Source organism: Phocoena phocoena, chromosome 5 (genome assembly GCF_963924675.1).
Source record: "Phocoena phocoena chromosome 5, mPhoPho1.1, whole genome shotgun sequence".
NCBI lineage: Eukaryota > Metazoa > Chordata > Mammalia > Artiodactyla > Phocoenidae > Phocoena > Phocoena phocoena.
In genome coordinates this window covers 77,748,289-77,874,359 of record NC_089223.1, presented here as the reverse complement: position 1 = coordinate 77,874,359, position 126,071 = coordinate 77,748,289, and the positions used below count along the sequence as shown (strand labels likewise).

Genomic DNA, 126,071 nt, shown 5'->3' with positions numbered 1-126,071 from the left:
AGAGATGAGTCTTGGTATGATATGTCCAGGAATAAGGTCTCTAAGAGATATCAGAGTGTGGGTAGAAGGACATTCTGTGGAGGTGAGGTCTAGAATAGCACAGTCCTATTCCTTTGGTGGATTTCCTTGTGACTGTCCAGAGGAAAGGAGGGAAATTGGAGGTGAACTTAAAGGTACATGTAGTGTCAAAACATTATCAGACCCTTTTACTTTTTTCTTTCTCCTTTTTTTTTTTTTAAAAAAAATATTTTTCTTCTTTCACCTATATTTCTTCTTTCTCTTTGCCAGAACTATGCTTCAAATTTCTAATCACACCCTGGTAGGGGTCAAGCCATGAGGAAGGTAGAGAAACACATTCTCATTGCTGGGATACCATGCAGTACACAGTAGCAATGCATCTGGCACACCCTCATTTGAAAATCTGTCTCTGAAAATTTTGGCAGAGAAGACAACTGTCTAGTTTTCATTTCACACGAAAATTTACTTCACTGGTTTCATGTCATAGGCCCATGACTGTATAAAGAGTCATAGTTTTCATAAACACAATAGTGACTCAATAGAGAAGGGTTGCAGGGCTTCCCTGGTGGCGCAGTGGTTGAGAGTCCACCTGCCGATGCAGGGGACGTGGGTTCGTGCCCTGGTCCGGGAGGATCCCGCATGCCGCAGAGTGGCTGGGCCCATGAGCCATGGCCGCTGAGCCTGCGTGTCCGGAGTGGGAGAGGCCACAACAGTGAGAGGCCCGCATACTGCAAAATAATAATAATAAAATCTACAAACAATAAATGCTGGAGAGGGTGTGGAGAAAAGGGAACCCTCTTGCACTGTTGGTGGGAATGTACATTGATACAGCCACTATGGAGAACAGTATGGAGGTTCCTTAAAAAGCTAAAAATACAGCTACCATATGACCCAGCAATCCCATTACTGGGCGTAAACTATGAGAAAACCATAATTCAAAAAGAGTCATGTACCACAATGTTCATTGCAGCACTACTTTCAATAGTCAGGACTTGGAAGCAACCTAAGTTTCCACTGACAGATGAATGGATAAAGAAGATGTGGCACATATATACAATGGAATATTACTCAGCCATAAAAAGAAAAAAATGCATTATGTGTAGTGAGCTGGATAGACCTAGAGTCTGTCATACAGAGTGACGTAAGTCAGAAAGAGAAAAACAAATACTGTATGGTAACACATATATATGGAATCTAAAAAAAAAAAAAAGTTTCTGATGAACCTAGGGGCAGGACAGGCATAAAGACGCAGACATAGAGAATGGTGTTGAGGACATGGGGAGGGAGAAGGGTAAGCTGAGATGAAGTGACAGAGTGGCACTGACATATATACAGTACCAAATGTAAAATAGATAGCTAGTGGGAAGCAGCTGCATAGCACATGGAGATCAGCTTGGTGCTTTGTGACCACCTAGAGGGATGGGATAGGGAGGGTGGGAAGGAGACACAAGAGGGAGGGGATATGGGGATATATGTATAAGTATAGTTGATTCACTTTGTTATATAGCAGCAACTAACACAACAATGTAAAGCAATTATACTCCAATAAAGATGTTTAAAAAAAAAATTCCAATGCCTTCTGATTTAAATGTGAACCTTTTTCCTTCTTTGGAGGCTATTAGGATCTTTGTCCTTGATGTTTTGACTGTTCATGATAATATGACCAGTTATGATTTCCTCTTTTTTTAATCTATAATTTTGATCTTTTTCAGTCTGGAATATGAAGTCCTTCATTTAGGAAATATTCTTATATTATTTCTTTGATAATTTCTTTCCGTTTTCTTTTTCTAGAACTCATATTAATTGAACCACCTAGATTGAACTATTAAATTTCTTAACCTCCTTTTTTCTTCCCCCTGTTGTCTCTTTGGTTTTTGTTTAACTCTGGGATACTTCCTCAACTGCTTCATTCTACCCATATACAAGCTTAAAAATTTCCTGTTATATTTTATTTTCTATGAGGTCTTTCTCATTTTCTGAATGCTCCTTTTTTTAGGAAAATCTTTTCTTATTGTGTGGGCTCATTATCTTCTCATATCCTAGACTTTAAGAGTGTTAATTATAGACTTATTTGATATTTTCTTCTCTTTCCTGTATTGGCTCTATTTTTTTCAAGTTCTTTATTTGTGTTTGCTTTAGTCTTCAGCATTACATGAGGCTTATTTCAAATGCCTAACCCCCTTGACTATTATTTGATACTGAAAAATGAAGCATTAGGGGCATTTTTTGGAAGCTTCACATACATAGATAGGGCTTCTGATTGGGTGCTTCATTATTGATGATCTGACAAGAGCAGGGTAATCTATTGAGGGTGGGGAGAAGGGGGAGGGACCCTAAAAGTTTCACTATGAATTTTTTTTTTCCTTGTGGTATTCAGTTACTCTAGAGAACAAACTTCTAATCTTCTGCCTGAGAGGTTACACTTGCTTACCCCTGTTCTTGGGGCTGAGCAGAAGAATAGAGTGGGACCTCACTTTTTAAAATTGTAGAATTTCACTTAACCCTTATGTGTACAGTGGCACTTCCTTCTGGTTTCCTGGTCAGCCCAGACCTCCTGCCTCTGCTGCAGTTTTTTCATAGAGAACATCTCTAGCTTCCAATGGGTGGGAAAGAGACTGTTGCCTGGCTATTTGGGGCAGAGGAGAGGGATTTCGGTATCTATCTGCTCCCAAAACTGAATTGGAACAAAACTTGTTTACAGCGCCAACTTCATTCTCACTTCCAGAGCTACTGGTTGTCTCTAATTCCTAGGCCCTCCTGAAATTCCATGGCAAGAACCAGCCTATTTTCCACCATAGAGGGACCCTCTTTACTCAGTTAGGTCATTTACAACTTGTCCATCTGCTTTTGATCTACTAAAAGTTTGTTGACATCTTTTCTCCATCATATTATCACCTATTTTCTTTGTCCTTTGTGGTTTATATATTATTTTATCTTCTTCAGTGGTGTTTTAGGAGGAAGCAGAAATAGAATATGTATTTAATCTACATTGTTTAACCAAAAGTCTTAACTTTGATTTTGACCACCTGCTTTTTAAAAACATTTTAATTTTTTATTCATCTGTTACAAACTTTTATTTATACTGTCTAGTTAAATGTAAAAACATTTTAAAATTGATATGCATATTGAGAATTCTGATATTTAATTTGTATTTTCCCAGTGTGATAAATTATTGGGGAAAACAAAAACAAAACAACTATTTTGTATTCTCTGTCTACTCATCATCCAGTTGTGTGAGCTTGCTCTAAACAGATAAAAGACATTCAATAATAGAGTTACCAAACAGAGAAAAATTAATCTGGGCTAACTGCACCAAAGTCTGGTGTTGGACACTACACAGGAACTCGAAGAAAATAACAAGATCACGTAACAGAACTAATAATGTTGCTAACATCTGACTTATCCACTGCTCCCCACCATAAACTCCATGGAAAGTAGCCCAGTTCCTTACACTTAAAAACTTTATTGTCCTTCCCTCCTGACTCGCATCAATAGGCTGTTCATTCTATTGCAAAGTTTTATTTCTTCAGCTGGTAAATGAGTGATTATCCTACTTACTGGAATTTTCTTTCTACTCACTTTGATGCTTTACTATGAAGAACTGCTGTCTTTTCAACCACATAATGTTTTGTGTGAATTCAAGACTGCATACTAATTCCTTTAATGTCAGTGGAAGCAGAGAATTCTCAGTAAAGAAAGTAAAAGAAAGTATTAGTAGTCATAATGACGAGTAGCCACAAGGAAGATGCTAATCCAATGTTAAACCCATCGAGATGAATTTTTTTGTAGTTAACTTCTGTGGGTTACACATTTGTGGGTGTCACAAATCTTGATTGCAAATATCAGTTCTTTCCATGGTTAGTGACATCAATTAATTGAAAACAAGATGCAGGAACATGCAGATGCTTGTTTTAATGAGTAAACACAGCGTGGCCTGTGGTAGGTCTCACTTTGCAAATATTACATATTTTGGGGAAGCCAGACAGAGAACAAGTTTAGACTTGAGGATAGCAAATGTCAGTGAGGCTGAGGAAAAATGTTTGGGTTTTTTTTCCCCCTGACCTGAGAAAGAATTTTCCCACATCTGTAGAATAGAAGGGAATAAATGTATATTGGTCCAGTGATTTAGCATTTCATCATCAGTTTCATTCAATACTTAAAATGTACATGGTGTAAATTCCCCATCAATCTCTTCTATTTCCAGATAGGGATACATTCACTATCTATTGACTGATGACATTCAAATGTGCCAATATTATTCTGACTTCTAAATTTCTAACATATTCCAAAGAATTGTCCTGTGTATCTCAAACACAACAAATCCAAAATTAGTCAAATTACCTATCAATCAAGCTGAATGTTTTTTTTTTCTAAATTCCTCAACTCAGTTGGTTTACCATCTGTTCAGTCACCTAAACCAAAATTTTTAGTTATACTCCATATAGAACAAGCACAGTTCTATACCAGCAGCCAATAAATATTTCTCAAATAAATAAATAAATGGATTTTCAGTGCTTTCTATTCCTTTTCCTCTAACTGATGATTTAGCAAGTTCTGGTTACTCTACTTCGAATCCCTTCTCAAAGCATCCCTTTCCCCTGCCTGCACTGTTGTTGCCCTAATATGGGCCCTCAAGTCACTTAATTCTTGTGTCTCTACCATTTAAACCATCTGCATTCCTACAGCATAGATTTGGCTATATATTTACTTGGTTCAAAAATATGTAATTTCTCTCTTTTGTCTGCAAAACAAAATTCCAGCTTCTCCTCCTGACTCTCCATAATTATTTCTCTTGCCACTTCCCAGACTTATAAACTTCTAGAGCCATCCTTTTCCCTTTTTGTTCACACGGTGCCATTTCCTGCCTCCCTGCCTTTGATGATATTATTTCCTATCTGGAATGTTCCTTCCCTCTGTTGTCAAGCCTGCTCAAATCCTGCCCATCATTTAGCTCCTAATTTAAACATCTCCCAGGCCTCCAATCCGAATGAAATTTTTACTCCTCAAAGCTTTGGTGATACTCTTAATTCATACTTCTGTTCTAGCTCTCAACACAGTCTGAGCTGATTTTAGTCATCTTTTCAGGTGCCTGCTTCTCTCCGAAGTCTCTCTGAAGTTCCCAGCATGTAGAGAGTGCCTGGCCCACAGCACATGCTACAGAAAGTTTTCAGAATCGGCATCAAATTAAAGCCACGTATGCATTATAATGCGAATTACACATATATTTCAGGCATTAAAGGAACAGAGGTCACTGAAAAATAAGATTTCCACTAGAGAATGAGGCCGCACCCCGAACCTCACCCTCACCACCCCTCTTCGTACCGCCGCTCCTTTCCTTTTCCTTCAGCCTCTGCAGACCAAAAGTAGCTTGGGCAGTATTTTACGCCTGTGGTGGCATTCGTTTTCTATTCCTTATTCACTGGGTTTGTGTTTCCCCGTCTCCTCTTTCAGGTGTCTTGAGTGTGGCTCTAACAGGCCCAGTGCTTAAGATGAGATAAGGTGATGGCTGTGGGCAGGAGGGATTCGGGCTGTGCTTTGGGAGCTTTCATTTCATTCCAGTGCCCCCGAGAGAACATGACCCCGTCCGGAATGCACGGCCCTCTCCCTCTGGTGCCGTGTTCTCCCTTATGAGAGGAGGGGATTGCAGAGGAAGAAGCAGGCTGCTCTGGGTTCCTCCGCGGACTCCGGGGCTCCGCCCGGTATCAGGTCCTGTGACGCCATGGTGTCATATAAAATGTGCCGACGAAGGGGCCAGCAGCAGTGAGAACGCGCTGTGACTATATTTTAATTACACATGGTGGATTCCTTGCTAGTTCAGAGAAAGACACTCTTCAGATTTGCTTTCTGTTCGTGGAGGAGCATTTTATCTAATTAGAGAGAAATGATCAGAGAGGAAAGAGGCCAAGTACCTATCTCGATCTCACTGCAGACCTGCCATAGAAGAAGGTACTGATAAACCTAACAGAGCAGAGTGGTAATAGACTCTGCTCCAGCAGAGTAATATTTTTAAAATTCTTTATTATAAAAATGTTCTACGCTAACTAGAGAGAATTGTAAAGACCCCCACATGTAACCATATCCAGCTTCAACAATTATTAACTTACAGCCAACCTTATTTCATCTATACACCGCTCCCACACTCCCAGCTTATTTTGAAGCAATTCAGACAACATATTAGTTCATTCATAAGTATTTTTGAGTTTCATATAGTTATTAGCAGTATTATTAAAAGAGTTCACCTTTGATTAATATACTCCTCGTCCTACCACAGAATCCATATTTTGTTGCCTCAAAACTTGAAAAGTATAGGAGGCTTCCATAGTACATCGAAAGTGTAAAACTTACATGGAAAGTGGGATTGTGTGAGGTAACTCCATCCCTGTGGTTAATCTATTCTGTACACAGTGGCACCCATGGTGCAGGAACGCCCCTCCTTTGGTCACCTAGTAACTTTTCACTGGTCAACAAGAAGCTGAATAAACTATTATGTTGCAGGAAAATGCTTGGCTAGCTGACTTGGATCATCTCCTAGATTTTAGAAGAAAAAAACCACAGCCAAGCTTGAATTTGCTAAACCTTTAGGCTTTGCTGTTAGGAAACATCCCACCTGTGGAGCATAAAATGGATACAGAAGACATAGGCTCAGGTAAACTAGGCCAAATATTGAAGCAGATTTGGAGACAAAACCTGATGCTAAAGCAGGAGCTCCTGGGTGAAGACCATTGTGAAGGGGCTGGCGGGGCCACTTGGATAGCCACAGTGGTCTTTCTGGGTCAAGAACTCAGTGAGGCCCTTCACCAACTCTTGGAACATACTGCAGGGACTCTGTGCTCCACCTAACAGCAGCTGTATGTACTGCTTGACAAAGAGAATTATTGTACCTGGAGACAAGGCAAGTATTTCCTTTATTCTTTCTCTAAGAAATATGAGAGCGCTAAGGAGCATACAAAAACCAGGATAGAGTCTCTGTCCACAAGGGACTAACTATTTAACATGGGAAATCAGTTAAGGCAATTGCACAATAATGCAGGGGACATTGAGGCTAATTCCATTAGAGACATAAAAATGAAATGCGTTAAGTCTTCAGAAATAGGCGAGATTCCATTTTTAGAGTGGGGAATTTCACTAGCACAAATGCAGTAACTAACCTGAAGCTTAAGGAATGAATTGGATTTATGCAGCCAGAAACTGGGTGCCTTAAAGAGCATTCCAGCAGAGACGTTATTCGTAGGACCCAACACTCAGAAGTAGGAAAATATAGGATTAGTGTGAGGCAGGACAAGCAGTATTTTCATATTGGAGTATGATACTCTATTTTTAGACTTATTTGAACTTGAAGCTGTTAATTGAAAAAACACTGGGAAGAATGGGATGGGATGGGATATGAAATTAGACCCCCCCACACACACGAAGTGGGGTGCAGGTTCTTGGGAATAGGGCCAGTTATGGATGTGAAATACAGCATGGCAGGAAGAACATGGTATCTGATGTCTATGATCTCAGACAACAACAAGTTACTCTAGATAAGAAGATACGTGCATCATCAAATCTAACTCTAAATAATGTCGTGTCAAGGCAAGCAGGCAGGTCTCATCAATCAGGAACCCAGATAACGTTAAGAAATTCAGTCTAGAGGGCAGACTGTGGACATGAGGGAAATCTGTCCAAAGGCAGCATGTCCTAGAGACCATCAGCTGGATCTCATAGCCAGTAATGGAATCTCTGGAGAGAACTGAATGTGGTCCTAGGCAACACAAATGATCATTCATGGAAAATGATGATGACTCAGCTACCGGAATAGGAGTTCAAAATAAAGACAGAGTCTCAGATACAAGACAAAAAAACAAGTTGTCAGAACTGGAGCCCAATGATAAGGCTAGACTAGTTAAAGGATGATTTACTGATGATTTTGAAAACACTGAGCTATAGGGCCTTAAATTACATATTCTTGAGTTCAGAATTGAATTCTAAAGATTGCAGAGTTGTTAAGCCTGTAAGAAGCCATCAGGTGACCCCAGCTGTGAGGAGAGGAGGAATGAACAAACAGGAAAATAATAAGAAATGGGGATGGAGTGAGAGATTATATCTGATCAGATCATGGTGACGGTTTACACCAGAGCAAAGAGGCTTCACTTGGTTTATTAGTCCTTGAGTAGCCAGGTTCTAATCAGAGGATTGAGATAATTAGAGCTATTTTTGAAAGATTCATTTGAAAATTTCCAGTCATCAAAAGTCCAGAAGGAGAAGTAGTAGAAACCTAATCCAATCATAATAGCAAACAAAGTACCCAATAAAATACAGCATCTGCGTCAGCAGAAGTAATGTAGCTTTGGTATGCCTGCTACCCAAGCCTCATCTGGAGAGCTCTGCTAAACTTTAGGTGAAGAATTATACGTGGATCATTGATAAACTGCATAGTACGTTCAAAGAAGAAAAACAATTCTCAGAATCATACCAAATGAGGACTGACTGAGGGAGATATTGGCTTCAGTTGAATGGCATCTTATGGATGGGGGTCATGATACCTTTCTGCAAATATTCAAAGCATTTTCACAAGCAAGAGGGATTAGATTTAGTCTTTTCTACTATGTTAACAAGCAATTTATCCCCAATTTCTAGATGTGTTAAGAGAATTACAGTGGTGCAAATGACTTCTTCAGAAGGGAGGTAGGCTTAAAAGCCTAGTAAGGGTCTTTGTAGATTTCTAGGGTAATTTCTCCATATTTCATTACATGTCAGTGGAGAAACATAATTTGGTTTAGTTTTGTATTTACTCTTTTTAATGTGTCTCTGTGTGTATGTGTGTGTAGAAATCATTGCATTCGTAGATTGCCTCATGAAAAGAAGTAATATTTGGGGAGCACTGCTACATTTCTAAAGAAAGAAGAAAAGGAGATGTGTAATTTATGCGGCATGCATGATGAATGTACTCCACTGCAGACAATGTCCACCATTCAAGATATCAAAGCAAGAGACATTGCTGCAAGAGGGGAACAAAATGTCATAGAAACAGCTACTGTTTCTCCCACGAATGGAGAGGAAAGTCATTACACAAACCAGGTTCAGTTAAAAAAAAATAAAATACATAGGAGTTTAGAACTAGTGGGAAAATAAAACAATACGTCATTGAAGGGAGATGTAACAGGGCAAGAAGAGTCACAGAACAAAATGTTCCCAGATAATGCAGAAAATGAAGATGATAAACAAATAGAACACATGACTGTTGAGAACATAAATAGCAACAGGGAAGAGATGCATGACATAATCCAGACAAGAGAAAGAGAAATTCAAGAGATCTCAGAAAGCCAAAGTGAAGAGATTACCACATCCTCAACAACATGTGATATCTCCAGTAAATATGTGAATAGCCCTCTTCCCAGTGATTCAGAGAGTCTAAAGCAAAAGCATAACATCATGGAAAAGGAGTGAGTAAATATAATGTGAGAGGTGCTTGTATATTCCTGCTTATATGTGTGTTTCTACTTGTATACAAAACAATATTTACACATGAATAAAATTTTATATATACATTTCAGATCTCCAAAAGATATTACAAATCAATAATTCAGTTTAAATTACTCCCATAAAAATGTTTATGGCTGCTATTAATACTATTGTTTGTTTCTTATAGTTTCAGGAAAAATATTAAAGGTTTCTTTAAAGGAAGAAAGAATTGACTGTATAAGAAAGTAGTTAAAATGGACAATTGTCGAGAACATGGACACATTCCTAAATTACTACTCTTTAGGTTATCCTAAGAAAAAAACTAGGAGACTGCAGAGTTCAAATATTAGAAGAGAATTTCCAAGCCTCAGATTTATTTTATTTATATCCTCAAATGAATTCTCACATTTATCTTATTTATAAATCATCATAAATTCTTAACCCGTGGGTTAAGAACTCTGGGAGGGCTCATGGATAAGCTTCGGGAGGTTCTTAAAATTGAATGTATATTTTCACACCTATTTTATCTCCTTGGAGATGGTCCAGAGCTTTCACCAGATTCTCAAAGAGCCCATGATTTCGAAAAAATATGTTGAAACTGACTGATCTATTTTGTGAATTATCTCCCCTATACAAGGGGATAATAATCTATAATTGTCCAAATGAAATAAAATATTCACAAGCCATATTTTCACAGTAAAGTTAAGACCCTTAGAAGGTAATGGGGAATAAAAAAAAAAATCATTGGTTTGGGAGACAGACTTAAATTTATCTCCTGTTTTATTACTTACTAGTTCTGTGACCCTGGGCAACTTGTTTCATTTCTTAGCCCCATTTTCTTATTTATAGAAATTATTGCTGGGATTATTTGGTAAGGTCAAATGAGAAAATCACCTAAAGGGCCTAGCGCCTTGTTGCTTGGCAGATGTTCACTCTCAGCTAAATATTAGCATGTTGATTTATTTCACCCCCAACAACCCTCACGTTCTCCACTCCCACACACCACCAAACTTCACTTATCCTGTGTCTGCTCTTTCAGAATACAATACCATTTCCAGGACAACAGAATGAATGAGTCTATGATCTCAGGCACGTCATTTTGCTCGCTTTGACCTTAGTTGTCTCATCTATAAAATGAAGAGGTTGAGCTGGTTTAGCTGTAAGGTTCCCTGCATGTCTGAAAATCTAATGAATTCTATAGGTGTCACAGGAGTAATATTTAACCCGTGAAAGACCCCCCCTGGTGTGAAAGGCTTACTGCCCCTGCAAAACAACTATGAAAGTAGTCAATATGCGGTTGCCCATTTCACTTGAGAAAAACATTAACACTTCATATCCTCACATTCAGAAATGACTCAAAGCATCAACTAATGAGTCATTGCTGAACCACTCCCTCTAACACCTCCTTTAGGTGTTTCCTAGTTAGTGATTTCCTCTTTGTGGCATGCAAACCAGTTTTGCTTGGCTTGCATGTTTCAGAAGATGACTACTCATTGCAATTCCTCAGGCTAGGAAGCCATCATGCCACAAGAAAGATGAGAGTCATAAATAAAACCTAGCTCACAATCTGTTGTGATTCCTCCCTGGAGAGCGTTTTGAAAAAAGCCTATCTCTTCCAGGGTAGTTGTCTTAGTGTATACAAAGGGAAACGACACTAGAATAAACCAATGTGATTATTTTAGTGGCTAGACTAGATCTATTTGATTAGGTCTAGGGGAAATGGAAGCATTTGCAGGTCCCCTTGCCCTACTTCATCTGTCAGTCTTTTGCAAGAAGAGTGTATTGAGTTGGGTTTCCAGGGCACAAAAGAGAGTCATTTTTGAAGTTATACAAGACTGGATCTGTAGTATTCCCCCAGCCTGAGAGCAAGAGACCAAGAGAGTGAGAGTAAGACCAAAAGGAAGGAAGGAAGGGAGGGAGAGAGGGAGGGAGGAAGGAGGAAAGGATGGAGGAAGGAGGAAAGGAGGGAGGAAGGAGGAAAGGAGGGAGGAAGGAAGGACAGAAGAAATTGAGGGAAACATATATAATGCAAAAGACGTAAACACACATTCTACTGACTGCAATTTGTGGCTTTTATTTGGATTCAGATAAAAGAAACTAATTAAAAACAACAATGGGAAATTTGAACACTGTCTATTTTATGATATTAAAGATTTAAATTAATTTATGAATAAAGTAATGCTATGATGATTTAGAAAAAGACTGGATCATTGTATCCTATATTAAACAATGTATCTAATTTTCTGAAATACCTTTATCACCATGATCAGAGAAGACTCAAACAGACCCATGTGCTGGATAATTTTCTATTCCTTCTAACTTTATGGGTTCAGAATTGTAAATATAAATAAATAACCCTCCTTGAAATTTCAACATATTTTCTAGATTTCTGTGTTGAGGGGCACTATAGCATTCAATTTACTAATTGAAAAATAATTAAAAGCTGATTATTCTAGAACTTGATATTAATGCTGCATTTTATAAAGATCCTCTTATTTCTCTTTGACATTGTTTATATTTCAATCATTTCACTGGTATGAAATGAGAAATAGCGAGAAGAGAGGAAATGCAAGCTGGTAGTTTTAATATAGAGAGCTAACATTTATTGAACACTCATTTATGTTAACCCACTATTATAAGAGGTTGAAATATTTTATCTCATTCAATCCTCACATTATTGTGAACCTGGTATTCATTTCAGTTCATAATGGATAAAGAAACCAGTGTTTTGGAATGATTTGAGGAAGTATGATATTATATTAGAAAGTTTGGGGTTTTGTGTTAAAGATAGATGGACTCATTTATTGATTCTACAACTTACCATCTGTGTGATCCTCAGCAAGTTAAAATTTCTAAACTTCAGTTTCTTTATCTGTAAAATAGTAATGACAGTAGTACCTGCCCATGGGTGAGTAGTACCTCATACCCATGGTGTGAGGATTTGAATGAAATAATGTATAGCCTAAAACCTGGTACATAGAAAGAGCTAAAATATTAGCTATTTTAATAATAATAGTTGATGTTAAAGGTCAAACAAATAGTAAGTGACTGATCTCAAAACTGAATTCAAATCTATAAGACTCTAAAATCTTAGGCAAAGGTGATGGTACAAAAAGCAAGAGTAAAACCAATTGTCAAAATCAGTTTTTGGATTGATTCTTTGAGGACTGTAAATATTCTGTTTCTATTTACTTTGATTAAACATACATTCACAGTACTTTTGTACCTTTCTCTATTTTTCTTAAAAACGTAATAAACAAATCCAGTACCATATCTATACCTTTCCTCAAAATTTAGAAGACTATTCAGGCACTAGTTCTTGGTTTATCAAGAAGCTTCAGCAATCTTCAGATTTATATTTGAAGTGAACAAAACAGGAATGAATCGTCTGCTTAAATAATAATAGTAATAACAATAGTAACAATAGCTTAATATATATAGTACTTTCTAAGTGCCAGGCACAGCTTTTTAATTACTTACTGTATAATAGTTCATTTAATTCTCAGTCTTCCTATGAGATAGGTATTATTTTATCATTATTTTACAGTTGAGGAAACTGAGGCATAGAGAGGTTAAATATCTTGCCCAAGGTCACAGAGTTACTAAGTGGGAGAGCAGGGATTCATACCATGACAACGTGTCTCTAGAGCTTGTGCTCTTAAGCATTTCACTATACAGTCTATAAATCAAATATTTGAAAAAATGATGTCCTTTTTTTCCCCTGCAGGTATCTTGATGTGCTGAGTGATGATACTGTCACCCAAGTGTCTTGTTATATTACAGCACCGTCCTATGTTCTACAACATCTAGAATGCCGGATAATTAAGAACATGAGTTCTTTAATAGTGAGTGATAATGAAGAATTGGTCAGCAATGTTATCACTGTAGAGTGCTCAGATATGGAAAAGAGAATTCCATTTCCAATATGCATTGCAATTCCATTTACTGAACATTACAGGGGAAATTACAGAGACATCATGGTGAAAGTGTCTGATGTAGACCTTCAATCAAGTTACCTGACTCCAAATTCACTGGAAGGAATGAGACAAAGTTACAAGGTTGGTAAATCCTTGACTACACATACATTTGCTGTTTGACTTCTAACTATTACTCAGACTACCAGATCATAGTACAGATACAATTATTCCATTGGTATAAAATGGAAGGATTGATAAGATTTATGCCGGTGAATTCATGTGTTTTTGTTTTGTTTTGTTTTGTTTTGCTATCCATAAAGATAAAAGAGTAGAGCTTATTGGTCAAATTTGGGAGTGAAGAACTTGAGTCTAGGACCCAGCAAGTGTTATATTTTTGCCTGGGAAGCAAAGCCAACATCATGGTTTAATTAGCTTCACACCTTAGACTAGCTTTAGACTAACATTTCTAATGGGATGGACCTCTGTCTAAATTTAAGAATTCTAGGATCCCCAGATGACGTTAGCTTTATTTTTATCATTCATGGGTTGGAAAAATATGTAAAAACAACAATTTGTGTGTGTGTGTGTGTGTGTATGCCTTGAGATAGTTATTAAGTCTAGTTATTAGTCTGTACGTGGAAAACAGTATATGTGGTAGTTAGGATGTGGGTTGTCGCGGAAGATTGGCTGGGTCTGAAGTTTGGTTCCTACACTTTCCTGCTATGTGAACTTGAGTAAATTATGTAACCTTGATATGACTCAATTTTTTTCATCTAAAAAATGAATACAATAATAATGTCTACCTGATAGGGTAATAAAGATTAAATGAGAAAAAACACTTAAGAAGATAAAAGGAAGTCTATAAACACGTTAGTAGTTAATAAATTATCTTTTTCATGGTAAACTTTCTTATAATAACTCTCAAGCCATCCATGGCGACAAGTTCATATGTTTTGAAGAAAGAATATATACATAATTATTAAACTTAGCATAGAGCTGATGGGAGTTAAAGTTTAAGGTTCTTCTGTGGATCACTGAACTTATTTTTAAATAATTAAAATATTTGTCTTTTCAGCTTTATATAAGTTTTCATCTTTATATCATTATTTGAAGAAGAGGGCAGGGAATAAATGTTAAAAAAAAAAGCCACACATGCAAACAATTCTTTTTAATTTATCTCTTCTGATTTGGGTCTTTTCTGAGTTACAAACAAAGTTATACAGTTGAATATGAAAACTAAGCCTGTTCTAATTATGCCAATTCATGCAACGAAAACATTTTATATTTAGTCTAGGAAGTCTGTAAGTATAATAGTCTAGTTATCATTGCCCTTACGTGTGGCTTTTTAATCTTGACCCATCTGTGTGACTATCATAATAAAAACAAAAACAGTTCATAGCACATATGCTTTTCACCAAATGGGTATACAAGATGATTAGTAAATAGAAAATGCAAAAGAAAAAAATAAGAGAGCCATTGTTTACTGAAAAAAATAAAAGCATATACTTTTCTTTCATAGTTTTCTAATGGTTGTTATCCCTATATTTAGCTCAAGAAAATTTAAACTCTAGGTTCCTTCCAAATTTTTATGTGGTTCATACAACATTTAAGAATTCTAATTCTGGAGTCAGACAAACCATCATCAGAGTTCTGCTCATGACACTCCCCTGCTTAAAAACCCTTCCATTTCCCCAGAACCTACCAAATGTACTCTAACTGCACGGCAACCATAATGAGTTCCCAGAAAACCTTTCTTTCTTACCTCTCACAATTTTCCCTCTGGCCAATTAAGAACATCCATCATGCCCTGAATTTTCCCAACAATGGATTCATGACAAGATATTGTGAAATCTCTTCCTTAATCAGTTTTCAAATGATAGATTATTTTCCATTGTTACTGTCCCTGAAATGTTTGTGTGTGTGTCTGCATGAATATCCTCTCATGCCTGGGTGGAGCCCAGCTGATGTTTAGGGAAGCATGAATAGACCAGATTATTTCTAAGTCTTCCTCTTCATTTTAAGCTTTGGTGATTATATGAGTAGATAATTTTGTTTTCATTTATGTACTCAGTTCCTTTTTTGTGATAAAAAAGCTTGAATATGTCCCTGCATATATGCATTCCAAATTTAAATGTCACTATATAAAAAAGAAACACAAATGTGTCTCTTTGCAATCATCTGCTCCCCCTGCATGGAAGAGAGAAATAGAGAAAATGACTTTATCAAGAGATTGTGAATTGTCAGCAGGAAGAATTTGCTGATAGTATAGGTGCTGTAGGATTTGTGTAAACTACCCAAATGATGAAATTTTTCAGTCCTTGGAATTCCTAAAACATTGTTAAATCTTCTGGATAAAGGGCAATATTTAAAGTCCAAGTCCAGGATAGGATTCCAAATATAATTAATATTTGTGAAAACACTAAATGTGATTGCCCATTATCCGTTTACCTTTTGTGGGGAATAATTTAAATTTAAAAATACATTTATTTCTCTCTTTTCTATCATGTAGTTCAAATTTGAGAAACTCCTAGTATCTACTTCTACTTGATCTCATGAAAGGACCATCCATTTGGGGTTAATGAAGTAATTCTCAATTGTGGGAGATTACAGGGACAGCATATAGTTGTTGTTTTTTCCCACAGCCAGAGAATATGTACAGCATGTACTTCCAGAGCAATGCACTATTAATGTCCTTTAATGTCATTGTCTTAATGTCCTTAAATCCACACAGGTGACCTGTGCTGAAGGGAAAGTTTATAAGTTGGGTATCTTTTCTCTTGTGTCTTGTTTAAAGAAAGAGTCCTTTACAGTAACAAAGAAAGGCCTTACTCTTAAGCCAAGCATGGATTCTCAAATATCCTTAAATTACCCTCCAGGAGTTTTCAGCTCACCAGTACTTGTACAATTAAAGGTAAATATTAAAAACTGGTGAGTTTCTTCTCCTAGATTTTGTGGGTCATCAAACATCATCCGAAAAGGATTGAGAAGATACAAATATTTAATATAACAGTAAATGAATTCTTATACTTTTAATAATCTAACTTACAGTGTCATCATTGATATAGTGATGATTTGGAGCATATTAAATCTCATTCCAAAATAAATCCCTGCCTTATTTTAAAGCTTTTTCTAGCTAATTTTTTGTGTTGTTTTATTTATGATATTTGTTGACAAAAACAAATGTTGAGTATCTATGATAGAACTAATGCCAGACATTGGGACTTTCATATGATTCAAGATTTCCACCTGAGAGGATGGTTAAAAAAAAGGCTAATCAATTATAATACTTATGATTGTAAATATTTGGTTATATTTAATTATTAAACAGTACTTCTCTGGGATGAGAATTTAAACATACAAACATTATTTACAAGGTGTACAATGACATATCAATGTACATTTTAGAAGACATATTTCCTCAATATTTCCTTCTAGCCTAACTCTCCCTCATGCTCTCCTAGTTTCTCCCAGTTGTTACCATAAGTGGTAAGCAAAGAAGAAAAGTTAGGAAGAAATCATATTATGTACAATTTATTCAAGAATATTTTCCATAAACTTTGAAATTTTGGAATCATGTTAGCTATTTTTATCAGCCATTCTTATGTGAGAGGAAACAAATAAATATAGTCTTGTTTTTCTAGTTTCTGAAGATCACTTGATCTAACAATAGTTCTAATTAGAAATTATATAAAATGTCTATTTTGTTTTCTAGGTCATTTTTTTGCCTACAGTTAAGAGTGTTTCTCAGTTATTTATAACATAGAGCAAGGAACCTAGATTTCAGAAAGACTTTGTAAAAAGAAGACCAAATCCTGTGATCTTTTATAAATTAATATACTGTAGATTCCAGCTAACAATGTAGAGAAAAATGTATAAAACTATGTTCTATTAAATTTTCAGGAAATTAACTTAGAAATGTGCTGATACTTTGTATCTTCTGCTATTAAAATATAGGAATATATATCTATTTTTTCTTTGTATAGGTCCGACCAATTGACCCATCTCTGGTGTCATATTTAAAAACTCAGCAAGATACTTCCTACTCAGTACTATCCACAAGCCCTCTGATTCATGTTCAGCACCCATCAATACATCTTTTCCAGAAGCCAATCACTGTATTCCTACCTTGCTCTCCACACCCTGATAAAAAAAATCTTGGGTCTGAGATAGATCATAAAAGAACAGCTAGTGCCACAACAAACAGAATCATACCTTTATACCTCAACTGGTGAGTTAGACCCTAATGTCTCTAGTTGACTTGATGGTAAACAAAGAAACTTAAATGATTAAAAGTATAATCAGATGTATTTAAATATCAGTATTGAAATATGATGAAATATCTTTAATATGAAAATAAAATGTTGTGTATCCAGAAGGGTAATGATTTTAGCTGTAACGGGTTCACAAGTATGCTATGTGAAAAGATTGACACAAAAGAGATCAAATCAATCCTTATTTTCAAAAAATTTATGATATGGTTAATTACAAAGATGTGATATGATGATTGTAATTTCTATGTTTAAGAGCATTCCGTTGATGTGGGAAAAGATTAACCTGATCTTTTTAAAAATAAATTAAATTTGAGTCTCTCTCTCTCTCTCTCTCTCTATATATATATATATATATACATATATATATATATATTTTTTTTTTTTTTTGGTATGCGGGCCTCTCACTGTTGTGGCCTCTCCCGTTGCGGAGCACAGGCTCTGGATGCTCAGGCTCAGGGGCCATGGCTCATGGGCCCAGCCGCTCCACGGCATGTGGGATTTTCCCAGACCGGGGCATGAACCCGTGTCCCCTGCATCGGCAGGCAGTAAATTTGAGTCTATATTTGCCATATAGGCAGTTTCCTTTCTCTCTTAATTTTTATAATTCAAAAATATCCCCACAAATAAGACTAATATACATATTGAGTTACCAGCCAGAAATGAAATCAGAAATGAGATGTTAACAACAAATAGGATACACTGAATAATAGTAACCCTGATCTTATTTTCTGTCCTTTCATTTAATACTTACTTTTTTTTCCTAATAAGAAATGTAGAAGGGGACCTTTCTATTTTTTGGTACTGAAGGGAATTTTTTTTTCTTTGAAAAAACATCAGAGGGAGAAACAAGTTCAGAAAGAAATAAAAATTATTATTAATTGAGAAGTTACTATTTGCCAGGTTCCTTATGTACATTATCTCATCCAATCTCCCCACCACCTTACCTTCATTTTATCAGTGAGAAGTCTGAAACTCAATGAGATTAAGAACTTGTACAGTTATCCCCAGGTTCCACATCTGAGGATTCAACCTACTGTGGGTTGATAATATTTTTTTAAAATTCTAGCAAGTTCCTGACAGCAAAACTTGAATTTGCCATGCACTGGCAACTATTTACATACCATTTGCATTGTATTAAGTATTGTAAGTAATCTTGAGATGATTAAAGTATATGGGAAGACGTGTGTAGGTTATATGCAAAGACTACGCCATTTTATATAAGAGACTTGAGCATCCACAGATTTTGGTACCTCTGGGGGTCCTAGAAGCAATCTCTTGCATCTGGATACCAGGGAAGGACTGTACGTGAGAAGTGTGCAAGCTTGGTCTGGACTCAACGTATCTCTATTCCTAATCATGACTCTATGTAGCCATCATCTATTTAGTTTGAGGCTGCAAGACTAGAAATAGAGAAGTAGATTATTTGCTCTTTACCACTGTTTCTAATTTAGGAAGCTGACAATAGTAGAACATTGGGTTGTGGCTAGGAGATGAAGTTAAACTTTCCCTAGTATTAGGTAAGTGAGAGAGAACATAGAAATATAGACATGATCCATTTGTACCTGCTTTTGCTACTTGGGATATATATATATCTCCCAATTGGCACTGAGTTAATCCATGTTCCTGTATATCATGATAAGGTAAGATTTAAAACTGGAAATATCCTGGAGCTTCCTATTTAAATGTATTAGTCTAACAGATTAAGACATTCTCTTTCAAAAGCCCCTAAAATATATAGAAATATGTACTTCATATACACATACATTTTATATGTATATATACATATATATATTAAAGATGAGAGCTTTACTCTAAAAATTTATTCTGACTGGTCACCTATTGCTAGAATCTAGTATTTCTACTGTCTATAGAGTAGATTGCAAAGGATTAATAAAAATAATTTGTGCCTGACATGTACTTTACGTCATAAAACAAAGCAGTTCTATTTCACAGAAAGATAATAGAAAACCAATTTGCCTGTCCCTGATTGTTGATTCCATAGTCTATATATACCAATGAGAATAAAAATGTATCACTGTAATACACAGATATCATTTGTGGAAGTGACTAGATCAGTGTTTCTTTGCCTCTCCTTTGCTGTATTTCCATATCCCTCAGAAACAACAGGGCAGAATGTGGAAAGAAATTAGAGGCAGTGTATTGCATTGTCAAAAATGAAATTGCCAAAAGTACAGGGATAATGATAGAGGCGATAAGATCTCTAAAAGATATGCATGCTGAGTGTGACACATTTTCATACACTTAGTCGACTCAAAGCATTGTAAATCCAATCAGCACAGATAGGAGAAGGTTACACCTTCATCCAGAGAAATTATACTCAGTAAAAATGACTAGACACCGAAAATTGGTTTAGAAATTATGCACATGGATCTGCCTTCTAGATCTAAGAAAGAGATTCAAACAGCAACCAAATTGAAAGTGGGCAGAAAAATATTTTCAAGGATAAGAAAAAACCCAAGTCCTCCATGATGTCTTGAGGAAAAAAAAAAAATCAATACCAATCAGTACCAAGACTTCAAAAGAAGAACAAAAATAACAAAAAACAAACTATAGAAGTAAGGAAAGAGAATGTCATCCTGACATTTCACAGTAATTTGAATAATGAGAATTACAGTTACCTGGAGGATTTTATAGAAATCTATTTTGTAAGTTTAAGTAGTATTCAATAAGCAAAATTTCTAAGAAACAGAAAGCCATCAGGATAGACCAGGAAAAGAATGAAGAACAACAGAATGAGATACAAAGATAAAAAGCTCAGATGAAAAGTCACCAAGGTATGATAAGGACTCATCTGAAGTGATGTAACCTAATAATTATAAGTACCATTGAAAGAGACCAAAACAATCATACAAGAAGCAACAATCAAAGGCATGAAAATGTGATTTTCTGATGTTGATTAAAACCTTGAGTTAGAAAGTGTTGATTTCAAAATTTAGGAAAAAAACCCCTATACTTAGATAAAACATGGCAAATTGAAATGTACATTTAAATAAAACGTAATTCTATAAGCATCCATTCAGCACAAACAGATTAAGAAGGAATAAAATCAGTCTAGACCTAGGCTCATTCTTTGCAGCATGAAATATCAAGGAAAAATGAACTAAAGCCTTCAAAGATTTGAAGGGAAGATGTTGTGGAATTAGGGTTTTCACCTAACAAACAAGTTTTTTTGTTTTTTAATACAAGGGCTCACAAAATGTACTGCTCACTTGTTCTTAACAAAATAAATAAATAGATAAAATTAATGAGCTAAGGATAAAATAAAATTTAAGAAATCAAGAATAGGAGAGTAATTCTTATTTTCAAATATCTAGTATTGAATATAAATAATATAAAAGCAAAAGAAAAAGTAAAAATTCATATGGCAAAGTGGCAACAGAAAGAAAACAAGAAAACAGCATGGTGACATTAAAGAGAAAATATCATATAAATAAAATCATCAGTTATATTAAATAAATATAAATGGGTTAAACATAATTTATTCTGTTGTCCACCTTAATGTTATTTTTTTAATACTTTATATGCTGTATTTGCAGAGGTTTCCTTAGAATTATTATATATTTTAACAATTTTACTGTCAATTGTTTAAGTTATTCATTTTATTAATTAAAATTCTCATTTCTAAAAGGCTATTGCTATATTTTAAAGGCCTTAAGAAAACTTTTCCCAAGGTACTCTGTTTTTTCATTATGCTTCCTATTTCTTCTTTTATTCCTTTAATCATTGTAAACACTTTTTTTTTAAGTTTCATTCAGATTATTCTATCATCTATGAGCATGATGTTAACTAAGTTATCTATTACCATGGTTAATCTAGTAAACTATCATACTAATTCCATTCTATGACTCTTAGCCTTAAAAATTCATTTCTGAGTATTGATTATAATTTTTGATCAGATCAGCTTTTATTCTCCCCTTCCCTTCCACCCAGAGCAGCTTCTGTGTGCTTCTTTGTTGCTTTCTTGAGCCAGTGTTCAAAGGGATTTTGGTTGTCTTTGTTGTTTCTCATTTCATAGCCAGTGCTGCCCTTTGGGGATTCCAGTTTTTTGACTGAGTTAGTTCCAGCTGACAGCTGGAGGCTGTATCTAATGTGCCCGAGTACATGTTAGACTCTAGACAGCACACATCTGGTGTGTGTGCATGGTTGGTGGCGGGGAGCAGGCTGATGAGGGTGGGAGGATTCATAGATTCAGTCCCTCATGTTCGCAAGAGAGGAAAGAGGATTCTAGCTTTTTGAGATTATTTTTTCCCAGATCTAGGAGATTTTCTTTCCAGCTTTTGAGTTCCTTCAACTTGTGTGTGTGTGTGTGTGTGTGTGTGTGTGTGTGTGTGTGTGTGACATTTCATCCAGCATTCTAAGATTGCCATTTGTCATCAATTCAACTGACCAGTGTCAATTTCTTTTTTCTTCTCCATTTCTTTGCCTTAGTACATGGTCTCTTCGCTTTTTCTACCATGTTTAGCTGAAGAACTCTCATTCATTCTATAAGCTGAAGCTCAGCTCTTTCCTTATCTGTCAAGACAGTCTCTGATCTCCAGGAGGGATTGAACACTCCTCTCTTTGTGCCAGCCCTATTCTTTTGTACATCCTAAATCACACCATAGTGTTATTAAATTCCCTTTTCCATTTATCATCCCTCAGCATAATTATAACATAGTCGGTGCTATGTTGAATTAGGTGAATTAAATAAATTAATGAGTAAATTTGTGGAAAAGTAAATTGTGTCATTAATTTTCTATACTTTCTGACAATACTAAATTGATAAGTTATAATATGCTCTGTTGCTATTAGAGCTAGACATGGGCGGTGCACTTTCCCCATCCAGTGTAGCATAAAACAATTAAATGAGAACCTATATGAACTATTTATTTAACATTCTTTCATCAAAGAGTGAAAGCCAGTTGAACATTTTCTGTGGAAATAGAAACACAATGAAGCAATCCATACCTCAGAAGATAAAAAAGATAAAAACGATTTGAGGCCAAAACATAGTTTGAATATAAAGAATAAGAGGTCTTTGTTGCAGTTCATTCTTTCATGTGTAAATGATTTCTGGGGAAAAGATGAGAGTTATTTAATTATCAGCCAGAAAAGATTTCTTGACAGTAATGAAAGGAGAAATTAATTTCTTAAATAGAAACTTATTCCATATTATGCAAGAAATATTTTAGAGAGTTAGATGGGAAAGTTTTTACATGAAAAATGCCATTTCTATATAATGCTATTGGTTTTAAGATCATCTTATTAAAATGTAATATGTGAGTCATACACAAGAATATTTGTACAATATATGCATCATATCACAAAAAATAATAAAATGGAGAAACTGGTAAAGCTACCACATAACTTAAGAAATTAGATATTATCAATACAATTACATCTCCTTACTTATCTCTCTCCATCCCATCCCTTACCTTGCTACCCTAATTGCTCTTCATCTTCACCAAAGTTAACCACCACTAGGAAATTATGAATCATTCCTTTGTTTTTATTTTTTAGTTTTATCTATCTATCTATATATATATATATATTTTTTTTTTTTTTTTTGTGGTACGTGGGCCTCTCACTGTTGTGGCCTCTCCCGTTGCGGAGCACAGGCTCCGGACGCACAGGCTCAGCGGCCATGGCTCACGGGCCCAGCTGCTCTGCGGCATGTGGGATCTTCCCAGACCGGGGCATGAACCCATGTCCCCTGCATCGGCAGGCGGACTCTCAACCACTGCGCCACCAGGGAAGCCCCAATATATTTTTATTCATCACTATACAATACCTTGTTTGGTTTTGTTTGTGCTTACCGTTTGTAAAATTGGTACCCTACTGTGTATAGTCTTGCTTTTCCATCTATAATTGTGTAAAGTTCATTTTCACTTCTATCTAATATTTTATTGAATAACTTCGTATTTTATTTACCAGTGTTCTTACTGATGGACATTTGGGTAATTTCAATTTTTTTGCTAAAACGAATAGTACTATTATGATTATTCTTCACTCAAAGTGTATTTGTGTAAGCACTTCTTTAGAGTATCTACCTAGAAGTCATGTTCAGTCATAGGGCATGCACATGTACAATTTTACAAGTTTTACGAACTGGTAGAACTAAATTTCATGCTCCCACTATTGCTTTTTATCTTTTCTAGCCTTGCATATTTTGTAATTTGGAAAATTTAATAGATGTAAAATGGATCTCATGTGGTTTTAATCTGCAATGCTCTGATTACAATGAAGGTGACATCTTTCATAATGGCTTTTGTTAGACATTGTGTTTTCTTATATGTGAGGTATCTTAATTTCTTTGCTCATTTTTGAACTTTTTACATTGATTTGTAGGATTGTTTATGGTCTCAGTGTTAATCCTTTGCCAGTTTGTGGCCTGTATTTTTATATTTATGTGACAGATTTATCATGTTTTTCTTTTATGATCAGTGCTTTTTGCCCAGTCCTAAAATACTTATATCACCTAAATTATAAAAATGGTCCTCTTTTTTATCTTATCATTTTAAAGGTTTGAATTTCAAGGAAGTCTTTGATCCATCTGATATTGAATTTTATATACAGTGTGAGGTAGGAATTCTTTTTTTCCATGTGGATAACATTTTACCAGCATGATTTATTGAACGATTCTTTCTTTCCCTAACAATCTGCAAAGCCTCCTCTGTCACATAACAAGTTTTCTTTTTCTGAGCTCTCCCATTGGTCAGTCTTTTTACATAGTTCTGAGCCAATCTAACACCGTCATAGTTATTAAGGCTTTATAATTAAAAGGTCGATATCTGATAGGTAAGCCATATCATATTCTTTTTATTCAGGAGAATTTTTGTTTCTGTTTATCTTGAAACTTTTCCATTCATATAAAATAGAATCAGTTTGTTAAGGTCCACAAGAACGAACTCTGTTGGGATTTTGCTAGTAATTTCCTCTGACGTATGGGTCAATTTGGAGAAAAATGACATCTTTAGCATATTAAGTCTTTAAATCTGTTACCTATAATATATGCTTCAATTTGTGTAGTTTTATAATGTCTTTCAGTGAAGTGTTATCAAAGTCCCACATATGTACTACACATGCTTTGCTAGGCTTATTCCTAGATACCTTATAGTTCTAACTGCTATTATAAATGGTATGCAAAATTTTTGTTTTCTCATAAAAATATATATATATATATGAATGCATTAGATTTTTCTGCAGTGGTATTGAAGCCAGCCGCCTTTCTAAACCTTCTCATTATTTCTAATATTTGTTTTCGAGAATTCCTTCAAGTTTTCTATGTAAACTCTTGCATCAACTTTAAGCAATGAAAGTTTTGTTTTTCCTTCCAGTCAGCATGTTTATGTATTTAATCCATTTTGAGTTAATTTTTGCATGTGGTGTGAGATAAGTCCAATTTCATTCTGCATATGAATATCCAGTTTTCCCCAAACCATTTATTGAATAGGGTAGCCTTTCCCCATTGTGTGTTCTTGGTATTCTTGTAGAAGATCAGTTGGCTATAGATGTGTGGATTTATTTCTAGGCTCTCTACTCTGTTCCATTGGTCTTTATGTTTGTTTTTATGCCAGTACCATACTGTTGTTACTGTAGCTTTGTGATATATTTTGAAATCAGGACATGTGATGCCCCCCAGCTTTGTTCTTACTCAAGATTGCTTACTCAGGGTCTTTTTTGGTTCTATATGAATTTTAGAAATTTTTTTTCTATTTCTATAAAGAGTACCATTGGGATTTTGATAGGGATTGTATTGAATCTATATATCACCTTGGGTAGTATGGAATATTAATTCTTCCAATCTATGAGCATTTGTTTGTATATTGTTTTTCTTGAAATAGAATTTTGCTGTGTGTTTCAGTTATCTATTTCTTCATATCAAACTATTCCAAACAACAGCCATTTTACTAGTTCTCCTGATTCTGTGGGTTGTTTGGGGTCTCAGTTGGACTGTTCTTTGGTTTGTCTTGCCTAGGGACTGTTATGCATTGCAGCAAGATGGTGCTGAGTCTGGGAAGTCCAAGATGGGTTTATTCACATGTCTGGAGCCCTGGCAGTGGTAGCTGGAAGCCTACTCCGCTTGTATGCTGAAATGGCTGGGCCTCGTTCTCTCTCCAGGTAGTCTCAAGGTCTCTTTCTTTCCACCTGACTTCTCCTTATGGCCTCTTTCTGTCATGGGCTCTTTCCAGAAGAATAGCTGGACTACTGACATGGAGGATCAGGGCTTTCAAAAGTACAAAAGCAGACATTGCCAGGCTTTCTTAATTTTTAAGCCCGTAGTTATCAGATCACCATTTTTGAAATATTCTGTTGATTGAAGCCAGTCTCGGAACTGTCTCTAGTTCATTGTGGGAGAGTGCTACACAGTGACATGAATATTGAGAGGTATGGTTAGTATCTCTGGAGACCAGCTACTGATCTGGCTTAAGATCCTTGATTTATATTGATTTTTTCCTCATTTCTTTGGGGATATTATGCCACTGTTCATGGACTTAATTATCGATGCCGTGAAGATCTCAGTGAATTTTATTTTCATAACTTTTGGGTGATCTGCTTTATTTGCTGGCTGCTTTTAATATCTTTTCTTTGTACTTGGATTTCTGAATTTTTCTATGATGTATCTAGATGTAAATTTTAAACAATTTTTCTGTATACAATACATTATGCTTTCTGAATAAGTGGATTTACATTTTTTTAGATTTAAAAAATAAATTCTATTGCTTTTAGACCTTCTTGTAACTACTTATTCATTTGTGTTTTTGAAGGACTTTATTTACTTATTTAAATGAAAGATTTTTTAAAATTCTATAGTGCTTTACAATTTTAAAAAGTTTCACACACATGATTTCATATAATCCCATAATAACCCTTTCTTCCCCTACCCCTACTTTGTCCCTCCCCGCTTCCCTCTCCCCACTGGTTTATTCTCTATATCTGTTAGTCTGCTTCTTTTTTGTTTTATTCACTAGTTTGTTGTATTTTTCAGATTCCACATATAAATGCTATCATACAGCATTTTCACATTTCTGAAAAATTCTTATATGTTTTCTAATCAAATATTGCCTCACCTCCATTTTATGTACTCCATACTTCTGGATTTCCAATGAGATGTATATTAGGCCATATCTTTCTAAATTCCATATTTCTTTTCTTCTCTTTTACATTTTCCATCTTCCTGTCTCTGTATGCTATGTTCTGTGTAATTTTTTCACATTTCAGTTCAATTGCCATAAATATTGTATACTTTAAAATATACTTTTAATCTATCATCGACTTTTTGTTTCCAGCAATTATATTTTTTATATCTTAAGGTTCTATTTAGCTCATATTCAGATTTCCCTTATCATTCTCGATAGTTTCTTGCTGACTGCTTATTTTTATGATACTGTCCTTTATCTTATTAAACTTTTCATATATAGTTGTCTTTTCATACTGTAACTACTAATTCTGATACCTGCAGTTTTTGAGGGTGTTGCCTGTTATTTCTGCTGGCTGTCATTCATGGTATTTATCTCTTTATATGTTTGGGGACTTTTGTTTGTGATTATGTATATATGAGATTTCTGCAGTTGTAAATGGAGCTGCTTTCCTCCAGATGGCATTTATTTCTGTCTATGCTGAGAACCAGGTGCTACTTACCTGGGACTACTTCAACCTCTTTGAGAGTCTTGGTCAAGTTCTCAAGTTCACCTTTTATGGTGAAGATCTCAAGGATCACAGCTCCTTGTTTTGCTCACTTGATTATCACTTACAGCTTTATTCTCCTGTATCTAAGTTATTGGAAAGGAATTTGTCCTCATAGTAATCCCATAATCCCTGGCTGTTTGCCCCCTGATTTGACCCTGGCTTCACAGATGTTTTGGAGGGGAATTTGGGACATTCCTTTAAGATTCCTTCTGCTTATTGCAAGCCAAAAATACAAACAAACAAACAAAAAAACACATTAGAAAGCATATTTATCAGGATTTAGTTGTTTAGCCTTAGGGAGATAGAGAACTTAGATTAATTAGTGTCAATTTGTTATTTATAATCTTGTGTCTTGTATATTTAATTTATAATAGTTAAAAGATTCCACGTAAAAAAGTCATTTTATTTACTTTTTAGTTTTACTGAGGTATAATTAACAAAGAAAATTGTAAAATATTTAAAGCATACATCATGGAGATTTTATATATGGATACACTGTGAAGATTTCTCCCATCTAGCTAATTTACACATTCATCACCTCACATATCAACCTTTTAAAAACATTTTTGGTGAGAACATTTAAATTCTACTCTCTTCTCTTAGCAAATTTCAACTATATAACAGTGTTATCAACTATAATCACCATGTTTTACATTAAGAAATGGTAATTTTATAAAAAGTAAAACCACACATGCCATATTTTTCTTTGTACTGATCAGTCAGTACAATGTTGTTGACACAGGTTAATCTCACTTAATAGAATGAAATTATTTCAGCAAAATTTTGAGGTAAGTGCTTACTGAGCAAATATGATTTTTCACATTTATTAAATTTGGACGTAGTATACTAGAAATACTTTATTATATACTTTTATACTTAAGAACATATAATGTTACCTGTGGATTGGAAAGCCAAGTGAGGAAGAATTTAATTTAATTTCCAAATCAAAAAGAAACTATTACCCAGAATAGCCAACAGAATATTGAAGGAGAAGACCAACATTGGAGGACTACCTGACTTTAAGACTTACTATAAAACTACGGTAATCAAGACAGTGTGGTATTGATGACAAAAGAATAGACACATAGATCAATGGAACAGAGTAAATAGTCCATAAATAGATCCACATAATATAGTCAACTGATCTTTGACAAAGGAGAAAAGGCAATACAATGGAGCAAAGACAGTGGAACAAGTGAACATCCACATGCAAAAAAAAAAAAAAAAAAAGAATCTATACACAAATCTTATACCCTTCACAAAAGTTAACTCAAAGTAGAATGTAGACATAAATGTAAAACAGAAAACTATAAAACTCCTAGAAGATAATATAGGTGAAAATCTAAATGATCTTGGGTATGGCAATGACTTTTTAGATACAACATCAAAGGTGTAGTCCATGAAATAAATGATTGATATGCTGGACTTCATAAAATTAGAAACTTCTGCTCCAGGGAAGACAATGTCAAGAGAATGAGAAGGTGAGCCACAAACTGGGAGAAAATATTTGCAAAAGACACATCTGATAAAGGACTCTTATCCAAACTTTACAAAGAACTCCTAAGATTTGACAATAAAAAAACAAAGACCTGATTCAAAAATAGGCCAAAAACCTTAACAGATACCTCACCAAAGAAGATGTACAGTTGGCAGATAAGCATTTGAAAAGATGATCCATATCATACGTCATCAGTGAGATGGATTAGTGGTTTAGACTATTTTTAGTGCAGTTTCAGGTTCACAGCAAAATTGAGAGGAAGGTACAGAGATCCTATTTACAAAGCAGAAATAGACACAGATGTAGAGCACAAATGTATGGATGCCAAGGGGGAAGGGGGTGTGGGATGAAATGGGAGATTTGGATTGACATGTATACACTACTGATACCATGTATAAAATATATAGCTAATGAGAGCCTACCCTATAGCACAGGGAACTCTACTGAGTGCTCTGTGGTGACCTAAATGGGAAGGAAATCCAAAAAAGAGGGGATATATGTATACGTACAGCTCATTCACTTTGCTGTACAGTAGAAAATAACATAACATTATAAAGCAACTATATTCCAATAAAAATTTTAATAATATATAGTCTAAAAAACAAGAAAAGAAGCTACCCTTGAAAAGTTCCCTGTAGTGTCTATTTCTACTTGCAGAGACAAAATATTGAGGTACCTTGGAACAACCTTTTTTATCTCAGGGAAAAATCTTAATTGTGTGGCACTATGGCCTGTACCTGGGAATGATGCATCAGGACACTCTTAGACTTGAAAAAGGCAGCCTGGGGAAGACACTTGATGGTTTGTCTACACTACTATTTTATTTCTGGGTAATTATACCAGAAATTCTGGAAATTATATTTTCTATCCTAGTGGATCTAAAGGAGCTTCCATGTTCTTCAATGTTCCTGTTCATTATTTTTGAATATTTGACCCCAAATGGGCCAATCATAATTCCCTTAATGCCTGGAATTTTGGACATTGAAAGAGCCTTGAACTAAAGAAATAGCAAAGTCAGTTATTCTTGAATAAACAAGTTGATTTAATAAAGGTTGATTATGTTTTATGGAACTATTAGTATATCAAACTGTCATCTTTTGTGGAGTATAATCAAGGGCTATTCACTGCCTGGCAATACTAGTTGTCAAAGTTTGCTAATAGTATGTATTAAAAAAAAAGTGTTTAGTTGCAGTGCTGTTAAGAACAGCTGGGATAAATAAGGATGCCACTAAATTATTTAATTTCAATATGAGTTGTATCTATTATCATATTAAAGTCTAAATTTTAGGTGATAGATGTGCTAACTCACCTAACTGTGGTAATAAGTTTCAATATATACAAGGATCAAATCATCACATTGTATATACAAGTATCAAATCGTCACATTGTACATATTAAACTTGCACAAAGTTACATGTCAATTATATCTCAACTGGAAAAAAAAATAGTTTAAATTTGACCTTAATATCATTAAGGACTTTTTTGATTTTAAGTGACAGAAAAACATACCCAAAGTGCTTAAGAAAAAAGGAATTCTTTGGTCCACATAAATTACAAATCTGGGGATATTTTTATTTTAATATTTCTCTTGGACCAGGAAAAACCCAGTCTCTCTTCTCTTTCTGCTTCCTCTGTGTCACTTCCATCCTCCAACATGCTTATTCCTCATGCTGGTAATATTGCTATGTCTTCAAAACTCCAAGTTCAGCAGAAAAGAGGAAACTTCTTTTCCCCATGAGTATACATAAAAGCCCTGGCTCTTATTCTTACTCCAAATCTGTCACAAACCCATCACTGAACAGATCACTAAAACCAAAAGGAAGATGTGCTGTACAAGGCAGGCTAGCCTAGTTTATGGCATGGTAACACAAACCTGATTCATCAAAGACAGGCTTGGTTGTCTCACTCCTAGACTTAAGCTGAAGGGCAGCCACTGTTTGGTTGCTGTCATGGTGGCAGAAGAAAGACCTTTGGATAGACCCACACTAGTAATTAAATGCTTAGCCTGGAAATGACAGAATGACCTTGTTCACTATTCATTAACCAGAACAAGTTACATGGCCCCACTCAACCACAGGGGACAAGGAAGTGAAACTCCATCATGAGCTCAGAATGGTAGGGGGAAACTGGGTATTTTGAAAACAACATTGATGAATGCCAAATGTACTAATTGGCTCAGGTCATATACCCACCTAGACCTGGGAGTAGGGTCAGCCCCACTGTAGCTGAAAACATGTAGGTTTTCACAGAAAACAGACTATTATTAGGAAAAAAGTAGGAGTTATTATCAGAAAAAAAATATATTACATATAATTAAGTCAATTTCTAGTAAATGACCAAAGTTCTGGATTCAGTATGAGTATATCTTCCTGTGTTAATAGATTATTACCTTCCAAGTGTTAAAAATTTTACCATATTTGTATAAACCAAAAGCCAAAAACTGTTATATTTTCCCCTATCCTCTTGATTTTAATCTGGTTGATCAACACGGTCTAAAGTTTTCAAAGTAGACATTTTAAATCTAGTTCAGTTCCTAATTTATGATTTATAGGACAGCTAAACCTGTGAAACTAAAGTGGTTTTAAACCCGTAACTAATTCTATTCACAAATGAAGATGTGGGATTCACACTTACATCATCATTCTTTAGTACCTAGCTAGAACGGTTCTGTCCGCCTTGTGGGTTTTAGCAGCATTAGACCAGGTTTTGTTTTCCTTTTTCCAGCAAGATGTTCAGTATCAAGTATTTTTCTTTCTGTAGCTTTTAAGTGAATACCCACTTAAGATACCCATTTAAGTGAATTTAAGAAGAGTTTATTGTAAGGCTACAATAGGTACTCTCTGCTTTCTCCATCTCTAAAATTACCCTAATTCTTTCACCTTGTGTTTTTCCTTTTCTCTCTTAGCATCTGCTCTGTTTTTCCTTTCTTAATAATCTCTCTGCTTATTCATATTCATAGCCCAGGGCACTACAGCCAAAGGACAATAAGTTACAATCTCTGGGCCTTTTTCTTAGTCAAATTTCAAAGAAAGAAATCAAATTGGCTGGGTGTTGGAAGTTGATTTAGTGTTAGCGAAATCAGCTCTGGTTGGGAGAAAGTATCACATAGTATATACAGCTGTCTCTTTTAAGGCTTTGGGGTGGGGCAAGTTAGCAAGGAGAATTGTACAAGAAAGCTAATTGGCCATGTCTGCTGTAGGAATTAGGGTGAGAATATCAATACCATTTATCCTTACTACAATTTTAAGTGCTTTACAAATTTTAACTCATTTAATCCCATGAGGTGGATAGTATTATTACACTCATATTACAGATAAGAAGACTGAAATATAGGGAGGTCAAATAACTTGTTCATGGTCATACAGTTAATAAGAGGCAGAGCCACTCAGATTTTGGAATTAGGCAGTATTGCTCCAGAGTCTATGGTTGCTATACCACGAGACTTGGCTATCCTAAAGCATCCGTTTACATCAGTGAATTTATTGACTTGGGATATTCCCTTAACTCTTTTGCCAGTAGTAAAATGTTTCTCATTCTCCAAAGCTCATCTTCAATACTAGCATTTTCACTTTGCAAGCTTTCCTGAACACCTTCCTTCTGCTGTTAAACCACCCTGTACATTCTCTTCATTACCACACAGATCACCTTGTCCTGTGATTGTTTAATATTGTAATACTGTGAGCTTCTGTCAAGCAAGGGCAATATATACCTTATCTTTATGTTCCTGGTACACAGCATAATTACTGGCACACAACATATACTTAATGAATTGTTATTGGATTATCCACTTAATGAAAGAATGAATGCATTAAATATGATTTATGCTACACAAATTTTACCAGTTTCTCTTCTGCTTCCGGATTATAGGACAAAAAGCACTTCCGTAAGAAAACCTGGGAACAATGCTTGTGAATCTTTGAAATTATTGGGATTCAGAAGCCGAGACAGTGGTTGGTTTGTGCTTGATGGTGTCGTGGTGAGAACCGTGCAAAGTGGCTTGATATCATTTGAATTGTGTGAACATTTAGAGAGGTAATACAACAGTAAACAAAAAATATTGATGATATTATATCCTGATGGTTCGTAATTGATGTTTACAGAAGTAGAATCATAGGATTAGACCTTTTATTCCTCAAATAGAAATATGAATAGTCCTTTAGGGCGTGCTTAAAATGCAAACTAGGCCTGACATGAATACCCTATCAGTAATTTCATTCGCGATAGTTTAATAGGTGCTGTTGGAAACCACTCTTAACTTAAATTTATTTTTACAGCTTTCTTCTAACTCCAAAATAGTTTTAAAATAGCACCTTCATTTCTGAAATTTCATGGAGATAGTAATTAACCATTCATATTATGCTTATCTCCTATGTATATATAAACTGAATTTGTTATTCCAGTGTCCTCATTTTGCTTTCTCATTTCCATGTTTTCTAGACAGCTCATTATGAGAAGAGTTAGACATGTTAAGGTTCCTGAGAAGTAGACACTCATAAAGACAGGGCAATCACATGTCCGAAGATAGCCTTTATCTCATAAAGGAAGAACTTACATCTATAATTGTCTTGGGTCAGTTCCCTAGAAAAAGAGTCTAAGATGAGAATGCAAGTGATTCTTTGAGAGAGGGCTCTCAGGGGACTCCTGTAGAGTGATGAAAGAAAGCAGGGAGGGTAAGGGAAGAAATGGGAGAAATTATGGCTTGAGCTGAAGTTTTACCTCAGCCTGATACCTCAGGGGAGCTCTGAAGCGTGAGTCCCAAGGAGGCTGGCTCTACACTCTTGTATCAGTTAGTCTTTGTCTGTGGATGTGGTGCTGTTCTGGGGGAGGGGGCTCTTATAGAGCAATTTTCTGGAGAACAGTTGGGCAACAGGTGGGCCAGACCAGGAAGAGGGATTTGAATTAGTTTGCTAAGCTGCCATCATAAAGTATCACAAACTCAGTGGCTTAAACAACAGAAATGTATTCTTACATTTCTGGATGCTAGAAGTCCAAAATCAAGGTGTTAGCAAGGTTTATTCCTTCTGAGGACTCTGAAGGATCTGTCCCAGGCCTCTTTCCTTGGCTTATAGATGGCTCATTTCATGTTCACATGGCGTTCTCTCTGTATGTATATTTGTGTCCAAATTTATTTTTTATGACACCAGTCATACTGGATTAGGGTGTACTCTAATGACCTCACACTGATTTGATTACCTCTGTAAAGACCATATCTTCAAATAAGGTTGCATTCTGAGGTACTGGGAATTTGGCCTCCAACACAGGATTTGGGTAGAGGGGACACAATTCAACCCATACAGGGTCCACCATAACAACTCTTATCACACAGTGAAAGAGATGAATATTTCAATCTCCACTTAATAATGACATATATTTTGTGTCCTATTGATAGTAAACAGATTATCTGGATCATGTTTCTCTTTTTGAAGTAATACTCTTTGGTAATGCTAGTTAAAATATAATTTAAAATATGCTGCCATATTTAGAGCTAAGCTGAGGCTGGATGACTTCTCTGTTTATGGGCACCTGTTTTAGAACTTGATTTAAGCTGGTTTCCTGACTGCCAAGAGTTTCATTCAAGTCATTCATGAATTTAATCAATTAGTCATCAGAATGCTTGATTTTTAAAGGAGGTTTGGTTAATAATGGCTTTTTGGGGGTGTTATTAGTTATTCTTGATATTTTTGAAGCTGGCTGTTTCCCTCAGGTTACTCCTTCTTTCTTCCATGCAGGTTTATAGTGCTTCACCCGTCTTCCATTGTGGACAATAGCCATTTGGTTTCTTCTGTGAAGTCTTTGGAGGAAACCATGCTCAGCATCACTGTTTGCATTGTACTTTATCACCAGAAAGACAACCCACATAGAATCGTCATTTTAGTGGTGCCTTCTAAAGATTTACATCAGGTGCTTAGGAACTTGCGCTTGGAAGCGTCTAGTGGTCCTCCAGAGCCATCTCGCCGTTTCCAAGTGAAAGAAGGAGAACAACTCCTTTTAAGGTTTACTGGAAACATATTTGCTTCAAGTAAGTATCAAGAAATCTTTTTGCATATGCTATGGGCTATCAGCCACAAGCTTCAGAAGGAGTCCACTAAACATGTTTTACTAAGGAAATCTTCACAGAACTGAGGGGAAGCTTTGGAAAAGTAGGTAGAGAAAAAGGACTTATTTACTTCTTTCTTTCCAGTCTGCTTCTTCTCTTTTTAGAGCATGCACATTCCTTAATGGGAAGACCCTAAGTGACATTTTTAGAAATAATCTTCTCCATAATTTGTATAGCTGCGTTCAAGCTAGGATCATCTCTTTCCTACACCAGTGTAGTTGCCTCGTAAATATTCCTCTGTTTTCACTATTAGCCATGTGAAATGGAATGTATCAATATTTCCATAAAGTAATAACAGTGATCTTTTAAAAATGAGTCATACTTTATTACTTCCCTGATTAAAACTTTGTAATTACCTCCTATTCCACTTTAAATAATACCCAAACTCTATTTTGTCCTACAAAGAATCTAACGTGAGGTCAGTGGACTCCCAAGAGACGTGTGGATAGACTATATTCCAGCGTAACTGTATTATTTATAATTCCAGTTATGTTATTTTATATATTTAAAAGACTACGCTGGGAAGGAATCAATAAGCTTCACCAAAGTCCAAAAGGGACCATGGCACAAAAGTGGTTAAGAACTTCAGCTCCAGATGACATACCCCTGCTTACCTCTTATCTTTATATTTATCTAGTGATCTTTTATTTCCATTATAAATCTTACCACAACTTGAAATTACTTTACTTATTTATTTGTTTATATACTTTTCATTCTTATATTTATGTTCTTCACTGGAATGTAAATTCCATTAGGGCAGTGACTGTGTCTTTCTTGCTGTGTACCCTTGAGCCTAGAATAGTGCCTGGTATATCAAGGGCTTTCAATAAATATGTAGTGAATGAATGAATATATATGATGATGCTGAGGAAGACAAACAGGGTGAGTGACTATGAGAGGTGGCAGGAGACGTGGGAGAAGTGAGGGAATGGGTGAGACAGAAGAGATAAAAGGAGGGAAAGAGAAAAGGAAGAAAAAGAAGAACAGAGAGAAAACAGCTGTGTGAGAGAAGATAGAAAAAGAGCTTTAGGGGAGTTGCCCTCACAGCCATTTCTTTTTTATTGATTCAACCCCTTTTCCTTTCTAACTCCTTTCCTTGAGGCAGAATAATATCAAACAGCATGCATGTAAAGATGAGGTGTGGGGGAAATTCAAGAATGGGTTCTGTGGGAATTTCTGGCCCCGGAGTCCTGTGATAGACTTGACTTGAAGTAAGAGTCTCTGTTTACTTATAAATTAATATAGATCTCATTGATTTTTAAATGGTGCCTATTTTCTCTAATTCTGGAAATTACTCTAAGCTCCACTGGCTCTTTGCTCTCTGTGACTTCAAAAACGATGTGGTTTAAAGCTGAGGCTGCCCTGTTTTTGGTATCTCAGAAATAAGTGAGATTCAAAATGTCCCAATTTGAAGTATGTCTTCCACTTTCGCATGCAGAGTCTCAGCCATCTGAGCCAGCTGATGGGACCTATGGAGTGAGTGACAGAGTGTCACAAAAAGGGGAAGGGGGAGGAGAGGAAGGAAGGGTGGAAGATATCCCTTCCTACTTGGCTTCCGGAATAGAAACTATGCTAGGATAATCCCTCTAAGAAGAGAGAGTCAAAACCTGGAAGTGTCCCACCAAAACTAGTGATGCAAATGACTTCCTGTAGTACTTGGGACAGCAGCTGTGTTTACCTCCTGCTCCAAACAGGAGAGAGTTACTGTGCTTCTCATAGGCAACGGTTGAGTGTACTATTGCCTATAATGGGGAATAGGGAGTATATGCTAAAATAAGAGTGCCTGGAGACAGGCAGCATGTGTGCAGTCCCTCCATATAGGAATGAAGAACTCCTCTCCACTCAAAGAAAATGAGTCAGTCAGGATGCCAGGATCCTTTCTCCTTTGCCTTTTCTAGAGACTTATGGCCAGATCTGGAGCTTCACTGGATTTTCTCCATCTAAGAGGAGCAAGACCCTCAGTAAAGAATTGATACCTGATCCTTCCATCAGGGCCTGTGGTAGCCTCTGTGAATCTCAGATACAGACTGCCAGAGGTTGTCTGCCTGGAGGTCCTCCCCTCAATCCATCCCCACCGTCTTCTCTAGTCATCTCTTACTGTATTTTCCTATCTCACTTATAACGATCATGTTTGGAGAAGCTTTTCCTATCTTTCCTGATTACCTCTGTTCTTATTTTACTTATTCAGATCCTTATGTAATTCTCTTAGTGGACATGGTCATAGATATAATCTTCTATTTATTTTTTAATTGTTTGATCAATGTCAGTGTCTCTGACTACAGTGCCATGGAAGAAGAGCCTGTTTTATTGGTGGGCCTGCTTTATTTTAGGGAGCTGCCTAAAAGCTAGAAGAAGTATTTGTTTGAAGAATGAAGACAAAAGCTTTGGAACAACCTTAACATTATAGTATTATGTGATTAAAAGTATTTAAAACTTTAATTAATAAATTTAGATGACTGCTCTCTGAGAAATATCAAAATCTCTATATTCCTTATATACAATACAGATGGTTCTTTTGACTGAGGACCTTGGGACATGGAGATAATTTCTACGTCTAAGAGAAAATAAGATAGGTGTTCCTTTGGTTTTTATATTGGCCTTCAGAATTCTTCTGGACACAGCTAGAATCTTCTTTCTCTCTCTAGGTTAGAGCTGTTGATTCAGCACTTAAGCTTTCTATTGCATCACATCTAAGCCCTCAGTGTTCAGAAAATTCATAAAGTGCTAGGAAACGGGCAGACAGAATTTTATATAATGACACCTTAGCACCACTCATAACATCGAGTAATGCCCCAAAGAGGTCTGTGTGTGTCCAAGTTACCCCAAATGCCCTTTGGCCCAGAGAAATAGTTTTCCCAGACACACATGTTAGAATGTTAGAATGTTAGAATGACCTTCCTTTTACTCATTTAACAAAGATTCCCTGTCCTTATGTACATTATATTTTACTGGAGAGACACACAGAAGAAGCAAATAAATAATAAAATGTACAGCTTAATGAGGTGGAAAGTTCCTTACAGAAGAATAAAGGAAAGGGAATAGAAAGTCTCAGAGAGAGTGGCAGATTTGCAATTTTAAATAGACTCGTCAGAGAAAGTGCCATTTCAGCAGAGACTTGAAGATGAGAGAGCAAGCCATAATCCTATCCCAGGAGAATTTGTCCCAGGCAGGGCAAGGAGGCTGGGATGGCTGGATGAGAGGGAGGGAGAGGAGAGTTGGAGGAGATGAGGTAGGTACTGGTCATGCCTTGAAGGCCATTTCAAGACTTTGCCTTTTATTTGAAATGAAGTGGGAAGCCAAGAAGGGTTTTCAACAGGGCCGTCACGTGATCTGGGTCAGATTATATCTGTGTTGAGATTAGATGGTTATAAGGCAAGTGTAGCAGCAGGGAGACAGGTTAATGAGCCATTGCAATGAATCACGCAAGGGTTGATGGAGGCTTAGAGGCAAAGTTATTAGAAATTGTTTCTGGTATTTTCACCATAAGCATCTTTGCCATAGACATCTTTGCCGCAAGTATTTTTACTGCATAACTAATTAGCCATAAGGCAATTTTGCCATAAAAGGTATAATGGTAAAAAATAAAAGAGGGACATTTAAAAGCACATAATGAAACATGAATAATGAATAACAAAATTATAAAGACTTTACTGCAACACAAAATATTTAAATACAGTTAAAATGTGTGTAGATTCATGACAATGCTGCACAGATAACTGATTTTATTTTGTGGGTTGTACCTAAGCACTTGTCTTCCAAGTCTTTTGTTCATAGTATTTTATACATTTTTTTTTACTTGTTTATTCATCTTTCTGTTTGGCATCGCACTTTTTCTTATTCACTAAAACTTCATCCTTCACTGAGAGAGGTATCAGTTTCCATATACTAGGATGCACACTTGTAACTGAGCTTTGTGTTGCATTGCAAAACCTTCTACACTGTTTGTCCTTTGCATATTGTCACATGTCTCTTCACAGATGTTCCAAAGTTCTATGGGAAATGTGGGTTCAACTCTGGGCCTGCCAGGCTCTCAGTCTCAGCCTCTTTCTCCCCCAGTGTAGTGTGTTTCGAAATAAGAAACCAATTCGTGGGGTAAAACATCGTCATCTGTCATGATTTTTTTGTTGTATATGTCAAACCAAACTGTTAACCAGTTATTTTATCTTTTACAGCAAAATTGCCTTATGGCCAGATAGTTATATGGCAAAAATGTGGTGGAAAAAAGGCTTGTGGCAAAGATGTCTACAGCAAAGATGCTTATGGTGAAAGTACCTAGAACTGGTGGAGATGTGTTAGGACACAGAAATATCCTGAGCCAGTGGTTCTCATGAGAGTATTCTGGTTCTCTGTGTTGGTAGCATGCCACTTCTTCATGTGACTTTTCTAAGCAAAAGCATATAGGACTATGTTTGTACTTCCTATGTCTTCAATGAAAAATATTCCAATATGCATTATTGAGAAGAAAATACATTGCTATAAAAAATATCTAGTAACTCACAAAATATAAATAAATTATTTAGTTCTTTCAATGACAAATATTTATTGTATAGCTCCTATCCTACTATCCCTGCTAGGAACTATGTACATAATACATTGACGAGAAAGAGGTTCTCAAAATGTCAACTAATGATTGCTTTCGTAATTTTGGTATTTAATGAGTGACTTTTGGTTTTACTTCTCTAAATATGCCAGAGTGGGAGAAAAAAATAAAATAATGCAATTTCTTTGTGCTATTTGTTCTTTTTTTGGTTCTGTTTTTTTCTGTGACAAAGGGTCTTCAAAATATAGTGTTACGTCTTAGCAACAATGAAACTCCAACTTAAGTCTACATAATACTTTCTTTGATAACACTAAGATCATGCTATTTATTACTAGTAAATCCTCAATAATTTCATCCTTATTTCATATATAAATGTGATTCTTAGAGATTTACATTACAAATCTTTATTTTTTAAAATTAACTGGCAATTCGAGGTAGATAAGTTTTAGAAATAGGTAGAACCAATGTGACTACGCCTCATCCTCCAATCTTTATATACTTACATACATTATCCTTTATGAGTAATTGTATACCTGGCAGGGAACATCATGCAAGGGGTGGAAGGAGAAATTTACTAAATTACATTCTGTTGGGACAAAAGTAGCAACATTTTTCTTGGTAGTACTCTAGTGGCATGGAAGTAGAAGTTTGCTAAGTATTCCCACAGTGATCTAGAAACTCTAATTTACTAGATGATATTTCAGTGACTCCAAATAATTTATCTTTTTTTTCTTTTTCCCTTTCTTTTTCTTTCTTACTAGAATGAAACTTTTAAAGCAAACCCTGGCTAGTCATGCCTGTCCTAGGATGTCCTAGGAATCTGTTTTGTTCAAGGAGCCAGGTTGCTTCCAAAATGTAGACTTAAGCAAAGGGACATACTCCTATACCTTCCATAACCTGGAGTTATTCTAATTCTAGATTTAATTGTGCTTTAGAAATTCACCAAAATGACCTCTAGCAGTCAAAACAAGGAGAAAAGTATTAGTGTCATTTACATCTCTCACAGAATGCAAGAGGGAAAGTTTCCCATAAGAGAAAGAGAGAGAAAGAGAAAGCTCTGGGCAGTCAACTTTCAGGCCTCTGAGAGCAGCAGAAAGTTGCAACTTAGATATAAAAGCTTCATATTGACACTCTTTTAAAAAATTTAAGTGGGTTGGTTTTTGTCATACAAATTCAAAACAATGTAAGAATCCGTCTTCGTTCTTCTCACTTGCTGTCATTGTTATTATTTACTGAGCCTTTATTATGTGCCAGGCCCTGTGCCAATCATTCTATCCATACTCCCTCATTTCATTCCCAGAACAATCCTAGGACGTTAGTTTTATTTCTCGTTTTAAAGGTAAGGAAGTTAAGGCTCCAAGAAGTTCAGAGATGTGCAAGAACTGGATAAATATTACGGCGTAGGTAAATATTAGAGGCTGAACGTGGATCTAGATCTTTATGTCAGAAACATATTATAACTGCTACGTTACAGCTTAAATTTTGCTAAGGGTAATGCACACTTGCCTTACGAATACCGCAGTGTCTGTTTTACTGTTGCAATGAGAAGGTGAAATATCCTGACTGTCATGGTAAAACCCCCAAGAGTGAAATGTTATGTTCACTAAAGCTCCATTATTTTCAGTGGACAGTTGAGAAGACTTTTACATATGCTTGTTTGGGGAGAATTCACCAGGTTTTAATAGAAATTTCAGTAACTATTAAATCTAGAAACTATTCATTCCATTTGGAAGTTCTAGAACAGCACTGTATTTCTGCATGGTGAAAATGTTTTATATGTGTACTCTCCCGTATGGTAGCTACTAGACAGACGTGGCTATTGAACATTCGAAATGTGGCTAGAGCACCTAAAAAGTTGAATTTTTGATCTTAATTAGTTTTAACTTTAATTTGAAAAGCCACATTTTGCTAGTGGCTACCGTATAGGAGAGCACAGTTCTAGAATGTCTGTTGTGAGGTCGTGATAGTGTGCAACGTGATATGAATAGTTAAGTGAAAGGAAAAATATCATTCTTAAAAAGTGAAAATAATTTTCTAAGTAGAGAAAGAGATGAGTATTTCCAATGGTTTCTTGTTGTAGCAAAATGGAATAGAAAAAGAAAATCAGATCAATGATGACTCCCACAAATGCATAAAAAAAGAAAAAGAAAATCAAAGATTATTAGACCTAGAAGCAGCCAGAGAGCACCTGGTCCAAGTATAGATGAGAATCATTTTAGTAATTTATACAGTCTCAGCCTAGTGCTGGTTTATTAGGTTATGTTTTGACAAGAGATATTGACACAAAAAAGACAAATTTTTAAAAATGAATGATTATTCGGATTTTTAAAAAATAAGTAAAAATAGTGCTATATATTAATAGTAACAAATGCATTTTACTTCTATTTAGGCAATGGGAAGGATTATGGAAAAGACTACAAGTTTATTTTTCATTTACAAAGGAAACCTAGACTGGAACTCCAAATCAAAGAGGTGGATGAATTTGGAAACTATAGCTGCCCTCATTATAAGGGTACCATTGTAGTTTATAAAGTACCTAAAGAAAAGATAGTCCACAACTTGGATCAATCTCTTATACTTAACGAAAACAATTATCAGTTGCCAATTTGCAAATTACCATTGAAATTGCCAAAGGTGAGTCATTTTACTTCCCTAATTACTGTATTTTGTTAATTCTCTATCATTCTCTACCAAATTCAATACTGCATAAATACGGATACTTACGGTTGAAAGGAAAGATAGGAATAATGTTGATAAGGAAGGATAAGCTACAAGAGTGACAGAATGCATGTCAGGATTTCTACTTTCTTCCATATCAACTTTGTAATAGGAACAATTCAAATTGGTCTGGTCCTAACCGTAATTGTTAATGACTATTGAAAAAATGTCATTCATTTTCTGTAACTGATTCTGAGTAACTAAAAAAAATCATTTATAAAAACATAGAATACCTTTCAGAACACAACAATTTTTGAAAAATCATGTGGTGACAAGGAAAATGACATCAAAATATTTTCAGTGAGACTTACCAAATCCTGCACGTTTGTTTTAAGAGTTAATTACTCTTTCATTTCTGATTTTGTTTATTTGAGTTCTTTTTTTTTTTCTTTTTGGTTAGTCTAGTTAAAGTTTTGTTAATTTTGTTTATCTTTTCAAAGAACCAACTGTTAGTTTCATTGATCATTTATACTGTCTTTTCAGACTCTATTTCATTTATTTCCATTCTAACCTTTATTATTTCCTTCCTCGATTAAATTTGGACTTTTTTGTTCTTCTTTTTCTAGTTCTTTCAGGTGTAAAGTTAGCTTATTTGCAATTTTTCTTGTTTCTTGAAGTAAGCCTGTATCGTCATGAACTTTCCTCTTAGAACTGCTTTAGCATAGATGTTGGTATGTCCTGTTTCTGTTTTCATTTGTCTATGTAGTTTTTGATTTTGTCTTCAAATTCCTAATGACTCATTGGTTATTCAGTAGCATGTTGATTAATCTCCACATTTTTGTGAATTTCTCAGTTTCTTCTTTTAGTTGATTACTAGTTTCATGTCACTGTTGTTTGGAGAAGATGCTTGACAGGATTACAATCTCCTTGAATTTATGGAGACTTATTTTGTGACCTAACATGTGACCTATTTGGAGAATGGTCCACATGCACTTGAGAAAAATGTGTATTCTGCTGCTTTTAGATGGAATGTTCTTTCTCTCTATATGTATCTATTAGGTTCATTTGGTTTAATGTGTTGTTTAAAGTTGATGTTTGCTTATTAATTTTCTGTATGGATGATCTATCATTGAAATAAGTGGAATGTTAAAGTCCCTTATTATTACTGTATTGTTGTCAATTTCTCCCTTTAGGTCAGTTAATATTTGCTTTATTTATTTTGGTGCTCCTATACTGTCTGCATATATATTTATAAATGTTACATCTAGAGGAGAAGTTACAACTGATACCACAAAAATAAAAAAAGATAATAAGAAACTACTACAAACAATTATATACCAACAAATTAGGCAACCTACAAGAAATGGATAAATTCCTAGAAACAAAAAAATCTTCTAAGATTCAGTCATGAAGAAATAGAAAATCTGAATAGACTGATTTCTTGTTAGGAGATTGAAACAATGATCAAAAACTTCCCAGCAAACAAAAGTCCAGGACCAGACAGCTTCATGGATGAATTCTAACAAACATTCAAAAGAATATTTACTATCTATCCTTCTCAAACTCTTCCAAAATATTGAAAAGGAGGGAATGCTTCCAAAATTTTTTTATGAAGCCAATATTACCCTGATACCAAAACCAAACAAGGATGCCACAAAAAAGAGAAAATTACAGGCCAATATCCTTGATGAATGTAGATGCAAAAATCCTCAACAAGATGTTAGCAAAGTGAATCCAACAATACATGAAAAGAATCATACACCGGGATCAAGTGGGATTTATCCCAAGGATGCAAGGATAGTTCAACATCTGCAAATCAATCAATGTGTTATATACCACATTAACAAAATAAAGGATAAGAATCATATGATCATCTCAATAGAAGCAGAAAAAAAATTTGACAAAATTCAACATCCATTTATAATAAAAATTATCAACAAAGCAGGTACAGAGAAAAGTTACCTCAACATAATAAATGCCATACATGACAAACCTACAGCAAACATCATACTCAATGGTGAAAAGCTGAAAGCATTTACACTAAGATCAGGAACATGACAAGGATGCCCACTCTTGCCACTTTTATTTAACTTAGTACTAAAGGTCCTATCTACAGTAGTTAGACAAGAAACATAAGTAAAAGGAATCCAAATTTTAAAATTGTCACTATTTGCAGATGGTATAATAATATATATAGAAAACCCTAAAGATACTACCAAAAACTGTGGGAACTAATTCATCAATTCAGTAAAGTTGCAGGATACAAAATCAATATATAAATAAATCTGTGGCACTTCTATACACTAATAATGAACTATCAGAAAGAGAATTTAAGAAAACAATGCCATTTACAATTGTATAAAGAAAAGCCAGTAATAAATTTAACCAAGGAGGTGAAAGGCCTATACACTAAAAATTGTAAGACATTGATAACAGAATTTGGAGAAGATACAAATAAATGGAAAAATACCCTGTGCTCATGGATTGGAAGAATTAAAATAGTCAAAATGTTCATACTAACTAAAGCAATCTACAGGTTTAATGCAATCCCTATCAAAATTCCAAAGGCATTTTTCACAGACCTGGAACAAATAATTTTAAAATTTGTGTGGAAACACAAAAGATGCCAAATAGCCAAAGCAATCTTGAGAATGAAAACAAAGCTGGAGGGATCAAGCACTGTGATTCAAACTATATTACAATGCTATAGTAATCAAAACAGTATGGTATAAGGACAGACACACAGATCAATGGAACAGAACTAGAAGCCAGAAATAAACCCATACATATAGACAATTAAATTATGACATTGGAGCCAAGAACATACTACAAAGAAAGGATAGTCTCCTCCATAAATCATGTTGGGAAAACTGGACATCCACATGCAAAAGACTGAAACTAGACCAGTATCTTACACAATGCATAACAATTAACTCACAATGGATTAAAGGCTTGTGTGTAAGACCAAGAAAATCCTAGAGGAAAACATAGGCATAACCTCCTTGACATTGGTCTTAGCAATGTCTTTGTAGATCTGACTCCAAAGGCACAGAACACAAAAATGAAAATAAACAAATTCAACTACATCAAACTAAAATGCTTCTTCATAGTGAATGAAATCATCATCCAAATAAAAGTTGAACCTACTGAATGAGAAAAAATATTTACAAATCATATATCTGAGAAGGGGTTAATATCCAAAACATATAAAGAATGCATATAATACTACAACAAATACAGAAGCAACTCAATTAGACAGTGGGCAGAGAAACCAGATAGACACTTTTCCAAAAAAGACATACAGGTGGTTGATAGGCATATGAAAAGATATTCAACATCACTAGTTATTAGGGAAATGAGAATCAGCACCAAAATGAGATATCATCTCAAACCTCTTGTATAGAATAGCTATTATCAAAAAGATAAGAAATAGCAAGTATTGGAGAGGATGTGGAGAAAAGGGAACCCTTATACACTTTGGGGTTGGTGGGAATGTAAATTGGTGGGAAGGTAAATTGATCCAGCCACTATGAAAAACAGTATGAAGATTCTTCAAAAATTAAAAATACAACTACCATATGATTCAGCTCTTCCTCTTCTGGGTATTTATCCAAAGAATACAAAAATACTAATTTGAAAAGATGTATGCACCCTATCTTCATTGCGGTATTATTTACAATAGCCAAGCTATGGAAACAACCTAAGTGTCCATTGATGGATGAATGGATAAGGAAGATGTGGTATATATACACAATGGCATACTACTCAGCAATAGAAAGAATGAAATCTTGTGATGTGCAATAACATGGCTGAACTTTTATGGTACAATGCTAAGTGAAATAAGTCAGACAGAGAAAGACAAACACCATGCGATTTCACTCATCTGTGGAATCTAAAATACAAAAAAATGATCAAACAAACCAAAACAAAAGCAAACTCATAGATACAGATAACAGATTGGTGATTACCAACCAGAGAGGAGGGGGGTTTGGGGGACAAAATGGTTGAAGATGTCAGTTGTATGGTGATGATTGGTAACTAGATTTTTGGTGTTGTTCACTTTGTAGTGTACACAGATATCAAATTGTAATGTATACCTGAATCGTATATAATGTATTGATAACATACCAATTTTACCTCAATTTTTAAAAAGAGTTAATTACTTTTTTCTAAAATTCTTATTCTTATCAGGAGTGTAGGAATGAATTCTCTCAACACGTGAAACAAAAAGTAAATAATTTTATTGTTGTATGTACTGTTTCTTTCAGTGATCCAGGACTTGTACTTCTAAACTACATTCTAATGAGAAATATAACTGAAAAAGTTATCACTCCAGAGGAAGAACAAACTTTTTATCATTTAAAGAAAGCCAGAAGTAGTTTTACATGGTTTTACTTGTGTTATGAATAGCAGAAACATGTTTTCTATGGGATTAGATCTTGTACTGATTTTGAATAAATTAGTAAAGTAAGTCATTAATTTGACAAATATTAATTGAACTTCTGAAATAGGAAATGTGCTATGCTAAGCATTCTGATAAATACAGAGATATATAGGATAATACATGCCCTAAAGCTATGTTGTCCTGGATGCAGCCACTATCCACATGTGTCTATGGAGCACTTGAAATATGGCTAGTCCAAATTTAGATGTACCGTGTCAAATACACATTGGATTTCAAAAAGTTAGTACAAAAAGATAGAAAATATTTCGTTATTTTGCTCATAATGATTTCATAGTAAGTTATAATATTTTGGTTATGGAGTTAAACAAAAATATATTATTAAAATTAATCTCATATGCTTAAAAAGTTTTTATGTGGCTAACTAGAATAGTTGAAATTATGTGTTTCAAACTATATTTCTATAGGACATCATTGCTCAAAATTGTTTACAATCTAGCAGAGTATGCAGAACATGTATACAAAATCACCTTGTAAGATTGTGAATAATTAGACTAATGGTATAAACAGTGTACAAATAGTTATTCAGAGGAGGGAAATTGTTTTTCTGGAAGCTAAAATCAATAGAAGTTTCATGGTGGTTGTGGCATTTTATCTGAGCTTTATAAGTTTGTAGAAATTTGGCCATTGGGAATGAAGAAAAATGTATGTTAGGCTGAGGAAATGGAATGAATTTGACGGGGGATGGTAGGTAGGAATTCAGAATTCGTATAACCACCATTAAAATAATTTCTAATGTGCCAAAGATCTTTCAAATGCTTTCCATGCACTGTATCATTAAATCCTCACAAAAATCATGTGAAGCATTATCACTGTCCTCATTTTATAGGAAACTGAGGCATAGAAATTTTAGGCAACTTGCCCATGGACCCGTAACTAAGTAAGTGTCAGAAGTGGGATTCATACCCAGAAAATCTGCTTCACACATAGGCAACCACTGTGTGCTATTTCCTCTTTAGCAGATAACACTAGGATTCTTAGTCAAGGATACAGGATGGATTTTAGGACATTCGGGTTCTCCCAGGAAGTTGTATGACAATTCCATGTATACCATGCTTTAGTGTAGAGGTGATATTAAAATTATTTCACAAATGATAGGACATGGGTTCTCGTCGTTCACATTGAAAGTAGCCATTTGAGCAGGGTCCTAGAGACATCAACCCTTTACTTGCTGGTTTTGGGGAGATCCTGGAGTTCTTGGGAGGCATGTGTAGGGTAGCATAGTCTAGTAAACCACTGATAGTGAAAATTATATTTTAAGAACGGTATAGCTAGGGCAGTGTATACCCACTATCGGTTTTTCCTCTGAGAGTTTTCACTTCCATCTTAAGGCCTTTGCCCTTGCTGTTCCCTATGTTTGGGGGTCTCTTCCCTTAGATAGTCATGTAACTGGTTCTCATTAGTCAGGTCTCAGCTCAACTATCACCTCCTTATCCTTATTCCTCCATCTCCATATCTCAAGTCACTCTTTAACTCCTGACCCTTTTAAAACTTCATAATGCTTATCTTCAATTGAAATTATTAGATTTATTTATTTGTTTATTTAATTTCGACTTGACTTTCCTCCTTGAGAAAGCAAGTCCCATGAGCTAAGGACCTTGTCTACCCTATTCCGGCTCTAGCATCAGTAATTAGAACAGTGTTGGGCATATTGTAGGCACTCTAAATATTTGTGACTGGATGAATGTGGGGAGGACCATAGAGTTCATTAGATTCTAAAAGTTTGGGAACTGCTGACTTAAAGGAATACTTGAGTTCTCTCACATCAGTGGTTTAGAGCCTGGCTATTCAAACACTTAGCTGGCAGGCCAAGGAGCTGATCTGGATCAACATGAATATTTGAGAGCAGAGAAAGGATACATCAGGGGTGACCTCTTGGTAGCCTGATTTAGCACTTTACTTCCTGAGATCGCTGTGTTGTTCTGATGTATGGGGTGAGCAGAGGGAAACAAGTAAGGGGGGCTGTTGGAACTCTCTGGCAGGAAGTGGTGAAAGTCTCACTGTGATGATGGTGGATGATGGAAAGGAAGACTCCTATGTGAGAGAGGACACACTTGAGGTATAAAATGTGACCCAAATTCAACTTTCAGTTTGCAGTGTTTCCTCTGTGGCCTATCTGACATTGTGAGTTAATTAGCCAACTTAGCCAAGCCATATAATTAAGGGGTTTATATAGATTTTCCTCAAGGAAAGTCTGTGCTAGTGATCGTCCATATCTTTTGCATGAGCTCTTCCTCTGCTTTGATTCTAGAACAACACTCTCCACCTGCTTGCCTGAGCAGTCCCTACTGGTCATCCCATACAGCTCTGCTGAAGTGTGACTTCTCCCTGGAAGCCTTTCCCGACCTCCCCTTCAAACCAAGTTAGGTGTTCCTGGTGTGTGTTTCCACAACATTCTACACTTTTCCTATCAGTGCAGTTACCTTATTCTATCATAATCCCTAGCTTTCCAATAGACAAGTGTTTCTCAACCTTTTTTTGTTTGTTTTTGCCTTCCTAAGGGATCTTTAGACTGTATGTCTGTTTATGCATTGTATGTATATCTATGTTTTATATGTTAAAAGTTTAAGCTTTTTTGTCTTGCCCAAGAGCAAATTTTCTCTCCTTGAGAGTGATGTTACCTTGGTTGGGAATTAGTGCAATCAACCATACAAACACATCCACTGTTGTGCTCAATTTGTATTGCCGGTGCCAAGCATAGTACACGTTGGATAATTATTTGTAAATTATTAGATAAATGAGACACTTTTTCAAACCTTAACGTTGTCCAACTTTGAAATTTATCATCTTGGAACTATATTGGCATTTTTAAAAAACATTACATTTTAAATGTCTGTTGCCTCTCGTATATTAATCTATAGCCAGTATGCCACCTGTTTGTTTGTTTTTTTCTCTCCATATTGGTTTGTATAGGGATTTCCGGATTCACTCTTTTGGCCCTTTCTCATGCCTAAAGTAAGTTTTCACAAGTAGCATTTTGGCCTTGAGAAAGAATCTGTGGCTGGAGAAATTTTTTTCCTCATTTAAAACTAACATACCTAAATGGGAATTGAAACCATGACCTCTGTTTTTATGAGAACAGACTTCTTCCATAAAGTTCATAATTTAAAAAAAAAAGGCATCTCAGCTAGGCAGTATTAGAATGTGCTATTTTTCAGGAAACGGAAGTAGTCACATTATATGGAGCTTGGCATTAATGAAAACCACACTATGCATACATTTATGGACGTGGCATAAATCAGGTGAAGGCATCTGTCAAAACTCAAAGTGTTTTCCACAGAGAAGGCAAGCAGCACATATTCATATATATGTATATAGATATAAACACGTACATATTCACATACAAATAATTATAAGATGTGACCTTAATGTACTATGTCTGTTTCCCAAAGATGTGAAGATATCGCCCATTACTTCATGCTTGTGAGGATCTCTTATTTTTCAGCCTCCATATTCCATTCATTCATATATTAATTCATTCAACAAACACTTCTTGTCTTCATGGGCCAGGCATACAGTGGTGTTCCTATGTATATGGTCTCATTCTTCCCTTGCCTCGCTACAGACTACTCTCAACTCAGAGGGCAGAGTGAACCTTTAAACCATCAGCCAACTCCTGCTTCTGCTCCAAACCCTGCAATGACTTGGTTTCAGATATCTGCATGGCTAACACCTTCATCTCCTTCACTTTGATCAAATTTCATCTTCCTTCTGAGGCCCACCTTGATTCTATTTCTTATTGCAATCAGCTGCAACACACACAGCCTGACACTCCTTATCCTCCTTAAATTGCTCTGATTTTTTTTTTGTTTGTTTGTTTGTTTTTGTTTTTTGCGGTACGCGGGCCTCTCACTGTTGTGGCCTCTCCCGTTGTGGAGCACGGGCTCCGGACGCGTAGGCTCAGCAGCCATGGCTCACGGGCCCAGCTGCTCCGCGGCATATGGGATCTTCCCGGACCGGAGCACGAACCCGTGTCCCCTGCATCGGCAGGCGGACTCTCAACAACTGCGCCACCAAGGAAGCCCCTGCTCTGATTTTTTTCTTTCTTTGAAAGCATTTTTATCTTTGAACATGTATTTCCTCATTCATTATGTTTCTCATAGGAGCACCTCCACTCCACAACCAGGACATAAGTTCCTTGAGGGCAGGGACCTTTATCTGTTTTGTTCAGCGATGAATCACAAGGACCTAGAATAATGTCTGGCATATGTTAGGTGCTCAACACGTTTGTTACATGGGTGAATTCATAAATAGAGCTTGCATGTTAAATACCAAAAGTTTAAAGAGGGACATAAGAAGCATCAAGAAGAAAAGTAAATTAGCACCAGCAGATAGACAGAATTCACAGTGGACACTTACAGACGGGATGGCCAGTAAGGGCTGCACTGTGGAGGTGTCTTCTGGGCTGAGGAGTTACAGTGACAAGAGACCTGTGTGCTCGTGCAGCCAGGAGAGCACCCAGGGAGGCAAATGGCAAGCACCCAGACTGCAATGGGCATAAGCTTCTCATCAAGGACTCGAAGGAAGACTATCTAGTGAATGCACACATGAGGGACAGAGAAAAGGGGTGAGCTTTGAGAGACAAAGAGGGTCCTGGTGTTAGTTCACATTTCAATATGATCTTCTGAAAACGATCACATAGTCAATACATGTGAAAATGTATGGCTGAAAAGAAGGATGATTTATCTCTAAATTTTTCCTAAGTTATGCTTCAAACTTCCTCATTTTACAGAATATTCAAGTCAATTCAGTTCACATTATGTCTATTTGTGCTTTGGCAGAAACAAGGCAAGTTTCAGAGAACTGTCAAAGATTATTTTAGGTGGCAGGAAGTGGCATGCGTGTGTGCTTTTGAAATCAAGTCACATAGGTGACTGTCTGTGCTGTTCCGTTATTTGCACCAGCTTGAGTTGTGGCTGCCTTTGAATGCTGACTCTTCCTGTCTGCTCAGAGGCTTTGTTTTGAAGGAGAGAAGGGCTCCAGGTGGCTGCTTCTGTGGACTCTGTTTGAGGCTGCAGCATCCCAGTCATACATAACCTTCACATTTACGTAAGCCAGCTGTTGACCCAAGTTTTGCTTAGCCTGAACTTCCTCTTTTTTTTTTAAACTGAACTCCTGACATGTGATTTCTAGTAAAGAATGATACTGCTTCAACACTTACTTTCTCACCACATTAAATAACTTGCTGTGTCAAAGGGAGGAAGCATGCAGAGGCTGATGCGACATGCAGTTCTTCAGAATCACCACTTTCTTACCACTTTGGACTTTCATTGCCATATCCCTGCCCTGCCAGGGTTGACTTTCCTTTCTTTCTTCTTTTTCTTTTGGCCGCACTGCGCAGCATGCAGGATCTTAGTTCCCCAACCAGGAATTAAACCCACGCCCCCTGCAGTGGAAGCATGGAGTCTTAACCTTAACCACTGGACCTCCAGGGAAGTCCCTTGACTTTCTTTTCTATCTGATTATTTTTTTTTCCCCTAACGATATTAACTACTAGAGAACAACCTTGATTAAATAAATGAGAAGTTTCCCACTACTGAAAATTTTTACACTCACAGGCACTTCAATTTTACCCAGGCTTTTTAGTTGTAATAGTTTACAAAATTATATTAAGGTTCAACAATGAAATGGAACTTTTAACGCTATTGGTAACTATTAAGAAAGCAGATTAGAAAAAGCATGGATCTTAGAAAACCTGTAAGAGAAATCAGGGTTGTGTGTGTTGGGGAGAATGATGAATTTAAAATAACAATAGTGAATTTAAAATAGTAATTTAAAATTTTTTAATAAGTTAGTTTCATGCTTTCTATACAAGAGTTAATTACAATACTATGTTGCTTCATACTCCACCCCCTACCAATTATAGAAGAAAGTCACTAGAATCTTGGTAAGTAGAGTTATCATGTCAATTTCTTTAACCTGTGAAAGTTTTAAAAGCCTCCTCACTCTTCCCAGTGTTTCAATGCTGGTGCCCCTGGCACTGCCCAGACATGCCTTTCCTACCTGTAGTCTAAACTTCCTCTAAGCCATCAGAATGATCTTCAAAGACACAGTTTTGACCATGTCAGTGAAAAATAGACTTTATATTGTACATGACATGTGAAAGGAAGAAAATGAGCAAAACTGGTTTAGTCAGTAACAGGATACTGCATTCTTTTTTGGAAAGTGCTTTGCCCACCGATTTAATCAGAAGAGAACCTTTCCCTTCTCTTTTCCTTCTCCTTCCTCTTCTGCTTCTCCCTCCCTTTCCTTGTCCTTCTCCCCCCATCTCTTTCCCTCCCTCTTCCCCTTTCTCCATCTCTGTCCCTCCTCCTTAACCCTCTGTCCATAAAAGGGAAGGTTTTCTCTGCTCAGTGGGCAGTATAACTAAACCAAGAACCGTGCACTGTTTTGTTTTGTCATATGACTTTCAATAATTCTTTTTTTTTTTCTTTTTTTTTTGCAGTACGCGGGCCTCTCACTGCTGTGGTCCCTCCCGTTGCGGAGCACAGGCTCCGGACGCGCAGGCTCAGCAGCCATGGCTCACGGGCCCAGCCACTCCGCGGCATGTGGGATCTTCCCGGACCGGGGCACGAACCTGCGTCCCCTGCATCGGCAGGCAGACTCTCAACCACTGCGCCACCAGGGAAGCCCTCAATAATTCTTTCATAAAGGAAGCACATACATTCTTTCCTGTCTGGGAAAATGTAACAAAAATAGGTAATTGATGTATTTGGATATATTCTGTTAAAATTGTAACATTTAATAAGTAAAAAATGATGTTCATTAATTCAAACAATTTTCTAGTTCATGAACTACAAATCTTTTTTCTCCTGTAGCTATATCAGCCATGTCAATGAACAATTACTAATTAATTGTTAATTACTAATTAAGTGCCTACTATATACATATTACTCATGTATTATTTCTTTTTAGGCCCTCCTAAAAAGAAGGCACTTTTATATATAATATATTATATATATATATATATATATATATATATATATATATATATATATATATAAGTAATACATGTCAAAGTCCTAGCTTTCAAGGAAATTACACTCTGGTGCAGGAAATAAAGCATAAACTTTTTAAAAGTTATAAAACAATGCAAGAGATAAATAATTGAATACAACAATACAGTAATATTACAAGACAGGAACTGCTGATAAATTGCAAATAAGTGGCCAAGATGGCAAGTACAGAAAAGAGAGTGGTTCCGGTGGGCTGAGGTGACTTGGGGACACTTCACAGAGCAAGACACATGTAGAGAATATTTACGTTCTGGAGAGGAAGAGAGAAAGAGGCAGTGGGTTCCACATAAGAGGGATGCCATGAGCTGAAACTTAGAAGTAGCAAAGCACCAGGTGTGTTTCAAGAAAGGACAATGAATAGACCTATGTGGCTTGAGTGAAAGATTTGGAAAAATCATATTGGAAAAAAGATGGGTAAAGATTATGGAGGGCCTTGAATGTCTTATTTAGGTCATCCAAATGTCTCTGTGAAATTGTTATAGGGGGATCCTTTAGTCAAAATTTGTCAAAAGAATGTGATTGATTTCATGATATAGAGATCATGTGCAAAGAAGAGATTCAAACCAGAGATACTTAGCATATGAGTAAACAACAAAATCTCTCAGCCACTGGTATTCTTGGAATGACTCTGGCCATAACTGAGGATGAAGAAGTAGGTATCTAGTTTTCGTTGAGCTCATACTTTGTCCTATAGGTAGAGGCAAGTGTTTGGAAAATTTTAACCAGGAGGGTGACATGATCAAATTTTGTTAGCATATCACTGTGACGCCTATAAGGATAAATTAGAAAGCGATAAGCTTAGCAACAGTGAAATAATGGGCTAATGAGGTAGTACTTGGAAGAGGTGGTGATGGCCTGATGTTCAGACCATAGCAGTAAGGATGGCAAGTAGAGAGCAGAATTGGAGAGAGATTTAGGACTTGGGATCAAATGGACTTGGTGATAGAGTAAACACATATGCGGGTTGGTGCACAGAGGGCACTGGGAGATGGAGGAAGTTGTGAAGTGGGTGCTTCCTAGGATGGCTCCCAGGACACTGGTTTGTGCTGCTGTCCTATGATACAACTTTGTGTTTCACTGACTTTAGTTTGGGAGTATGTTCAAACTTGCATCTCATCTCTATTCCCCCTAATGTTGGCCCATCCAGTAGATGATTGCAACTTTCTCCTTGAAGGCCTATCACCAGTCCCCTTTTCTACTCTAGGCTATACAAGTGATAGAGTCGTTTTTCTCAAAAACAAATATGATTTTCACTCTTCTTCTAAAACTTCTCAATTGGCATTTTCTATCTCTTGATCAAAGTCCAAGCCACTTACCCTGGCCTATAAGGCCCTTCACAAAGCCCCACAACTTACCCTTACAAACCCTTCATATTACATTTACCCAACTAACATCTTTTGCTCTAGTTCCACTTAAGGCCTCATTTCTTTTACATATTGTGGTCTTAACTGCCTTGTGGCTCTTCCCACTGCTGCCCTTGTGACAGCACTGCCTCCATACTTAGCTCTATTATTATCTCTTTAGAAGAAGCCCTTAAATTTCCCAGGCAGGATAAGGTACTACACTGTATCTGCAACCAAAACACTTTGAATATGTACTAACTTATGGTCTGTTATAATTTTAATTCATGTAATAAGAAAAGTAATGAAAGAAAAGTAATGATAATAATAACTAATATTTATTCCCTGATAGTAACTTGATAAAGCATTTACGCCTATTAAGCCATTTACTAAAAAGGTCAGTGGTTGAAGAAACTGAGGTACAGAGAGGTTTGCTCCAGAGGAAATTAGAGAATGGCAAAGCTACTGTTTGAACCCAAGTTTGTCTGATTCCAATGGTGGCACTCCCAGCCACTATACCCAGTGTCTTCTTTTGTGATAGAGTTCCTCAGGGCTGGAAGCATAGCTCATTAAATTTTGTAATCCCATCTCTAGTACACATTCCATAATGTTTTGTTGAACTATTAAAGAATAAATGAATGCATGCTGGGGAAATTGATAAAACAATTAAAGGTGGAGTCTTAACAGCTGACAAAAGCTTTATGTGTTTCCTTTCCTAGCTAACAGTTACATTTAGGAGTAGCTTTTCATGCCTACAAAGGAATGATTAATGTGGGGGTTTCACATACTCTGGCCAGATATGGGAGGAAGATGTTTGTAGCTATCCAGGCCTTTCCTGGCACATTCACATCACCCTTTCTGTCAGAAAGGCTATTCCTATCTAGAAGAAAAAAAAAAAAAAATCAGGAAATTAAAAAAAATCTGTTAGAATATTCTAGAAAGAATTTTACTCAGAGTTGAGCAGGAAACTTGACAGGTCTTCATGACTGACAAAATCTTGTTGGGATTATAATTTATAAATGAAACAATAGAGAAGGTAGAAACTTATGCAAGTTCTAATAGTGCTGTGTATCTTTGATTTGTTGAATTGCTTTTAAAATCAATATGGTCTCCCACATAGCTGCATTTATGCATCAAAATCATCTGCTTTGGCCAGAACTGCTTGGAATAGTGAGCAAAATTTTAACCATATTCACCATAGTTAACACTGACAGAGTGCTTGGTAAGTGCCAGGCGTGTTTGAAGTATTCTCTATGCATTATGTCATTTAATCTTCACTGCAACCCCACGTGGTATGTCTACTGCTTCATCCTTTGGTAGATTAAAAAATGAATCTGGAGACATTAATTTAGAAATTAGGTTTACCTATTCCAGACTGCTTTTGACAACTTTCCTTTACTGATTCCATGTGTATTACATATATATTTCCTGAATTATCCAGACCTTGCTTACTTTATACCTGCACCCATCCCTAGGGCCCCTTCCTTCTATCTCTGCCAGCTCTTTAGATCATTTGGGGTGTCTTGAATTGGTCTATCTGGTTTCCTGGGTTTCTTAAAGCTGTCTTCTTCTGTGACTGACTCCTTCAAAGGCTGAGAGATACTTAATCCCTTCCTCTTGACAAAGTCATAATCAAACTGAAGCCTTAAAAATAGTCATTTTCTAAGGAGCAATTGAAAAAATAATGAAGAAACAAAATGTAAGTTTGGCTGCAGTAAAAGGTGTACAGTTTTAGGGCTTCCCTGGTGGTGTAGTGGTTGAGAGTCCGCCTGCCGATGCAGGGGACACAGGTTTGTGGCCCGGTCCAGGAAGATCCCACATGCCACGGAGTGGCTGGGCCCGTGAGCCATGGCCGCTGAGCCTGCGCATCCGGAGCCTGTGCTCCGCAACTGGAGAGGCCACAACAGTGAGAGGCCTGTGTACAGCAAAAAAAAAAAAAAAAAAGAAAAAAAAAGGTGTACAGTTTTAAAATTAAGAAAGATCTGAGCTAAAGAAAGATATGGATGGACATTTCTTCTGGGATTGGTAACAGCCTGATTTCACTTCCAAAAGTCTTAATTCCTAGATTTATTTCCAAGTGAGACCACTCTGGGTCAGTTCTTCTTGCTCTAAACTCAGTTTTTACTTTTTTTCCACGGTAGTCTTGCTTCTCCATGGGCTTATTCTGGTCTTTAGATCTTTCTATGTAGAAGCCCTTCCTTTTATTGTGTGGACCAAACCTACAGGAAGTCTGCACTGAGTGTGTAGTTAAAATAATGTCTGTGATGAAAACAATAACAGGATATTTATTAACTGATGCTGGTGTCTTTTAATCTCTATATATTTATTTTAAAAGGCGTGTGTGTGTGTGTGTGTGTGTGTAAATTTTCAGAGGCACACAAAAATAGAGGAACTATACAATGAAGCTATGTGGACCCATCACTCATCATTTTTCTGCCATTCTTGTTTCATGTAATAGGGTTTTTTGTTTGTTTGAGTATTTTAAAGCAAATCACAGCTATTCTATAACTTTATTTGTAAATAATTCTATAAGTTTCTTTAAAAGGTAAGGACTTTTAAAACAAACAACCACAAAACCATTGCAAAACCCAATAAAATTAGTAGTTATTACTTAATAGCGTCTACTACCCAGCCCTATATTCACCTACTGATTTACTTTTCTCTTTTTACAGTTAATTTGTTCAAAAACAACATCTAAAAATTGTCCACACATTGCATTTGGTTTGTGGGTCTCCTCCACCACTTGCTGAATTCTCAGTGTAGGTGACGTCCTTTACAGACATCATCTTAATTTAGCCTCGTAGCGTACTTCAGAGGTAGGAGCCATCATCTTTGTTTCACCAGTCTGAGACTTTAGCAAGAGCATTTAGATGGTTTGCCTCGACTTGTATAACCTCACAGGGACAGAGGCTGTGTGAGGACCCAGTATTCAAAGTCATTCTTCTCTCATGCTTTTCCACTTCCCCCATTCCTTGTGCAAGCCGGGTCTTTTGTTTCCTTATGTCTGCCACTTTTGTCACTATGTCATATAGCCTCACATATCGTTTGTCCCCCTTCAGTGTGTTTGACAAATCTAGATCTTCCAGAGAGCCAGAGTGCTTGTACCTTTTGCTGAAACTAATAGAGCAACCATAGCCTCAGATGGTGGCTTCCTTTGTTATCTGGAATTTTTAGCTCTTGAGGCAGATATCTATCATCTTGGTTTTAAATGCATAGTCACTTCTAAACAGCCCAATAAGTTCCTCTGTTCTTTCCACATAGTGACATCAGCTCATAGCTCCTCATTTTCGGAGCAGAGATAATGGCCATCCCTTTAACGTGATGAAGGCTCCAGCTTTCTCTGGCTTAGGTTATGAGTTCGCATTCCTTGCTTTTTTTGATGATCTATCACTCAGATGCCCTCAAAATGTTCTCTATGGTTTTAAAAGAACACAAATACTTTCCATGCATGTTTACAGTAAAAGAGAGTAAAAGATATGATTCCTGGCAAATAAAAGTCAATGCTCAGTCATGTTTTTCCTAAATTTTGGAATTGTAAGTGATTTTTTTTTAGGACAATAACATACCAGCTTTGAATAAAATAGATTCAGATGTAAGGCCGTTATTTTATTTTTAATCCTTTTTAATCCATGATCTTCTGAGTAGATCTCAGATTGGTTCTTGCATGTTTTTATCTCTCTCTAACACTTGCAAAACTTCCCTGTTAACAAACAGGGAACAACTCTCAGGCTCAGAGATCTTGACTGGCAAGAGAATATAATAGAGTTTTGCTTTAACTGTGTTTTTAAGGTTTCCGTGTGTTTATACGTGTTATATAGAATTTCCGCCTATGACTGAAATATGGTTTCTTTTAAAAATGTAGCTGTGTAGGTAAAAAAGTAATTCTAAAGAAAAATGTTAAGTAATAGCAGCTATTATTTTGAGTACTTATTACATATGGTGCCCTGCTCTAAGTTACATGATATGGCTAAAGGTTTCCTTTAATGGCACTATGAAGCAGATACTATTATCATGGCCATTTTATGAATGAGGCAAGCAAGGCACAAACCTATAAAATCACAAGGTTAAAGGTAATGTGATTAGGAGTTGAGCTCTTTCCCTCCATCTAATACTGCTTCTAAGTCCAGAGCAGTGATGATGATATTTGTGAATGGTGAGCATAATGCAAGAGGTACTAGAATGGCCTAGGGAAAAACTTACCTCACATCCTTCACTTTATGTATGTTTTAACTTATAGGTTATAAATAAAGGATCCATAGTCTTATAAATGTTAGCTTAAATATTATATCTGCCACTTAGTGTGTATGTTTTTAGTCAAACTATTTTATCTCTCTAAACCTCAGTTTTCTAGGGAACCTTCCTACACTGTTGGTGGTAGTGTAAGTTGGTGCAGCCGCTATGAAAAACAGTATGGAGGTTCCTCAGAAAACTAAAAATAGAATTACCATATGATCCAGCAATCCCACTCCTGGGCATATAACCAGACAAAACTATAATTCAAAAAGATACATGCACTCTTTTGTTCATAGCAGCACTATTCACGATAGCAAAGACATGGAAACAATCTAAATGTTCATCGACAGATGAATGCATAAAGTAGATATGGTACATGTATACACTGGAATACTACTCAGCCATAAAAAAGATTGAGATAATGCCATTTGCAGCAACATGGATGCAACTAAAGGTGATCATACTAAGTGAAGTAACTCAGAAAGAGAAAGGCAAATACCATATGATATCACTTATATGTGGAACCCAAAATATGACACAAAACAGAACCAGACTTATGGACATAGAGAACAGAGCAGTGGTTGCCAAGGGGGATGGGGTTGGGAAAGGGTTGGATTGGGAGTTTGGGATTAGCAGGTGAAAACTATTATATATAGAATGGATAAACAACAAGATCCTACTATATAGCACTGGGAACTATATTCAACATTCTATGATAAACCATAATGGAAAAAAATATGAAAAGAGAATGTGTATATATATATATATATATATATATATATATATATATATGTATAAATGAGTCACTTGGCTGTACAGCAGAAATTAATACAACATTGTAAATCAACTATACTTCAATTTAAAAAAATAAACTTCAGTTTCCTCAGTTGTAAAGTAGGTATAACAACTACCTCACAAGGTTATAGATGTACTAGACTCTACCAAGATTATATATTTTCAGTTATTAGAATAATTACTGGTACATGGTAAGTAGTTAAAATAGCAGTTGATATCATTATCTGGAGGCAATAATATTTATGATTTAAGTCAGGGCTTTAGACAGACCTGGATTTCAAGATTAGTTCCATGTTACCTTGGAGAAGTTACATCTGTGAAATGGGGATGACAGTTCTTCAGACTACTGTTAAGGGTTTGGAATGAAATAATACAGTTACACATTTAGCTCATTTGTTGGCATCTACCCTGCCTGGTATTCTCTGAGCTTCTTGGCTCTGTGGTTTGGTGTCTGACATTAATTTGGGGGAAACCCTCACTCATTATTGCTTCAAATACTTCCGTTTCTTTCTCTTTTTCTTCTTCTGGAATTCCTATTATCCATATGTTTTCATAGTTGTTTCACAGTTTTTGCATGTTGTGTTTTTCTCTTTGCTTTTCAGTTTTGGGGTTTCTGTTGAGATATCCTCAAGCTCAAATTCTTTCCTCAGCTATGTACATGTACTGATAATCCTTTTAAAGACAGTCTTCATGTCTCTTACAGTGCTTTTGATCTCTATTATATCTCTTTGGTTCTTTCTTAGAATTTCCATCTCTCTGCTTACATTGCACATCTGTTCTTGTATGCCGTCCACTTTTTCCACTAGAGCTCTTAGCATATTAATGATAATTTTAAAAAATTCTTATCTGATAATTCTAACATCCTTGCTATATCTGAGACTGGTTTTGATACTTGTTCTGTCTCTTCAAACTGTGTTTTTTGCCATCTGGTATGTCTTGTAATTGTTTTTCTTGATAGCTGAATGTGATGTACTGGGTAAAAGGAACTGCTGTAGATAGCCCTTCTGTGATGTGGTGGTAAGTGTGAGGGCAGGGAAGTGTTCTATAGGCCTGTAACTAGGTCTCAGTCTTCAGTGAGCCTGTGAACTTCAGTCTCCCTGATTCTCAGTCTCAGTCTCCTCCCCACCCCCAGCTTTGGAGGGACAGGATGGCTAGAGGGGCCTGAAGTTGGGTATTTCCCTTCCCCAGGTCATTTAGGCTCTGATAAAACACCAAAAGATTAGGCTTTGGTTAAATAGCTTCTTCAGAGGGCAGGCCTGGCTCAGAAGAACAGAGTGTTTGGGGATATTTCAGAATGCTTCCGCTCCCCTCTCCCTGCAGGAAGCACAACGGGATTTTTTTCAGGTGTTCACTATGAGAACCCGATTGAGCTCCTGGAGGTAAAATTCACAAAAGTGTGGAAACTCCCCCCCATGATGGGGTCCCCCTGGAGTTTACAACTCTTGGAGTTATCCGTACTGAGCCTCTAGCAGTTTATCAATTTTGGTTCAGGTTTCCTTACCCTGGCCCTAGTTCCCATGGTGGTTTGTGCTTGTGGGTTTCTGCTCTGGTAAGTTGGGATTCTCTGTATCTGCCTGTCAGTCTCTTCGAATTTGGCACAGAGGTTTGCCCTGTGACCTTACTTCTCTGATAGATTTAAAGAGAGTTGTTGATTTTTCAGTTTGTTCTGCTTTTTTACTCTTTAGGACAGAGTGGCAACTTTTAACCTCTCACATGTTAGACTGGAAACCGAAAGTCTAGCCCACTTCTTCATGCCAGTATGTCCTCACCCAACACTGATATAAGTTCTTATTTGATTTGTATTATGTTGGAGCCATAACTGAAGCACAGAGTTTTTATGCTGACATTAATCTTTTGTATCAGATTACTTCTTTGATCAATATTCTAATGTATTTACAATGTAAAATCACTAAGAATCTTATAGGAGTCATACATTATAAATTTGAGACTCTACAATTTATTATTGTGATTCAATAAATGAACTCAAGCAAATGTCAACTATTACTTAGTTGAAGAGGTCTCTATATGAAATAAATACAGAGCAGAGGAAGCAGTGAAAACTGGTACTTGGTTGGCTATGGTATTGTAAAGTCTGGTAAAATCTGTGGTAAAGATACATGGAAATATACTAATTATGCACATTCCCTTGGTTTATTATTCATACCACTCTCACTTCTATATCTTCTAACTACAAAATAAATGACCTATTTATCAGAAAAATCTACAATAAGTGCGTGGAGGTGGGAGGAGTATGGGGGTTAAGGCTGGATGGAAGAGTTGTTGCCACACGATATTAGAGTAATCACCTGTGAAAATCTCTTCATGGATAAGTGCCTTAGGGCAGATGATAAAAATGCTAATGCCAGCATCACATTTTTTTGTTGTTGGATGTGTTACAATGACATTTAGCTGTAAGGTTGGGAAGCACCCATGTTAGGTGGTGCTTCAGGTATCAGAAAGTTCTTAGCATGTTACCTTACACAAAAACTGGTTCTTCAGTAGAGACTCTAAGAGCCAGTAGGCAGGTAGAAATTAAAGAAGAAAGCGCTACCACTTGTTATTTCTATATCCATCAAATAGAAATAGTATATTCTTGTAGGTGCCCCTGAAATTAGTGACCACCCAAGTTACAATTTAAAATAGGATATTGCCATTGATCTGTCGATGGACATTCAGGTTGCTTGCATGTCTTGGCTATCGTAAATAGTGCTGCAATGAACATTGGGGTGCATGTATCTTTTTAAATTATAATTTTCTACAAATATATGCCCAAATGGAATATTACTTAGCCATAAAAAAGAATGAAATAATGTCATTTGCAGCAACATGAATGGCCCTAGAGATTATCATACTAAGTGAAGTAAGCCAGACAGAGAAAGACAAATATCATATGATATCGCTTATATGTGGGATTAAAAAAAATACAAATGAACTTATTTTATAAAGCAGAAATAGACCCACAAACATAAAAAACAAACTTATAGTTACCACAGGGAAAGGTGGGGGGAGGGATAAATTAGGAGGTTGGGATTAACATATATACATTACTATATATAAAATATATTAACAACAAGGACCTATTGTATAGCACAGGGAACTCTCTCTCTCTCTCTCTCTCTCTCTCTCTCTCTCTCTATATATATATATATATATATATATATATATAAAACTGAATAACTGTGCTGCACACCTAAAATTAACACCATATTGTAAATCAACTATACTTCAGTAAAGGTAAAAAAGAGATAGGATATTGCTCTAGGTGTCAAGAATATCATTGTTTCCTACTATCCATTGGGAAACAATGATATCACACATATTATGAAGCGCAGAATGGGAAACAACTGCCCTGCTGGTGCAGTGGTTAAGAATCTGCCTGCCAACGCGGGGGACATGGGTTTGAGCCCTGGTCCAGGAAGATTCCACATGCCATGGAGCAACTAAGCCCGTGTGCCACAACTACTGAGCCTGCACTCTAGAGCCTGTGAGCCACAACTACTGAGCCTGCGTTCCACAACTGCTGAAGACCACGTACCTAGAGCCTGTGCTCCACAACAAGAGAAGCCACCACAATGTGAAGCCCACACACCACAACTAAAAGTAGCCCCTGCTCAAGGTAAACAGAGAAAAGCCCGCACGCAGCAACGAAGACCCAATGCAGCCAAAATTAAATAAATAAATTTACTAAAAAAAAGAAAAACTGAACAAAAAAACTTCCTTCATTCTATCACACTTTACCATACAACTTACATACCAAGAGGGCTTAGGGTGGCCACTAATGGAGAATTGCTTTGCTTGGGAGAAAAGTAGGAGAGATCATGGGCTCCATAAAGAGTAGGTCAGAATGGTATCACTACTGGAAGGATCCAGCAGAACGGTGCTGGGACTGCAGTAGAACACACTTGTGGTGACCACTGATGTGGAACAACTGTGCTTATGTGCTACCTTGGGAGCAAAAGTGTGGTATGGGTAGAAACCAACATGGTGTACTACGTGGTAGTGCACATGATAGACTCCATGATAGACACAGGAAGGAAACTCCTGTGCCCACAAAAAGAGCGTGGATGGCTGCATTTCCTGGCTGAGCATTGTGGTGTATCTGGTGGAACATATGGATACCAAGAGAGTAAAGCCCATAGGCCAGAAATACCTGGAGAGGACTTTGCCAGAGTTGGAGTTCCTGCGTGAGGAGGAATGCACCAGAACTAGGTCATCTGTATGACACCTATGGGGCAATTTATAAATCAGAAATTATTTTTATTACTGTATCTCTATAGCATTAGGACTAAAGTGAAATCAGAATTTCACTTTGGTCCTGACATGATATTGAAAATCTTCATAACTTCTTGGATAAATATATTTCTTTCATTCTTCCATGCATTTGCTGGGGTACCTTTGGAATGCAAGTTGATAATTGTAATTCCTACTTGATTGTGCTTTTCTAAGTGGAGCCACCATACTTCGCTATCAGAAACACCTGTGTTATAAATGTGGCCTAGTCTGAGACCAATTCTATCAAAGTGTGGGCTTACTTTTTTGCCTTTTTCTCAAGATTCATTTTTATGAATACTAAGCTTTGAGAATACTGCCTTATTTTCTCAGTGAGTAGAAGACCAAACTCCTTGGTGGGAGTGGTAGCCAAGGGTGAGGTAGAGATCTTGCAAAGAGTAGTAAAGAGTTGCAATGTCTTCTGTAGGGAATGGTGGAAGAAATCTCCAGGGATACATAAAAATATTGCTGAGCAGCCCTGGTGCCCAGCTGAAACTACAGACTTTAAATTTGTGGTGATAATAATCTTCATAATTGTCCACAGAGAGTCCTCGAAGTTATCAGGAATTGATTGAGGGTATGGTGTGGTAACCCTGTGGTAAATAGAAGTGCTGATATAAAAGAAAACACAGAAAATGATACAATAGGTTCTACCAGTGGCATGACTGTAAGAGGTGCTAAAATGATTAAAGAAGACAATTTACATCATACAAATAAACTTTATTTAAGACTTCATGAAGTGGACAGTCTCCTTTCAGAGAACTACAAAATGGGGCGGAAGTCAAGAAACTTTCATAAGATAAAGAAAAAGAACAAAGATGAGACAAATAGAAAATATCTGATTGGCTGGGGTCACATAGTCACTCTTGTTGGGGGTGAGAAGGCCCAGAGCTGGCTTGGCCTTTGGGGACTGGCTGACTGGATACACTGCCTTTCTGGTCAAGCAGAGTATTTACAGGGACATGAATGTTTGCTGATGTGGCACCTTGGAAAGGAGCTTTGTTTCAGTAGAGGCACAGCGTTGTGATGAAAGGGGCCATGACACTCAGAGCTCTGGTTGACCTCTAGGTCAACTGCTTGCCCACCGCTCTGTGCTCAGGTCCACACTTTGATTCTAAAGTAGCAGGGGAAATGCAGCTCTTGGACATCGTGGAACTGGCGGAACCAGGGAAAGTGAAAGTGCTGGGGTCTAAGGAATATTTTGAGCAGTTCCTGTTTCCAGTCATCAGCAAGAGGCAGGAGACTATTGTGTCTTGCACCAGAGTGCACAGGAGAGCATATAGGCAGAATAGGAGCAAGTTGTAAGAGATGGACCATATATTCATCCAAATAAAAACCCAGGTGGAAGCCTTAGAGAAAAGCACTCTGAGTCATCTTCAGAATCCAGATGATGGAATTGAGGGCAGATTGACCGAAAGGTGTGAAAAGGTGGAGGAGAAGGCGAAGGAAACTGCAAAGATAGCAGAGATAGATGTTGGCTGACCTAGTCCAGTGGATAAAGAAAAGCAATTGTCTTGAAAGAGGGTCAGTCATTTATAGATAATGGATTCTGGTCAAGCAATGGAGACTGGCTGACAACCTAAAGAAGCTGAAGCAAGAGAGTCTTTTTTCTCTCTGTTTACACACTGTCCTCACTTACACTAAGGTTCTGCTATGGTCTGTGGTTAATGACCTCAATATGAGTTGTAAGTGTCAAAAATTTTTGTTTGGGGAAGTAACTTTTATTTGGAAAATGCCCTTACATATGAGAATTAGTGCCTAAGCCTCTTGCAGTGGTAAGAGAAACTGCAAGCTTCTTGTAAGGTATCTTATAATCACATTTGTTCCTGGGCTTTGGGTTATTTCTAAATTTTGAGGTACTTTGCTCTTTCTTGTGCGACCAGATAGCTCCCTGGAATGTTGGGTCTGTGTGTGTGGCTCATGAGACTCACAGATGGAGTTCTCTAGCTCTGGAGGTGCCAAAGGAGCTGCATTATTATTGGAAGATGATTTCATGCAGCAACTGCTAAAGAAGCTGAACAGGGGACCAGACTCCTACTGGGAGTGTGAATGGGGCTGACTTGGCTAAGATTGATGAATCAGAAGAAGGGGTGGAGGATGGTATTGTCTGTATTTTGGGACTTTAGTTTCTGTGTGAGACCAAAGAAGGAAAGATGTATTTTGTTGAAAATTTATATTTTGTGTGACACACTATCTGATATAATCTGTCTGGCCAGTTTGTTTGGATAGCCTAACTCAGCTTTTTTGACAAGGAAACTAGAATAGGAGATGAGATCTTGGTATTCTGTACAAGTTGATGTTATACTCTGATACATTTCAGGGGATTCTGGGCATAAAATGAAAGAGATATTTGCAAAGGCCCTTGAGGGGCTGGAGAAGGAAAGTGAGAACTATCTGCAATGGACACTAACCTGGACAGGGAACAGGTATCTTCAGGGTTCCATAAATTGTCCAGCTATAAACTCATTTGAGTAGCAGAACTGACAGTTATTTGAGATCAAAACTTTACGATGAGGAAAAAAATTATTATGTTAATAAAATTATTTATTTGATTGAAAATAAAAGGATATAAAAATTACTGAAATTCTAATTGGGGAGGGAAAACAAACATATGCGAATAAGAATATATGAATGGCGTTGATGACAACACAAGACAACATTGAGTTAAGAGATAAATTGAGTGGCAGTGCGTAAATTCACAAATAAGAAACCAGGGACTAGTGTAGTTGATAAAAGAGGTGGAATTTGACCAATGGCTTTGTAAATATGGTAGGATTTGAAGGAGGAGATCATTCAAGTCAAGAGAAGGTATCATATAAACAGTTTTTACTATCCTATGTGTATATGTCAATACCATGTAAAGCATGGTGAAGAATTAATATAGGAACAAGATACCTTATTGGCCCTCAAAGAGATGGCAGTCTAACAAGTACAGCCAAGACTGATCATGGCTGGTTCTTGGAGTGGTGTAAAGATACAACAAAAGGAAACTTTAAGATGTGCCATGGAAAACAATGTTGGGTAAAATAAAGGTTGTGCCCAAGTCCAATTTATTGGGTTGCACACAAAAGATCAAGCTGGTACATGTATGATCTGAACTAAAAAATGGTTGGCTTAGTTTTAAGAATTCAATAACAGGGTTGTACTTAAGAAGGATGGAAAGAATAGTCAGTAATTGAAGGAGTCTTAAAAAACAGTGACCTGTAAACTTCAAGACACATAGCCCTTCCAGGTGTGAGTGGCTGTCTTTGGTTCCAATCTTTTAAAAACACTTCTAAGTCAATGAGATCTCTGTTGTGCTTTGCAGCATAGATAAGACATATCTGTACATATCCGAGTTATTTATTCTTTTATACTGATGCCCTTGAAAGACTTATAGTGAAAGAAAAACTGCCACCCTTTTACAAGGTATATGTATATTACTGAGAACTTGAGAGCCAGGTTTAAATTTGCCACACAATCTTCCTGAGCAGTAACATGTTGACAGTGAAATTTTAGAAACTGCATTAAGCAAAATAAAATATACAATATTAACATAAAATCAGGTTACCTGAGAGGAATAATAAAAATTCCTTTAGCAAATAGTAGATCCTGAGAAGATGCAACAGAATAGCACTTTTTGATTGGAAGAAGGGAAGTAGGGAAAAATTAAAGCCAGTCCTGCTAATGAAGGCATCCAAGGAAACACATGTAGATACAGAATCTGTGGGAGGGGACACTCCAGGACAAACAGAGGCTTCCCTGTTTGGCTTGGAGCTGACCCTGAGTACCAGTGAAATTTAAAAGGTGGTATGCAAGGCAAAAATAGTGCACAGAAAAAAACCATGGGGGAAAAAAAAGAAAAGGGAAGGGAAGGAATAGGAAGGGGGCACTGAAAATCCCTGAATAATGAGGCTATGTGGGAGACCAGCACAGTGCCTGGAAGTGTAAAAGAGCCCAAGATTTCCTGTGCATCCACAATCCACTGCTTCTGTGGTTGGGCACCAGATAAAGAATGTGGCTTGAATTTTCACGTATGTGAACAAAATACATAAACACTAGAATCACTCTCAGTGCATCAAGGTGCTATGAGATATCTGCGAAGAAAGAATGACTGAGGGGGTAAATTGTTTACACAAAGAAAAGAAAAAATCCAATGTGCATCTCTTGTCCTAGACTCAGTTCAGGTCATATGCCTGTTGATGGGAATGATAGAATCTGCTGCACTATTTAAATTGGCATTTCTCAATTTTTTGAGAGGATTAAGTACATAGTTCATATCTAAAAAATTCTATTCACTTATTTTACAGAGCTACAGTATCAATATACTTAAATTTACATTGTTCTTATGTTGATTCTTAACCTCCTCCCATTAAAACTTCTTAATGTAAGTTTTTAAAAAATTATATAAATTTCAGGTGTACAGCATTATAATTCAACATGTGTACACACTACACAGTGATCACCACTACAAGTCTTGTTACCATCCATCACCATACAGTTTACCCTGTTCACCCATTTCACTAACCCTCCAACCCCCTTCTTCTATGGAAACCACAATTCTGATATCTGTATCTATGAGTTTGTTTTGGGTTTATTTTATTTGTTCCTTTGTTTTGTTTTTTGAGATTAGACATATGAATGAAATCATGTGGTATTTGTCTTTCTCTGCCTGAATTATTTCACTTAGCATAATACCTTCAAGGTCCATCCATGTTGTCACAAATGGCAGGATTTCATTCTTTTTTATGGCTGAGTAATACTTCATTGTGTATATATATACCACACCTTCTTTATCCATTCATCCATCAATAGACACTTATGCTGTTTCTATGCTGCAATAAACATAGGGGTGCATCTATCTTTTCAATTTAGTGTTTTTGTGTTCTTTGGATAAATATCAAGAAGTGGAAATATGGTAGTTCTATTCTTAATTTTCTGAGGAACCTCCATAATGTTTTCCATAATGGCTGCACCAATTTACAGTCCCACAACAATTAGGGTTCTCTTTTCTCTGTATCCTCTCTAACATTTGTTATTTCTTCTCTTTTCAATAATAGCCATTCTGATGGGTGTGAGGTAATATCTCATTGTCATTTTGATTTGCATTTCCCTAAAAATGTTGAACATCTTTTCATGTGCCTGTTAGCCATCTCTGTCTTTGTAAAACTGTCTGTTCAGATTCTCCACCCATTTTTTTTTTTTTTTGGCGGTACTTAGGCCTCTCACTGTTGTGGCCTCTCCTGCTCCGAAGCACAGGCTCCGGACACGCAGGCTCAGCGGCCATGGCTCACGGGCCCAGCTGCTCCACGGCATGTGGGATCCTCCCGGACCGGGGCACGAACCAGTGTCCCCTGCATCGGCAGGTGGACTCTCAACCACTGCACCACCAGGGAAGCCCTCTCCACCCATTTTTAAAATCATTTGTTTGTTTGTTATTGAGTTGTATGAATTTTTTAAATGTATGCTAGATATTAACATCTCATTAGATATATGATTTGCAAATATCTTCTCCAGTTCAGTAGGTTGCCTTTTCATTTTGATGATGCTTTCCTTCACGTTGCAGAAGTTTTTTAGTTTATATAGTCCCATTTGTTTATTTTTTCTTTTGTTTCCTTTGTCTTTGGGTCAGAGCCACAAAAACATAAATAAGAATGATGTCAGGGAGGTTACTGCCTATGTTTTTCTCTAGGATTATTATGGTTTCAGGTCTTACATTCAAGTCTTTAATCGATTTTTAGTTCAATTTTGCGTATGATGTAAGACAGTGGTCTAGTTTCTTTCTTTCTTTTTTTTTTTTTTGCATGTGGCTGTCCAGTTTTATCAACACTGTTTATTGAATACACTATCCTTTCACCTGTTCTTTGCTCCTTTGTCATAAATTAATTGTCCATATTTATGTGGGTTTATTTCTAGGCTCTCAATTCTGTTTCATTTATCTGTGTGTCTGTTTTTATGGCCATACTATACTCTTTTGATTAGCTTTGTAGTATAGTTTGAACTCAGGGAGCATGACACCTCCAGCTTTGCTCTTTTTTTTCAAGAATGTTTTGGCTATTTGAAATCTTTTGAGGTTCCATACAGTTTTTGGTATTATGTGTTCCAGTTCTGTAAAATGTGCCATTGGAATTTTGATAGAGATTGCACTGAATCTGTATATTGCTTTGAATTGTATGGACATTTTAATAATATTAATTGTTCCAATCCATGGACATGGAATATCTTTCCCTTTGTTTGTGTCTTCAATTTCTTTCATCAGTGTTTAATAGTTTTCAATATACATGTCTTTCACCTTGGTTAAATTTATCCCTAGATATTTTATTCTTTTTGATGCAATTGTAAACAGGATTTTTTTTTTCTAATTTCTCTTTCTGATAGTTTGTTATTAGTGTACAGAAATGCCACACATTTCTGTATATTGATTTAGTATCCTGCAACTTTTCTGAATTCATTTATTAGTTCTCACGGTTTTTTGGTGGAATCTTTTGGGTTTTCTATATACAGCATCATATCATCTGCAAATATGATAGTTTCAGTTCTTCCTTTTTTGGTTTGGATGTCTTTTATTTCTTTTTCTTGCCTAATTGCTATGGTTAGGACTACAATAATATGTTGAATAACAGTAGTGATCATGAGCATTCTTGTATTATTCCTGTTCTTCAAGGAAAAGCTTTCAACTTTTCACCAGTGAGTATGATGTTAGCTGTGGGTTTGTCATATATGGCTTTTATTATGTTAAGGTATGTTACCTCTATACCTACTTTGTTAAGAGTTTTTTTAATCATAAATGGATGCTGAATTTTGTCAAATTCTTTTTCCACATCTATTGAAATGATCAAATGATTTCTATCCTTCATTTGTTAATGTGATTCTTCACATTAATTAATTTGTGGCTATCGATTCATTGAATCATCCTTGCATTCCTGGAATAAATCCCACTTGGTTGTGGTATATGATTATTTTAATAAATTGTTAGATTCAGTTTGATAATATTTTGTTGAGGATTTTTGCATCTACATTCATCAAGGGATTTGGTCTGGATTTTGTGTGTGTGTGTGTGTGTGTGTGAGTGTGGTGTCCTTGACTGGTTTTGATAGAGTAATGCTGGCTTTGTAAAACAAGTTTGGGAGTGTTCCCAACTCTTCAATTTTTTGATAGAGCTTGAGAAGGATAGGTATTAAATCTTCTTGAATATTTGGTAGAATTCATCTGTGCAGCCATCTGGTCCTGGACTTTTGTTCGTTGGGAACTTTTTGATTACTGCTTCAATCTCCTTGCTTGTAATTTGTCTATTGAGATTTATTTCTTCATAATTCAGCCCTGAGAGATTGTATGTTTCTAGGAATTTATCCATTTCTTCCAGATTGCCCATTTTTGGTCATATATTTGTTTAGAATAGTCTCTTGTGATCTGTTTTATTACTGTGGTATCAGTTGTAACTTATCTTTCATTACTGAATTCACTTATTTGAGTGCTCTCTCTTTTTTTCTTGGTTATTCTAGTTAAAGATGTGTTGATTTTGTTTATCTTTCAAAAAAACAGCTCTTAGCTTCATGGATTGTTTCTATTTTTTGTCTCTATTTCATTTTTTTCTGCATTGATGTTTATTATTTCCTTCCTTCTACTAATTTCCTTCCTTTTACTTGTTTATTCTTCTTTTACTAGTTCCTTTAGGTATAAAGTTAAATTGTTTATTTGGGATTTTTCTTGTTCTGGAAGTAGGCCTGCACTTCTAAGAATTTCCCTCTTAGAATCACTTTTGCTTGTGCTTCTCCATAGATTTTAGTATGTCTTATTTCTTCTTTGATTTCCTAATAATCCATTGTTTGTTTGGTAGCATGTTGTTTAATCTTTACATTTTTGTGGGTTTTCCAGTTTCTTTCTTGTAGTTGATTTCCAGTTTTATGCCATTGTGGTCAGAGAAGATGCTTTGATAATATTTCAGTCTTCTTGAATTTATCAAGACTTGTTTTGTGGCCTAGCATATGACCTATCCTGGAGATTGTTCCATGTGCACTTGAAAAGAATGTGTATGCCGCTGCTCTTGGATAGAATGTTCTGTGTATATCTAGTAAGTTCATCTGGTCTAATGTATCATTTAAGTTATTGATTTTCTATCTGGATGATTTATCCATTGTTGTAAGTGAGGTGTTAAAATCCCCTAGTATTGTTGTATTGCTTAAATTTCTCACTTTAAGTCCATTATTATTTGTTTTATATATTTTGGTGCTTCTCTGTAGGGTACATATATATTTATAAATGTTATATCTTCTTACTGGATTGATCCTGTTATCATTATGTAGTGCCCTTCTTTGTCTTTTATTACAGTCTTTGTTTTAAAGTCTATTTTGTCTGATATGGCTATAGCTACTCCACTTTCTTTTCATTTCAATTTGCATGGAATATCTTTTTCTGCTCCTTCATTTTCCATCTGTGTGTCCTTTCTTCTGAAATGAGTCTTTCATAGGCAGTGTATAGATGGGTCTTTTTTTTTTTAATCCATTCTGCCACTCTATATCTTTTGATTGGAACATTAGGTCTATTTGTATTTAAAGTAACTATAGGTATGTACTTATTGCCATTTTGTTAATTGTTTTCTGGCTATTTTTATAGGGTTTTTTTTGTTCTTATCTTTTTCTCTTCCCTTGTGTTTTGGTAGTTTTCTTTAGTGTTTTGTTTAGATTTCTTTCTCATTTTCTTTTGTGTATTCACTATTTTTTTTTTCCCTGTGGTTATTGTGAGGCTCACATAGAACATTCAATGTAAATAGTACCCTGTTTTAACTTTGTACCTACTTAAATCTGAACACATTCCAAATCTTTATCTTTTACTTCCCACCCCCATTTTCTATTTTTGATGACACATTTTACATCTTTTTATTTTATGTACTCCTTAACTAATTATTGTAATTTTAATTTTCTACCTTTGTCTTTTACCCTTCATACTTGCTTTACAAGTTATTGATCCACTACCCCTATTATATATTTACCTTTTCCAATGAGATTTTTACTTTTGTATGTTTTCTTACTATTAATTAGTGCCATTTCTTTTCAGCTTAAGGAAGTCCCTTTAATATTTGTTGCAGGGCTGGTTTACTGGTGATGGACTTTAGCTTTTGCTTATCTGGAAACTATTGATGTTTCCTTCAATTTTGAATGCTAAGCTTGCTGGATAGAGAATTATTGGTTGGAAAAAAATTTTTTTTCAGCACTTTGAATATATCATGCCTTTCCCTTCAGGCCTGCAAAATTTCTGCTGAGAAGTCTGCTGATAGACTTATGGGGGGTTATTTTGCATGTAACAAGTTGTTTTTCTCTTGCTACTTCTAGGATTCTCTCTTTATCCTTAACTTTTACCATTTTAATTGTAATGTGTTTTGGTGTATGTCTCTTTGGGTTCATCTTATTTGTAAATCTCTGAGCTTCTTGGACCTTGATGTCTCTTTTCTTACTCAGAATAGGGACGTTTTCAGCCACTGTTTCTTTAAAGAATTCTTCTGGTTCTTTCTCTCTTCCTTCTCTTTCTGGGACCCTGATAATGTGAAAGTTATTCCATTTAATGTTTTCCTAAAGGTATATTTACTTTTTAAAATTCCTTTTCTTTCTTTTTTTTTTTTCATTTTGCTGCTCAGTCTTGGTTTTCTATTGTTTTGTGTTCCAGGTCAGTGATTTGTTCTTCTACCTTATCCAGCCTGCTGTTGAATCCCTTAAGTGTATTTTTAAGTTCAATTATAACTTATGTTTAGTATTTTATTATATTTTCTGTCTCTATTGAAGTTCTCACTGTGTTCATCCATTCTTCTCCCAAGTTTGGTGAGCATCTTTATGGCAATTATGCAGAACCCTTTATTAAGGCAGTTGGTGAATTCACTGAGGGGAGGGGACAGAAATAGAAAGGGCCTGAGATAGGAAGCAGTAATTCAGCACAGTCAGGAGGAAGACAGTCAGCAAAGGGAAAAGACAGGGAAGAGGAAGAGCAGGGCAGGCCATGGAACCCACGGGAAGGAGTAAAATGCTCTGCGGAAGTCGGAGAAGATGTAGACTGAGAATCAGTTGCTGTAAGTAGTATTTAGGAGGGCTCTAGAAAGATTGGAAAATAAGGCTTTAATAGAGTTTTAAAAGAGGATATCAATATCTTGTGATGAACCATAATGGAAAAGAATATGAAAAAGAATATATATATATATATATCTTAATCACTTTGCAGTACAGTAGAAATGAACACAACATTGTAAATCAACTATACTTCAATAAAATAAAGTTTTAAAAAAGAGGCTATATAACCTCTAAAGCAAGGGCTTAAGGAGTGAGTTGATAGTGATGGACTTAAGGCATCAGATTTACAATAGGCATGAAAAGATTTTATGGTAAAATGATGGGGAGAGAGGGGAGAGATAGCCTGAGAGCTTAAAACAGCAGCAGAAGCAAGGAAAGGGGAGGCTTGGGAGTACCTGTGGGAAGAATGGAAAGAACCTGACGAGGAGGTTAAGGAACAGGTGTGAAGGGAAATTATTAGATGAAAAACACTGTGGGGATGGCACCCAGCAAACATGGAGGAGTGAGATTCTGTAAGAAAGTGATTTTGAAATGAAAACGAGGTTATGAGAACTCTGGTCAAATGGTTTTGGGGAAAGTTAGGAGAGACTGACACTGGCTGAGTGAAACAGAATAAGAGTGAGATTGGGGCTTAAGGATGGTAGGAAAGTATTACGTCATTGCTCTGGAAAATTTTTAATTGAATTCAAGAAACAAAGTTTTTAATGGATTTGTAAGCTGCTAAAGGCTTAAATTGTGTACAAAGCTTAGAGCTTGTTGATCACATTCAGTATCATTTCATAACCCTGGGCATCCCTGTAGTTGACTGCAATGTGAGTAAGACAGAATTGGAGATTGACAAATTGAGAACATTGAAAGCTAAAGAGGACAAGAGATTTTAAGGTGGATGCAAGACCATTATTGACCTACACAGCTGATCATTAGGGCAGTATGGGTACAGAGGCAGAGATGATGGAATGACTGCGGGTATCAAAGGACTTGCTGTATTAGTGATGGGGCAAGAAACATATTAAGCAGGAACAAAGGAACAGAAGCTGTGGAAGTTTAGGGGGTAGTGATGAGCAGTAATATTGAGCAGCTGAAGCCATGGAAGTGGAATAGTTCTAGCTAATGATGAAACATAAGGATTGCCCATGTAAGTCAGTTTTTAATATGGCGACACCACACAGGTCAGTGATGTTGACAAGATTAAGAAATTATGTGGTCAGAGGTATGACTGACTATCAACAGGGTTGCTGTTGCTGCTGCCTGCCAACGGCAGGAGACAGTTGATGTGGATGGAGAGAGGAAAGCCTACCCATGTAGCATGGACAATAAAATGAATATATTGCAAGGGGGAAGCAGAATGTTGGTTTGAAAGTGGCAATGGAGGGGAAGGATGTGTTGGCTCCATTTCCTGAGTAGCTTTCACAGAAAAGTGGCATGATTTATAGTGTAAAAGCAGGTGCAATTTATGTGAGTAGGTAGATGGAAAGAACAGAGTAAAAGGTGGCAGACATAGAATTCTTTTCTGACACCAAACCAGGGAAACTGGAGCAGAGTTTTGCATGAGTGGGAGAAAATGACTGTGATGCAAGTTAGGGCTGATGTGTGCAAGGAGAGAGAAGGGCTTGAGGGGTTTGCTGAGAGCGATGGATTTGAGCTACACAATAAAATAAATAACAACCAAACAACAGAAAATTGGAACCTTGAGTTTAGGTGGTAGCCAGGAGTCACAGGGTAAGGGAAGGGGTATGCTGAACTTACAGGATATATTCAGAGATGTGTGTAGTTCTAAATAGTCCAGAAGCCAGGGGGAATGTTGGTGAAATGGACCTTCTACAGAATTTCTCTTTGGATATTGAATTTTGGTGAGTTTGTGTGTGTGTGTGTGTGTGTGTGTGTGTGTAATTGGGGGGTTGGGGCATGAGGATTGCCTAGCTGCTGCTATAATTTATGCATCAGGTTAGTACAAATTAAGGGAAGTAATTTTTGAATCTAAAAATGTCTTCTAATATAGTGCTACTCAAAGTGTGGTTGAGGACCTCAGCGTCAGCATCATCTGGGAACTTGTTAAAAATGCCAAGATTTGCCCCTATCCTAGTTTTACTTCATTAGACTATCTGGGGTGGGGGCCTAAACACCATTTTAATGAGCCCTACTGGATCTCAGGGAAGTTAAAATTTGAGAAGCATTTCTAACCCTTTGCAATAGGTGGTTCCCTCAGAAGAAGACCCCAGAAAGGGCAGGGATTCAAAGACTCTTAACTGTCCATCTGGCTGGTCCCAAATCTTTCTGCTTCTCAGAGGCCAAACCAGAGATTAAGTTTCCTGTGAACAGTTGGAGGGTTAGATGAGCACACCCTCCATGAAAGGGTCCTAACACTGAGTGTCCCACATGTGCCTGGCAGAAGCTCTGTGGGACAACTTGCTCTACTGGCTGGCAGACGAGCTCTCAGAAGAAAACGTCCTGTGTCTCTTCTCATCCCTCCCCCTTCGCCACAGCACCATTCAGCTCATCAAACTGAAGAACCCTGATGATCTCACAGAACAGACCCACGAACTTCTTTGCTTTTGGAAAAGATCACTCCCAAATTCCACGGACAAACTTCGTCTTCTGACTCACCATCTCCGCAAGATCGGCAGGAGTGACCTTGCAGAAGAGCTCAAATTCAAGTGGGAAAATAAAGTGTTCACTGAACCCCAGCAGTGGTCTGATGTGGTGGAGTTCAGCCCCGTTGCTCTTTCTTTTGCCCTAGGAAAAGTGTCACAGTCGGTTTGAAGACCGTTTCTGTCAACATTTTACTAGCAGTTTCCAGGTAATGTTGTTTGAGGTGAATCTCTTTGATGATGTGTTATTGAGACAAGTGAAGAAGCACTAATCAGACAATAAAAGGCATCTGTGGGTGTGAATCCTCACTCATGGTTCAGTGATACATGTTCTGCAGCCAAACTTAATAGCATTTGTAATAGAGTGTGTGTATTTAATAGCTGGGGTTGCTTTTTAAGTGTAAAGGAAAGGTATGGTACACAGAATCCCCCTTTTTTTTTATTGTTAGCTACATAAAAGTAAACTACTTACCCAGGACTCCAAGCAACTGATTCACATTATGTGTATACCATGGAGCCCACAGATAACAGTACAAAATAAATTGGGCTGCAGACGCCTGATGTTGATGATAGCAAATCACTTTAAGAAAACATCTAAGGTTGAAATAAATTAAAAATAGAAGAACACTTCAGCCATTTACTCCCACAAACTATTAATAAGATTTAGCCTAGAATCAGGAAAACCTCATATGTTATTATTAGTAAAATGTGGCAGCGCAGAGATCATGGAGCGTAAGTGAAAGAACTCAGGGCCTTTTGCACTGACTTAGGAAAGCAACCTGCTACTAAATCAGTTTGACAGAAACCTTATTACATAAGCCCTATAGGAGCATTATTTTTTTAAAAAAACCACCCGTAAAAAAACAAAAACTAAAAGAAAAAGACAATAATTACCTAAGCCCCTCCATCATCGATAATTCCTGTTAATGTTTATGTTTTGAGGCTTTGGAAACCCTAAAGCACTTTAGCTTCCTGTAACAGCATGACATGAGTGGGCCTTACATTAGTTACATGAAAAATTAAACATGTATATGGTTCTCAGATTTAAAGGCAGGATTTCCGTCTATTAAATTAACCAGAGACTTAGAGATCTATTTGGTTATATGTTAAAAAAGAGAATTCCAATTTTCAAACATGTTCCTATCAAGAAACCTTTCAGCAGTCAAGATTTTTATCATTTTTACATGTTTCCAGAAAGGTACAATATTTGTCACATATTCTTGGAATGAAGCAAACAGACTGAAATGTTCATTGTTTTTCTGACTACGAAGTAAAAAAGAAGTCATGAAAATAAAATTTGCCTCTTATTCCGCCACTAGAGACTACTATTATGAAAATATTTTCTTCCAGTTTTTCTTTTTTCCTGGAAGGAAAGGTTTCTACTTCTGTGTATGCAGATGTACATAAGCACACCTATGTGCACACACACACACACACTTACACATAAATACATGCAAATATCTTCAGATGTACCACCTCACTCACTCACACATCTCCTCACACCCCCTCTGTGTCCTCATATCCCCCAAGCACGCTCACTCATATAGACACACGCATAGCCTCCCACACACCTGTTACAGACACTCCTGCCCCTTACAGGGACAGACTCTCATCCACCTGTACCTTCTCACCTGCATTCATACACTCTCACATACACACACCGCACTCCTGCCGCCTCACACAGACACACTTCTTCATATACATGTCCCCCGCACAGACACCTTTACACAACATACAGTCTCCAATTCACATGTACACCCTCACATATGCCTTCACCCATGCATACACACCACCCTCCTGCAGCACACGCACACATATACTCGTCAACATGCATACCCCCCCGACACACACACACACACACACACACACACACATACGCCCTCTCACATTACCTGTACACCTTCACATACATACACATCCTCACGCACCTGCACTCTCTCTCTCTCTCTCTCTCTCTCTCACACACACACACACACACACACACACACACACACACACACACTAACTCATTTACATCCATACCCTCACGGGCACATATCTCTTCACACACACATGCTGACACACATTTTTCCCCAGAATTTTCAAAAATGCATGTATTATGGCAGCAGTAAAATAATATAAAGGTATATAAAGCAAAAAAATCGATCATCTCTGCAGCACCTCCTCTCCCTTGGGTAACCAAAGGAATTATCAGTCCCATATGTGGCATATGTGCCACATCCACACTCTATCCTTGTGCATCCTGCTCTCTGTCTGGTGGGCTGAACTGTAGGGACCACATTGGCAATGCTCTGGCTTCTGGGTGGCCTTGGTTAATGGGGAGCCCGAGCAGGAGGCTGGGAGGAGGGAGAAGAATGAGTTAGATGATCCCCTTTCTTCCTCCCTTGAATTCACTGAAGCCGGGATGCATCCCTCACCCAAAGGCCGCTGCCCCTCTCCTCTATGGGCAGCTCTCTCCTGGGATTGGGAACCACTCCTGTTCACGTCCCATCCGGTCTGGTGTAGTGACAGCCGTATGGCTGTACTGTTCCCTGTGGTCCTCCATACCCTGCCCCCCCTTTTAAGACAAAGCCTCCTCTAATTATCCTAATTTGAGTGTATCATGTGTTTCCTATTGAGACCCTGACTGGTACTTCTAATAGCAACTTACATATTTTTTTTTCCCAGAATGGGGGTCATATATTATATATACAGTTTTAAATGTAAATTTTAAATTAAATTTTAAATTTTATTAAATTATGGGCATTTTCCAATGTCTTTAAATGTTTTAATAGCTGTATAATATCTCACTTCATAGCCATACCATAATTAATTTTAGTATTGCCTACTTTTGAAAATTTAAGAAGTGAAATAATGCAGTATATATTCTTTTATGTCTGGCTTTCAAATTCAAATTTATGTTGTTGAAATCCATCCATGTTGTTTATGTGGCAATAGTTTGCTCCTTCTCATTAATAAATAATATTCCATTATATGTAGATACTATGTATTATACATCCATTTCACTGTAAATAGGTATTTCAGTAGACTCCAGTTTGGAGCTATCACAAACGGGGTTTATATGAACTTTCTGTAGACACATTTTAGTGAACATATATATTAATTTCTTCCAAACATATACTTAAAGAGTACTACAATTCGTTACCATAGTTCATTTAGCCTTTCCCCTCCTGTTGTATATTCAGATGACTTCCTTCTTCTCATAAAAATAACGATGCAATGATCATCTTTCTACATATGTATATAAATTATTATTTCATTAGGATACATTTTTAGAAATGGGATTACTTACTAGGAACATTTTTAAGGCTCCTGATACACATTGCCAAATTGACATTTTATATTCTAATCATCAGGTTATGAAGATTCTTAGGAAAACAGTATATTTAAGTACATTTATTACATAAATTAATCAACTTGAGGCACATAACATGAAATTCTACATCCTAGGTAAGCCTGGATTGTCTTTAATTGCTCTATTGGAAAAAAAGATATTGGTTTAAATCTTTTAGAGTATTTCTTCTACTAATGAATAGAGCATATTCTAGTGGCATTGTCATCTTTAAAAAGTATCAAAAGGAGGAGTAATATAGCATATGGACAGATTCCAGGATGTCAGAGAACTTAGCAAATATAGCTAATTTCCAAAAAAAGGAATGTTAAATTCATTTATTCAACAGATATTTACTGAACACAAACCCTGGGTCAAGCAATTGGCAATCTGTTCAATGCCAGAAGTACGAAAATGAGTAAGAGACAGTCCCCTGGGTTACGCTTTCTGCGTAAAGGGAGATTGAATGAATGAGATCATCGTATTGTTCATTGCCTATAATGAAACAAGCTCTTTCGGCTTAGCCCTTCACAAGTATTCACTTATTTAATTCTCCCAGTGTCCTATGAGGCAGGTACACAGCCCAGTTTTACAAGACAGGAAACTGGAGATTAGAAAGATTGAGTGCCTTGTTTAAGGTCACAAGTGAGTGACACAGGATTCAAAGTTAAGTTGTTGGCTTGGCTCCCACCATATCACGTTACCTAAACTTTATTCCTAATTCTCATTTTGCAAAGCAGTATTTCTAATTCATATCAGCAGTACAAATAGATATTAGTTTTGAGGATGGGGATGGGGGAAGGGTCAGGGGGTGGGAAGGGGTTGTGATCATCGATAGTTGTCCCAACTCAATTAGTTAAATGCTCTCTTAGACTTGTTTAAGAGACTGACTGATGAGGATCATATTGCATATTGACCTAACACAAACTGGTGATGTACAAATATTGTGCTATTTGCAGTAGATATCAGTAATCACCAATAAGTAGAGCCACATTACCACAACTTGGCTATTCAGGCACATCAAGAGCGCTTCAAAATAGCGGCTGCAAAGCAGGACCATTTAGCAATAAAGCCTTGGGCATCATTACTGACATGCCTGTTTTATACCATAAAGGGGTAAGAATGCTTCTACCATTTAGAGCTGATCTACATATCTCTATTAATATCAATTTCACTAATGAAAACCCATTACAACCATCATTTTGCTAATCATTAAGTACCACATTTTATAAATTAAAATACTTCTAACATTTATTATTCTAAGGAACAAAACCTGTGATATTACATCATAGCTATCTTGATCAGATGCTTGCCGTATCTGGGGTATAAATTCGTGACTAGAACAATTGATTATTCCTAAAAAATGTAACCTAAATGAATGCATACACAATATCACATTGTATATTCTGAAGTATTTTAGAGTAAAATAGAAATACCTTAATAAGCAAGTGAGGTAGACTTTGAGGGCATCAGGATGCAACTTTTGAAAGAGCTAAATTTTGCAAAGGAAAGTTCTATTCTCCTAACCCAGTGTTTCTCAGTGGGGGTGTTACTGGCATTTTGAATGGAATATTTTTTAAGTGACCTGAACTGGCTCATGCGTCGTAAGCCATTCAGCACCCTGAGCTCTGTCCACCAAATACACAGAGCTCTGCCTGACCCTAGTAACTATGAGAAACAAAATTCCTTCCACATACATCCAGGCATGGGGGAGGGGGGTCGGGAGAGTACAAGTACTGTCACTGGACTTAAAAATAGGGTGTCATGAACATTGAAGGAGGGTGCTGAGAACCACTGTCTTAATCAACTTTTGACTTGAAGCAGGGCATAAAAGAAAGGGGGAAGAATAAGTTAAAGGAAATTTAGAAATTTATGAGCAAAAGAGGGTCCTAGCTTAAACTCTCACTGCTATCAGTGTTTGCAAGAAATGTCAACTGCTGTCTCATGACATGCCCAGAAATATCCCCAATGAGGGTTCCCCCTGGGGTATAGCCCAGAGCTGTGCTTTAGAATGAGAAGTTCATCTAAGGTACATAGTCAGGCTCCCTGAATTTAGAAGAATTTGTAAGAGTAGTAGGTCAGAAGAAAAGGGAAATGTTGAGTGAGGTCGAAAGAGCCGCTGACGCAGGTCTCGGGTTTCCCCTGTATCTTGGCTAAGCCGGCTTCTGGGCCCTAACCTCATCAGAATGCCCCTATGCTACGTCAAGGTGTTTTGACAGACGTCACATCCTTTATCCTCAACTCGCCCCTTCTCCCTGGTGTCCTCCACTGGCACTTTCAATTTTTATCACTCTGCACTTATTATCTAACATACTAAATAACATATTTCAATTACAGTTATTTATTTTTGTAAATCACCACCTTAGTGTATGTCATGCAAGGGTCAAGGAGCTTGTACCTTTTGTTCACTGATGTAATCCTATTACTTGGAACTCTGTCTGGCACTCATTGAATGTTTCTCTGTTTTGTTATTCTCATTTTACAGATGAGAAAATTGCAGCTCAGAGTTACAGTGATACCCAGTCAGTGGTAGAGCCTGGATCAGAGCCCAGATGATTCTGTTTACAAAGTCCTTTTTCCTCTGCTTCCAACACTCTGCCCCTGGCTCCCTCGCCCCTCTCCCATCCATAGCCCTCTCTCTTCCATAACCTCGGGTAACGTTTTTCCAGTTTCTTGAATAACCAAGACTCAGTTAATTGTCATTGGCACCCTATTCTTAAGTCTAGTTATAGCACTTCTATTACCCTGTTGTAGTTGCCTATTTATCTGTGTTTTTCTCCAACCAGTCTGTAAGTTTCTTGATGGCAGAGACTGAGTTTTGTTCATCACCGAATTTCCATTACCCTGTCATGTCACAGCATATTGTAAGTACTCAACAAGTCTTTGTTGAATTAATGCATGAATGACATCTCTATATTGACATGCTTGGACCCTCTTCTCCTGTTCCATCTTCCTTCTGGAAGCAACACGGTGTGGGCAGATATTCTGTCTGAAAAGGTAAAATTTAGCTTGGACTCTAAACATCTGCTCTGTCATTCATCAGGCTGGAATAACAGACACAGATGAAACCTGCTGTAAAGTTACCAGGATCCGATTTTTCTCCCCCAAACACACCACAGCTGTAAAGTGTCCCTTTCTTTGAGTGACTGCTGCTTTCTTACATGCTGAGAAACTTTGTTCTCCAAAATCACAGACTATCAGAAACTTTGCTGTTTGAAATCATATCCATAAGAAAGAAATATCCCTCTCTTGGCTAGAGGATTTAAGTCACTTTGACAAAGAAAAGCAGTCTTGACTGACAACCTGGATGCAGAGCATCAACTAAAGGATTTCTGGATACAACACTGCACATCTGTCTTAATGTTAGTGTTTCCAAGGAAACAGAACACTAGGCCCACTTTGCAGTGCAGACCTGATGTTGATCCCTTTACACAAGCTCTGCTTTGCTTTGAGGCGGTCAAAACACTCAGCTCCACTCTATGCCTATGACCTAAAATAACTCTGTCTTTGCCTTTGTTCAGTGAGACACCACTGTTCCTTTGGTGTGTAATCTCCCTCATTGCAGTGAGTCAATCAACCCAACTTTGTTGAACTTTAAGTGTGTGTCTGGTAGTCCTAGGCTGTTTGGGCTCCGACATCCATGCTTCTGTGCTCTAATCCAGTAGTTTTCAATGTCTGCATGTTAGAATCAGCAGGAGGTTCCTGGACCCATCCTGAGAAATCTTGATTGAAGTAATCTTGAGTGAGTCCTGGAAATCAGAATCTTTTTTTTTTTTTTTTTTGCGGTACGCGGGCCTCTCACTGTTGTGGCCTCTCCCGTTGCGGAGCACAGGCTCTGGACGCGCAGGCTTAGCAGCCATGGCTCACGGGCCCAACCGCTCCACGGCATGTGGGATCTTCCCAGACCGGTGCACAAACCCGCGTCCCCTGCATCGGCAGGCGTACTGTCAATCACTGCACCACCAGGGAAGCCCAGAAATCAGAATCTTATAGCACGCCCCCCCACCGCTCCATCCCCCACAGTTGATTCTGCAGCTAAGGCTAAGAATCATTCTTCTGGCCAAATGGACCTAGAAAAATCTGGAATGGGTGCTAAAATTCAGTTTCACAGGACACAGATCAGCCCCCTAAGTCGCAACTTTGTCAGTAGAACTGAGGAATCTGTATTCTCAGTGAATACCTCAAGTGATGTTTACATACGTACAAATTGAAGGATGTTGCCTACTCTATTTACTTCCTGCCCTAAGCACTTTATTGTTATTTTTCATGGTTAGCATGGACCCAAGAGTAACACAGGAGGGAAAGCAAAAAAAAACAGAGCAGGTTCTGTGCTGTGCTGAATATAAAAGATTTTTTTTCTCTTAGTTTATAGTCTTCTTTTGAGACAATTCATTTGTTCACAAGACTAGGCAGGGTGGCATCAAGAGCTGAGGCAGGGAACTGGGATAATTGGGAAGGAGGAACATCTGACCCAGAGGAGCTAAATACAGAGTTTTAGTAATCTGTCTTAATGAGAACAGTAGTGCCAAAATCACAAAGATGAACTGACTCCCCTGGAAGCTGATTATTCTATGCCTTTAAATTTGGTCCCATTAATAGATTACATACCCAACTGTACACTGTGAATTAGTATTTTTGAACTTTTGTCTAATTTTAAAGAGCAAATTTATATTTCATTGTATTAGGTGTGCTAAAAATTTTTAATGCACTATATTATATTCTTTGTAGACATCTTTTTGTCCATTTTTATATATGTTGAGGGCCTCAAAAATTGAAAGTGACCCAGGCTTTGCTCCACCTGAAAGGCCATGTCTGTGCCAGACAAGTTGAAACTTAAAAAAATAGTCACTGCAAATGCCTAGATGCCACCACAAGAGGGCCTCTGTGTCTCAGATAAAATTAAGGAAACATTCCACACTACAGAGAAATCCCTTTATGTTGTCAAAGGATTGTTTTGCATGATGCTGACAAATTTTTTTATAAGTTATTTTGGGGCATAACCTCACTTATGGCCAATATATTGTTAGTGTAATCGTACATCATTTTGTGGCTAAATTCTGCTCTAATGTTCTGAAATGTCTAATTCTCATTTGATATAAAGAAACAAAGTATATAGAAACTCCTGCATTTTTAGAGGCCTTTATATTACATGGTATCTTATGTTTCTTCAGTCAAAGCAATGGAAATAAGACTGCAGTCTATTACTGACCATAGGAAATGATGTGTACAAGTTCCCTGAAATTATCTCGAAATAAAAATTAAAAGTATAAACTATTGAATGTATCATGGAATAAATGTATTTTTGACTCACTTCACTTTCTAAGAAAGTAAACTGATTTAACTGATTTGATTTCTAAATAATTACCTTCTAGCTTTTAAAATGTTCTGAATACAGTGTTGTTATGGTTTGCCAGTAAGTAAAATTGGCTTACATACATTCAAAGTGGATTTCTGAACTAAGATTATTATTTTAAAATAATCAAATGATATTTTTCAGAATATTTTTAGTTGTCATTTTAAAATAGTGTATTTCTGAGATTAAATTCTAAAAAAAAAAAGTGAATATTACCCCTCCACAAAGCATCACAAAACACACAAACCAACAACAGTGTGATGGCAATAGAGCAGTCCCTGAACATAAAGCAAAAATAAGCAGAGCTGAAAACAGTCAATATACAAGGATAACTACTAAAATGTGATTGATTGTATTAAAATATTTGCCACTTCTCTTTGTGGGAAGGCAATGCATTCCTTCCTGCCCAGTGGTTGTTACTCTTGGTCATGTGATTCAGAGCACCCAGTGAAATATGAGTATTATATTTGAGCAGAAGCTACATGAGCCATCGAGTGGTTCCATCATGTTTCTTTTCTCTCTGCTTTGAGATCAGCAATGTCTCAATTAAGAATGTTCTATCACCCTGGATCCTGGAGTATGGAAGAGATTCATAGCCTATTTGTGACACACAGCATAAAAAGTATGTGAGAAAAATATATTTCATTGTAACTCCCTGTTTTCCTGATTGATGCAATTAATTTACCAAGCATAAGAAAAAAAAACTATGATTGGTTATCAATGCTATCAGACTTTAATAAAAGGAGCAGAGCCATGGGCTTTATAAGGAAAGCATAAAGAAGAAAAAGTGACGAGAAGGGCAGCAAAAATGCAAAGATTGGAATCGTTGGTGTTAACAGCAGACTGCTCTAGCAAATGGGGGGAAGTGAAAGTCATTATAGGTATGACAAGCCCAAATACTATGGCACTGAAGAAAGACTAATAATAGATACCAATTTATTGAATGTTGACGGTGTGCCAAGAGCTTTTTACATGTCATTTCATTTTATTCTCATAAGTATCCTTCAATTCGATGCTATTATTTTTCTTTCCTAGATGATGAAACAGGTCTTGAAATGTTAATTCATTTACACATTCCCTTTTTCATTTGTTAATTTATTCACTAACTCATCATTCAATGAAGAAGTATTGGGTTTTTTTTTTGTTGTTGTTGTTGTTTTTGGTCTATGCTGTGCAGCTTGCAGGATCTTAGTTCCATGACCAGGGATAGAACCCAGTGCTCCTGCAATGGAAGCGCAGAGTCCTAACCACCAGACCACCAGGGAATTCCCAATCAAGAAGTATTTGTTAAGCACCTATTAAATTACCGGGTGGTGAAGTTAGGCTTTAAATCCCTCTCTATCTGACTCTGTGGTTGATGGAATTCTAAGAAGACCCCCAAGGTTTCTCACTCTCTTATCATACATACTCTGAATAATCCCCAGCATTATGAATATTAAGGATTTAACTCAAGAATTAGGTTATGTTACATGGCACAGTTGACTTTAAAATAAGCAGATTATTCAATTGAGCCTGACCTAATCATATGAGCTGATCTCAGAAGAAGTCAGAAAGAACTGAAGCATGAAAGAAATTCAAGATAAGGAAGGTTCTCAATTCCTGAGATATATAGGGCCAAATGGCAAAATCTAAGTGCAGCTTCTAGGAGAAGAAAGCAGTCCCTGATGACAGCTAGCAAGACAATGGGGCATCAGTCCTATAACCACAAGGAAATGAATGCTATCAACAGCCTGATGAAGCTTGGAAGTGTATCTTTCCCTAGTCATACCTCCAAATGAGGACACAGCTGGCCAACATCTTGAATTCAGGCTTCTGAGACCAAGCTTGAGTGAAGGACTAGCTAAACTGTGCCAGACCCATGGAAACTATAAACATATAAATAGGTATTTTTCAAGACATTAAGTTTGTGATAATTTGCTACACAGCAAGAGAAAACTAATGAATTCTCCTTTAGGCTAATAACTTTGAGTCATCATTAATCAAACTATAATTTATGTTCAGAATAATTTGCTTGAAAAGGTAGGAAAGTATGACAGTAGGGTTTAGAAATATGTTCAATAAAGAACAAGGCAAAATAAGGAAAAAGAAAAAGCAATGAGAAATGAATATAATAGAGGATCTCTAAGCTGTCCTCTAAATCAGAGCTTATGATTTTATTTTCTATGATTTCATGACCTCTCAAGTCCCTTCTTTTCAAAGTTATTCTATGAATTTTATTAATTTTTCCAGATACACTGAGTTATTCGTTGACTCTAGGTAAAAGTTTGTGGCAGTAGTGGTCCACCCATAATATACAACTTTGAATGTGAGATATTTTTCAGGGCTGTGAAAATTTAATTTAGACATTTCCATTTTTAAAACTTTCTTATGACCATACAAGTCTCTGCAGCAGCTGGACTAGAATTCTTCATTATTTCCTTATGTGAGACTCGGGAGTCTCACATAAGCAAAAGCTTTTCCCCTGAGAATAGTATGAACAAGTATAAGGGCACTTTCATTACTATTGTCTTTTACGTCAATGTATGTATTTTCTACCATAACCTTGACTTCTCTTCAGTTATGTTTTTTCCTCTCTTCTTATTTATCTAGCATGGGTTAAATATTTACTGGCAATTTGAAATTTTTTGGACAAATCCCTGTAATTTTTGTTCAAGATCCTTTCTTATTTAACCTTACTATTCTTCTGTAACAAAAGCTTCATGAATAGTTTCAATTTTCCCTATTCATAATATGTATCTATAATGAAATATCATTTAACTAAAATATGTGGAAAATAAATGACCTTTATTTTAAGAGACTCCCTTCCCCATTCCAAGATCTATGTAAAATATTACTCCAAATACAAAAATAAGGCATAAAAGCAGCAAACTGGTTTTCCATCCTACAGTTTTATGAAAGGAGATCTTGCCATGAGAGAGTAGTCTAAGCTTCCTAAGTAATGGATCTTCTTTGTGTCTCTCTTGAAGTGTGCTCCATTATTCATTAGTATTTGCTGTCAGGATGCCCTTCATCCAGGTTCAATTTCCTTTTCTTTCATTTTTAACTCGTTACATTGAATTGTGTATCTCTATTCAAGAAAACAATCCCCATCTTCTTCGTTCTTCTTATGTATTTGGGGATGTAATTACCTTTAGATTCAGTAACATTGTTTCAATTAATGTCTCAAGTTGTCTTTCTAGAAGAGAATAGTTCGTGCATGTCTTTTCTGTTTAGGCTTTGCACTGTTTTGAATAACGTGTAAAGAAGTTAAATTGCCACTTCTAGTCACTGAATAGAATACAATAAGGAGCTATATTTACTTAGTTTATAAAATCTTGCAGAGGAGCAACTCTGCCTTTTGGAGAACAGTCTGGGTTAGAGTATGTAAAAATTGCACAGTATGGGCTGTCAATCTACTGCCTTATGACATATGTGAAAGTAACAGTATTAGATTATGGGTCAGATGTCCTGAATCTCTAGTTCAGGCTCTGAAATTCACTCACTGTTGACTTTTGGCAAGTCCCTTAATATCTTGGTCTCATTTTTTTTCACTTAAAGTTGAAAGGATTGGATATATTTGAGATAGCATATTTACTACTTGAGGGTTGTTACTCTCTCATCTCTACATGTATCCATAACACATAGTTTATCGTGACACAATTCATACAATCATTCATTCAAGTTCAACCAAAATCCTCATTCTTAAACTCATTGGTTTTCAATATACTTACTAACATTGAGTTATCATTTAACATGAAACAATATACCACTCCTGGAATAGATGGTCCCCAAATCTTCTTCTATTTTTCCAGTGTTCTATGTTTCTTGTTGCACCTTCTGATACAAGAAAGTTTGCATGACCTCAAAGGGTCCCATTTTGCCCCAATTCTTGACTATGTGCCTTGCTTGCCTGCCCTTTCCTTAAGGCAGGACATACTTTGTTCCTGAGAAGAATGGACTGCTAGGACAGTGGTTCCCAAACACTGGTGTGCATCAGCATCTGCTGAAACACAGATTGCTAGGCCCCGACCCCGGTAAATGATTCAATACGTCTGGGGTAGGACACATGAATCTGTATTTCTAACAAGTTTCCAGGTAATTGTGATTTGCTGGTCTAAGGATCACATTTTAAGAAACACTGCTCCCTAGAAGAATATTCATTAACCTAGAGTTCATAGATCTCAAAGGTATCTATGGATAGAATTCAGAGAGTTCATGAAAAAAGATGCGTTAAAAATTATATTTGAAAAAAATATATATTTGTTTTTACTAACCAATGCTGAATATAGGCAATAAATCACAGAAATAGTAGTAGCACCTGGCCTTGTCACAATAGAAATCAGGGATATTTTATTATCACCTTCCAATTATTTCAAATTGTTTCAGATTTCAGTTTCTTAAGATAGGGTTTATGCACATCGCTATTTTGACATGACATTGGTTATTTTTACTTCATTAGATTTTGTTATTTTATGAGTTATTAAAAGACCAGAGACTATTGTATCTCAATTAAAAATATATTGATGCCTTCACTTCAATATAATTTCTCCTTGGTAATTTTATGTATTTAATTTTAAGCTGGAAAACACCAGTCTGAATAGAATAGAATAGAATAGGAGTCTATAGAATAGACTATAGAATAGAATAGAAGTCATAGGCTTCCTCTATCTGCCTGAGGCTTCATGACAGGAGACGTGAACTCCCTTCCTAAAGGATGGGTATAATAAAGACTTTGAGATCAAGTCATATTTCACCTACCAGGACCATTCTTGTTGTACCAACACCGTTCAAAGATCTGGTAGCAACAGAACAGAAGGTGCTGGGGGAAGCCTCTCTCTCATCTTTGAACCCGAGCAGGTAAACATCAAGCTACCTGACCAGACAAGTGAAACTATACATTAAATTTAACCTTTCCCATGTTAGTTTTACTTCTGTAGATGGCACTACAGTGAGATGCCACTGATATTTCTTTTATCTTAACTATCGCTTAGAGCAACAGTTCTCAAAATGTGGTAGTAGTGGTGGGGTCCCTGAAACTCTGTCAGGGGGTCTCAGAAGATGAGGTCAAAACTCTCAGCAATATAACTAACATGTTATTTGCCCTTTTCATTCTCATTCTTTTATTAATATACAGTGGAGTTTCCCAGAGACTACATAATGTAAATTGTTTAAATTGCAAAAATTTAAACCATGCCACTCTTCTCTATTATTTTTCTGTTTTGGAAAATATAGTATTTTTAAAGAAAATATGTTATTTCTGTTAACATATAATGGACTTATAATTGTTATTTTAAAATGAATTAATAAATATTTCATGAATTTTGTTTTAATTATAATATGGTAACTATAGCTAGATATAACCAACAAGAAAAAACACTTTGATGTCTCCCATTTTAAAAAGTGGAACAGGATCATGAATCAAAAGGTTATTTGTCTTAGAGAATTTATAGCCCGTAGAATATAATTATTAAAATATCAGGGACTTCCCTGGTGGTGCAGTGGTTAAGAATCCGCCTGCCAATGCAGGGGACACCGGTTCAATCCCTGGTCCGGGAAGATCCCACATGCCGCGGAGCAACTAAGCCCGGGAGCCACAACTACTGAGCCTGCACTCTAGAGCTCCCAAGCCACAACTACTGAGCCCAAGTGCCACAACTACTGAAGCCTGTGTGACTAGAGCCTGTGCTCCACCACAAGAAAAGCCACTGCAATGAGAAGCCCGCACACTGCTATGAAGAATAGCCCCTACTCGCCGCAACTAGAGAACGTCCGCGCGCAGCAACGGAGACCCAACGCAGCCAAAAATAAATTTATTTTTTAAAAAAATGTAGATGTGCAAAACTCTCATGGTATTGGAGAATATGAGAGTGTCAGCTAGACTGGACTTCATTCAGATGCTGACCAAGCAAAAGAGGCCTTGGCTACAGTCTTCCCCCAGGGCAACATGTATTTATAAGCCTTCCCTTGGAGGGAGCTTTGATAGAAAGTAGAGAGAAAGGTGACCTAATGGGGGTCTGAAGGAAATGCCAGCCAGTGGGAAAAGAGTAGAATTTCATAGAACATATAGCCCGTTCAAAATCATGTTTTGGGTAAACATCAGCAAATCTAACTCACGGCTGAGAGTGAAAATAATGTCTGTTCTCTTGTACACAGCAGACAATCTTCCGTAGGAAGTTGAAATATGTAAACCTCTTCATTCTCATTTTAAGTTCCTCCTGGAAGCAGAGGCATTTGAACTGTGTTAAAGTAGTCTATTATCTAGGAAAGAAAGCTCATTACCCAAAAAATACACTAATATGGTTATAGATTAATTACTATGATTAGTTCATAGGGCTTCCATAAATCATTACTGAATGAATGATCACATTAATCGAAGAACTAGATATATCGGCTAGGTGCAAACACTATAGCAGCACCACCGCCAAAGAAGCAACTAGCTATTTCCAGTTAATAGTAAATTGTGGTACACATGTGGGCAATTGGTCACCAAAATGCAGACAGGTTCTTTATTTTGTTCTTTAATATTTCCCAAGTGCTGAGAATAATATGTAACACAAAATTGTTGCTCAGTAAATATTTAATAAATAAACTGGTTAAGTTGGTTTAGGGTACAAGAAAGGCAAAATTTAACTCAAAGTAGTTAAGATAATAGAATGAATATGTCAGTTCACATACTGATAAGTGTACAAGTTGGGAAAATTTTAGAGCATCTTCTCCTATAAAGGGAGGGCTTTGGAGCTTTTATACTAATTCTCAGTGATTCTCTCAAACCTATTGTTGTCAATGAGTTGTCCTGTACACAGGTTGGCTTCACCCATGATTGTAGCATAGAGTCATCCCTCAGTGTTCCTGAGGGATTGGTTCCAGGATACCAGTTGGTTCACGGATACCAAATCTCACTGAGGTCCTTTTATAAAATGGTGTAGTATTTGCGTATAACCTATAAACATCTTCCCATATACTTCAAATTATCTCTAGATTACTTATAATACTGAATACAATGTAAATGTTATGTAAATAGTTGTAAATACAATGTACATGCTACATAAATAGTTGCCCATGCATGGTAAATTCAAGTTTTGCTTTCTGAAACTCTCTGGAATTTTTTTTTCCTGAATATTTTTGAGTCACTGTTAGTTGAATTCATGAATGTGGAACTGGAGGATAAAGAGCGCTGACTGGCCTAGATTCTTTCACATGTTTCTGAAGAGAAGGATTCTCACCTAAAATGAATGATAAAACCTCCACCTCATAGTATTTGGACCATCCTCAAAATAGCCTCATGACCAGGAGGGTACCAGGTTCTGGGACACTCATGGTGACAAGGAACAGAGTGATCAACACACCCCTCCATCTTTATGCTGAACATCATCTCTTCTCCCTTAAAGTCTGGTACCATCAGCCCCAGCCTTGGGTGAGAGCCTTACCTTCTTTCTACACTTAAGCATTAATTAAGGCATTTCACTCAATACCAATGTGGTTATTTTACCAGAAGAAAAAAATTGGTTAAACAAAATGTTCCTCACTTTGCTGAACTCTAAAAGAGTGGCTGCCAATCCTGGCTGACTATCAGATTCATTGTTGAGTTTTCTAAAAATTCAGATTCCTGGGACCAAAGCTGGTGGTTCTGATTCTGTAGGTCCCTTATGTCATTCTGACTATCAGTTAGGTTTTAGAATCATCGCTATGAAGCGCTGTAAAAATATATGGTATGATATTTGAAACTAAAGAGCTTTCTTGTATTGGGTTTGACACTCACCCTTGCAGTGTTGGGTACTGTCTTCCTTTGTTTTACTTGACACTGTAAGCGTATTAAAAGGAGAAACTGTCTCACTTATATTTAAGGCTCACTATATCATCACTTTTGATATTTTGTGCATAGCGTGCACTCAACAAATGTGGCTGGGTTTGACATGACACCGCAAAGGAGAAGGGTAGGGATTTGGGACCAGCACATCTGGGAGTTTCACCTGGAATCTGAGTTTGCTTTCAGACACTGAAGGAACTGTGCCTCATATTTCACCTGGAAACCATCATGCAGGTCAATCAGGAGCACTGCTCTCTCACAAGAATCAGGAAATACTCAGTATGATAGGTCAGTGGGATGGTCAGATTACAACCTGTATTTTAGCTACATAATAAAAATATTTCTAATGTAATATCAGACATTCACATAAATTCTATGCCAACATTTATCAGATAAAGTTTGAGAATAAGACGAGACTCGATGTAGATTAAAAATTCAATATTGCTTTGATTTTCAAATCAAAACAACAGTGAAGTATCACCTCACACCAATCATAATAGCCATCACTAAACAAATCTACAAATAATAAATGCTGGAGAGGGTGTGGAGAAAAGGGAACCCTCCTACACTGTTGGTGGGAATGTAAATTAGTGCAGCCACTATGGAGAACAGTATGGAGGTTCCTTAAAAAAACTAAAAATAGAGCTACCATATGATACCACAATCCCACTCATGGGCACATATCCACATAAAACTATAATTTGAAAAGATACATGCACCCCAATGTTCACAGCAGCACTATTTACAATAGCTAAGACATGCAAGCAACCTAGGTGTCCATTGATAGAAGATGTGTATGTGAAGATACACACACACACACACACACACACACACACACACACACACACACATACAATGGAATACTACTCAGCCATAGAAAATAAAGAATGAAATAATGCCATTTGTAGCAACATGGATGGACATAGAGATTATCATACTAAGTGAAGTAAGTCAGAGAGAGACAAATATAATATGATATCACTTATATGTGGAATCTAAAAAAATGATAAAAATGAACTTTACAAAATAGAAATAGACTCACAGACATAGAAAGCAAACTTATGGTTACCAAAGGGGAAAGTGGTGGGGAGCGATAAATTAGGAGTTTGGGATTAAAATATATACACTACTATATATAAAATAGATAACCAACAAGGACCTACTGTATAGCACAGGGAAGTATCTTCAATATCTTATAATAACCTATAATGGAAAATAATCTAAAAACTAATATATATATGTCTATATATATCTATCTAGATATATAGCTATATATATCTGTACCACTTTGCTATACACCTGAAACCAACTTAATGTTGTAAATCAACTATATTTCAATTAAAAAAAGAAAAAATTCAATATTGCTACTGGAGACAACCAAAGAATAAATATGCTAGCATATATTTTCCTCTATTATAAATTATATTAAATCTTGTGGTTTTCTACTGTAGTAAATATTCAACAAGTAATTCTTATTTATATCTTAAGTCAAGACAAATAGAAATCTTGACAGATAAACATAACACAAGTTTTTTTTTTGGATAGTTGGAAGTAGTATTTATTTGGATACTTCATTTAGGATAAAATGATGAATACTAAAGTGAACACAAATACATATAACATTTTATGAAAATATTAAGATTCTTGATAATTTAATCTTTCAAGTGAATTATAAACTCTTAGAAATCTGGGGTACAATTCTATGGGAGTTATTTAGAGAAAACTCACTTTTTTATAATTTTTCAATTTGTGGAGTTATTTTTGTCTACATTTTGCCAATAATTAGTCAATTTTTTAAATTAATGGTCTCAGCTAGTAAAGCAGAGGAACTTTTTGTGGGCTATTTAATATCTTCACTTATTAAAGTAACAATTAACATTCAGTGTAATTTATCAAGTATCCAACTTGCTGCCAGGAAGTAGTTTGCTCCTAGGGAAAATTTGTCTCTCTGAGTTCTAATTTCAGTTCTCTATTCAATAAACAACGTGCACACAATTAAAAACAAGTGAAAAATATAAGTTTACTTACAAAAATATGAAATATAACAGAAGTTGGAATTGGAAAGGCTCTTAGGGATCTATGTGACACCTTCATTTTGCAAATGACAAGATTAAAGTTTAGGGTATTTAAATAACTTTCCATAGGCTATGCACCTAATTATTGGCAAAGCAGGAGTAGAATCCAAGTTTCTTGATATCCAGTCCATTTACCTATCAGTATAGCAGCATATTTCAAATTCTGATACTTAACAATGCTGGCAGTAAACTAGATGATTCCAGGTGGATATGGATGAACACTAAAAATTATTATGCATTCATTTTAAAATGCATTGGGAACTTCTGGCTTCCGCTCAGGACATAAAAGTCTGAGAAAGGCATTGCTTATACCCTAACAACCAGAAACAGAAAGATTAACTACATTTTCTTGAATCCATCAGAGACAAAGTTGCAAGTCCACCAGCTAGCCTGAATGCAAAGGAAAGACAGGTACTTTCAAGGAGATACAGGCCTTATGCACTGACTCATAGGAAAGATCACATGTGGAAGATGGGGCTTCCATGCATGTTGGTAGGAGAAATTCAGCTAAAAAATTTAGTGAAAAGCTGCTAAAAGTGTAGTATGGGCAAGTATGAGAGTATAGAACCCCTCAGAGCTGAAGATGCAAGGGGAATTTGCACCCACCCAGAGGCTCTTCTCCACAGCTCTCCACTGGATGCCCACAGAAAGATTGGGAAGAGGTAAGAACAGAGAGGAAGCTTCCCTCATGGTCCAGGTGTGGAAAAGGGGAAGGGCCACGACCAGGGGAAAGACAGAAAGTCCACCTGGATGCTTCTTCCCATGGGAAAAAAAAAGCCTTGAGCTACTGAGGGATAGGCAGCAAATCCTGCCACATCCAGGTCACAGGTCAAGACTCACTGTGGCTTGGAAAATGGAAAAGGAAAAAACTCTCTACATCTTGGTAGGGGCAGGAAATCTCCAGGGCCCAGGCCATAAGATATCTTTTACCATTGAGGGAGGGGAAGGGTCACTAAAAGTCCTGAGATGCAGTGATACAGAGCCTACCTAAGACTGAAGCTGAATCAAGGCAATGGTGGACCCTGCTTCCTTCTACCATCAGACTAGCAACAATGTAGTAACAAGCAGAATGGGTACTTTACCACTGTGGTCTTCCTCACAAAAATCTATAACTCCTTCTCATAAGAGAAACATCAGACGAATCTAAGTTGAGATACACTCTACAAAATATCTGACCCATATTCCTCTGAAATGTCACTGTTATCAAAACAGTGGAAGTTAAGGGGATATGATGACTAAACATAATGTGGTAACCTGGATGGGATCCTGGAACATGAAGGAGAAATTAAGTTAAAACTAAGGAATTCCAAATAAACCATGGCCTTTAGTTAATATTAATATAACAGTATTGGTTCATTAATTGGAACAAATGCATCATATTAATGTATGATGTTAAAAACAGGGGAAATTGGATGTGGGTTATATGGGAACTCTTTGTACTTTGTACTATCTTCACAATTTTCTTATAAATATAAAACTCTTCTAAAATAAAATGTATATTTAAAAAATTTAATTTTAAATCTCATTTAAATAATTATACAAGTAGTATGCAAAAATGATTAAAAATAATTGAAGATCGTATGGAAATAACAGGTTTGGGAAATGCTGCATTTAAAACAATTAAGTGACTATACTATGCCCTGTTATTTGTCAATTTATTTATTTATTTACTTAATTTTTATTTTTCCCCTTTTTTTAACATCTTTACTGGGGTATAATTGTTTTACATTGTTGTGTTAGTTGCTGCTGTATAACAAAGTGAATCAGCTATACGTATACATATATCCCCATATACCCTCCCTCTTGCATCTCCCTCCCATCCTCCCTACCCCACCCCTCTAGGTGGCAGGTGGTCACAAACTACGAGCTGATCTCCCTGTGCTATGCGGCTGCTTCCCACTAGCTATTTATTTTACATTTGGTAGTGTATATATGTCAGTGCTATTCTCTCACTTTGTCCCAGCTTACCCTTCCCCCTCCCCATGTCCTCAAGTCCATTCTCTACATCTACGTATTTATTCCTGGGTTCTTCAGAACCCAGGTTCTTCAGAACCAAAATTTTTTTTTTTTTTAGATTCCATATATGTGTTAGCATATGGCATTTGTTTTTCTCTTTATGACTTACTTCACTCTGTATGACAGACTCTAGGTCCATCCACCTCACTACAAATAACTCAGTTTTGTTCCTTCTTATGGCTGAGTAATATTCCATTGTATATATATGCCACACATATATACATTCATCTGTCAATGGACACTTAGGTTGCTTCCAAGTCCTGGCTATTGTAAATAGAGCTGCAATGAACATTGTGGTACATGACTCTTTTTGAATTATTGTTTTCTCAGGGTATATGACCAGTAGTGGGATTGCTGGGTCGTATGGTAGTTCTATTTTTAGTGTTTTAAGGAATGTCCATACTGTTCTCCACAGTGGCTGTATCAATTTACATTTCCACCAACAGTGGAATAGGGTTCCCTTTACTCCACACCCTCTCCAGCATTTATTGTTTGTAGATTTTTTGATGATGGCCATTCTGACTGCTGTGAGGTGATACGTCATTGTAGTTTTGATTTGCATTTCTCCAATGATTAGTGATGTTGAGCATCCTTTCATGTGTTTGCTGGCTATCTGTATATCTTCTTTGGACAAATGTCTATTTAGGTCTTCTGCCCATTATTGGATTGGGTTGTTTGTTTTTTTGATATTGAGCTGCATGAGCTGCTTATATATTTTGGAGATTAATCCTTTGTCCGTTGCTTCATTTGCAAATATTTTCTCCCATTCTGAGGGTTGTCTTTTTGTCTTGTTTATGGTTTCCTTTGCTGTGCTAAACGTTTTAAGTTTCATTAGGTCCCATTTGTTTATTTTTGTTTTTATTTCCATTTCTCTAGGAGGTGGGTCAAAAAGGATCTTGCTGTGATTTATGTCATACAGTGTTCTGCCTATGTTTTCCTCTAAGAGTTCGATAGTGTCTGGCCTTACATTTAGGTCTTTAATCCATTTGGAATTTATTTTTCTGTATGGTGTTAGGGACTGTTCTAATTTCATACTTTTACATATAGCTGTCCAGTTTTCCCAGCACCACTTATTGAAGAGGCTGTCTTTTCTCCATTGTATATTCTTGCCTCCTTTATCAAAAATAAGGTGACCATATGTGCGTGGGTTTACCTCTGGGTTTTCTATCCTATTCCATTGATCCATATTTCTGTTTTTGTGACAGTACCATATTTTCTTGATTACTGTAGCTTTATAGTATAGTCTGAAGTCAGGGAGCCTGATTCCTCCAGCTCTGTTTTTCTTTCTCAAGATTGCTCTGGCTATTCGGGGTCTTTTGTGTTTCCATACAAATTGTGAAATTTTTTGTTCTACTTCTGTGAAAAATGCCATTGGTAGTTTGACAGGGATGGCTTTGAATCTGTAGATTGCTTTGTCAAGTTATTTTTTTAAAATTCTGAATTTCTCAGTCCTGGGTTTATATTTTTACTCAGTTCCTTAATGGTGTTTTATGGTTTCACAGCTCAACAATATAACTTTCCTTCTGATTGGAAACTTCATTAGGGCAAAACATATATGCTTATTCAATTCCCTTGGGGTCCTCTATGACAATGTTCAAAATGGATATGGAGCATTTATTCATACAATTTGTATGAAGATGAATGCTTCCTTGTGCTTTTCTTTAATTGTACATCGCTAATTTATCTCAAGTGTTGAGAAGCCCAGATTATTGCTATATTTTCCTTTGGAGTAACTAACATTTTGATAATTGATAATCACAAAATTGTCACAGGGATTTTTTTCTGTGATCACTTGTATGCTTTACACTGAGATCAAGGCAGGTGAATCTCTTAATCTCTGCCAGCTCTCGGTAGATCTGTTTAGAGCTGGGAGAGCAAATATGTATCATTTTGTAGTTCAGTTCTAATCCCTTGGCATGGCTGCCTAGAAGTCTGTTCTGAGGATTCTACCACCATGAATGCTGTGACCAATTTAAAAGTGAAGGAGAGAGTGATTATGTCATGAAGGCTCATGTATCACATATCTGGCAAATTCAACTTAAAGACTATTTGATACTAATAACTGCTATCACTCTCATAAGGGGCCTCTGAAAGCCTGAAACACTTAAATAGTAATATATATAGATTTCAATGGGCAAATTCAGACATTTCAGCCAGTGGTAGAGTGGGTGAGAGCTTTCTTGGCCTCCTTCAGTTCTTGCCACAAAGAAGGTTACTAAATTTGCCTAATTGTGAGGCTGCTCTTTTGGGGTATTATTTTTCATACATTTCCACCAAAATCTTTTATGAAACATACATGAAACTTAATTTTTACACAAAAATTTTGAGTAAAAAATATTACCATTATTATCATTACTGATGAAAAAGACAATAAATTCACATGAACATAAAGAGGTAAAAAGTTCCATGTAATAGTATAGAATATTTTCTACTGGAAGAAGAGAGACCAAATGCCATGCTCTCAAACTTAAAAAATGTTTCCCAGTTAGCCTGGCAATGATCTCAGCCCTGGTTTCTGGGAAGGCTCTGAATCACCTCTCACTTACCATATATTCTAATTTAAGTATGATTCATCCCAACTGAGGCCAAAGGCAGTCAATTACCTCCCTATAGTACTTCACCTGCAACCCCGCCCATTCTTGACTGAGAAAGATACTGCTGTGATCACCTACCTGATACCACTTCTCCAAAACTGTTTTAGAATTTCCATTTAAAGGAACTGTTTGCAAAAGACTAGTTAGTGAGCAAACTCTCCATCACTTGCATCACTTATCAGCTAGATTGTAAGCTCTTTGAGCACTGGGAAGATGTTTTATTTAGTATTACATGTCTGGGACCAAGGGCAAATAAATGAGATGATTCCTCCTCACACTCTTTCCATGTTGAGGGTTGCTTGGTTTTGGTATAGGCAGGTCCATCCCATCTGTCCATCTGTCTCTCCATCCATTCATCAAACTAATCAGCAAACATTTATTGAGCATCTATACTATCCAGCATACAGAGATGAATACATCAGTTTTTTTTCCTCAAGAAGATCCCACTCTAGTGTGGAAGAATTATAATATAATACCTCTACTTCAATTTTCTGTAGATAGATCAGGAGTGCAATTAGTGTCTGCTCATCATTCAGGAAAATTTTTTTTGAATAATAAAATATCTAAATGTCCATGCTTTTAAAAGAAACATTACTTCTGGGATGGTTTTTCCTGTAAATTGGGGGTCAAAGTAGAGGGAACTTCTGGCTGACTATAAAGGGCTCTACAATTGAATAGCAAGCACCTGGATCAACACTGAGGCCAAGTAGGTTAGAATAGGAGTGCGTCTCACTCCTGAGCTCTGGCAGAAGCATGAGACTGATGGATGTGGTCCTTGCTTTGGAGGAAAACACCCACTGTATCATTTTTTTTTCCTTAGTAGAAGTATCTATTCCATTCATTAATCTGACAACTGAACACCAGAAATATCCTTGAAAACACATCCATCTTTCCTTGGACTCTGCAAAGATACTTTTCTTGGCAGCTGAGAAGTCAGCAAGTACACCTGTGGTGACACTGGCACCATGAGCAATAGAAACAGATGCAGAGCCAAAGCTGCCCTGCACAGCTTGGAAGGATCAATGGGAAAGTACTTCTCCATTAATCAGTTTGCAGTCTTGGGGCTTCCATAGTACTCTGCTCACCAGACAAATAGGGACGGTATTCGTTTGACTATATTAGGATGATAGAGTCAGCAGACAGATTACAATTTTTGAATATCTCTCCTAATAGAGAAAAGCAAATGTGAGGTAGTATCCACCCCTATTGAACACCTGTGCATTTTTCAAAGAAGATCATTTCTTGCATTCATTCATTCATGATTGTTTTCTCATCAAATTAATTACTGAATACCAATCAGCTAGAGTTGGGTAGAGTGTTAGATGCTGTGACTTCAACAACTTGAAAACATTTTTTTTTTCTAGAGAAGATTTCATTCAGTAATTCTTTCATACAGCATATATTATTTGAATGTCTACTATGTGCCATATATTATGCTAGGTTCTGAGGATATAAAAGTAAACAAAACCAGACATGGCCAGGTGTCTGCATCATTATTTTGGACTTTTCCTTTTAATACTTTGCCGAGAATACTAATAAAATCTAATGGATTCTCTGTGGCTTGTAGGTGGAGCTGTAGACTAAATGCTCTCAGCAGGGCAACCTATCCTTTCAGAACTAAAGAATCAGGGAGACAAAGAAGGGAGAAGCTTGTTTCCTACATGGAGGAGTACTGGAAATGAAGGATGTTAAATAAACTGATTAATCTGATATATATTTACCATATCAGTATATTATGCTGAAACGTATATTATGTTCATTGCAAAATAAATTTTGAAAAGTAGAGTTATAGATATAAAACTGATAAAAATGTGGAGAAACAGTAACAAATATGTCCCTTTTTATCAGTATATTGTTTTCAGGACACTTTGTTTTTCACATTGAAATGACTGAAACAGTACAAAAAGAGCCTAAAAGGAATAGAAATGTGACACAGCTGGATTTCTTGTCATGGAAACTTCCCTCTAGCAGACAGTCTTGTTCTTTGACATTTGGCATCCCTAAATATCAGGGCAGGAAGTTAGAATTAGATATCCTGAGACAACTTCAAGATAGTGGAGGTGTAAGACGTGGAGATCACCTTCCTCCCCACAAATACATCAGAAATACATATACATTTGGAACAACTCCTACAGAACACCTACTGAATGCTGGCAGAAAAATATTTAAAGCAGCAAGGGAAAAACAATAAATAACATACAAGGGAATCCCCATAAGGTTAACAGCTGATCTTTCAGCAGAAACTCTGCAAGCCAGAAGGGAGTGGCAGGCCATATTTAAGGTGATGAAAGGGAAAAACCTACAACCAAGATTATACTACCCAGCAAGGATCTCATTCAGATTCAACGGAGAAATTAAAACCTTTACAGACAAGCAAAAACTAAGAGAATTCAGCAACACCAAACCAGCTTTACAACAAATGCTAAAGGTACTACTCTAGGCAGGAAACACAAGAGAAGGAAAAGACCTACAATAAAAACTGAAAACAATTAAGAAAATGGTAACAGGAACATACATGTCGATAATGACCTTAAATGTAAATGGATTAATGCTCCAACAAAAAGACATAGACTGGCTGAATGCATACAAAAAGAAGACCCATATATATGCTGTCTACAAGAGACCCACTTTAGACCTAGGGACACATACAGACTGAAAGTGAGAGCAGGATGGAAAAAGATGGAAAAAGAATGGAAAAGAATGATTTCCATTCCATGCAAATGGAAATCAAAAGAAAGCTGGAGTAGCAATTCTCATATCAGATAAAATAGACTTTAAAATAAAGACTACTACAAGAGAAAGAAGGACACTACATAATGGTCAAGGGATCGATCTAAGAAGAATATATAGCAATTGTAAATAAATATTTATGCACCCAACATAGGAACAACTCAATACATAAGGCAAATGCTAATAGCCATAAAAGGGGAAATCGGCCATAACACAATCATAGTACGGGATTTTAACACCCCATTTTCACCAATGGACAGATCATCCAAAATGAAAGTAAATAAGGAAACACAAGCTTTAAATGACACATTAAACAAGACGGACTTAACTGATACTGATAGGACATTCCATCCAAAAGCAACAGAATACACTTCCTTCTCAGGTGCTCAAGGAACATTCTCCAGGATAGATCACATCGTGGGTCACAAATTAAGCCTTGGTAAATTTAAGAAAATTGAAATCATATCAAGTGTCTTTTCTGACCACAATGCTATGAGACTAGATATCAATTATAAGAAAAAAACCTGTAAAAATACAAACACATGGAGGCTAAGCAATACACTAATAAATAACCAAGAGATGACTGAAGAAATCAAAGGGAAAATTAAAAATACCTAGAAACAAATGACAATGAAAACACAATGACCCAAAACCTATAGAATGCAGCAAAAGCAGTTCTAAGAGGGAAGTTCATAGCAATACAATCCTACCTCAAGACAAGAAACAACTCAAATAAACAACCTAACTTTACACCTAAAGCAATTAGAGAAAGAACTAAAAAAACCCAAAGTTAGCAGAAGGAAAGAAATCATAAAGATCAGATCAGAAATAAATGAAAAATAAATGAAGGAAATGATAGCAAAGTTCAATAAAACTAAAAGCTGGTTCTTTGAGAAGATAAACAAAATTGATAAACCATTAGCCAGAGTCATCAAGAAAAAGAGGGAGAAGACTCAAATCAATAGAATTAGAAATGAATAAGGAGAAGTAACAACTGACACTGCAGAAATACAAAAGATCATGAGAGATTACTAAAAGCAACTATATGCCAATAAAATGGATGACCTGGAAGAAATGGACAAATGCTTAGAAAAGTACAACCTTCTGAGACTGAACCAGGAAGAAATAGAAAATATGAACAGACCAATCACAAGCACTGATATTGAAACTGTGATTAAAAATCTTCCAACAAACAAAAGCCCAGGACCAGATTGGGCTTCACAGGTGGATTCTAGCAAACATTTAGAGAAGAGCTAACACCTATCCTTCTCAAACTCTTCCAATATATACCAGAGGGAGGAACACTTCCCAACTCATTCTATGAAACCACCATCACCCTGATACCAAAACCAGACAAAGATGTCACAGAGCAAGAAAACTACAGGCCAATATCACTGATGAACATAGATGCAAAAATCCTCAACAAAATACTAGCCAACAGAATCCAAGAGCATATTAAAAGAATCATACACCATGATCAAGTGGGGTTTATTCCAGGAATGCAAGGATTATTCAATATACGCAAATCAATCAATGTGATATACCATATTAAAAAATTGAAGGATAAAAACCAAATTATCATCTCAATAGATGCAGAGAAAGCTTTTGACAAATTCAGCACCAATTTATGATAAAAACCCTCCAGGAAGTAGGCGTAGAGGGAACTTACCTCAGCATAATAAAGGCCATATATGACAAACCCACAGCCAACATCATTCTCAATGGTGAGAAGCTGAAAACATTTCCTCTAAGATCAGGAAAAAGACAAGGTTGTCCACTCTCACCACTCTTATTCAACATAGTTTTGGAAGTTTTAGCCACAGTAATCAGAGAAGAAAAAGAAATAAAAGAATCCAAATCAGAAAAGAAGAAGTAAAACTGTCACTGTTTGCAGACGACGTGATACTATACATAGAGAATCCTAAAGATGCTATCAGAAAACTACCAGAACTATCAAGGAATTTGGTAAAGTAGCAGGATACAAAATTAATGCACAGAAATCTCTTGCATTCCTACACACTAATGATGGAAAACATGAAAGAGAAATTAAGGAAACACTCCCATTTATCACTGCAGGAAAAAGAATAAAATACCTAGGAAGAAACCTACCTAAGGGGACAAAAGACCTGTATGCAGAAAACTAAAAGACACTGATGAAAGAAATAAAAGATAATCCAAATACATAGAGAGGTATACCATGTTTTGGGATTGGAAGAATCAACATTGTGAAAATAAGTATACTACCCAGAGAAATCTACAGATTAAATGCAATCCCTATCAAACCACCAATGGCATTTTTCAAAGAATGAGAACAAAAATGTTCACAATTTGTATGGAAATGTAAAAGACCCCAAATAGCCAGAGCAATCTTGAGCAAGAAAAATGGAGCTGGAGGAATCAGGCTCCCTGACTTCAGACTATACTACAAAGCTACAGTAATCAAGACAGTATGGTACTGTCACAAAGACAGAATATAGATCAATGGTACAGGTTAGAAAGCACAGAGATGAACCCACGCACATATGGTCACCTTATTTTTGATAAAGGAGGCAAGAATATACAATGGAGAAAAGACAGTCTCTTTCATAAGTGGTGCTGGGAAAACTGGACAGATACATGTAAAAGAATGAAATTAGAACAGTTCCTAAGACCATACACAAAAATAAACTCCAAACGGATTAAAGACCTAAATGTAAGGCCGGACAGTATAAAACTCTTAGAGGAAAACATAGGCAGAACACACTATGACATCAATCACAGCAAGATCCTTTTTGACCCACCTCCTAGAGGAATAGAAATGAAAACAAAAAAAAACAAATGGGGCCTAATGAAACTTAAAACGTTTAGCACAGCAAAGGAAACCATAAACAAGACAAAAAGACAACCCTCAGAATGGGAGAAAATATTTGCAGATGAAGCAACTGACAAAAAGTTAATCTCCAAAATATATAAGCAGTTCATGCAGCTTAATATCAAAAACAAAGAATAAACAACCCAATCCAATAATGGGCAGAAAACCTACATAAACATTTCTCCAAAGAAGATATACAGACTGCCAACAAACACATGAAAGGATGCTCAATATCACTAATCATTAGAGAAATGCAAATCAAAACTACAATGAGGTATCACCTCACACCGGTCAGAATGGCCATCATCAAAAAAATCTACAAACAGTAAATGCTGGAGAGGGTGTGGATAAAAGGAAACCCTCTTGCACTGTTGGTGGGAATGTACATTGATACAGCCACTATGGAGAATAGTATGGAGGGTCCCAAAAAAACTAAAAATAGAACTACTATATGACACAGAAATCCCACTACTGGGCATATACCCAGAGAAAACCATAATTCAAAAAGACACATGCACCCCAATGTTCATTGCAGCACTTTTTACAATAGCCAGATCATGGAAGCAACTTAAATGTCCATCGACAGACGAATGGATAAAGAAGATGTGGTACATATATACAATGGAATATTACTCAGCCATAAAAAGGAACAAATTTGGGTGATTTGTAGAGACGTGGATGATCTAGAGATTGTCATACAGAGTGAAGTAAGTCAGAAAAACGAATATCGTATATTAACACATATATGTGGAACTTAGAAAAATGGTACAGATGAACCGGTTTGCAGGGCAGAAATTGAGACACAGATGTAGAGAACAAATGTATGGACACCAAGCAGGGAAAGGGGCAGGGGGGTGGGGGTGGGGGTGTGATGAATTGGGTGATTGGGATTGATATGTATACACTGATGTGTACAAAATGGATGACTGATAAGAACCTGCTGTGTATATATATATATATATATATATATATATATATATATATTATTCAAGTCATCCAATGATCGAATGACCCAGTCAATAAAAACAAAACAAAACCGTTTGTTATAATGCATGTTTTTAATCTTTGCAATAACTGGGAAGTTTAATTTTTTTATTGCTGTACAGTGTATTTATGTTAAATGTAATTAAGTAGAATCCTTTGCTATCACAGCACATCATTTCAGCATCCCCTATTTTTTCTGAGTGCACCTTAGTTAGTATATATCACTGTGTCTCCAAGAAATAATCAGGATAGGATCTAAGGATATGTAGGCTATTTAAAGAAAATGAATCAGGGAACGACTATTCATCTATCCATCCATTAATTCATGCATTCCAACAATAATCCAGTTACTACTCCAATTTAACAAATACTTATTGTTGAGTTACTATATGTTCAGTTTTAGGTATTTGGTTATTAGTAGACAAAACAGTCAAAAAGAAACAACACAAAACCAAAAACTACCCTGCTCTCATAGAGCTTAAGTTCTAATGGAGTAATATACAAAAATCACCCCCAGACACAGAATATTAATTTGTAGAGTAGGGGTTATCACATACCTAGGTGTTGTCATTTTGGGAAAGTCTGTCCCAAATAAAGTGTGGAGCCCACCCTTGTAGCCTCCTGACCTTTCATCACCCTTCCTCCTTCTTCTATTACCCCTCTACTCCTTTTGTTTCTTCCCCTTTATATAAACTGGGTCTCCCATAGAAAGTTATCATTAAAGGTCCTGGTAAATAAGGATAGGGTTCAAATAAAGAGCCATTATTGAAGCCACTACTTAAAGAGGCATGATCAAAGCTACGGGAATGACAAAGGATGGTGGGGACATTCAGAAACTAACAATGGCAAGTTCCTGAACCCAGAAGAAAGAACCTTAGATAGGAGTTATGCTCATGGAGAGACACAGCCCCTGCCAAAGGCACAGCACCCACGCAGGGAGGGAGTAAAGAAAAATACTGTGATATCTCACTCCTCCTGCCACCTGTTCTCCTGCTGCTGCCTCACACTGGCCAACGCACCCAGAAGCCAGACAGCAAGGGAGCCTGGGTGATGCAGTCTGCTGTGGTCAAGACCTGGGGTTACAGAGGTCAGAGACTGGGTCCAGATGAGAGGCAAATGGAGAGTTAGGAGTACAAAAGTAATTCTAATTATGTTGCAAATGGATAAATTATATTATTGCATATTAATAAGGGATATACCTTCAACTAAAGATATAATCTTCTAATAGTGTAACTTAAGGTAATGATAAGAAATATCTTGGGCTGGTGAGGGCTACCTCTTGACCCTCAGATTATACTGATCTCTTACAAGGTGCCATCCCTATCACACATCTTCTGTGTTACTAGAACTCACCGCTGCTTTCAGTCATTCACCAGCTTTTAAGTTAGCTGCAGTTGCTGATTTGCTAAGTTAATGTGTTTTCAGAGGAAATGCCATGGCACGCAAGAAAATAATCAGATACAGGAGATGAGGAGGTTAGGATGTCCCAATCAGACTGTCTTTTGGCCTCTAATTTATTAGTGTTTACTTATGTAAAATGAAACCCTGCCCTTTAAAGAATGGATCTATGGAACACTTCGGGTGAAAGGAAGCCTTCCGGTCCTGTGGGCATTGTCCTTACATGGGCAGCCTTGAGAAGTTACTCACTGATGTGTTTGGAGAAACATAAGCTCTTGTATCATGTACACTCTTAACCAGCAGATGTCATGCAAAGTCCTGTGCATGTATTTTTCTGCTTATTGCTGTCAGTAGGACAGCAGTGTATGAAATCAAGGAAAAATTCTCATAGGCTTGAAATACCAAGAATTATCTCTGTTTTCTTTGAGAACAAATAGTAAGTTTAATAAAAATAGTTTATATTTTAATATATTTGGGGGAAGAACAGCAATATATTAAGATATTTAATATATTTGGTGAGAAGAGAAACTATCAGGAAAAGAAGTAATCAGATAGCCCCAGATTTGAATCTTAAAGTACAATTATTCTAACTATTCTCCATTGGCATTCTAGCCTTCATAGTTTAGAACTATGGTGTTCCAAGATGTATGGAGGACAGGGTAAGTTTAGAGTGCCTTTCGCCTGCATTGATTCTGTTCCTTTGATTAATAGTCTGGGGTATTTTTAAATCTAAACCATATAGGTTTATGACACAGTGCTCTAGACTGAAAACATGCTATTATTCCCACCAAACGTGCTTGTTAACACACAGAGAAGCTTCCCCACAGTCACACAGAAAAGGACAATCATACCCTGTTCTCAAATGGCTCGCATCTTACTGGAATATTTTTCTCACTTCATACCACATTGATTGGGATATTTTTCCATATTCAATCTCACTTTGTTCATTCTGTATACATAAAATCCCCTAAAAGTAATGCTTACTCCATTTTTTCCCTTTCTGTTAGTTGTATCATTTATAATCTTTGCATCACCCACATATTTTATACATTTGCTATTAACTTTCTCTCTTCCAGATCTAACAATGTCTAATGTCTAACAATTTGTTAGACATCACTGGGCTAAACGCTGGGTTTTGTGGTGCCCTAATGGCCATCTCCTAATTAATTGGGAAAAAATACAGTGTATCATTATAATCTAACATATGTGATTATGTTTTCATTCAAGTGAATGTGAAACATAATTTATATCCAGTGGATCAATAAACCAAGTATAGAAGAACAAATGATCCATGCTAAGCACGCAGTGATTGTTGATGACAAATACTTAGGAAGATAAGTTTTCATTTTTTTCTTACATTTTACTTCAGAGTTACAGACCATATATTAGTCAGGATTCTCCAGAGAAAAGGAACCAATATACATAGAAAGAGATTCACTATAAAAATGAGATCATGCAAATATGGAGGTTGACAAATTCCAAAATCTGCTACACACTACTATATATAAAATATATAAACAACAAGAACCTACTGTATAGCACAGGGAACTATATTCAATGTCTTCTAATAACCAACAATGGAAAAGAATCTGAAAAAAAATATATATATATATGTATATGTATACAACTGAATCACTTTGCTCTACATTTGAAACATTGTAAATCAACTATACTTCAGTTAAAAAAAAAAAAAAAACACCTTAAACAAACAAACAAAAAAATTCCAAGATCTGCATTTAACAAGCTGGAGACCTAGGAGAGCCAATGGTGTAGATTTAGTTCAAAGCCCTCAGCCTTGAAATCTGGGAAGAGCCAATGTTTCAGTTCCAGTTTGAAGACAGGAAAAAGCCAATGTCCCAGCTCAGAGACAGTCAGGGAGGAGGAATTCTCTCTTAATCAGGGAGGCGTCAGCCTTTTTATTCTATGCAGGCCTGAATAGAACAACTGATTGGATGAGGCACATCCACATCATTGAGGGCAAACTGCTCTACCCAGTCCACCAATTTCAATGTTAAACTCACTCCTAAACACAGAAACACCCAGAATAACATTTGCCTAAGATAGCTGGGCACCCCATGGCCCAGGCTAATTGACACATAAAAATAAGCCATCATAGACCATAAGACACTTCTCTTCTTTGTTCAGTTTCCTTACTAGAGAATGAAGGGTTTATTCCAGGTCAGGGTTTCCAAATCTAGCTGAATTTCAGAATCACCTGGATACCTTAAAAACACCAATTTGGGGGGTATTTCCCTGGCGGACAGACAGTGGTTAGGACTCTGTGCTTCCATTGCAGGAGGGCACGATCCCTGGTCAAGGAACTAAGATCCCCGCATGCTGTGCAGCCAGAAACAACAACAGCAACACCGATTTTTGGAGTTTTTGGTACTCACTTAACATCTACTGAGTCAGACTTTCTCTCTATGAATAGAGCCCAGGAATCAAGTCATTGTGATTCTATATTCTGCAGGTTGATGGTTGGAGCTCTATAAGTTGTATTTCTCTATTGTCAGCTGGTTTCTTACCATTTCTCCCAACAGAGTTCACTAAGAAGAGACTGGAATGCAGGAAAAGGAAGGAAGGGAGTTCTTCATTCCTATTTGCTTTCTATTCCTGTCAGCATCACTCTAGAAGTGGCACCTTCTGGAAGAAAGTTGATTCTATTTTTCCATTTTTGTTGGCACTTTCAGAACCAGTCTCATTCTAACCCCTGAGAACATCCAATTCACATTTCTAGGTCTCAGTTCTCCAGTCCCCTCATTTATTCCTCTGAGGCATCAATGCAAATGGGCAATGGTTCTTCCTCTGCGATACAGGACCAAATCTTCTGGGTTCCTCCTCTGAGCTCCTGAGGTCCCAACACCAGATGATCAGCACACCAGCCTCAGGTGTCTGAGCCACATCTCCATGGCCACTCTTCTGAGCTGCTGGGTTCTGATAGCCCCAAACCCTTCCATTCGCTTCTCCTACTTATAGAGGTGGTAGCTGCTTCCTGCCTTTACTATCTGGTGTTAACCTTACTGTTGCTTTTGGCTGTGCCTGTCCTTCTCCTGCTTCACCAATTCCATATCAAATCTTCTCTGTTGAAAGACTTCATTTGGTTTGTGTTTCCAGGCTGATCACTATCTGCTGAAAGTTAGTGAACCACCCATGTGAATGTCTAGGTGAAGGATTGTCCAGGCAGTGGAAGAAGCAAGCTCAAAGCTCATAAAGCAGAAGCATGCCTGGAATGTTTGAGAAACGGCCAGGAAGTCACTGTGGTTGGAGCAGAGTAAATGAGAAGAAAGTATTTAGAGATGTCAAAAAGGGCCAGATCATGTACACCCTCGTAACTCACAGACAAAAAAAAACATCTTTGGTATTTATTTTGAGTGGGAAGGGACACCACTGAATCTACCAAAACTACTCCTCTTTAAATCGAGGAGTGATATGACGAGAAATTTGTTTGAAAAGTGTCACTGTGGCTGCTATAGTAAGAATATATTTAGGGGAACAAAAATAAAAACAGAGGTAACATTTAGGAGCCAATTGCAAGCATCTACACAAGAGATAATAGTGGTTTTTTCAAGGATGGCAACAGTGGAGGTAAAAATAACTAGAGAGCTTATGAATATATTTTGATAGTGGAACCAACCAGGTTTGACAATAAAGTAGATAAAAGAGGCTTTAAGAATGGCTTCAAGGTTTTGGCCTGTGCAATTGGAACAATGAAACTACCATGAACAGAACGGAGCCATTTCTTTTTGTGCAGGTGGGGGACAGGCAGCAGGAGCTACGTTTTAAACAGGGGTCCCCAACCCCCCCAAGCCGCGGACCTGTACTGGGCTGCAGCCTGTTAGGAACCCGGTCGCACAGCAGGAGGTGAGCGAGCACAGCTTCATCGGCCACTCCCCAATGCTCCTCATCGCTCCGGTTACCGCCTGAACTGTCTCCCCGCCCACCCCGGCCGTGGAAACATCATCTTCCACAAAACGGTCCCTGCCACAAAGGTTGGGGACCGCTGCTTTAACATGTTCTGTTAGACATCCAAGGTGTTAAGTAGACAGTTAAATATGTGGGTCTGAAGTTCAGGGTAGGGGTTCAAGATGGAGCTCTAAATGTGAGAGACTTCAGAAATATAAATGATATTTAAAAGGTACAGGAATGGATAAAGTAATCTAGGGGATATAGATAGAATAGTGGTGCAGGAGATGCCAACATTTAGAGACTGAGGAGACAAGAAAAAACTAAAAGTGACTGAGGATACAGAAGAGTCGGAGGGATGTTAGGAGAACGTGTTATCCTGAAAGCCAGTGATGGAAGGAGGAGGTAGTATGAACAGTGGCAACAGTTGCTGATAGGTCACCTGAGATAAAACACCGAGAACAGACAAGGTGGCTTTAGTAACATGAAGGTCATTGATAACCATGATTAAGGGCAGTTTCTGTGGAGTGGAGGTGCAAATCTATTTAGAATAGGATTAAAAGAGAATGGAATTAGATACCTTGCAGTAAGAGAGTACAGACAACTTTTTCAAGTCATTTTCTCTCTTCCTTCCTTCCTTCCTTCCTTCCTTCTTCCCTCCCTCCCTCCCTCCCTTCCCTCATTCCTCTCTCCCTCCCTTCCTTTCCTTTTCCTTCCTCCCTCCCTCCCTTCCTTCTTCCTTCCTTCCCTCCTTCCTCCCTCTCTCTCTCCCTTTCTTTCCTTTTCCTTCCTTCCTTCCCTCCTTCCTTCTTTCTAATGTAAAGGAAATGAGAGAAATAAGATGGTAAATAAAGTGGGAATGGGGATTGAGAACATTTTTTAAAAGATGGTAGAAAAAAGAGCATATTCGAGTGTTACTGGGAAAAATCCACTAGAAAGGACAATTTGATGTCCTTTGATGATCTTGGGCATCAGTGGAGAGATCTGCTTTAGAAACATGGAAATTCATCTATGGTATTTTTAAGTTATAAAATATATTATTTCACCCCCCCACCCCACTTAAAACCTATGAACGATTTTTCCTTGTTTCAGAAGAAAATCCACAATCCTCACCCTTGTCTTCAAGGTTGAGGATGACCTGGGTTCTACCTCTCTTGCCTGCATCATCTCTTACTGCTTTCCCTGCTGCACAAAACTCCAGCCAGTCTGGCCTCCTTTTTGTGTCTTGAACACATCAAGATTTTTCTTGCTCCAGAACACTTGCACTTGGCTTTCCCTCTACCTGGTAAACTATTCTCTTGGCTTTTTAGGCTCCGTCTTTCACATATTTTATGTTTCAGCCTAAATACTTCTTTTTCAGAGAATCCTTTCCTGATAATCTTATGGAAAGTATGTGCTTAGAAATTACTCTCTATCATTATGCCCTGCTTAATAGCATTTATCGCCATCCATAATTATCTTGTATGTATTTGTTTACTAGCTCATTATTTTTCTCCCCAACCAAAATGTAAGTTCCAGCTGTACCTCTAACACCTAGAAAGTGTTATGCTCACACAGTGACCAATAAATTGTCTGTGACATATGTAAATATTTATTAAAATAATAATCAAAACCTCACGGTCCTGAAGTTCTTCAGCCCTCTAGGATGTTTATTACTTTTGATATATGTGCAACAATAATCTGAGCTCCCATACTGCATAACTGCAAGAAGTCTAATTCTCTTCCTAAGTATTTCTGAAATCACTCCTTGTGTGTCCTAGAAATCCATTTTGTCTTGCATATCACTTCTTTTCTGTCTTACAGGTTGCCTCCAGCTGTCTCATCACCAATTTCTCATTCCTGAACATACTTCATCCCAAAACATGGACACAGGTCCCTAAACATAGCTAAAGCGATACTCTTATCTTTACTATTTTGGTAACTCTTGGGGATAATCATAATGTTGGTAATAATAACAATAATACATTCAGCACTTGCTAGGACTAGACACTGTATATATATTCACTTATTTATCCCACCAATCCTATGATAAAGGTATTATTATTATCCCTGCTTTCTAGATAAGACACTGAAACATGCGGAAGATATATAAATTTCCCAAAGACATTTAACTAATACGTGATCAACCCAGGATTCATTCCCAGGCAATCTGTCTGTAGAGTCCATTCTCTTAAATGGAAAGGAATTATAATCTAGATAAGGAAAGGTTAAAACTGGCTCTCTGATAATTTTCTTCCTCTAATGTGTTGCCTCATTATCTTTGATCTAAATTTTCCCACTAGACATATCTTTGTCAGCTGATGGCTTATTTCCATATTAATGGGGCTTGATTCTCTTTCTTTGGAATAAATTCATCTTTTCTCAGCTCTTAATTCACCCTCCCTACTTGTTCTTAGCCAGAGAAAACAATGTATCCTAACAACATAATAATCTTTGCAAAGACTAACTCAACTCAAAATAAGCAGTTTTTTATATGATTAAATATTAGCAACAGCTTGGTCTGAAGCACGAGTGTTTTCACTTTCTCATGTCCTTATATATGCAAGGCTAAAAGAGTCATCAAAGAGGTCCTTAAAAGAGCAAAGGGAGGATGTTGGCATTCACCCTAGAATTTAGAAATGGCTGTAGCTTTTAAAAGGGCACACTTTTGTCCCCACTTTATATGCTGGACACTGCAAGGGTTAGGTGAAACAACAATGGCATTTGCTACACCCAGGAAACTAACAGGAAGAGAGGAGAAAGCATGACACATGACTTCAAGTGTTCTAAAGTATTACACGTAGACTCTGAGAGCTGGTAAATAACAGAAGTTTGTTCAGCAAAGGTTATGCTACAATGCCTAAGGAGAGAAGTAAAAATCAAAAGTGACTACCACAAGCCTTTAAGAGTGCACTCATGTGACGAATTGGGAGATGGGGGCCAGCGGTAAATGCTGTTGAATAATAAGGATGTTAGAAAAGACTGATTCTCAAAGTCTAAGAAGGTAGAAACACCTGATATATTGGAAACTCAACACCACACCTGTCTTACCTAAATATTTTAAGGATGGCCCTGCCTAGGTGGGTTGGAGATTAAAAAGAAATCATGATATCACTTTTCATGAATGTCATAAACCACGTGACCTTACATTAACAACAAATACAAAAACAGCAATATAAGCAGCTGCTATTAATCAATTAATTATATAAAATGTAACTAAGCAGGGCTAGGAGCTGAGGTTCCAGCAATGAACAAAGCAGATAAAAAAATCCCCGCCTTCATGGATCTTATGTTTATGGAGTACTTATCGTGTGCCAGACATTGTGTGCTGAGTTTTCATAGACATTCATTATTATTCCTCACAGCAACTTTTGAGGTTGTTCCTCTTTGGCTCCTGGCCATGCTGACCAACAGTGACCTCAGGTTCTCCCCCAGTCACTTGCCTGTGGACTCACTGATTCAGCAGCTACTCAGAAGCAATGGTTTCTCATAGTCTTCTCCACAAACTCTCCTTTCATGCTTCTACATCTATGGCTGGTAGGACATGGCTTCTCTAATTGACCGGTTGGTGACTCAACCTCTGATCCAACACCTCTTCTGGACCTGTATTTTTCAACAATTCTGTAAGGTCTACTTCCTATAATAACTCAAAAACACTCAGACTGACATTTCTCCACTCATTGAAACTGGGATGATTCACCAACAAAAGATGCATGCTAATTATTAGTAACATGAGAAGCAAGATGGAAATTATTTATTTCCAGACATATAATTCTCAATAAAATGTTTCTAATCTATTCTTAAGAAGTGTTGTCTCTAAAGACACCACCAGCAGAGCTCATCAATGAATTCGGTAAAGTTGCAGGATACAAAATTAATATACAGAAATCTGTTGCATTTCTATACACTAACCACAAACTATCAGAAAGAGAAATTAAGGAAACAATCTCATTTACCATTGCATCAAAAAGGATAAATTACTTAGGAATAAACCTACCTAAGGAGGTAAAAGACCTGTACTCAGAAAACTATAAAACACTGATGAAAGAAACTGAAGATGATGCTGTGTTCGTGGATGGGAAGAATCAATATTGTTAAAATGACCATACTACCCAAGGCAATCTACAGAGTCAATGCAATCTCTATTAAAATACCAATGGCATTTTTCACAGAACTAGAACAAATAAATTTAAAATTTTGTATGGAAACAAAAAGACCCCAAATAGCCAAAACAATCTTGAAAAAGAAAAATGGAGCTAGAGAAAACATGTTCCCTGACTTCAGACTACACTACAAAGCTACAATAATCAAAATAGTATGGTAGGGCCTCCCTGGTGGTGCAGGGGTTTAGAGTCCACCTGCCGAAGCAGGGGACACGGGTTTATGCCCCAGTCTGGGAAGATCCCACATGTCATGGAGCGGCTGGGCCCATGAGCCATGGCCGCTGAGCCTGCACATCCGGAGCCTGTGCTCCACAACAGGAGAGGCCACAACAGTGAGAGGCCCGCGTACCGCAAAAAAATAAATAAATAAAATAAACAGTATGGTACTGGTACAAAAACAGATACATAGATCAATGGAACAGAATAGAGAACCCAGAAATAAACCCACATACTTATGGTCAATTAGTCTACAACAAAGGAGGCAAAAATATACAATGGGGAAAAAACAGTATCTTCGATAAGTGGTGCTGGGAAAACTGGACAGCTACGTGTAGATGAATGAATTTAGAACACCCTCTAACACCATATACAAAAATAAACTCAGAATGAATTAAAGACCTAAACGTAAGACAGATATCTAAAACTCCTAGAAAAAAACATAGGAAGAATACTCTTTGACATAAATTGAAGCAATAATTTTTGGGTCTATCACCTAAAGCAAAGAAAATAAAGGCAAAAATAAATAAATGGGACCTAATTAGACTTAAAAGGTTTTGCACAGCAAAGGAAACCACTGACAAAACAAAAACACAATCTACTGAATGGGAGAAAATATTTGCAAATGATATGACTGATAATTATATTTCTTTTTAATTTTAATTTAAGGACTTAATATCCAAAATATATAAACAGCTCATACAACTCAACATCAAAAAAACAAACAACCCAACTGAAAAATGGGCAGAAGACCAGAACAGACATTTTTCCAAAGAAGATATACAGACGGCCAACAGGCACATGAAAAGATGCTCAACATCATTAATCATCAGAGAAAGGCAAATTAAAACCACGAGATACCACCTCACACCTGTCAAAATGGCAATCATCAAAAAGACCACCAAAACTATTGTTGGCAAGGATGTGGAGAAAAGGGGACCCTCATACACTGTTGGTGGGAATGTAAGTTGGTTCAGCCACTGTGGAAAACAGTATGACAGTGTCTCATAAAACTAAAAATAGAACTATCATATGACTCAGCAATTCCACTCCTTGGTGTATATCCAAAAAAAAAAAAACCCACTAATTCAAAAAGATACATTATCCCAATGTTCACAGCAGCATTATTTACAATATCCAAGATACAGAACCAAAGTGTTCCATATGGACAATCAAAGTGTCCATCAACAGATGAATGGATACAAAAGATGTGGTATACATACATACATACATACATACATAAAATGGAATATTACTTAGTCATAAAAAAGAATGAAATTTTGCCGTTTGTAACAACATGAATGGACATGGAGGGTATTATGCTAAGTGAAATAAGTCAGACATAGAAAGATAAAGACTGTATGATAACACTTCTATGTCTGAAATAAGTCAGACATAGAAAGATAAAGACTGTATGATATCACTTTTATGCAGAATCTAAAAAATACAACAAACTAGTGAATATAACAAAATGGAGACAGACTCACAGATATGGAGAACTAGTGGTTACCAGTGGGGAAAGGGAAGGGAGGAGAGGCAAGGTAGAGGTATTGGATTAAGAGGTACAAACTATTATGTATACAATAAATAAGCTACAAGGATATATTGTATAACACAGGGAATACAGTTAATATTTTCTAATAACTATAAATAGAGTATAACCTTTAAAAATTGTGAATCATTATGTTCTACACCTGTAATTTATATAATATTGTACATCAACTATATCTCAATTTTTAAAAAGTTTTTCCTATCTTGAAAAGATATCTCCACCCCCGTGTTTATTGTAGCATCATTCACAATAGCCAAGACGTGGGAACAACCTGTGTCCATCAATAGATGAATGAATAATACACACACACACACACACACACACACACACACACGGAAGATTATTCAGTAGTAAAAAGAAGGAAATCACGCAATTTGTGACAACATGGATGGACCTTGAGGGCATTATGCTAAGTGAAATGAGTCAGACAGAGAAAGGCAAATTCCCTTTGAACTCAATTATATTTGGAATCCAAAAATGCTGAACTCATAGAGAGTATAAAACTCATAAAAACAGAGTTGAATGGTGGCTGCCAGGGGCTGGGAGCTGGGGGAAATGGAGAGATGTTGGTCAAAGTGTACGAACTTCCAGTTATAAGACAAATTCTGGGGATCTAATATGTAGCATAATGACTATAGTGAACAATACTGTATTATATACTTGAAAGCTATGCTAAGAGAGTAGATTTTAAATGTTGCCCCCCCATACACACACACAAAGTAATTATGGAAAATATTTGTCCTGTTGGGAAAGTTAATATGATACACATGACTTGGTAGTTTAGTGGTTCAGATGCTTTTTAAAATTGTCCACCCTGCCTTCTGTTGATTTTAAAAAGCAATAGCCTGAAATTGACAAGTCTGTCCCAAATCCCAAAACAGGCTTGATTTTGCATGTAATACACAGGATTAAAAAATACTGATAGGGCTTCCCTGGTGGCGCAGTGGTTGAGAGTCCGCCTGCCGATGCAGGGGACGCGGGTTCGTGCCCCGGTCCGGGAGGATCCCGCATGCCGCGGGGCGGCTGGGCCCGCGGGCCGTGGTCGCTGAGCCTGAGTGTCCGGAGCCTGTGCTCCCCAACGGGAGAGGCCACGGCAGTGAGAGGCCCGCATACCGCAAAAAAAAAAAAAAAAAAAAAAAAAAATACTGATAAATATTTGACTCTGCTTTTTTTAAGTCTTTACTGTAGAACATAAAAAATTATTCAACTGAAATGAAATGAACCACAAGTTGTTTATGTAACTGTCTGAGGATAATATGTCAAAGAATATTATGATAGTAAACTGACAGGGAAAAACCATTTACTAGTCTCAATTTTGAAAGGATAAAAAAACTGTTGGGGGCTTCCCTGGTGGCGCAGTGGTTGAGAGTCTGCCTGTGAATGCAGGGGACGTGGGTTCGAGGTCTGGTCAGGGAAGATCCCACATGCCGCGGAGCGGCTGGGCCCGTGAGCCATGGCCGCTGAGCCTGCGCGAAAAAAAACTGTTGGAGATCATGTTTGAAATGTCATTCTGCCTCACTGAACTGCATAATTTGTATTAATAATTTATGATCACACTATTTTTTATTTAATGTGCACATTGGCTTTTATGAGCATGTTGGGAATTACTGCAAACTGAATTTCACATAAAATATACCTGTATTTCACAAGACTTTGCTTTACGCATTTTAAGTACAGTACCAGATATGTAGCTGAGCCAATTTTTTTCATTTACTTTTTAAAACAAAGAATTTTTGAAAAGTTTTGGATTAACATAAAAGTTGAGAATACAGAGAATTCCTATATAACCCAGGCCCAGTTTCGTATTCTTTAATAAGTAATATTACTAACATCTTATATTGTTTGATACCTTTATTATAATTAATTAACCAATATTGACATAGTAACTGTAGTTTATAATTTATTCACATTTTCTTACTTTTATCCTGATGCCCTTTTTCTGTTCTTGGATCCCATCCAGAAAGCACATGACCTTTAGTCATCAGGTCTCCTTAGACTCCTCTAGGCTGTGACAGTCCCTCAGGCTTTCCTTGATTTTGATGACCTTGACAGTTTTGGGGAGTACCAGTCATGTATTTCGTAGACTGTCCCTCAGTTGGGATTTGTCTGATATTGTTCTTATGACTAGACTGGGGTTATGGGTTTTTGTGAGGAAGACCACAGAGGGAAAGTGCCCTTTTCATCACATTACATTAAGGATAAATAAATGTGACTCATCACTATTGATGTTAACCTCTATCACCTGGCTGAGATGGTGTTTGTCAGGTTTCTCCGCTGTAAAGTTACTCTTTTTTCTTTCCATATTCTACTCTTTGAAAGGAAGTCGCTTCAGTTTAGTTTGCTGGGGCTACCGTAACAAAGTACCACTATCTGGCTGGATTACATATCAGACATTTATTGTCTCACAGTTCTGGAGGTGAGAAAATCTGAGGTCAAGCAGTCGGCTTGTTCTGAGTGTGGTGAGGGAGAATCTGTTCCATGCCTTTCTCCCAGCTTCTGGCGGTTCGCTGGCATCTTTCAAGTTCTTTGATTTGTACACACATCACCTCGATCTCTACCTTCATTTCACTTGGTGTTGTCCCTGTGCTTGTGACTCTGTCCAAATTTCCAAATTTTAAAAGGACTCTATTAGAGTCCTTTAAAAGGACTCTATTAGACTCTCCTAATATTAGATTAGGAGCCACCCCCCCTACTCCAGTATGGCCGAATTTTGACTAATTACATCTGCAATGGCCCTATTCCCAAATAAAGTCAAATTCTGAGGTACTAGGAGCTTGGACTTCAACGCATGTAGTTTTGGGCGACATAATTCAAACCATAACAGCTGCTATATGCAATGCACACCTAAAGAGTGGGGAGTTATAGTCTAACGCATTTATTTATATTGGGATGGACTCATTGGTACTTGCTTTATACTTTGGGTTATAATCCAATGATACTTTATTTTGTTGCTTAACTTAGGCATTTGGAGCTCTTTCATTAGGCTCCTATAGTGCTTTTAACACACTCCCATCAACATAGTTTCTATATTTATTTTAAAAAATTTTAGTACTTCCTAACTTTCTGACACCACAAAATGCTCCAGTCTCATCTTGTATATTTCCTGCCCATATTACTGTCAACCCTTTCTCTAAGGATCCAAGGAGCCCTGGTGTCTTTTATTGGAGAATGGTATCAGCAACCAAGATCAGGGCACTAGGTGTGCTTGTTGCTACCAAGTTGTTTCTAGACCTTCTCAGCTGACAAAGCAAGGAGATGTATGTGCATAGACTAGCCTATGCATATACACACATCTCTATATATTTCTACATGTAACCATTTGAAACTACATTAGGCTAAATGAGTCATACTGATGTCTCCAACTATAATCCACTACCATGTAGATCATTATAGCCTCTTGGCTTTGCTTATCTGTCACCTCCCACTATAACACTGAGAAACCTGGCACCTACCACCCACCATCCATTCACATAATTGTTCAGTTCTAGCATGTATTTATAGCAGGTTTTCATTTACTTTTAATCTACAGAATTATTAATGTATAAAATATTTATAAACCAATCATAAATATTTAAATGTGCAAAATTCCACACAGTAATAGCTTACATTTCCTAGGAATAGCTGCAGACTAAATTGAAATGTAATTTCTTCTCTGGATCATTGCTAATCAGGACAGTGCCATTACTGAAGTGCAACTGGCTTTCTGTTTAATGTAATTTGTTAAAATGCACATTAGACCAATTAGAATAAATGATACAAACATCAACTTCATGTTTTCATCAGAGTAGCACATAATAAAGTGTATGTAATCTCCCCAATTCCTCCTCTCTCTCTCCATATACATATATATGTATATATATGTTATTTGTATTTATGTCATGTAGCACATACAACATACTCTACATATCCTTACACACATATAATAAAAACTTAATTATGGACATTTCAGAAGTTATGAAATAATTATTGAGTTTCTAGGATAGAAATAGCATATAAAGGTAAAAGCCAAAAGGCATTTTCAATATATTAAACGTCTTTTGCTATAATAGGGAAAAGAAGTTTCTGATACCAGAGGTTTGTACTGGTAGAATTCCAACTATCTCAAATGTAACAAAATGTCAGATTTTCTCTTTGTTCATCGTATACAACATTGAATTTTACCAGCCGTTTATAAACTGCATATAGTATAGTCTTTGGCCACAGTGGGGTTTAGTTGCTGTTGTTGTTACAAATTTGGTTACAGGTGCAAAATCCTGCTTGCTTCAAGGCAAAGAAAAATAAATGGAGTAAGTTTGGGTAAAGGTCTGAAAAATTAAAAATTTAATTTAAAACACCTGGAGTTAATATACACAATGCATGGCATATGTTCTCTGCATTCATTGGCTACAAACTTGGATCTAAGTTTTCCATCGGTCCCCATGTAGCAAACACCTCTTCTGCACGGCTTCAGTGTCTCTCAGTCTCATTCCTCCCTTGTCCCAGCTGTCACTGTGGTGACCAGCTCAGCCTGGAACTGGACTGACTTCACGCAGCTGCAACATGACAGCCCCGGGCTCTGGACCCAAGCCACACGCTCACCTCCCATCCTGTCATTTCTCTATTGATATTGTTTTGGGAGCTTCATTCTGAAATCTCATCCCTGTCATCAGTAAAGGAACATGATAATCTTTTCCCTTTCAAAATGCAATTCCTGATGCCATTTTTCGTTCTACTGCTCTTGTCTTAGCAAACTCTCATGCATCTGTATGTTTATAGCGTTATGGAGAAAGCATCAGACACGAAATGGGAGCCTATCATGTGTGAGCCTCTGGGTCTTTCAGGGAAAGAACACTGTAATTCGTTACAACATTAGTAGAGTTGATAATAGCATTTTTAACCTTCTGTATTTGTCTTAACAGTTGAATATGAAGCTGTGAAGAGCTACCTGTACATGAGGAGAAAAGGCTGGCTACCCTTAGGTGGTCAAAGAATAAGGGATTTAATATTTAGTTTAGGCTCACTGAGATTTTTCAGAGAGAAAAATTTGTAGATGGCATTTAAATGCAAATGCTAGCCCAGCGTTACCTGGGCAGGTGTTCTTGAGGGAATGAATTGCCTTTATCAAGGCATCTGCCTCAGATCTCAAATCACATGGAACTCATTCACCTGGTTGCCTTTGACTGTTTTTAAAATAAAGCTTATGTTCTGCTAGTCCTTCTGATAATATTTTGAGATTCTTAATTCAAACTGAAGAACAAAATAAGAAAAAAGATAACCTTAAGTCTTCCTCCCAAACCACCCAAAGTGAAATTCAGGCTGTGAAACAATGATGCTTCCCCTCTAGTGGGGACTTTATAACCTTTTATTCATGGGAAATTCAATTGAAATGTGCATCTCTGCTGTTTCCTGAAATATTTAATTTGCATCTTAACTTGCGACTGCTGTGCCCAAGATTTTCAAATCAAATATTAAAAATGAACTTGTCAGCTCCAGCAGCTTTATGCTGGGAGCTAAACACTTCATACATTCTCTTTCATTTTGTGATCTATTAAGATACACTTATAAGTGAATGTGTAGTGGACTAAGTTGTTTATAGGTAAATTTTACAATGAGTTTTAAATTAGATTCTCTCCACACACTCAATAATCCACCTCATTTCCTGTGTGCATTTTTACCTTCATGCCAGATTCACAATCTTAAAATCCAACACAAGCCATTGTGTTGTTTGAATAATCTCAGCAGTCCTGTAGTCTAATATCTCATAAACTTGCTTTTAAACTTGCTTTTCTCTTTTATGTTTCTGAACTGTTTTAGATATACCTAATCAACAATGCAAAAAAAAATCAGAATTCATTAGACATGTCTGCCTTTGAATGGAAAAATTATGACCTTATAATTCCTTAATGAAATATTCAAGATTGAAATTCAAGATAGTTTTTCTTTTAAAAGAAAACGTATATACTAGTTGACTGCAGTATAGTGATGTCCACTGTGTAAGTCAGAATTATTTTTACTTGCAAGTGGGAGGAAAAAAATCTCATGCTAAATTTCTTGGATGTGATGAGGTATGGTCAATTTTAGGCATGGCTAGGTCCTGGGGCTCCTTCAGATTCTGTATCTCTTGTTATCTCTGCTGTTGCAGTGATTCACAAAATGGCTGCCAGAAGCCCTACACTTATATCTTTCAAGCTTACTGACCTCAGTGGAAGGATAATTTTTCCCAATAGTCCTTAAAGGAAAAGTCCACAAAAAGACATATTTGCCTGGCATGTAGCACATGATCATTACTGAACTAGTCACTCTGACCAGAGCTCTACAGAGCCCTGTTTGGCTAGACTGGGGTCATAAGAAATATTCCAATGGCCTTACAGAACCACATGAAATGTTTTTTCTCTGAAAAGAAGAGTTCTGTCACCTGAGAAAGGAGGGGGAAGAAATACCGAAAAGGCAAAAATAATGGTAGTTAACTATTCTCACACCCGACCTTGGATTGTATTCTGGATTACAGAATTTATCATATTGCTTTGTGATTATTTTTATATTTCTTGCCCTGATCAAACTCAGAAAAATCCTAAAGATAAGATGCAAACATTATTTCAAAAAATACTGTCATTATTTCATTTTCAGAGTCTAATCCAGTTTTTGGCACTTAGTGGGTCTTCAACAGATGATTACTAATTATACTAAATAATTACATGTACTACTATCCTTTTTTCCCTATCTCTGTTTTGGCATTCTTTTACCTTCTTATTCAGCCCTTGTGAGTCTTTTTTTAAAGAAATTTCTTTTAATGTTTAATTTCAGCCAGTTTTCAAATCACTCTCCTAGGAAGCCAAAAGAAAAAAAGAATTATGTAAGCTTAATAATATATATTACTTGCAAAAGACAATTTCACTTTTCAAAAAAGAGTGATTTCTTGGGTCTATTTTTAAAAAGCAGAAATATAACAAATTTAGTTATTTCATTCATGAAGCTAACTAAATCTACCTAAAATCTCTAATCCCTCATTCCCTCAGATTCATGAGAGTACCTTGATTTCTGATTGGTTCTCCCCTATCTCTAGTACCTTTGAGATACTAACTGCCATTCTTACTTAAAATGGAACTGATTTTGATCGTGTAGCGTTACCTTGCATTTTTGTCCTGGATCTAGGCGTGTTTTGTATCATTGGCTGTTTATGAGTCATGTGTATTGTCATTTAACTTATTATAGGTCTAAAGTCAGTCTCACACTAATTAAACTCAGTGAGTTTTACTTTTTCTTGACAAGCAACATCCAGATGTCCCGAAGTCGATGGCTCTGGATTGGTCATGGGGCTGTTTTAAGGCTGAGGTTACTCTGGATTAGGTGCCAGATTAGCAGCTATGTCCCAGAACACCACAAAGAAAAGAAAATTAGAAGAGCTTCCTAAGCAGCCACTTTTCTATGCCAAACCCTATTTGTGCTTAGTTCTTCCTTCATTCTCATATCATGCTATGGTTAACTGAGTTCTTTTCAGTTACTTCTCTCTAGAATGTCTTCCTGGAAAATTTTTTGCAGGTTATTTCTACTCATCCTTATGTTCGCCTTCTTCAGAAAAGCGTTTGCTAAACTCTAAAAAGCTACCCTATTGTGTATTGTGGCATCACCTTGCCATTTATTTACCATCTTATCACTGGTCATAATTGGACATTTAAAAATTAATTTTGTGTTCCCTACTATGTTGTAAATTCAATAACTAAGACAACCTTGTCTTGTTCACTGTTGAATACCCAGTCTAAATACAATGGCATACAGGAGTCTCCCCTGCCCCAGCATTTCATCACTTTTGTTTTATTTTATTGTTATAAGACTTGACTTGAGATCTACACTCTTAAAAAATTTTTAAAGTGTACAAAACATTATTGTTGACTATAAGTACAATGTTGTACAGATTTCCAGAGCACATTCATCTTGTTTGACTAGAAGTTTGTGCCTATTAATTAGCAACTCTCCATTTCTCCCTCCCTCCCTCCAATCCCTGGCAACCAACATTCGACTCTTTGACTCTGTAGGTTTGATTATTTTAGATACTTCTTATAAGTGGAATCATGTCGTATGTGTCTTTCTGTGACTGATTTATTTCACTTTGCATAATTTCCTCAAGGTTTATCCATATTGTTACATATTGCAGAGTTTTGTTTTTTCAAGGCTGCATAGCATTCCATTGTATATGTATACAACATTTTCTTTACTCATTCATCTGCTGATGAACATTTAGGTTTTTTCCACATCTTGGCTACTGTGAACAGTGCTGCAATGAACACAGAAGT

The 126,071-nt window shown here is 36.8% G+C and overlaps 1 protein-coding gene across 1 annotated transcript; it reads left to right on the top strand.

Moving 5' to 3' along the window:
• Window positions 1-6,639: 6,639 nt before the first annotated feature.
• DTHD1 (death domain containing 1) lies at window positions 6,640-77,042 on the top strand. Its single transcript, XM_065877251.1, is given in 14 exon segments — window positions 6,640-6,910; window positions 8,829-8,864; window positions 8,867-9,443; window positions 13,190-13,520; window positions 16,111-16,290; window positions 17,363-17,607; window positions 32,706-32,870; window positions 34,568-34,857; window positions 41,865-42,109; window positions 61,218-61,358; window positions 61,665-61,736; window positions 65,317-65,549; window positions 75,028-75,098; window positions 76,672-77,042. Coding segments are annotated over 14 exon segments (3,228 nt in total).
• Window positions 77,043-126,071: the final 49,029 nt, after the last annotated feature.